The sequence below is a fragment of the Podarcis muralis genome, chromosome 2, assembly GCF_964188315.1.
Source record: "Podarcis muralis chromosome 2, rPodMur119.hap1.1, whole genome shotgun sequence".
In the NCBI taxonomy this organism is placed as follows: domain Eukaryota; kingdom Metazoa; phylum Chordata; class Lepidosauria; order Squamata; family Lacertidae; genus Podarcis; species Podarcis muralis.
Genome location: NC_135656.1, coordinates 33294414 through 33436157, shown reverse-complemented (window position 1 = coordinate 33436157; position 141744 = coordinate 33294414). Strand labels below are relative to the sequence as shown.

The 141744-nt window shown below is 45.9% G+C and overlaps 7 protein-coding genes and 1 non-coding gene across 10 annotated transcripts in view; 6 read left to right on the top strand and 2 right to left on the bottom strand.

The window, feature by feature from the left end:
• The window catches only part of RAB37 (RAB37, member RAS oncogene family), a 75413-nt gene extending 70794 nt beyond the window's left edge, over nt 1-4619 (bottom strand). The window contains exon 1 of the mRNA XM_077924167.1: nt 4315-4619. Coding sequence (XP_077780293.1) covers nt 4315-4434 — 120 coding nt within the window. The 5' untranslated portion in view covers nt 4435-4619. The remainder of the gene's footprint in view (nt 1-4314) is intronic.
• A 13563-nt stretch (nt 4620-18182) lies between these two features.
• TRNAI-GAU (transfer RNA isoleucine (anticodon GAU)) lies at nt 18183-18257 on the top strand. Its single transcript has one exon. It is a non-coding gene; the product is annotated as a tRNA-Ile (tRNA).
• Nucleotides 18258-27123: 8866 nt separating this feature from the next.
• On the top strand, nt 27124-32227 carry LOC114592838 (CMRF35-like molecule 6). The gene is made up of 4 exons (XM_028721108.2): nt 27124-27343; nt 28931-29260; nt 31359-31437; nt 32071-32227. Exons 1-4 carry the CDS (start codon nt 27304-27306, stop codon nt 32225-32227), a joined length of 606 nt encoding a protein of 201 aa, XP_028576941.2. The 5' UTR covers nt 27124-27303.
• A 5453-nt stretch (nt 32228-37680) lies between these two features.
• On the top strand, nt 37681-46572 carry LOC114592721 (CMRF35-like molecule 5). The gene is made up of 4 exons (XM_028721007.2): nt 37681-38165; nt 39934-40257; nt 42415-42466; nt 45409-46572. Exons 1-4 carry the CDS (start codon nt 38090-38092, stop codon nt 45509-45511), a joined length of 555 nt encoding a protein of 184 aa, XP_028576840.2. The 5' UTR covers nt 37681-38089; the 3' UTR covers nt 45512-46572.
• Nucleotides 46573-48318: 1746 nt separating this feature from the next.
• LOC114592837 (CMRF35-like molecule 3) lies at nt 48319-52498 on the top strand (the record flags this gene model as incomplete). The annotated part of the gene is made up of 3 exons (XM_077923463.1): nt 48319-48508; nt 49478-49810; nt 52336-52498. Coding segments are annotated over 3 exons (597 nt in total), but the record flags the coding sequence as incomplete, so codon positions are not given.
• A 4645-nt stretch (nt 52499-57143) lies between these two features.
• Nucleotides 57144-65632, top strand: LOC114590567 (uncharacterized). The gene is made up of 7 exons (XM_028716791.2): nt 57144-58809; nt 59946-60275; nt 60497-60581; nt 62249-62361; nt 63451-63494; nt 64677-64817; nt 64963-65632. Exons 1-7 carry the CDS (start codon nt 58626-58628, stop codon nt 65113-65115), a joined length of 1050 nt encoding a protein of 349 aa, XP_028572624.2. The 5' UTR covers nt 57144-58625; the 3' UTR covers nt 65116-65632.
• A 229-nt stretch (nt 65633-65861) lies between these two features.
• HEATR9 (HEAT repeat containing 9) lies at nt 65862-98279 on the bottom strand. Its single transcript, XM_077923462.1, has 15 exons — nt 98223-98279; nt 91097-91266; nt 89198-89294; nt 87778-87834; nt 85058-85114; nt 83910-83970; nt 82500-82630; nt 82191-82379; nt 81027-81119; nt 78513-78632; nt 77953-78026; nt 74647-74698; nt 67865-67951; nt 67663-67754; nt 65862-66497 (listed from the first exon to the last, which is right to left on the bottom strand). Exons 1-15 carry the CDS (start codon nt 98277-98279, stop codon nt 66413-66415), a joined length of 1422 nt encoding a protein of 473 aa, XP_077779588.1. The 3' UTR covers nt 65862-66412.
• Nucleotides 98280-104652: 6373 nt separating this feature from the next.
• Nucleotides 104653-140956, top strand: XYLT2 (xylosyltransferase 2). 3 transcript variants are annotated; one of them, XM_028716789.2, is made up of 11 exons: nt 104653-104959; nt 121289-121763; nt 122510-122685; nt 123673-123875; nt 126280-126360; nt 128372-128588; nt 128720-128896; nt 131053-131315; nt 132991-133186; nt 134426-134657; nt 138199-140956. In XM_028716789.2, exons 1-11 carry the CDS (start codon nt 104819-104821, stop codon nt 138519-138521), a joined length of 2484 nt encoding a protein of 827 aa, XP_028572622.2. In that variant the 5' UTR covers nt 104653-104818; the 3' UTR covers nt 138522-140956. The 3 variants fall into 3 exon arrangements, with proteins under 3 accessions (XP_028572622.2, XP_028572621.2, XP_028572620.2); XM_028716788.2 differs by having other exon boundaries at nt 104654-104959; nt 121292-121763; nt 134426-134759; XM_028716787.2 differs by having other exon boundaries at nt 104654-104959; nt 134426-134759.
• Nucleotides 140957-141744: the final 788 nt, after the last annotated feature.

Here is a 141744-nt window from a genome sequence, read left to right as displayed (position 1 = left end):
GTTAATTTTTCTAAAAGTCTCCTCCTCCTCCTCACCTAAAGTCACCTCTATGCTGGTCTATCCTGCTTTCTTCTGCTCTCTGACTCTGGCACTTGTAGAGTGGATGAACATAACCCAGGGTGGGGAACTTGTGGCCTTTCAGATATTGATGGACTACAGCTCCCATCATTCCTGACCAGCGGCTCTCCCGGCTGGGGCTGATGGGAGCTGGAGTCCGATAATATCTGGAAGGGCCATGGGTTCCTCATCCCTGCAAGAAGGTCCTGTGTTGCCTTATTTCCACCTTGCTTGTCTTCAAAAGACATTGGGTAGTTATTCACATACCAAAGCAGCTGTTGCCCTTCTCCCTATAGTGCCCCTTTATATTCCATTTATAGGAGTGACTTCTACTTTAACTCTTTCCATGGTGGTGGTAGCATTTTTCTTTCACAAGCAACTCTTTTACCATTTGCACAAATCATATGGGAACCTTCAGGAAACCCTACCGGTTTGGGTAGTGCCTTCTACTTGAGATCCAAATACAAAATCACTCGCCTACCAGTGGTTCCCAGTGTGACTAACATTTTGGGTCACCCAGAAGACAATTTGGAGACTTGGCAATTCTAAAGAAAACAATCAGCAGCATAGCTCTCACCTACAACTGGGCCGCACCACTACAGGCTTACAACATGACTGAAGACTCTTCCATACAAAACAACAGCAACATCCTCCTCCACACAGGAAATGATGTCAGGAAGAATTATATAGTCTAGCGCTCTCCCCAACATCATTGCCATACTTATCATGTTAATGTGTGGACGGCTTTCTTTATTCATTTTTGTATCTAGAATGGAACATTCAAATCATGTGGGCCTCCGCCTGCAATGTGAAGTGGTACAGTCCGGACAAATGCTTACCTTCTCTGTGAGGGTCTGATCCCATATGACACCTGTGACTGTATCTCTCGCATTTTTTAACTGATAAATTCAGCTGCAGGAGAACTAGATTTGTACTGGGGCTGTTGATTGTAGCACTGGGTGAACATTTTAAACCATTCTCCCCCCTCCCATGCCATTTCCCTGATATGAATTGCCTGCCCCCAGAGCTAATATTTGCTCCATGCGGGGGGGGGGGTACCTATAATTCTACCTCTCCTATCAGCAAATTGGGACAGGGGGGTTAATGAGTCAAGATGGGAAATCAGTGAAAAAGGGGGAAAGTAGCCCTAGTCTAAATACCACCCTCACTCAGGTGGCTTCATTTAGCATTAAATAAAAAATAAAAAAACCACAGAAGATATGATTATGGGTTTCCCAATGTCACTTCTAGTTGGCCCAGAGAACTAGGCCAACATTACAATGAGCTGACAGCTAGACTGCCGGTGCTCATCCGACTTCATCAGAAGGCAGGGGGAACGATAAACGAAGCCTTAAAAGTTTGGTACTCCTGTAATTGGTCTGACAAGCTTCTGACAAGGTGCAGGCTTTAATAACCCATTTATATCAAGACTTATAGGGCTGATGTAGCCACAAGAGGGAAGATGAGCCAGACAATGAAAGGAAGCAATTGAATTTCAAGACAACAACCAGTTTTCAGAGAAGTCCAGGTCATTAAACGTACACATGTGCACTGGGGTTTGACTTCAGGTGGTATACAAGAGCCCCATCATCTCCTTGATTATAATAACCTTGAAAAGCTCTCCAAAGGAATAATTAAAAAGGGTCTAAACCTTGCTTCTATTTCTTTCAAACAAAGGATTGAATGAACTGATGCCTCTGTCCTAGAGGCAGACCAACTCAAGGAAAGAACATGTCACACAGCAAACAAGTTATCACCTACTTTTTAAAGCGTGTAATTGTCACGGAAGCTGATGGGGGGAAGCAGACAACACCACAGGTACACACACACACACACACACATATTAATGGTGGGTTGCATCCCATTAAGTTTTTTCTTAGCATAGACCCACTGAAATTAACAGACCTAAGATAGAATAAACCCACTGAAATTAATGAACATGACTGAGTAGGACTGAGTAGTAGGACTAACACAAGATACAACCCAGTATTTTCACACATCACAGAACTTTCCCAACACTGGACTTCATGAGCCAATATTTTAAATAGCTAAAACTCAGTAAAATATTATAGAAATCGTGTGTGTGTGTGCACGCGCCGCGCACGAGCGCGCGCTCACACATCCTGTCATTCTGACTGCCTGGGGCTGGTGGGAGCTGGAAGGGTACAGGTGTTCCACCCTGTCATAAGCCATCACTCATTGCTAATGAAAATCCAAGGAAATAATAGAATCATAGAATCATAGAGTTGGAATAGACCACAAGGGCCATCGAGTCCAACCCCCTGCCAAGGAAAATCCAAGGAAGTCATCAGGGATATCGCCACGGAGCGTGATGCATCCAAAAACAGGTCCACCATGGGGCCTTCCAAATTGGCTATTGCTTATGTCCAGTCAGGCACTGTAGCAGTACCACTTAGAACCAGGAACCATGGGCATCAAGCATGCATGATGCTGACGTGACGACAAATTCCTACACCAGCAGCAATAGCCTCCTCAACATCCATGGCAATCTTATTAGAAGCCGCAAGTTTGCTTGCCTGTAATTTTGATTTACAGTGGTACCTCGGGTTACATATGCTTCAGGTTACATACCTTCAGGTTACAGACTCCGCTAACCCAGAAATAGTGCTTCAGGTTAAGAACTTTGCTTCAGGATGAGAACAGAAATCCTGCTCCAGCGGCGTGGCAGCAGCAGGAGGCCCCATTAGCTAAAGTGGTGCTTCAGGTTAAGAACAGTTTCAGGTTAAGTACGGACCTCCGGAACGAATTAAGTACTTAACCTGAGGTATCACTGTATTTATTTTTATCACCAACTTGGGGTAAGGGAAGCAAGGCAGCCTGACAATCCACTTGGCTCACAAACACCCAAACCGCAGAGAGCATTTAAAGATTCAACCCCAGCATCAATCCATCCCAAGAGCTAATCTTATGGAAGCAACAGCCACACACCTTAGATACATAGGACTGGATGATGGGAATAGGTACAAATGGATGCATTTGGGAGCAAGAACTTACTACTGACCAAGAACCCTGCATGGCTGAAATATGCAGCCATCAAACCCATTAAGTTGAGTTAATAGAGGTGAGGCCTTATTAAATTCAGGAACTATTAGAGTCGTAAGGAATAAGTGGCTTGAGGACTGCAGGCTATGAGAGAGAGAGAGAGAGAGAGAGAGAGAGAGAGAGAGAGAGAGAGAGAGAGACTACAGAAAGATACAGAACACAAGGATGACAGAGACACAGCAATCCTGTTATCCAGAATAGAAGCTGCCCAGGCGCTATAAGAGAGGGCTTCCACCCAAAAGACTCTGATTGCAGGGTGGAACCACATAGTTCACATGACAGGTTTCCAAAAACTCCCCTTGGGGTCTGTTTTAGACAACACACCCTATTTCTCTTTAAATTCAATGATTGTTTGCATCTCCTCTTCAAATTATCCTAATTAGTCCTTGGAAATAAACAAGGAGCCTAACTAACAGTTGTTGTTCAACAGCTGTGTTGTGTCAACAACACAGTAGACAAAAACAGATCCATTCCCTGTAATTTGCTGGCAAATTGGAAGTTTCTTGCAGTGCTGTTCTTCATGGGGTTCTATAAATAAGCCACAGCCTGGCATTAATGTCCCATCACGTTCAGGACTCATTCTCGCCATCTTTTGGGCTCTCCAAACATTGCAGATATTTACTTGGATAGTTCAAGAGGGAGCTCGGAGGAGCTGCTATATGAAAATATGCAAGCTTAGGATCAGAGTCCTTTTTAAAAAAAGACAGTGCACAAATTCCACAGCTGATTTCCATTTGATGGATCTGGTTTAAACTTCCCTCCCCTCCCCTATAAAAGTGTATGCAATTGCAATGAATTTACATGCAGCACAAATCTCTCTCCTATCTCTTTTACAGTACTTGCTCTCCTTAAGAACTCTACAGTTTTTGTTGGGGTTCTTTTAAACCATAAGAAGATCCCTGCTGGATCAGACCAAAGACCCATCTTGTCCAACATTCTGTTCCCACAGTGGCCAACCAGATGCCTCTGGGACGCTCACAAGCAGGATGTGAAAGACTTCCTGTCCCATACATTCAACTTCTACAGCACCAGGCATAAACGATAAAGATCACATTGAATAAGCCTCCGTCCCCCTCCTCATAGCGTTCTGTCTCCTTGATGTTGTTTCATGCAGTGCTTCTAATTTTAACTCTTTCTCTGCTCTGCCCTACGTCCTACAACTACCCCCCCCTCACACACAGAACACAACTGTACCTTGTGCAGAAGGTCCTCATTGTAGTAAGTGCTGCTTTGGATGCCAGTCCCATTGGCACCCATCCCCGAGTAGTCATAAGGGCTGCCAGCCCCGCTCTGATATCCCCAGTACGTCTCCATTTCTCTTCTCCAGGCTAATTTTATTGCGTCAGTGCTAAAAGCGCCGGCTCCGGGCCAGACCTCAATGCAGCAAGCGAGCGCAGCAGTTCTCCGGACTCAAGCCTGCTACATTTTCCTCCTCTCCCGGAGAAGGAAAAGGTGCGAAAGAAACGCATCTAAAGAGAGCTCGCCCTGAAGTGAAGCTAGGCTAGAGGTACGGGAGGCGGCGGCGTGCGGGAGGGAGGGGGGCGGTTGTTGACGATCTGGGTTTCCTGGGACTGCGAAGTGCTGAGCAAGCGAGAACCTTGCAGCTTTTACTGATCCATAAAGCTGCAGCGCCTGGACAGTGTTTCTGCACCAAGGCCAGCTCCGGCAGCACCAGAAGACCGGAAACTCCTCGGCCAAGAAGTACCACGGAGACCTCTCCACCGCACCCGCTCTAAGTGCTGCTTTCATGTCACGGATCAGCACTAAGGACAGCACCCGCAACACCTGAGAAACTAAGCCGTCAGCTGCATCCGCGGCGAGCCCCGCCCAACAGATATTAATGCATTGTAATAAAGGTTTTTGACGTCGTCCCTTTAAGTGTTCAAACTTGAATAAACATTCTGCTTTTCCTCTTACATCACACTGCCCCCTGGTTCCTTTTCGGGCACTACCAGCAACTTTCAAACTTATCACTGCGGATTTCAGAGGAAACCAAAGGAGTGAATGTGTTTGAGAACGTCCAGCTACAGTGTTCGCTCATATATGGTGTAAAATCTGGCAAGATCACCCCCTTTGCCCCCAACAGCTTTCAATATCCTTCTTGCCTCCAGGTGCGAGCAGCCTCTTTGCCGCTGTCAGATGCTCATGGGAGCTGATTTTATCATCGATGCAAGCAGAGCCACACAACTTCGGAAAGGAAGATGTAGCACAGATTCCTAAATAAAAGTGAGCTGCCGGAGGCAATCATTCACTGAGAAGGTGCTTGGATCTTTTGCTCCAATTTGCCTCTCGTTTGCATTTCGGGGGGGGGGGGGAGGTAGAGCCTTACTTGAGTGATTCCGTTTAGATACCAGAAACAGACTCCACTGGATATTAGGTAAAGGTAAATGGACCCCTGACCATTAGGTCCAGTCGTGGCCGACTCTGGGGTTGCGGCGCTCATCTCGCTTTATTGGCTGAGGGAGCCAGCATACAGCTTCCGGGTCATGTGGCCAGCATGACTAAGCCGCTTCTGGCTAACCAGAGCAGCGCACAGAAACACCATTTACCTTCCCACCGGAGCGGTAACTATTTATCTACTTGCACCTTGACATGCTTTTGAACTGCTAGGTTGGCAGGAGCAGGGACCGAGCAACGGGAGCTCACCCCGTTGCGGGGATTCAAACCGCTGACCTTCTGATTGGCAAGTCCTAGGCTCTGTGGTTTAACCCACAGTGCCACCCGCGTCCCTGGATACCCACTGGATATTAAGAGATGTTAAATCAAGCATTCAAATACACAACCAATAATATGGATGCTTTTTGTTTGCCAGGCAAATTCAAAATTGATCACCATAATTATTAAACACAATGCAAAAAGCAACAATTTCCCAAGCTTTGTTTCACTGGAAAATTCCAAGACAGCGATTGACAGTTGTTGCCCTCAGATCTCTGCCTGAGTAAGGACTGAAACTCCCCCCCCCCCAAAAGGACTGACTGCCTAGGTAATGCTGAGAGACAGTGTGGTGTAGTGGTCAAAGTGTTGGACAGGGACTGGGGAGACCAAGGTTCAAATGCCAGCCGGGCCAAAAACCTTGGGCCTTTTCCTGTCTCTCAGCCTTCCTCTCAGGGTGGTGGTTAGGATAATATTAAGAAAGGGGAGGACCATGCATGTGACCTTGAGCACCTTTGAGGAATGGCATGATTCTGTTTATTTATTGCATTTATATCTCACCTTTTCCCCAAGTAGCTCAAGGTGCTGCATGTGGTTCTCCCCCTCAATTTGCACCCCAAAACCCTTTAAGGTAAGTTAGGGCTGAGAGGAAGTGACTGGCCCACCCACTGAGCTTTATGGCCAAGTGGGGATTTGATCCCTAGTCTCCCAGGTCCTAGTTCAACACTCTAACCCCTATACCACACTAGCTAAATGTAATAAAACAACAAATAAGATGTAAGATGCATTGAACAGGATATAGGTCATACAAGCTGCTGCTCAAGTTTGGGAATACATAGTAGATTTAATTCCTCTTTTAGAAGGTAAGGGTAACTATGCAAGTGGAATTGATTTCTGCGGTTTGTATTTCTTTTCCAAAATCTGGGCATGACTTAAGGTGACAACTTTCTTTACATACAATTATTCTTCCTAGTATGAAAGAGACAGAATGACCACATGTTTGAGGTAACTGTGCTTATCCCTAAGAATATCTTGGAGCATCAAGCTATTTTTCTCTTTTTTAAAAGGAACATTGCTGGAAAGAAATGTTCAGTGCATTTATCCAGATCTTCGTTATTTTTCTAAATTATGTTGTTAAATCACTGGGATGCTCATGGCAGTTTACAGCCGAAGAGAAGAGTTTATTCATATATCTGGTCAGGAGGAAAATGTGAAAAGGGGAAGTTCCAGAGCTAGCCCTTTAAAAGGTCAATTTCCATTTAAATTAGATGGAATACTGAATATTTACAGAGCCCTTATGATACTTGATTGGTGTGTGTGTGTGTGTGTGTGTGTGTGTGTGTGTGTGTGTATACGCACGCACGCACGCAAACATACAAGCAGAGCATATTGGAAGCAAGCAGTTTCTTATAGCAGAGAGTACAACTACTAATCATGTACAATTCCACCTGGCTTGCTGATGCTCAGAACAAAGTTTCTCTCTGACAATCGCCTCCAGCTCTGCAGGATTTCATTATGCTACCCAAGAGAGTGAAACAAAATGGGACCATCATTTGTGCCATAGATTTGGCAGCACAGCCAGAATAAGCGTGGATTAGCCGTCTCAGGGAAAGGAGCCAACAATAGCGAGCCCCAAAGGACAGGTTAAAAAAACGGTAGCGTCCAGTCAAAGGTGACTATGGGGTTGCGGTGCTCATCTCGCTTTCAGGCTGAGGGAGCTGGCATTTGTCCACAGAGAGCTTTCTGGGTCATGTGGCCAGCATGACTAATCCACTTCTGGCGCAACAGAACAGGACGGAAACTAGAGCGGCTGTAAACTCCATTTACCTTCCCGCCACAGCGGTACCTATTTATCTACTTGCACTGGCGTGCTTTCAAACTGCTAGGTTGGCAGGAGCTGGGACAGAGCAATGGGAGCTCACCCCGTCACGGGTATTTGAACCACTGACCTTCCAATCAGCAAGACCAAGAGGCTCAGTGGTTTAGACCACAGCGCCACCCGCATCCCTCCCAAAGGACAACGGTGAGATAAAGCCCTGCAGAAAACTAACCCTGGCCTGAAATCTTGCCAAGCCTACACACTGGAAGTTCACACAGCCTTCATTTTGGTCAGGCTGCGCCCCTCTGGTTTTATATGGCCTGTGAAACGATGGAAGAAATGCTCCGGCTTTTTATTAGATCTACTGTAGAACATCTAGAACTGCATGTCCTACTCAAGGTATGGACACACACAGTTTTCTATTAGGGCACTCATAGAACTGATCTCTTTCCTAATTGTTGTTAGCAATGCTTGACCTTCAGACCAATGAAGTGCACTGAAAGGATATTTTTAGTCAACTGTGTGCCTCCAAGGCGTCTCCCTTATGGTAGCTAGTTACGTCAGCTTTCCAGCTATGATGCTGGAACATTTGACAGGTTGGTATAGACCAAGGAGTTAATCCCCCCCCCCCACCGTATCTTACTGTTTTGTTTCAAAAGGCAGCAGGGACAATTTTATCAGAATACTAAATGAGTAAACATTAAATGCGTGACTTTCTGGAATGTCTCTCCCTGTTCCCTGCCTTGCAGGCCTTTTCCCACCTGGACTGGGAGGGTGGGTCCAGACTGACTCCAGCTACAAAAGCTGAGACTGCTGAACAGACTCTTAGGCTGGGGTGCTATTTGGAGGGGGGTTGTTGCTGTTTTTTGGGGGGGGGCTATCTTTATTTTAGATCTTGTTATTTATGTGGAAATTGTTCAGTTTAGTTGTGTGTTTTTAATGCCTTATTGTTTGTGACTATTTTTGTTATGTTGTGGTTTTCATATTGTAAGCTGCCTTTAGCTTTGCTTGAACTGTGGAAAGGCAGCATACAAATAAAATTATGTATGCATGCATGCAAATATGTATGTATAAAAAACAAAAGAGGTAGGCGTGACCACTTCTGTGTACTCTCCAACTCTATAGCTGGTGCTGCTTCCATTCAACCTCCAATTTCTATCACCTGGACCAGTTTAGTAAGCGTATTATAATAGGAGATCACATTCTAGGACTGCCAACTTTAAACTGACCTTGCTCCTGTGTCTTCCCTAGTGAGCCAATGTGCTGAAATTATTCAGTGAAGCTGCCCCCATAACCTCATCTGCAAAAAGCATCACCTGCTAAATTTCTGCCCGTCAGATTTCTTTTAAAAACAGGCAATCCAATGAACTGGGTGTTGAACTAGTGTGTGTTGTCTCAACTTGATGCCCTACAGATATTTTGGACAACATCTCCCACTAGCCCAATACTTATGGTCAAAAATATCCATAGGGCACCAAGTTGGCGAAAGCTGATTTGATGCAATAGTCTTTGCTCAAAACGTCTCCCCTTGTGAACATGTCCTGTACTTCTGTTCTGCCTTCTGCTTCTGGGAAACAGATTAGGTGGCCAAAGACTTTACGGTCTTACTTGAGGATGTAGAATTATTTCAGTTGCTTATTGACACAGACCTACATATCCTGCTTAGCTAGTCAGGCATCTGTCCATGAGTGTAGTTTCCCACATCCTCTTTTAAAACCAGTTACTGGTATCTTGTGACAAAATACAAACTCTCTTCAGTTTCTAATTTGTTTTCATGAACAAGGACTTAAAAGTGGAATGGCAAATGAGCCAACCGAGGGGAACTGAGGCCACGTGAAATTAGCTCCTCAATCACACTTATTTTTCCATTACGTAAGACATGCCATTTTTCTGAAGGGACAGGACTTCTTGGCACTTTCTTGCTCGTGTAGCTGACTCAGGTTCTTTGCAATAGCTACTATTCGGAGGATTGCAGGCAACGTAAGAAAACAGACCATTTCTACTTGCCCCATCTAGAGCACAGCTATAGTTGTGCAGGTGAAGGTTGCCCTTCCTATAGGATTGAGGCTACTGAGAGTCAAAGAAGTTACACTATACCAAAAGACCATCTTGTCTATGATGGAAAGACACTTTCCCTTTCAGCACTTCTTTTGTATGGCAATTAACAGTCTCGGGGGGTGTACACACATCCTACTTACTCTGCACTGGGTGCTTTGACTGTTGCTGTGGGAAGTGGTGCACCGCTGGTGTTAGCCATAATTCACATCTGCCCTGCTGGTTGTTGTTTTTTAATGAAATATTGCATTTTGATGTGTTCCCCTCTCCCAACTTAGCTTTGCTCTGAATTGAAACAAAGAGTAACCTAGCTGTGTTTTAAGTCAGTAATGTGTCAGCCCAAAACGAAGAGCAGCAACTTCATTTTGCACCTATAAGTCAATGCCTGGAAGCCGATTTTTGCTTCAACACAGTTGATGGGACAGTGTCCCCAACCAGACCAGAGGGGGGCAGGCTAACTTTGATGGGCCCAGAGCAGACAGTGAGGGCAGGGCAGGGCTGCCCTGTCATCCAACAGAGCAAGGGAGTTCAAGGGGAATGGCAGGAAGGCTGCTGCTCCCACACACACATTCCAATATTTGCCACCTGAGGCCACCTCCTTACTCTGCCTAATGGTAGAGCCGGCATCGTCTAATAATTTCAGCATGGTCTAATAATGATTTATATACTGCCCTTTACCAAAAGATCCCAGGGTGGTGGACAACATTGGTGTACATCCACACGACAATGGCAGCTGAAATCATTAGATTGTGTGTTCTCATTGGCATGAGATGGGAAGCGGAACACAGACACTCACACACAACCTATACTGTGTAGTCTGCATGGAAGTGCCTTTGAAAGCCTCCTGGCAAAACAGGCTTCGCAATGCAGCCTTCATAACGCAGCCTGCATGCACAATTCCAAATCCGACAAGGGAATCTCCCTTACCGGATTAGGGCAAATTATGTTTAAGAGCGGTTTCTTTTTTAAAGTTATAGATCACCTGAGCATGAATTGATCTTTTTAAAAATTAAATCACACAGTACTGTAAGGCAAGGCTTAGGTTTATATTTTATTTATACACAGGGCTCTTTTCTAAGTCACCTCCCCCCATCCTCATGCATGCCAATTCCGAGAACCATTTCTACATCCGTGAACTTCTGGCTCAACGACTGTTCCTGGCCAAGTTAATTATGCCTGCCTTTTTTCTCCGCTCTCTCTCCAATGGCATAACTGCTTGGATCAGGCGAGTGGTCTCAGCAGCGAATGTAGCACAAAGTAAAAGGATGGTAGCAAGCAGGGAAGAATAAAGGTTCTATCATTTCCTAAGACTGAGCTGCTATTTTAGAGTCAGCTGTAAAACTCTCCTTCCATTAGGGGAAGATGTATGGAGATGACAAGCAGCAGAAACCTAACAACCAGCAACTGGAAATGGGAATTAAGTACTAGGGAGTCCCGTAAAATGCAAGGCTAGGAGGGCCTAACCATTTAATAACCAGCCTTGACATTTCCGTTTAAACATAGATTTGATTGACACCAAGAAAATAAACAGGCACACAGAATGGGAAGGTAGCATTCTGGGTTCGGCCACTTCAGGTGAAGGTTTTTTTTAAAAAAATTTGAGAATGCATCAAATGAAATTCTGTGCACAATGCAAGCCAGAACCTCAGGGAAGAAGATTTTGCACAGTCCTCTCCTTTATCTGCCAGTTTACTATGTGCTGTGAGCTCATGGATGCAGTCAAGGGGGGGGCAGGGGGCAGCTGGCCCACCCCCCAAATCAATACAAATCTGAGGTTCTGCACCCCACCCCCCAACAAAATCCTGGCTACGTCAATGTGTGAGCTTATGACACAGCTAATGTTCAAAACACCCTCTCACACACTTGCCTTATAGAGTGGTACAGTCAGAATCCCATCACCCATAGAACTATGATAAAATACAGACAATCCATTCATTCCACAGCAAAACTTCCAGAATTGGTAGAAACATGTCTGTTTTTCTTTTCTCCTTTCAAATGTCTAGAAGAGTGAGCCATTAACACCCCAGACCCTGAAACCTTGTCTTGGTTTATTTTCCACCTGCTGCCCAAGTTTGTGAGGTCTGTTCTAAGCAAATTTATTGGATCAGCCAGTCGTCTTACTGAGAGATCAGGCCCTCTCTGTGTCTGCATTCTGATGCATAAAATAAGTAAACCCAAGCAAGGAATGATTGGATGACAGGCCACTGGCTTATGACATCATGATTTGCAGGAGCGGGTACACCTATCCTGGTGACCTGGGTCCACCACACAGCAGCAAATGAAGTCATAGGGTGGTGAAGAAGTAGAATGGACTATGCCATTTGAGACTGCAGGTGAATGGTGACATTTTTAAATGTTCTACTACAGTGGTACCTCAGGTTAAGTACTTAATTCGTTCTGGAGGTCTGTACTTAACCTGAAACTGTTCTTAACCTGAAACACCACTTTAGCTAATGGGGCCTCCTGCTGCTGCCGCGCCGCCGGAGCATGGTTTCTGTTCTCATCCTGAAGCAAAGTTCTTAACCTGAGGTACTATTTCTGGGTTAGCGGAGTCTGTAACCTGAAGCTTATGTAACCTGAGGTACCACTGTACATTTAAATTGGGTCTCTTTCCCCTGCTAATTTTTAAAGTCTGAAAGGCAACTCATGCATCTCCCAGCTCCTTCCCCCAGACTCAGTGAGATGCATGTGGCATCCCTTCGTCTACTACTTCCAGAGTCACCTGAACAGTCTGTCCCTTCATAACATCTGAAACCAACTTGAACTTGCACCCTGATTTTCAAGGAAACTCAGCCACCAGCTCCCTCCCCAGGCTGTGACATTCATCTTGCATCATATTGGCCGATAGTTAACACCTTTAAATTCTTCACTCGGGGACCTCGACCTCGTGTTTGGCAGATCAAGAGAGTGACTGTTGTTATGTGGATGGCAATAGCTTTAAAGTGACCTCATTGTGAATTTTAAGAAACCATTTGAATTCCCTGGACTCTCACTTTTGTCATGAGCATTCATGTTTGGCTATTTATAGAAAACCCCTCAGAACGGCACTGAAATATTCATTTATTTCTACCCATGCAAACGCCAGCAGAGTAAAATGCGAAATCAGATGCATAGCAAAAGAATACAGCACACAACAATTCCTTATTTAAAACAGAAGATTATTATAGCCTGCATTAAGAGCTACAAAATCAATGCACACGCATCTGAGAGCACAGTCTGGACATCTTCAAGTTCAGCAATGGTTGACACTACATTATGTTTCCCCCTGTTAGTGAAGGCTTAAGGTCAGGATTGGCTAACCTGTGGTCCTTCAAGTGTAGTTGGACTACAGTCCCCCTCAGCTTTGACCATTGGCCATGCTGGCTGGGGCTAATGGGAGAAGCAGCCCAGTCTCTGGAGAGCCCCTGGCCACCACAAACTAAGACAGCACATCTAGACAAGAAATCCATTGTCTCTTTATTGTTTTCTTATTAAGGCACTGGGCTGGGGAAGACTTGGTACAGAAAGTTTCCCTTCATTCTAAGGTTCCTGAGTGCATTTTCCTCTGTGTTTTACACTAAAACAAATTCATCAGGAGTGTGCCTTCTGGCTCAAAGGAGAGGATGTCTAAAAGGGAAGAAGGGATGGATAGATGCCCACAACCCCAAGGATAAATTTGGCCCAGTAGCATTAACAACAGTTGAGAATAAAATGAAAGAATGCACATGTCATTATTATGAGGCTGTAATTCCGTTTGGGAAGCACAGAATAAGCAAACAGGGCTTGGCAATAAAACAAGTAATTAGTTTGTATCATGTCAGCGCAACTGCTTTGAAAGTAATGAAACGTTGTGTATCTGCACCATCTGAGGAGCTGGCTGAAATGCAACAATCTTGTTAAATTTAGGCAACCTTTGACTAATAGGAAAATGCAACAGATACAATCTCTGTTGGAGACCCATTGAACACAAGCTGTTCCTGGGTCTCTAGTCTCTCCATCACCTGAGAGTTCTCACTGGCGCCAAGGTTCTTATGAAGTAATCCAGTTAGCTAAATAAATGCTACACAGCTGAAATCAATGACAAGAAGCATCCCTTCCCAGCGCAACGCCTTTCCTTTGAGTATGGATGAACAAGCAATGCTTACTGTGCCTACCATTGTTTTCATTGGTCAACAAATATATACGCGAAAGCATTTAACTATTTATCAGCTTATATTGGACAACTCTGCATCTGAAAACAATAAAGGGCAATTAATAGACAATACCAATTCTGTTTTACAAGAGTTGTGGTGGCAGAACAAGGCGTGCTTTGAATTAGCTAGAACTGGGAAGCTCAGGATAGAGACAGGTTGCTATTGTCCACAAAACAGCAGGTCAAACTCAAAGCCCTCTGCTTATTAGGTCTGTAGCATCAGAGCGGGACATGGGTGGCACTGTGGGTTAAACCACAGGGCCTAGGCCTTGCCAATCAGAAGGTTGGCGGTTTGAATCCCCGTGATGGGGTGAGCTCCCGTTGCTCGGTCCCTGCTCCTGCCAACCTAGCAGTTCGAAAGCACGCCAGTGCAAGTAGATAAATAGGTACCGCTCCGGCGGGAAGGTAAACGGCGTTTCCGTGCGCTGCTCTGGTTTGCCAGAAGCGGCTTAGTCATGCTGGCCACATGACCCGGAAGCTGTACGCCGGCTCCCTCGGCCAATAAAGCGAGATGAGCGCCGCAACGCCAGAGTCGGCCACGACTGGACCTAATGGTCAGGGGTCCCTTTACCTTTACCTTTACCTTTACCATCAGAGCAGTCAGTAATAAGGGAAGCCAATTTCCCAAATGACCACTAGAGGTCAGCCATGCGGCAGAAGTTCGCTATGGCCATACATAGACTTTAAAAGCTAGCCTGGAATCTGAACTGTCAGCAGTGGCGTAGCGTGGGTTGTCAGCACCTGGGGCAAGGCAAGTAATTTGCACCCCCTAACCCGTGGATTTGTGCCCCCTAACCCGTGGATTTGCCCTAACCCCAGATGTTGCGCCCGGTGCGGCCAGCCCCCCCCTGCACCCCCCACGCTACGCCACTGACTGTCAGTACTTTGCACAAGGAATTTGAGAGCATAGAGGGAAATTTAGGTTTGCTCAATCAATTAAATTGGCTTTAAGTGCTCTGTTGCCCTGCTGCAGCAAACCTGCTTTAAAACCACCCCCACCCCACCCCCATGGCATTTCCTTTTTGTGGTTATAAAGCAACAAGGAGATGCAATGGAAACTGTGGGCTGAACGAATTATTAACAGGGAGATGTATAAACACTGTAGGCTCATTGTCATGTCAAGTCCCCGCAAACAAATCAGAACAAATACTCAATAAAGACTGGACAGGCACCAACCCAAATGTAAGCTTTGTGCGAGCAAATTAGGATGAATTGCCAATAAACAGGTTTTATGGAGGAGCCCTAGATGCAGTCAAGCTAAAAGGCAGCATGCGCTGATCCTCACTGGACAGGAAAGTGGGTCTAGCTGGAAGGAGGGTGGTGCCCTTATGCCTTCATCAGCTGTGCAGAAGAAGGAATTTCAGCTGTTTCTGATGGCTCCTGCTTGACATGGCTGATTAGTTTCTGTTTGGTTCCTTGGCATGAGAGAAGAACAGGACCTATGAACTCATTCACTAGCCTTCTGGTTCCAGATCCTGAGAATCCTCCTGTACATTAAGGTGTAATGTAACAACAGCAACCTGCTATGTTGCTGGCAAAATGGCTTTTCTAGGACTGCCTAACAAATGGGAATAGGTGGGAGCTATCCAGGGCCTTCAACAGCAAACCTGATCTGCAAAAACCAGCAAGTGAAGCTTTTCACACTGCCATAGGTGCCAACTCCCTGGGGCCCTGGATTCCTAAGCACCCACAAAATTCCCCATGAAGAGTCTGGGCACCCACAAATTTAAAGGCACGTCAATGGCAGAGGTTTCGATAGTTGGTGCTAGCCAAACAAAACCTTCTCTCTGATGGTTTAGGAGCAGGGATTCAATTCTGAAAGGGGGAGGGACTCACTACTTTTGTGTAAATATGCAGGCAGTGCTGCAAACCTTCGAGACAGAAGATGCAAAAGCCAAGCTGAGTTCCACCTGCAGCTAGAGCTTCTCAAAGTCTACATCGGGATGCCTCAAACAATGCACACCTACTGGATCTAGTAAGCTGCTTCTGAAGTGCCTCCCAGTTTGTTCTTTGGGAACATAGGAAGCTGCTTCCCTGATGACTCAGACTTGTGGTCTACCCAGCTCAGAGAATTGTGAGTCGAGGACCTGCCACCCGCATAGGAGTATAAGAAGCAGTGGCGTAGCGTGGGTTGTCAGCACCCGGGGCAAGGCAAGTAATTTGCACCCCCTAACCCGTGGATTTGCGCCCCCTAACCCGTGGATTTGCGCCCCCTAACCCTAACCCCCAGATGTTGCGCCTGGTGCAGCCGGCCCCCCCTGCACCCCCCACGCTACGCCACTGATAAGAAGACACAAAGACACATTATTTTAGGTTAATGGGCAAAATTAGACCACAACTTTTATTGGTTACAGCCTGTGAGTAGTATTGGCTTAGGCATTGGATGAAACAGCAATACCAGACTCCACCCCGCACAGCCGGGAGTCATCTCAGGGTTAACAACCAATGGGAGGAGCTTGTTGATGCAAATACAGTGGTACCTTGGGTTACATATGCTTCAGGTTACATATGCTTCAGGTTACAGACTCTGCCGACCCAGAAATAGTACCTCAGGTTAAGAACTTTGCTTAAGGATGAGAACAGAAATCGTGCTCCGGCGGCGCAGTGGCAGCGGGAGGCCCCATTAGCTAAAGTGGTGCTTCAGGTTATGAACAGTTTCAGGTTAAGAATGGACCTCCAGAATGAATTAAGTACTTAACCCGAGGTACCACTGTATAAGTGGAAGCTCCTCCATGAGAACAGACTGGGAGCAGAGCGCTGCCGCGGCTGTTTAAATGTGGCTAGCCCCGCCCACCAGCTGGCCCTATTGGACGGCTGGAAGGCTTGGCCATGGCAGCAGAAGCAATCAGGAGCAGGGAGCCGAGCACGCCTCCCTGCCCCAGCGGGAAGCTGTTCCCGCTCACTACTCCTCCCCTGTGGGAAGAGGAGAGGCCTTGTCTATATACCAAGACTGGCAGAAAGCTGCCTAGAGCTTCACACAATCTCTCCCAGCCCTACCTGGAGATGCTGAGAATTGAACCTGGGTCCTTCTGCATGCAAAGCAGCAGCTCTCCCTCTGAGCCATGGTCAGCAGGGCTGAGAAGAACCCTGTGGTCCTCCATATGATTCGGGACTCCAGCAACCATCATCTGCAGTCACTGCATCCAAGAGGAGCCACAGATCCCGCAGCCTTGACTTAGAGTACTGGTAGGCAGCACTGGTGGGACGCGGGTGGCACTGTGGGTAAAACCTCAGCACCTTGCCGATCGCATGGTCAGCGGTTCGAATCCCCGCGGCGGGGTGCGCTCCCATCGTTCGGTCCCAGCGCCTGCCAACCTAGCAGTTCGAAAGCACCCCCGGGTGCAAGTAGATAAATAGGGACCGCTTACCAGCGGGAAGGTAAACGGCGTTCCGTGTGCTGCGCTGGCTCGTCAGATACAGCTTTGTCACGCTGGCCACGTGACCCGGAAGTGTCTGCAGACAGCGCTGGCTCCCGGCCTATAGAGTGAGATGAGCGCACAACCCTAGAGTCTGTCAAGACTGACCCGTACGGGCAGGGGTACCTTTACCTTTTAGGCAGCACGGAGGATGTTTGCCAGACAGAAGGACCCCCGAGAGGAGGAAAGGGCAACAGCATGTCACTCACTCATTCTTGCTGCTATTGTGCAATCACTGAAATCAGGTCAGTTTTCTTGAGCAGCAGCAGAAAAAGTGCTGGGGGGGGGGGGTATAAGCAGCCCTTAGCTGGATGCTTCTTTGAAGTGCCAATGATCTCATTTGTCACCAACAGCAACTTGTTTCTAGCTACTAAAGAGGTTTGTCTTCCAGAAGTGTGAAAGCACAGTGGGTGAGCGACTGGGGGAATTGGATTTTCTCTGTCCTGAGTTTGGGCTGCATTCAGGAGGTTCACTTGGTACAAGGAGAATCGTAAAATTGTAGCGTTTGAAAGGGGTGATCATCTAGTCCAGGGGTCCCCAAACTAAGGCACATGGGCCGGATAAGGCCCGAGGGACTCGATTATCCAGCCCGCAGCGACCCCCCATTGCCCCCTGCTGCCGCTGCGTGGCTGCCCACTTCTGGGTCAGAGGAGCACCGGAAATAGCTTGTATGCATGCGCAAGCGTTATTTGCGCATGTGCGTTATTTCCGGTGCACATCTGGGTCGGAGGAGGCCCGTGCACATGCACACAAGCTATTTCCGGTGCTCATCCGACCCAGAAGTGCACCAGAAATAGCGTGTGCTCACGTGTATGGGCACACACTCCCCCACCCTCCGGCCCACCATGCAATCAGTGCTGGACACACCGGCCCGAGGCGCGGCAAGTTTGCTGACCCCTGATCTAGTCCAACGCCCTGAAGAAAAACCTGTATAACTCATTCATTCTTCTGTTCCATAGCTCAGTTGGTTAGAGCGTGGTGCTGATAAGGCCAAGGTTGCAGGTTCGATCCCTGTATGGGACAGCTGCATATTCCTGCATCGCATGGGGTTGGACTAGATGATCCTCAGGATCCTTTCCAGCTCCAGCATTCTATGATTTTGTGATTGATTTACAGTGGTACCTTGGGTTACATACGCTTCAGGTTACATATGCTTCAGGTTACAGACTCCGCTAACCCAGAAATATTACCTTGGCTTAAGAACTTTGCTTCAGGATGAGAACAGAAATCGGGCTCCGGCGGCGTGGCAGCAGCAGGAGGCCCTATTAGCTAAAGTGGTGCTTCAGGCTAAGAACAGTTTCAGGTTAAGAACGGACCTTCGGAACAAATTTAAGTACTTAACCCGAGGTACCACTGTATTGCATTTGCATACCACCTTTCTGCTAAGGAGCTCAACGTGGCTCACGTGGTTCTCTTCCTCCTCATTTTATCCCCACAACAACCCTGAGGTTTTCATATGGAAAATCTTTATTTTTAAAAAAGAAGTCTCTGACAAGTATCAGACATACAACCTGTGTTTAAAAATCTCCAAGAGAGTTACAAAACCGCTAACAGGCCTAAGAAAAAGGCCATTAACAAGAATAGCAGGGAATATTTAGACTTCTCACAGGAAAAAAAATACAAATGATTTTATACAATTCTTTATCTTGCGGGTCAGCTGCAGCCATTTCTGGATACGACTGATCTTGCCATCTTTATGCACGCTCTAGGCACTTCAAAATTAGATTAATTACAACATACTTTCCAGGAGATTGCCTTTGAGAAACGTTCATAAACACTGGGGCAAAACAACACTGCTAATGGAAGCCTGGTCTTTTGTCCATACAAGAGCAGGATTACATTAGCTGTGCTGGCTCCCCAGTTCTTTGGGGGCTCAGTTCAAAGTGCTGGTTAAATTCCTTTGAGGCCAGGGGAGTTAAAATACCAGCTCCTCACACATGAATCTTCGTGCATCCCTCCCTAAGCCAAGCAGAAGCTACCTGGGCTTTGGAAAGTAGGCCCCACACCTCTGACAAGATGCTGAAGCCCTTCTGCCTCCCTCCCAAAGCTGGGATATGCCATTTTGGACCAACCGGGGGTGCAGCATACAAGTCTATATTTCTGCGGTTTTAAACCAGCAAGTTCAACAGCCAGGCCTAGGATAGCCTGTTGTGGGTGGACTTAGCTGCAAGTGAGTTTATGACCATATTGTTCAACATGATCTGAAGGCCGTGAGGTGAACATGCTCCTTTATAACATAGTTTGGCAAAGTTTTGGTTTGTTAAAACTGACCCTCTGATTTAGATCACCTTTTCCATAAATACAGAGCTATGAGGCAGCTTGAACTGACCCAAGTTAATAAAATCTTGTGCCACACACCTCATCCCACCAGCATTTTCTTACAGCCATCAAACTTTAATCACATTTATAGCCCACATGTCTTCCAGGGAACTCAGGGTAGGTCATCCTATTTTATCATCCCTCAACCCTGAGAGGTAACTTAAGCCAATGGTGGCTTGGTCCAAGCAGAGAGCTGTAAGAATCTGTCCTGGGCCCATTGTTGTTCAATATCTTTATAAATGACTTTGATGAAGGTCTGACTTTGATGAAGGTTAAACCACAGAGCTTGCCAATCAGAAGGTCGGTGGTTCGAATCCCCGCGACAGGGTGAGCTCCCGTTGTTCGGTCCCTGCTCCTGCCCACCTAGCAGTTTGAAAGCACATCAAAGTGCAAGTAAATAGGTACCACTTCGGCGGGAAGGTAAACAGCGTTTCTGTGCGTTGCTCTAGTTTTCCAGAAGCAGCTTAGTCATGCTGGCCACATGACCCAGAAGCTGTACGCCGGCTCCCTTGGCCAATAAAGCGAGATGAGCGCCGCAACCCCAGAGTCGTCCGCGACTGGACCTAATGGTCAGGGGTCCTTTTACCTTTACCTATTTATTGCTTATGACTTTTGTTATGTTGGTAATTATGTAAATATTGTCATGTTTTAAGCCACCTTGAGCATTGTTTTAACTATGGAAAGGTGGCATACAAATAAAGATGATGATGATGATGAAGGAGGAATTGAGGGGATGCTCATCTAATCTGAAAATGGCAAACTGGGAGGAGCAGCTAATACCACAGAGGACAGAATCGGAATTCAAGAAGACCTTAACAAATTGGAGAACTGGGCCCAAACTAACAAAATGAACTTTAGTAGGGACAAAAGCAAGGTTCCTACACTTAGATAGGAATATCTAGCTGCACAAATATAAGATGTGGGGGGGACAACACTTGGCTAGCCCATAGTACAAGTAAAAAGGATCTAGGGATCTTAATAGACCACAAGCTTAATAGACCACAGACCATAAACATGAGTCAACAATGTGAAGCAGCAGCAAAAAAAAAAAAAAAGCTAATTGCCCTACCTGGTGGTGAGTCCTGCTGGTGCATACAGCATGTCTAGTCCAAAGTCCAGCAGACAGGAAACACAGACTAGAATCAAACCCAAAGCACAGTCCTGCAGAGACCCTGGAGCATCTAACCCAAAGTCCATCAAAATGGGCAATTGAGCAGGCGCAGCACCTCAGCTCTGCTTCCCTTTTATGCTTGGCATGTTGACTGCAGCATCTGGGCTTAATGAGGCATGTGACCCTCACCTGTCCTGAGCCCACTCCAGCTGAGGAATCTCACACCTTCTCCCCAAGCGAATGAGCCCCACCTGGGCTGTGAGCCCTTGCCTGCCTCAGCCTCCTAGAGTGTCCCTCCTGCTGCTCCCTTGTTCTGGCCTGAGACCAGTGGCTGGGAGTCTTTTAAACTGTTTGTAAACTGTTTCTGATTGTTTTAATTTAGTGTTTAATGAGGGTGAGGGTTGTTTTACTTGGGGTGGGGGCAGAGCTGCATTTATGTATAGGCTAAGTAAGCTGAAGCCTAGGGCCTCTAAATCTAGGGGGCCTCGCCAGCCCACACGCTCCCCAGCAGGCAGTCTCCCCTCTCCCAAACTAAAAATGCTTTTGCAGTTCATCAGAACTATCCAGCAATATCAAGTTACAGGAAAACTGCTGCTATTAACAGTAACCTTTTTGTTGGTTAATTGATTCGGCAACTTCCATGCACATGACGTGTGAGGCTAAGTTCCCCTCCCAAAGAGTTAAATGATACCGTATTTTTTGCTCTATAGGATGCACCCAACCATAGGACGCACCTGTTGAATGGTTTCTTTAAATGTAAAGGTTCATCATTGTTCCACTCGATGTGTATGTCTTTAAGGGGCCAGAGCAAGGGCCAGAGCAAGATAACGAGACCCAGCTTTACAGCTGTGAAACATAGCAGGTGCTGCTGAGTTGTATTTGATTAAGGTGTGTCAGCATCTGGGTGTAGTATATAAGGAGCAGCACCTAGCTCTCCCATTACCCTGGGGGATGGGTTGGTGGTTGGGTCTGGTTTGTTGTTGATGTATTTAGTGTATAAGGAGTTTTTGTTTTTGTTATTAAAACCTTGTTTAAGTTATTTTTGAGTCCCTTTTTAATGCATGGTCTCCCCAGCAAGCTCTCTGCAGCGCTACCATACTGCAAATAGCCAACAGCACCTAGTTTTAGAGGGGGAGAACAAGAAAAAAAATTATCCCCCTCTTTGCCCAGCACCACTTCAGCGAAGCGGCAGGAGGCGCTGCGCGGAGAGGGGAAGATTTTTTTTTCTTGTTCTCCCCCTCTAAAACAAAGTGCCGTTCAAGGTGCGTTCAGTTGCCTTCAGGCAGCTACCTTGGAAACCTGGAGAGCGAGAGGGGTCAGTGTGCACCAACCCCTCTCGCTCTCCAGGCTTCAGTGAAGGCAATCTGAAGCCTCCGGAGCGCTGCGGGAGTTCCCGCTGCGCTCTGGAGGCTTCGGGTTCCTTTTGACCTGCTCTTTGGGGCTGGCGGGGGGAAGCCCACCAGCAGCCCCAAAGAGCAGGTCGGGGAGCAGCGGAAAGGCGCGCAGCCTTCCCACTGCTCCATGAGCTTCTTGGGGCTGCCGGGGAAGCCCGCCCCCCCAGCCCCAAAGAGCAAAGAAGCCAAGACAGCGAGCAGGATGCATCCCGCTCGCTGTCTTGGCTTCTTTAGCCCCACGCAGCCTCTCCCGGCTGGAGAGGTTGCGCGTGGCTAAAGAGGCTTCTGCCATAGCTGTGCACAACCTCTCCAGCCAGGAGAGGCTGCGCGCAGCTATGGCTTCTTTAGCCCTGCACAACCTCTCCGGCAGGGAGAGGCTGCGCGCGGCTATGGCAATATCCCCACCTCCCGCGAAAGCCCACAGGAGCCGCGTACCCTTTAAGGAGCGCGCAGCTCCTGCGGGCTTTTCTACGAGGAGGGAGAAGGGACTGACTGGTCACGTCTGTCCCTTCTTCGTCCTGAGGAAAAGCCCGCAAGAGCCGTGCGGAGCTTGTGTGCAGCTTTTGGGGGCTTTCCCTGCCCTCCTCCCCCCTGCATTCACTCCATAAGACGCACACACATTTCCCCTTACTTTTTAGGAGGGGAAAAGTGCATCTTATGGAGCAAAAAATATGGAAACTCATCAGAGGCAGCTAGAGTTGCAAATGGCAACAAAATATCTGTGAAAGAAAGAGGAGCAGGTTTGCTCAAGTGTGTTGCAGGTAGAAATTCTGTTTTGTAATGAAGAGAGAGCAGTCGTTTACTTGCTCTGATTAACAAATAAGAAAGTTTTGAGAATTTACATGCTGGATTAAAATTGATTAATTCATTGAGAAGGGGATTGTAAGAAAAACACTGGGGCCTAATTTGAATAGTAGAGTGCCTGGTATCTGGTATCTGGAAATCATCCTTTATTTCCACACTGTGACTGCAGACCAAATGACTTATCAGGAGAGCTGTGAGATTCAGGTGAGGGTCAGATGCCTTGTCAATCCCAGCAGGTATATAACAGGAAGACCGTCCTGGCCAGGCCTGCATCCAAGTATAAGTACCAGGGGTTGGGAAGGCCAGGATCATGGAGATCTGGTGGTGTTTTCCCAGTAGCATTTTATACTTTGAGAACACCCTTTAAAGAGATAAATTATCCTGCATTTAGCATAATACATTGGGTGTAGATACAGGCACGTTAAGTACTTTTATAAATAGAAGAACAATGGGAAAGAAAGGGGACAAATTTGCCGCTTTGGTGTGCCAGGAGAATAATTAAGTGTCTTAATTGTGCGCAGTGACAAATGCATTCCAATAACTTTGTTATGAACTGTTATCATACAACATGCTGCTGAGAAGCTCTTAACCTGGTAAACGGTTCCTCAAGGTTTTCTGCCTGCAAAGGCATCTGCAAATAAAATTGCATTTTATTATGGGTGCTCATCTCCATCCTTTATTTGTCTTGCCTCTCTGTTTTTGCTTGAGTGCCAAACTGCTGATTGTAACCTCCTTGGGTCAGGGAACTATCATTTGTGCTTATGCATTTGTGCAGCCAGTGCTCTAGAAACAAATAGTAGGATTTTAAACCCCATTGATCTCAAGGGGAGGGATTGCAGCACACATCCAACTCTCCCATTTTAAATAAATGTGCTTAAATGCACTTGACTGTTGCCATATCCAATCTAATAATGGCAAATGGGCTAAGCAGAACCCCCTAATGGTATTTCCTGCATTATTTCTTTGCAAATTGCAATTTGGTTCAAAACCATAGTGCTTCTCAGCAGGCATGAGACGTATTTGCATGAGCCGAGTTTTCCTTTATTTTAAAAAATGTGGCTCCTTGTATTACACACTCTGCTCTGCTGTCCATCCCTTTATCTTCCCGCAATTCTTATTGCACTTGAGAGCTCCTATCCAGTAGTGTCAGAAAGGATGCATGTCCATGCGTGCGTGCGTTCGGAGATGTTTCCTTAACGTCCTTCCAAATTTCTGCATGAAGTCTAATTGCATCGCCTTCAAGCAACGTTCTGAGCACTGACCCAAATAGTTTTACGCATTTTATTTCCACCAGATGAACAGCCATTTCAGTGATTAGCATGATGCTTAAGCAGGAGCTGCACCCCCCCCCCATCTAAAGATTCCTTTTCTCCAAAAGAAAAAAAATAATTGAAAACCCCAGACTGCAATTCATGGCGGTTAAGACATGCATCCTTTGGTGACACTGAGCTGGGTTCAACAATGAAGAGAATGTCAGTTTACAGCTGTTTTGAGGGTATAATATGATTCCAAAAAGCAGAGGCAGAAGGGAATCAGCAGGTATCATATTCAGGCTATAAATTAAGGCAGGGGCGACTAATCTGAGTCACACATGATATTGCTGGACTTCAATGTCCATCATCCTACACTATGGGCCCCATTGACTGGGGCTGATAGGAGACATGGGCGTAGCTAGGATTTTTGTTGGGAGGGGGGCCACCCAAAGTTGTTTAGCTTTGCTCTTTTTTTTAAGGAAATCAGGATAAATTCAATTCAGTTCACATTTAAAGACGAATCTATCAAATTTGCACTTCCCCCAAACAATATGAGTTCCCATACGCAGGCATCCTTCAAAATTCACGCATCTGTGAATGTTGCAATGCAGTTCTCTGATCAAACAATGTTTACCGAAGCGCATATATTAAGGGAAAGTGTGCGGGGGAAATGAAAGTATTAATGAAAAGAGCACAGTAAATATATTCTATTAGGGTAAATTGTTTGAAAGCATCTGCACGTTAGTTAAAATTGCATACAAAAATGTTTATTAGAAGAAACTCGCACTGGAAGGATGAGTTTTCACGTAGTTTTCCTTAAAAAGAAATGGTAACTTGCTGCAGAAATGTGGAGAACTGAATTTAAGTGAAGAGGTTGTTATAGAGGTATATAACATGATGCATGGTGTGAAGAAAGCAGATAGAGAAGAGATTTTTCTCCCTCTCATATACTACTCGAACCCAGGGTCACTTGGTGAATCTGAATGTGGCAGACACAGGACAAATAAAAGAAAGCATTTTTTCCCCACCCTGCATAGTTAAAATATTCAATTTGCTCCAGGAAGAAGCAGCGATGGCCACCAATGGGTGTCTTTAAAAGAGGATTAAGCAAATGTATGAAAGATAAGACTGTCAGTGGCTGCTAGCCATGATGGTTATGTTCCACCTCCACTGTCACAGGCAGCATATCCCTGAAGACCAGTGGGCTGGGAATCATGAGAAGAGTGCTGTTGTGTTCAGTGTGGTGTTCAGAGCCAGTGTGGTGTAGTGGTTAAGAGCGGTAGTCTCATAATCTGGTGAACTGGGTTCGCTTCCCCGCTCCTCTACATGCAGCTGCTGGGTGACCTTGGGCCAGTCACACTTCTCTGAAGTCTCTCAGCCCCACTCACCTCACAGAGTGTTTGTTGTGGGGAAGGAAGGGAAAGGAGAATGTTAGCCGCTTTGAGACTCCTGAAGGGGAGTGATAAAGCGGGATATCAAATCCAAACTCTTCTTCTTCTTCTTCAAGTCTTGCTGGCATACCTTCTACAGGCATCTGGTAGAAACAAGAGAGAAAAGGGAGATTCTGGGTAAGAGTCTTAGACAAGTTGGGTGGTGGAAAGCTGAAATGCTTCTATGCAGGCTGCAGAATTACAGCCAGGAGACAGAAGGATGCTGGACTAGAAAGACTTTTGGTTGATCCAGCTCTTCCCATGTTAGGCTGTCAGGATAGGAACAGTGTGTACCTTCACCAGGGCATTAGACATCCCCCTGCAAGAATCCTCAGGCTGCTCCTGCTCACCTGAAGGATAGGGAAGTTCCCACACCAGGGCTTTTTTTCAGCTGGAACTCGCCTGACCTCAGTTCCAGCATCTGTCAGGTGGGTTCCATTGCCATTATAAGAGGTGTTCATGTGAGTTCTGGCATCTCTTTTTAGAGAAAAATAGCACTGCCCCACACAGTATCAGTGATCCAACTTGCTAGAGGGATACTTGGGTTGGAGGCATTCTGGGAGAACCATAGTTTGTCCCTGACTCTGCAGCAGCGAACTGGGCTGCCATCTGATGATGCTGGCCCGCCCAGCCTTTTTAGGCTTCTGTGGCATGGTCCAGTTGCTGGCTCCGTTTAGTCTGGAGATGTGCTGGTGGACCTCCAAGCTTCAACAAATGTGAAGTGCTGTGGTACATGCAAGTAGCATGAGCAAGATCAAGACATCCTGCAGATACAGCTTGTTGGCTGAGAGTTACTGTTGATAATGCAAGCATCCTGAAACATGGGAAGCTGCCTTAGATGGAGTCACAATAAGCTGTAAGACCCACATATATGAAAATATAAGGTAAAAGGTAAAGGGACCCCTCACCATTAGGTCCAGTTGTGGCCGACTCTGGGGTTGCGGCGCTCATCTCGCTTTACTGGCCATACAGCTTCCGGGTCATGTGGCCAGCATGACTAAGCCGCTTCTGGCAAACCAGAGCAGCGCACAGAAACGCCATTTACCTTCCCGCCGGAGTGGCACCTATTTATCTACTTGCACTTTGACGTGCTTTTGAACTGCTAGGTTGGCAGGAGCAGGGACCGAGCAATGGGAGCTCACCCCGTCGCGGGGATTCGAACCACCGACCTTCTGATCAGCAAGTCCTAGGCTCTGTGGTTTAACCATATGAAAATATAAAGTACTCCAAAGAACAAACATACTGAAAAGGACAATCAACAACAATACAAAAAGGACAATGAACTATAATAGATATGATTTGACCATTAAGACTTTTTCAAAGATGTCCACTTAGTCCTAAGTTCTTGAGAAAGGATATTAACCCAGAATGACGCTTTGTGCATCTGATAAAATGGATTGTGGTCCACAAAAGCTCACTGTGGTTTATTGGGTTTGTTGCAGCAGGCGGTTATGGCTACTACCCCTCTGAGAACTTTAAAAATCTGGGTACTTCTCCATTCTTACTGTGACATTGCAGGGCCTCACGTCTCTCCTTCATAGGAGATTAATCATCATGTATTTTCATAAATTGAGCAAGACCTGGTGAGTTCTCCTCCCCTTGGTGAAAAACCACCTTCTTTGACAAGGCAGGAGAGAAATGCCACAGACGACTAGACAGCAGGGTTGGCGTTGAGAGATGCAATTAAAACAAGCTCCCAGAAGCTGAAAAACTAATTTTTCCCCTGCGAAATAACTTACCTGAACAGAGGACAAGGACAATGGAACTGTTTCGTGGCCTGATTTGGACTCTTTTCCAAGGTGAGAACTAGAGGTGTGGAATAAGTCGGGCTTTCCACTGGGTGCATTCTGCTGGGGAAGGTGCAGGCTCAAGAATCCCAGTCTTTCTCCCCCCCCCCTTCATTCTTTTGGTCAATGATAAAAATCTTGAAATCAAGGCTTGCGCAGAAATCTGCAGAGCAGAGCAAGGATAAAATGCTTGCGCTTGAGCTTTCCACCCCAGAAGAAAGCAATCAGAGATACTTGCATAATGGAAAAAGTGATTAGTATGGGGATTTAAATGTTCGTTTGTTTATATCCCACCTTTTTCTCCAAGGAGCTCAATGTGGTGTAGATGGTTCTCTCCCCCCCTCCCCATTTAATCATCACAACAAGCTTATGAGGCAAAATGAGGTAGGCTAGGCTCAGAGGCAATGACTGGTCCAAAGTCATCCCGTGAGCTTCATGGCTGAATGGGAATTTGAGCATGAGAATGGGCCATTTCTGTGGTGGCTCCCCATTTGTGGAATGCTCTCCCCAGGGGCTTGTCTGGCACCCTCATTTCATATCTTTAAGCACCAGAAGAAAATCTCTCCTAGGCCTTTGGCTAATTAATCCATCTATGACCTTTTAAACTGTGTGGACGCATGGGTGGGTTGCTTTGTTTGTTAACTTGTTATGTATTTCTCTGTTTTTATGCTGTAAACCACCCTGTTGTCCTCAGATGAATATACCGGTAAATTCAATATACAGTGGTACCTCGGTTTTCAAACGTAATCTGTTCTGGAAGACCTTTCAAGTTCCGAAACGTTCAAAAACTGAAAACTCAGTACGGAAGTCTCAAAACAGAAAACTCAATATGGAAGCCACATTTCATGTTAGACTTCTGAGGCCCGTTCAAAAACTGAAGCACTTACTTCCAGGTTTACAGCCTTTGAAAACCGAAACGTTTGTCAACAGACACATTCGAAAACCGAGGTACCACTGTATAAAATCATAAAAGAACATAGTCCCCAGCTTATTGTGTTCAGTCACATTCACACCGTGTATTTACAGCACTCTTATACCACTTGATGAGTTATGGAGAATGCCATAAAATGTGGTTTGTTAAGGGTGCTGACTTCACATACCTACAATTCCAGGCACCCTTAGCAAACTATACCTCCCAGGGTTCTCCATGAGAAGAGGGTTATAAGAAGAAGAAGAAGAAGAAGAGTTTGGATTTGATATCCCGTCTTTCACTCCCTTTAAGGAGTCTCAAAGCGGCTAACATTCTCCTTTCCCTTCCTCCCCCACAACAAACACTCTGTGAGGTGAGTGGGGCTGAGAGACTTGAGAGAAGTGTGACTAGCCCAAGGTCTCCCAGCAGCTGCATGTGGAGGAGTGGAGAAGCGAACCCAGTTTGCCAGATTACGAGTCCACCGCTCTTAACCACTGTGACTGAAGCCTTAGCAATATTCTGAATGTTTCCCCCTAAAGCATAACCATTAAAGCAACAGATTTTGAGGCAAGCAATATGGCTCCATCCATTTTGGAATAGACGTTTTTGTGTGTAATAGCTCTGAATATGCTTAACGTCTGATTTGTTCTGAGTGAAAAGTGTTTCCTTTCTCTTTCTCTTTTTCACAGTTTGTTGGACACTGGAAGGCCCTGAAACAGTCACTGCACCTCTTGGTGGCTCACTGTCTGTCCAGTGTAAATATGGAAAGGAGGATGAAAAATCTGTCAAATACTGGTGCAAAGAAGAAGGTTTGACCCTCTGTTCTAGTAGCCACACTATCCGTACAACTAGGATGGAGGCAGAGGGGATGAATGACAGAATGTCCATTAAAGACAACCACACATTCCATAAATTCACTGTGACCATGGAAAACCTCACTAATGAAGATGCCGGGACCTATATCTGTGGGGTAGAGAGAGCATATAACATCTGGCATCCAGTGGAAGTTATCATTACAGGTACACTTCCCCACTGCTGCATTTACTCTTATAGGGAGAGGGCCATTGTGTCTACAAAAGAAGCTAATGCACTCCAGCAGAGCCATTCCTTCCATGTGGCAGGGGGAGGCATCTGCCTCAGGTTGCAGATTCTGAGGGGCGGGAAGTGGCTAGAAATGTGTGCCAGCTTGGTGCCCTAGGATGCAGTGGAAGACGCTGTTCCGTCACCAGGGCTACAAGTCTGGTCAGATTTTGTGCATAGAACGTGGAATGCTCCATCTTGTCCTTCACCTCGGGCGGCAAAATGGCTTGGGCCACTCCAGACTCTAGCTTCCTAAAGCTGGAATTGTGTGATGGTTTGACACGGGTTGCACTCAGAACCTTGAGAACGGCACCTTTCTTTTTAAAAGAGAGCATGCTTCTGGCCCTTGAGAGCTACAGGATTAGATTTGAAGGTGTGTGGGTAATGGTTGGTGGTGACATCTCAGAAGTGGGGAGAGTAGCAGGCCTTGGAAGAATCCATAGGCATCTAGGACTATCGGCTTGACTAGCAAAAGCAAAGTCAATCCCACCAAGTATGTGGGGGGTATATATTGGTTGAAGCTTGCAGTCTTTTTGGCGAACAATTTCACTTGCTTTGGCCCATCATTTTACGCAGGCAGGTTCAGCTGCTGTCAATGTTTTGATCACTTAAGTAAAGGTAAAGGGACCCCTGACTATTAGGTCCAGTCGTGGCCGACTCTGGGGTTGCGGCGCTCATCTCGCTTTATTGGCTGAGGAAGCCGGCGTACAGTTTCCGGGTCATGTGGCCAGCATGACTAAGCTGCTTCTGGCGAACCAGAGCAGCACACGGAAACACCGTTTACCTTCCCACCAGAGCGGTACCTATTTATCTACTTGCACTTTGACGTGCTTTTGAACTGCTAGGTTGGCAGGAGCAGGGACCGAGCAACGGGAGCTCACCCTGTTGCAGGGATTCGAACAGCTGACCTTCTGATGGGCAAGTCCTAGGCTCTGTGGTTTAACCCACAGCGCTACCCGCGTCCCTTTGATCACTTAGGCCAAGCCTTCTTTATTTTCGAAGACATTTGATAGGTGACTGGTGCTTATTGTTTTTATCGACTACTCTTTCGGGTTTTGTATAATCTGAGGGCTGGATTCAGCTAAATAACTGTTCTAGTGGGAGCCAGCACAACATGTCCCTCTACTACAACAGGGCTTTCCTCCCTCCCCTACCCATGCCACCCTCCTCCATGACCCCCTCCACATCATCTCTGGGGTCAGCAGAGGGTGGGTCACCCCATCAGTCAAGCAGACATGCTTGCATTGGTGTATCAATCTCCTTAAGCTCTGCTTTGAGCTTCACCCTAAGGCTTGCTTTTACTGCTGGTAAGCTTTTAAATGCAAAGGGTTTATTGATTTGTAAACTGCTTTCAATATTACTGGGATTTGTAAACTGCTTCGAACACTATTTTATAATAGGAAAGCAGTATGTTGTTGTTTAGTCGTTTAGTCATGTCCAACTCTTTGTGACCCCATGGACCAGAGCACGCCAGGCACTCCTGTCTTCCACTGCCTCCCACACTTTGGTCAAACTCATGCTGGTAGCTTTGAGAACACTGTCCAACCATCTCACCCTCTGTCATCCCCTTCTCCTTGTGCCCGCCATCCTTCCCAACATCAGGGTCTTTTCCAGGGAGTCTTCTCTTCTCGTGAGGTGGCCACAGTATTGGAGCCTCAGCTTCAGGATCTGTCCTCCCAGTGAGCACTCAGGACTGATTTTCTTAAGCATGGAAAGGTTTGATCTTCTTGCAGTCCATGGGACTCTCAAGAGCCTCCTCCATCCCCAGGAAAGCAGTATATGAATGTTTAAATGAAACACATGCAACTTTTGCAGGTTTGCCACAAGCTTTGATGGATCAGGGCACAGGTCTAGCATTCAGCTGCCTCTTCATTTAGTCTTTTCTTTTTATTTCGTATTGCATGGCTGGCTCTGAGTAGCATCAACTTGCAGACCATTTGAACCCACACCAAAATCTCCTGTTAAAAAAAGAAATCTGAAAAGATGAATAAATTTCCCAGGTTAGGATTTGACTGTGCATGTTTCCCCCCCTTGCAGATTCTGTTCCTTCGACCCATTTTGGAAGCATGGAACAAGCAACAGAAGAGCCAGCTGTATCTCCCGTAGATCCTGAAAGGTGCCATAACCCTTTACACCCCTTATGTTCCAGGGAGGAACCTATAATGTAGCCTATTATAATAGCTGGGTGCCAAGTCCAGCTGAATGCCAAGTCTAATTGTAGTGAAGAGCCAGGGGCCATCTTTCCCACCCATGGCAAAAATGTTGCTGTATATTCATTCATTCTGCTTCTAATCTACCTTTCTTTTTCTTTTCTTTTTTATCTGCCAGCATCTATCTCTCTTTTTTTAATATTAAATTTTTATTTCAAAACCAAAAAAAATTACAAACACCAAATTCAAAATCCATATTCATTTTCTAACATAAGCCTATTACATAGATTACCTAAATGAAAATATATCCAATTGCTCTAGGCTTCCCTTTGCTATATGTAAATACAACGCAATTAACAAATTATATTATAAATGATATTATAGATTCCCATATACCCCTCACTCCCCTTCACCCATGTGTGATCTCAATATTTTACTCCTTCCATCTTGTTGTGTTGTTTCTAATCTACCTTTCTATGACAACAAAAAAGCTTCAAGGCAGGATAGAAATAAAATAAATGCACATTTACTTCATGCTCATACTGCTTGCATGTGTCATTATGGCAATGAATTAGAAAGTGGAACATATCTCTCTTTAGAACCCAGCCTAGCAACACCGATTTCCTGCTCCTGGTCATGTGGAAAATCCCAGTCTTCCTAGCTATGTTGGCCGCTGTGGTTTGGGTGCATGTATGGTACAGAAAGACCAGAGGAAGCTCCAACCCCAAGGCTCCAGAGACTGAAGAAGAGCTTTAAGGTATCCCATTGAAGGGTAACCAACTCTTTCACTGATGACTCAGCCGTGTCATTAATTTCCAGATTTCCAAGGATGTTGTGAGAAAGTGAGAAAATGGGAGGTCTACCTGGTAGTTGCACACTTTGGCCCAGCCAACACTGATACCCAAGAGATAATTTACATGCCAAGTATAGACAATCCAGGATCCTGTTAAGAAACTAGTAAGGCCTTTGCTGCTGCAGTTAACAAAATTTATTTTTTCTTATTCCTCTTCTCAGTACTTGGCCAATGTGGGGTTTTTTTTTATCCTAAATCAAGTCAGGTTACTCACACTCCAAAGGCCTCTTTCACAAATTATTGCACAGCCCAAATCCATGTTTTCCAGATGTTGCAGAGAAATGTTGCTGATTGCAGATCCCTGGCAAATTACTAGCACAACACACCCAAGGTGACCACATGTGTTAGACAAGCATGTGCAGGTGTGATGGGTTTACAAAAAAGCACATGTAAAATGTTTTGCATTTTGCCTGAAAAATGTATGGAACAGCCTGGAGCGTTGGGTGGTTTTATACCACCATGCTCTGCTTGATTCTGATATTATTACCTACCTAATTATCCAAAGTCAAAACCAGATAGTAGTCCCACAAATAACTTGTACGTTGTTCCTCCTTCAAACTAACTTTAACCCCTGATTTTTTCTGTACGAACAAGAGGTTTTTCTTGGGATAAGCAATGACACAAAGTCCAAGATAAGAAAGAGGAACACAACAAAATACCTCAGCTCAGGTGCTGCTACTTTAATGTGGAATCTTTTCTTGTTGCTTTTCTGTAGCTGATGAACCATCTCTTTCTTAGCCTAGGAGTCGATCAAGGCATGAGCACCATCCTCCCAGTTCCATGCACAGAAATTCAGTGACCATCTGCAGGAGGAAGCTTTCTTCTCATTTCTCAAAGCAGAAGGCTTTGACCTAAAATGCACTATGGAACTGTGACCTCTTGGTTGTTTCAGAGCCCTCAGAAACTTGTGCGGTGGTGGAGCAGGAGAGAACACTCTCTACAGCAGTCCCATCATTGTTGAACTCCTTTCCCCACAGCTGTGTCTTGAGCCTTCACTGTACAGTTTCCACTGAAGGCTGAGGTTGCACCTCTTTCTACTTTTGTACTTTTTATACTTTATACCTTTGATACTTGACGTGTCTATTTTTTTAGGACCCACCCAATTCTTGCAATTTGTTTTTAACTGTTTTCAATGTTGTGTTTTAAACTGAGACCCTCTCTAGGACCTTAGCACGAGGGGCAAGGAATAAAACAAAGCAATCAGAATAATACCAGAGGAAAGCAAAGCCTCAGTTCATCGTAATTCTCCTTCATCAAACATGGGTGAAAGCATACTAAAATATTGAATAGCTTGGTTGACCTGCTGATTGACCACAGGGCCAGCTCAGCTCTAAGCTGTCCCTGTTTTAGGCAAGCCTGCCTTTTGCTCAAGGAAGCTGTGCCAGCCACACAGATGCCCTCCAGCTGGCACTCCTTACTTGGTTCTGAGAGTCAAGCCAGATCATCTGGCTGCCCTAACACTCTTCCCCGGTGTCTCACAATGTAACTCCTCTATCTTCTTTCAGAAGGATTTATTCCTGCACTCCTGGTCGACTTACCAAGTTGTGACAATGACAAATTAGCCAAACAGAGAGAGACACGTTAAAATTCCTTCCTGGCCCGAACAAATACCTGAGAAGTCAGGGAAGGAATACTGTACATATAAAAAAGTGTGTGTGGCTTGGCCTAGCTGAGAACCCCAAGTGCTGATCTGTAGGGGCAGAGCTGTGTTTAACCAGCCCAGCTTCCAACACTTTCTGCCCAGTCAGAAGAGGATGGATTTGTGCCGTTGATACACCCAGACCCAGTGTCTGCTCCTCCAGGCCCTGCAAATCGCCCTCACCTGGTGACATGGGCGTATCCAGGATTTGGGGGGGGGGAGGCAGACAGAACCTCAGTTTGCTATGTATTTTTTATTGATGGGAGGCAGCTTGGTGAGTTGCTGCTCAGGCAGAGGCCCCTCCTGCAAATTTACAACAGCCTTTAAAGAAATATTGTCAATGCATTTTAGCATAACCAAGCCAGGAAGGCCCTTTGCTGCTGCATTAACAGTATTTATTTGCCTATTCTTCTTTGTCCAAACTAAATCTTTCCTAGCCTAACAAAGCATCAACTGATTTGCAAGAGGTATTCTTCAATATCAAGGTTGATCCTGGAGCTCTTTTGCCTTCGGGTGTTCCTTCCAAAAATGTGTTATGGGTTTCTTTAATAAATATGTATGGATTTAAAACACACACACCGCCAAAAGTCCTCAGACAGCTTTCCTTTCTTCAGCTATTGGCCCAGAGGTCTGTGGACTATCGTCTATACAGAACAGGATCCATGCCTGTATGCGTATGGGGCACCATGCAAAGAGATGTCTGGTCCTTGTTTGCTTCTGGGATGATTGGGAGGAGGGTGGGAGAGTAGTAAATGAAGTTGTGAAAGAGGTGCAAATTAGTAAAACTTGGCATTTGCCCAGTGACTAAAGCCTTACTCATTAAAAAAAAAAAATCTCTATGGAATGGTGTTTTTTGCAGTGAAAATGCATAAAAGGGAACTTGCCATGAGGTGTGTGGGAGGCTAAAATAAAGAAGTGCAATTCCTGCAATGTCATGCGGTATCAGTGGTTCAGAGCTATAGACGGGCAAGACCACTTTAGACTGGGGAAATCTTCTCGCTGAAGGAGCTTGAACTTTGCAACTCACATCAGCCAGAAACATCTGGACATTTGTTGACAGTGGCAAGAGTTATCATAGCTAGGAGGTGGAAGGGGCAAGCTGAATATGGAATGGAGGAATGGTACAGGCAAGTGTGGCAATTAATGATAAAGTGATGTGTGTTATTAAAGTAAGAAGGGGAATATGGAAGAGAAATGATGTTGAGGAAATATGGAAAATATTTGTGGAATTCGTATTGTTAAAACAGAAAGGGGTCAAACCATCTCAAGAAGTGTTGAATTTTTGGAAAGTTGGATAATTATGATAAATAATGGTCTTGGAGTGGGGAGCACATTTTTATTTGCATTATTAATACTTTAAGAAATAATAATAATAATTTGGGGGGGGGGACACATTTGGACATTCAGACACAACAGAACCAATACATATGAAAAGCTGAAGATTGCTTAAATTTTTTTTTAGCTATGTGTGCTTAACCTCTAAGCCAAGAGTAGCCAACCTAGTTACCTCCAGAAGTTGTTGGACTCCAACTCCCATCAGCACCAGCCAGCATGGCCACTGGTCAGGGATGATGGGAGTTGTAGTCCATCAACATCTGGAGGCCTACTTTAAGATCTTCCCGTAGCACATGAAAGGACAGGTGAGCTCAGAGACGTTTCTGAAAGAGAAGATTCTTATAGCCACAAAGGTTGAAAATCCAGATTTCCCTTTCTTGTTCAGCAGAAATCACACTCTCGGCACTAAACTGGTGTAGTTAGAAGCGTACAGAGCCGTCTAGTGGTGGTATAATAGATTTGCAATCAAAGTTAACATGGACTGAAGGGTAAACTCTAGACACTGAAAAGTGTGGGATGAACAAATGATTAAAGGGAAGGGTGTGTGTAAACTCAGGATGAACACTCATTGTTGTGTAATAACCACCCTGTAAATAAATCAGAAAGAATAGTCAGTTAAGACTGAACATCATCTAACTACAGTGATACCTTGGGTTAAGAACTTAATTCGTTCCGGAGGTCCGTTCTTAACCTGAAACTGTTCTTAACCAGAGGTACCACTTTAGCTAATGGGGCCTCCCACTGCCGCTGCGCCGCCGCCATGCGATATCTGTTCTCATCCTGAAGCAAAGTTCTTAACCCGAGGTACTATTTCTGGGTTAGCAGAGTCTGTAACCTGAAGCGCCTGTAACCTGAGGTACCACTGTACCAGCTAAGCTTTGTGCATGCACATCTGGGTGACTGATGGATGAACAGCATGTCTGTAGATGCCCTGCAAAGAATAGAAGAGAGATAGGAAGTTTGGTAAGAAAGTTAGTACAGATACCAAGGGGGAAAGGAGAGAAAGAATAACAAAGAGTCTTGTAGCACCTTAAAAACTAACAGTGAATTGTGTGATTTTCATATACGTACTTTCTGTAACTTATTTACTTCTGACCTCACTGTTTACAGTTCCCATATGCATATATACTTCCAGCTGAGTCTATGTTATTGCAGCTTCATGCATCTGGTGAGGTGAACTGCAGGCCACGGAAGCTTGCACTGTGGTAAATTGGTTAGGGTCATATTAAGCTAAATCGTTGCACTAGCAGAAACCAGTGCAATGATTCCTCTTAGCAGTGGCGTAGCATGGGAGGGCCAAAGGGGCGGCTGCCCCAGGTGCAAAATTGTATGGGGTGCAAACTTTCAACGCCTGGTGCTGCCTCAATACAGCTGTGCGCTTCCAGTGCTGGGCTCCGTTGAAAACTACTTCTCTATGTGAACTATGTAACTCTTCTTATCTCTGGGTGACATGGACGCCTTTAGGCCGTTGAATGCACATGCGTACTCCGTTTCCCTCCCTCCCACCCCACCACGAGAGCCCGGGCGCTGGTATAGCATGCTATGCCACTGCCCCTTAGCGCAACAGGGCTTCCCCCCACTCTCCTCCCTCACAGCCTCCCCCAAACTGCTCCAGAGGGTCAGGAGAACCCGCCCAGAACAGCATAAAGTGGGAGGAGAGGGGAGGTGGTTTCATCAGGCAAGCAGAAACAATTGCACTAATTGAATGGTCTCCCTAGCACTACTTTGAATACAACCCTTCGTCTTTTGAAGTTGTCACAAGACAACTTCATTGGTTTTGCTGCAAATAACTAAAATGGCTACCCCACTGGGGAAAGACAGAAGAGGATGTCAAGTTTGTTTGTTGTTCTTGTTGTTTGCATTTTATTTATTTATTAACATTCTTATATTACATCGGTAAACATTGTCATATTACATTACAGGACTTACTATAATTTAATTTCCAACATGTATACAAAAATTATATACAAATTTTATATACCTAAAAAGAAAATGAAACAAAAAAGAAAGAAAGAAACAACCAACAAAGAAGAGAATGTTAAGTTCTAAATGTTAGCAATGATGCTTCCAAGTCAGAGCTTAAAACAAAAAGAAAATTCTCAGATTTCCCCAAGAATGTAAAAAGCCAGGGAATTAATATGGTTGACATTTATATACCAACAATGTTGTGTGAATGTTTTATGCCTGCATGAGGAGCACAGATCCCACATTGAACGGATACCTGGAAGCACCCAGAAAGGTATTTATACTGACAGCAGAAGAGAAATAAATATAAATGCAGATGATGCAAGAGTGTTGTCGTAATTCTTAAAACGGCGCTCACAGGAAGTTAAACAGATTTTAAAAAAGACAGAAAGAAAATGTGCATGTCCAAGAGAGAAAGATGACAAAGGAGAACAATATTGTGCTGAAGTGGAGCATATTCAAAGAATACAGTAAAGGGTTTAGTTATATTGGGGGCTGTTTCTATAAAATAGGCTAAGGAAATTGCTGAGTCTAGCCCTAGAAAAGGCAATTGCAGTTAGGCAGAGGCAATGCTTTTTTTCTTCCCCCTCACTCTCATTGCTAGGATGTTCTATCGTAAATTGTTTTGAGGCACAGAACTATCTCCGCCCGGCTGGTTGTCATTACAATAGGCTGGTTGTACAAAACAACAATGTGGGAAAAGACATGGGAGGAAGCCAAAGGAAGTGATGAAGCAATGTGAAGAAAGAAGAAGCAAGAATTGTTTGCCTCCGTGACAGGCAATATTTGCAGATAATTGTTTTTAAGTGTCCCAAAGAGAAGTGAGATGTGGGAAGGGAGCAGCTGTCTAGACCAGACGATGCAGCCACTGTCCTTGTTCGGCCTGATATTCCTCCTGCCAGGTAAGATGGTTGTTTTTATTTTACCGCTTCCAAATTTAATCAAAGGTTAGCTTGCCTGTGAATGAGAGTTGCTAGCTACAACTAATTACAGTGGTACCTCGGGTGACAAACGCTTCAGGTTACAGATGCTTCAGGTTACAGACTCCGCTAACCCAGACATAGTACCTTGGGTTAAGAACTTTGCTTCAGGATGAGAACAGAAATCGTGCAGCGGCAGCGGGAGGCCCCATTAGCTAAAGTGGTGCTTCAGGTTAAGAACAGTTTCAGGTTAAGAACGAACCTCCAGAACGAATTAAGTTCTTAACCCGAGGTACCACTGTACAGCTTTCATAATGAACGCTGTCTGTTATTGCAGGGCAACACTGTAGACCATGGGTCAGCAAACTAAGGCCCTGGGCCGGATCCGGCCCAGTTGCTTTCTGGACCCGGCCCGCAGATGGTCTGGGAATTGCCGTGTGGTTCAGCGTGGATCTGATAGTTCGGGCTGCACCATTTCCCCCTCCTCTCCCTCACACCGCGGTGGCGCCTCCTCCCTCCCTCCTCCTGGCTTCTCCCCGCCCTGCCTAGAGCAGAGAGAAAGGGGGCGGGGCTTTGTTGGTGCCAGCAGCAGCAGCATGAGTGAGCACTTGAGCAGCCACCATTGTAAGCTGGCTGAATTCGGGGTTTGTTGCTGCCAGTGGCGGAGCTTCATGCTCCGGCACCGGGGGGCGGAGAGCAGCCGCGATAGCACCACACTGGGATCGCACTGCCAGGTGTGAAGCGCTCCCCCTGCACTACTCTTCCTCCGCCTGTGCTTGCTGCCAGCCCCTCTCCGGAGCCCTTTCGTGCACCACTCATCATTCCGCTTCCGCCAGCCCCTGCCGCTCGCAAGACACAGGTAAGTAGCCACCAGGGCTTGTCCATTCATTCATTTCCCCCCAAAAAAATTAGTCCGGCCCCGCACAAGGTTTGAGGGACAGTGGACTGGCCCCCTGCTGAAAAAGTTTGCTTACCCCTGCTGTAGACTCTGGTGCCAACTGATAGGCTTTCATATTAGAAGTGGAATGGGGTGGATGCAGAGAGGATGGGAGAAGCTGGAACAGTCACAATTAAGCCATACCTAACTAATCTTACTGGGACGCGGGTGGCGCTGTGAGTTAAACCACAGAGCCTAGGACTTGCTGATCAGAAGGTTGGTGGTTCGAATCCCCGTGACGGGGTGAGTTCCCGTTGCTCGGTCCCTGCTCCTGCCAACCTAGCAGTTCGAAAGTACGTCAAAGTACAAGTAGATAAATAGGTACCGCTCCGGCGGGAAGGTAAACGGCATTTCCGTGTGCTGCTCTGGTTCGCCAGAAGCGGCTTAGTCATGCTGGCCACATGACCTGGAAGCTGTACGCCGGCTCCCTCGGCCAATAAAGCGAGATGAGCACCGGAACCCCAGAGTCGGCCACGACTGGACCTAATGGTGAGGGGTCCCTTTACCTTTAACTAATCTTAATGAATAGAGGCAGCTTTATGGTCTGTGGGGCCCTATGCACAGACCTTTGGCGGGAGGCTATTGTTCAGCCAAATAAATGTGACTATGTCAAAATTAGAGGTGTATGAGAAGATAACAATGGAATTTAGGAAAAAGGAGGGGGTGATGATAAAGCCTCTGCACCGGGCCTCCCCACCCTGACCAGCTTTGGAATTCAGACACACACACACACACACACACACACACACACACACACAGAGTTGCTGGGGAGAAGAAAGATTGTAACCTAGCCTGCTTCTTTTTGTTCTTCAGGATGTTTCTCTGACTTGACCGTCCTCAAGATGCATGCAATCCTGGGAGGATTGGCGTCTGTGGAATGCAGATACGATGAACGGTATAAGGGAAACCCAAAATACTGGTGCAAAGAAATGAGCAAAACATCATGTGACAAAATTGTCGAGACTTCAGGTTCAGAAGAGCCAGTGAGGAAAGGCAGAGTCTCCATCAGAGACAACCATTCATTAAACCAATTCACAGTGACGATTGATGAGCTGACCAACAGTGATTCCGGCATGTACAAATGTGGCATGATTGTGCAGGGAGGTTCGGATCTGATGGTTCCAGTCAATGTGACAGGTAGGTTAATGAGTCCCCCTGCTTTGATTTTAGCCCAGGAAGCTAAATCACAGCTGAAGTGATGGCGAGAATAGAGAGAAGGAGAGGACTGTTTTCCCCCATTGGACTAAAGGAGTGTCTCCACCCCCATCATTCTGCCTGGACACTGAGGTCCAGCACCGAGGGCCTTCTGGTGGTTCCCTCGCTGCGAGAAGCCAAGTTACAGGGAACCAGGCAGAGGGCCTTCTCAGTAGTGGCACCCGCCCTGTGGAACGCCCTCCCACCAGATGTCAAAGAGATAAACAACTACCAGACTTTTAGAAGACATCTGAAGGCAGCCCTTTTTAGGGAAGCTTTTAATGTTTGACGGACTATTGTATTTTAATATTTTGTTGGAAGCCGCCCAGAGTGGCTGGGGAAACCCAGCCAGATGGGTTGGGTATAAATAATTAATTATTTATTTATTATTATTATTATTATTATTATTATTATTATTATTATTATTAATCACTAATTGCTGTAGGACAGCCTTCTCCAGCCCTAACATCCAAATGGTTTGATTGTTCTCCAGCAGCCTTCCTTGGTTCTCAGTCCCCAGAGATGGGTGGACTACAGTGCTCCAATCCTTGACCTGGCTGGAGATGATGAGGGTCATTGTCCAACAACATCAGGGGACCCATGCATGATGGGAGCATTAGGGCTGTCCAAGGGACCCAACCCTTTAATGCAACTTCAGAACATATGGAAATATTAGGCTTCGGCTAAAGTTGCATTAAGCCAAATGTCACCATCAAAGCAGGTCACAAGATTCTGTGTTTCTCCTTACTTCATCCTTTTTAAAAAAATGAAAGTCTAAAGGATTGTTTCTAAGTTGGAAATGAAAGTGTTACTAAGAGTCTCTTCCCATACCTCCATCCAATTTCCTTTGTAGCTTCTGTTTTTTTATGTTTGCTTTCATGCTCGAAATTTCTGGAGAATATGAGCATAGCTGTCAACCTCCCTTATTTGGCGGGAAAGTCCCTTATCCCAGCGCTGTGTCCCGCTGCTGTCCCTTAATGATGATGTCCCTTAAATTTCCTGGGTTTCAAAGGAAGCAGCTCCTTTCCCTCCCTCCCTGCCAGCCAGGGAGGAGGGAGGCTCCAACTGTGTTGCTTGACTGCGTTGCTCACACAATAAGTAGTCTAAGAACGACTGGGGGGGTGGAGCTTGCATGCCTTGTGCCGATCAAATCGGCCGCGTTGCCTGGGGACTCGTCTTTGCTCAGTGCTTCCCAGCGGAGAGGTGACGGTGGTTTTCCTTGCTGCATCCCCTTTGCTGGGTTGCTGCGCTGTGGGAACCACCGCTTGAGGCTTCATTTGGCTGCTGGCTGGGCTTTCTGCCTTTGGCTCGGAGGGGCTCAGAAGTTGAACATACCTGTGCTCTGAAAATCCCTTATTTTGGCGGCTGATCCCTTATTTTCGAGGCTGCTGGTCCCTTATTTTCAAATCTGTAAGTTGACAGCTATGAATATGAGTGACCCAGGCAGTATTGTATCTTCATCCCATTAAAGCTCTCTTTTTTCCAGTTAATACCTTCCTTATATTGTTTTTCACCTGATCGAACACATGTTCGTTGTCTACAGCTTCCTTAAGTAGGAGTCATGTTGGCTTCAGTCAAATCCTATATGCGTTGGCCACTCCTGTATAAACTATAGGCCAGGGGTCGGCAACCTAAGGTCCATGGGTCACAAGCAGCCCATGGGATCGTTTAACTGGCCCATGAGCCGCCCCTGAACCGAGTCACCCCTTCAGCAAGTCCCTGTGCGCTGCACTAAACTACCACAGTGTGGCGTGGGGACTCGCTTCCACGGCGCCATAAATCATGTCTGCGCAGATGCAGACACCAGAAATCGCGGGTGCATGTACGATCCAGCCCATAGAGGGATCTCCACTGGAGTGAACTGGCCCAGGTGAGGTAAACCTTGCTGACCCCTGCTGTAGGCCATGCAAGATAGAGATTGGAGAATGGATTGTTCTGGAAAGACTGAATGTAGAGGGAAACTTAATCCATTGATTACCATTTGAGTGACAGCAAGATTCATCTATTCAGGCTGAGGTCAGGTTTATGTCACTCACAGACTTACTGTGGAGCAGCCCAATTTCACACCTTTGTCTTCCATTCTTCTTCTTTCTATATTAGAAATAACCAGAGGACCAGAAGACGCCTTTCACAAGGATATCAGTTCTATCAGGTGCGTGAACTTCCTTCACAGCATGTCCTGGTTTGAGCCACTCTCTCCCTTCTGACTTGTCTATATGTTCTGCTTCCCAGAGGAACAGAATCATTTCTTTATTCGTGAATGAGATTCTATTTATGAACCTCTTCCCCAAAAATATCTGAACGCAATTTCACAGTAAAAACATCAGCAATAAAAACAATAAAGAACAATTCTATATGTAAAAAGCAAACCCAATACAGATGTGGACAGGAATAAAGATCTCAGTTTAAAGACTGCAATTGAATGTCTGCAATCTCCTGCTATTACACACACACACACACACACACACACACACACACACACCCTTTGTGCTTACACATGCAGGTTGTGGAGCCCCTGCTAACAAATTGGTACAAGGTGGTAAATCTTAAAATAGTTAATTTAGTGTAACACACACAAAATAAGCTGACATATCCAAAGAAAAACAAAACATTTTCCTATCTGAAATCTTTCCCACCTTCATGCAGTTTTTACTGAGTCTCTTCAGGTAAATGGGAGACACCTAAGAGAAACCTAAGATTAGGGCGAACTGTTCTTGTGCACTGAACAACTTAAAGATAAAGGGTCCCCTGACCATTAGGTCCAGTCATAACCGACTTTGGGGTTGCGGCGCTCATCTCGCTTTATTCGCCGAGGGAGCCGGCGTACAGCTTCTGGGTCATGTGGCCAGCATGACTAAGCCGCTTCTGGCGAACCAGAGCAGCGCACGGAAACGCCGTTTACCTTCCTGCCGGAGCGGTACCTATTTATTTGCTTGCACTTTGACGTGCTTTCGAACTGCTAGGTTGGCAGGAGCAGGGACCAAGCAATGGGAGCTCACCTCATGGTGGGGATTCAAACCGCCAACCTTTTGATCGGCAAGTCCTAGGCTCTGTGGTTTAACCCACAGCGCCACCCGCGTACCGCTTCAGGTAAATGGGAGACACCTAAGAGAAACCTAAGATTAGGGTGAATTGTTCTTGTGCAGTGAACAATTTATAATTAACTAAATGGACTTATTTATTCAACCTACTCATTTAAATCATGTATACCTCACATGTTGCTAATAGACCAGGTTAATTAGGTCAAGTTATTCCTTCCTGCATTTCCTGAGAAATTCAGAGTTCAGTCCTTTTCAGCAAAACAGCACCTAGCTAAAAAATAAACCTGTGTGGCTGGAGATGCCCCACTGCCTGGGACTCCATACTATGACATGATAATTAATTCATGCAGCTTAAGATACCCCAGGAACGTAGAGCACATGTTTTGAATATTTTGGATAATTGTTATATACATAATAGGCAGACAGAAAATCAGAAGACCCTCTTTTTCTTTTCTGTTATTTCTTTTCTTATCTTGCTTTTCTAATGACCTTTAATCCTTGTTTTCTCTCTGTTAATTCAATCTATATTTATGCTTTGCTCTTTTGAAGTCTCCTATCTTGGATTTAGGAAGATACACACAGGAAGGTGGTGGATGGGAGATGAAGGGCAGAGCGGAGAGGATCTCCGAGGGTTTAAGGCTGGGGGGGAAGTGGGAAACTCCCAGGTGAATGCTGGGAGGGTTCACTCTTCTGTGTATAGAATAAGGATTAAGATATAATTGTAATAGAGGGCCTTGTGTTTATTTTCTCTGCTTTCTCTCTTCCTTGTCTCCTCCTCTTTTTTTCTTCCTTTGCTTTTTTAAAAAAAATATTTTTCATTCTTGCAAGTTACCAACGTTTTAGGATGCTAAACAAAATTCTTACAATTTCAATTTACATTTCCCTCGCCTCCCCTCCCCTCCTTTCTGCGGTTACTTAATTTGTATCTTTTTGTTACTGCATATCCAATTTGAATCTGTTTACTAATTTTCTCTTATCTTCCTATTTGATTATTTCTTACTGCACAGGTTTATATCATCCGGCTAATGTTTTAATTCCTTTGGCATAGTCTTGCTTCTTTCCTGTTTATCTTCTTTAGATTAGTTTGTTTTTTGTTTGTTGTATTTTATGTTGAAAACCCTCAATAAAAACAAAAACTTCCATAGCACTCTACTTCATGATGTTCTACCCACAGTGATGCTCTACTTAGGCTTTATTTATTATTCCTTCCTTTCTTCCCCTTCTCCTCATTTCCTTCCCTACAGGCCATGCTCGTTTTTGTTTTCCAGAGTAGTCAGGACCCTGAAATAGCTCCAGAGCATCTTCTCCAAGAGAAGGGTCACTCTATTTTGGACTAGCTGAAATGGGTTTCTCAGGAAACCATGATAAAAATTGTAAAATGAGATGAGGGACAGGAAGGAGGAATTTCGTAGCCTCCAGGACACTTCTTTAGATTATTTGGGTTCTGTCGGTCAAGGGAGACTAGCGGTGGCCAGTCATCAGTCAGTCCCCCGATTGTCATTCTGCACAAATACCTTTTTATTGCTAATGATGTGTGGATCTTGAAGGCATAAAGCAGAGGTCAGCAACCTTTTTCAGCTGTGGGCCGGTCCACCGTCCCTCAGACCATGTGGTGGGCTGGACTATATTTTGGAAAATAAATGAATGAATTCCTATGCCCCACAAATAACCCGGAGATGCATTTTAAATAAAAGCACACATTCTACTCATGTAAAAACACCAGGCAGACCCCACAAATAACCCAGAGAAGCATTTTAAATAAAAGGACACATTCTACTCATGTAAAAACATGCTGATTCCTGGACCGTCCGTGGGCCGGATTTAGAAGGTGATTGAGCCGCATCCGGCCCCCGGGTCTTAGGTTGCGTACCCCTGGCATAAAGTAAGGGACAGAGTTCGTACAATAAGCCCCCAACTCCGTAAGCCATGCTTTGTAGCTTCTGGGATCTTGGTGTATGCTTTTCAGAGCCACAAAGCTTCTTGTTAGAGAATGGTGGGAGTATTGCATTGCGATCTACTCCAGTGAGGATAATATTCTGTTTCTCCAATGCAGATACCTGGTCTACATGTCCTTCCTGGTTTCAGTTGCCTTGAAAGCCCCCATCTTCCTGGGTATGATCCTTGCAATTATCTGGATGCGCAGTAAGAAGACATAGCCCTCTGAGGAGGTGACGTCAGAAGGACCACTGTGAGAACTATCACTACTTCCTATCTGGACAATGACTCAACCCAACAAGAAAAGAGGAAGCGAACTATGCAAGAAGGCATTTTTCTCAGCTTGTTCCGTTGTCGTTCTGCTGTGTCCTCAACTTCTGCATCTGCAAGTACCAGGAGCCAAAGAAGCCATCCAGCCTCAAAGTCACTGTGCATTTGTCTACTCTGAAACAGAGATCAGTCACAGTCTTGATTCCCCAGCCCCCTTTTGCTGACAATCATTTGCATTTTATCAGTTTCACGTGGAAATTTTATTACATGTGTTTGTTTGTGCGTGCTGGTGGCATTTATATTATAGTAGTCTCTCTATATAATAAAAATGTAAGAATGCTATCATGCAGCCCCGTTGGAGGATTTGTAATACTATATCACAATCCTGGATTTTCACGAAATCAGGGTGGAGGAAGAGAGCAAAATGAAGGCAGGTTACACAACAACAGTGGCCGTGGAATGGGAATGAGAAGGGAGAGACACAGAGAGGAAAAATTATGCTTTAAATCAATGGCAGAAGTTTGAGCAAAGCAGGGATGGAGGCATACTGAGAGGGAGAGAGTGGCAATCATAAGCAATGGCAGAGGTTTGGGTAGGGTGAACAGAGGAAGACACTGAGGGGAAGTGGCAGTTTAAAACAAGGTTTGAGTACAGTGGTACCTCTGGTTACGTACTTGATTCGTTCTGGAGGTCCGTTCTTAACCTGAAACTGTTCTTAACCTGAAGCACCACTTTAGCTAATGGGGTCTCCCACTGCTGCTGCGCTGCCGGAGCACGATTTCTGTTCTCATCCTGAAACAAAGTTCTTAACCCAAGGTACTATTTCTGGGTTAGCAGAGTCTGTAACCTGAAGCGTCTGTAACCCGAGGTACCACTGTACAGAGAGAAGGGAGTTTAGAAAGGCTGTTTTTAACTGGGTTTTCTTGATAACTTTAATGTTTTATTTTATATTTTCAAAAACCACTTAGGTTTTCTCACAATAAAACATGTGTGTGTGTGTGTGTGTGTGTGTGTGTGTGTGTGTGTGTGTGTGTGTAAAATAAATAAATAAACATTCAGCCTGCAGGTTCTTATGATTTGCTTATGTGGTGTTTATAATCATCCAGTTCAAGGCCAGAGTGTGATGTTCTGCTGCTAGAGGCAAAAAACCCAGTGCCATCCCCTGCGACCCCCAACTTCTCGCTGCCACTGGGCACCCACCACCCAGCACTCGCCACTGTTAGATGCATGCCTCCTCCTCCTAGTATTCCACTGCTGTGGCCACATCTCCCTAATGCATATATCAAAAACTGCTATTGCTACATATAAAATGTTGTGATGATTACAGTCCTTCTATGCACATTTGCACTTATTCCCAGTGGGGCGGTGTGCCTTGATCAGATTGGGCAGTGAGCCCACTGCAGGGATTGTCTTCAGCTGTGCTGGCAAAAAGGAGGAGGTACATTTCCTCAGCTGTCATCACAACCTTGGAGGAGATAAACAAGAGGGGAGTTCAGAGAACCCCCTCATAGTTGGAAAGAATATGTGAGGGTGTCATGAGGACACATGAACAAAAGTAAAGCCCTACTGGGATCAGACCAATGGCACACGCAATCCACCCCTGGAGTACTGTGTCCAGTTCTGGATGCCACAATTTAAGAAGGATATTGATAAGCTGGAATGGGTGCAGAGGAGGGCTTGGTCTGGAAACCAAGCCTTCCAATGAGCATTTAAAGGAGCTGGTTATGTTTAGCCTAGAAAAGAGGAGACTGAGAGGAGATATGACAGCCATCTTCAAATATCTAAAGGGCTGTCACATGGAAGATGGAGCAAGCTTGTTTTCTCCTTCTCTGTAGGATAGGACACGAACCAATGGCTTCATCCTACAGAAAAGGAGATTCTAACTAAACACCAGGAAGAACTTTCAGACTGTAAGAGCTGTATAACAGTGGAAAGAGCTAACAGAGCTTTCCTTTACAGTGGTACCTCGGGTTAAGAACTTAATTCGTTCTGGAGGTCCGTTCTTAACCTGAAACTGTTCTTAACCTGAGGCACCACTTTAGTTAATGGGGCCTCCCACTGCCACCGCACCGCCGCCACGCGATTTCTGTTCTCATCCTGAAGCAAAGTTCTTAACCCGAGATACTATTTCTGGGTTAGCGGAGTCTGTAACCTGAAGCGTCTGTAACCCGAGGTACCACTGTAGTTGGAAACAAGGACTTTTCAGTCCTCCACTGGGACTTATGACATGTTGTAATATTCTGTAGAAACTGTCATGATCCTACTTCCCCCTATGATTCAAAGGGCAACTCAAGGTGATCAGGCTAGAACTTTTTTTAAAAAAAGGATAAGATATGTTAATGTAGAATAAGCCTCCTCAATACCTATTAGCTATTGTAGTAAAAATGGAACCTCCCTATACAGGGGCAGTATATCCCTGAGTACCTGATGCTGAACAATGAATATTACTTCCATTCTTCTTTATGAACTTTAGAGAGGCATCTGGCTGCCTGCTCCTGATCCACTACCATCTAACCAGGCGGAGCATCTGTTATTATTAGAAACATGCTAACTTTTGAACTTTCCAGGGGCACCTGATTGGCCGCTCTTGGAAAGAGAGCTTGACGGACACTTGACCCAATCCATCGAAGCTGCTCTTCCCTTTCCCATTCCGCCTGCGCATGCCATAAAAGCAGAACTACACTAACCACAGTCTTGCGCATCAAACATACAACATAGAAGCCTTCCTATTTCCACTTTTCGAAGCTCTGCTTCATGATCCGCTTCATTTAGCCAGAGATTATTCCAGCAGTTGGATTCCAACACATTGTGGTGCCCCTCTTCCTCCACCGCGAGCTTCCTGGGAGACTTTGGCTACTCTCCAGCTCCCTCTAGCTTCAACAGAGAAAACAGCAGGACCATGAGGCTCTGGAGGACTTTGACAATCCTGATCTGGGGGCTGCTTCCAGGTAAGGAACAGAGAAAGGTGGTCGTTGTGAAGCAAGACTCCATAAAGGGATGTGAGCTGTGTATGGCAATAAAAGGTGGGATCAGAGGCAGGGGAAGGCATGGCTTCCCTGCAGCTCCAGTCTATGCACACTGCCATAGTTGAAGGACGCTATTGCCAGATTCCTTAACCTGAAACTGTTCTTAACCTGAGGTACCACTTTAGCTAATGGGGCCTCCCACTGCCGCTGCACGATTTCTGTTCTCATCATGAAGCAAAGTTCTTAACTCAAGGTACTATTTCTAGGTTAGCGGAGTCTGTAACCTGAAGCATCTGTAACCTGAAGCGTCTGTAACCCAAGGTACCACTGTATCTGCCTACTCTGCCTTAGCTGTTGCCTCCACATTATGCTTTCTAATTTTCTTTATGGCTGTCTGGTATACAGGCAACAACCAATTTACACGCAACAATTGGACCCAAATCGCAGCTACACAGAAGTGGCTGGAAATGGGACGGTATGGCTGGTGGAACAGGGTATAATGGGAAGGAACAAGCTGATGAATGCCCTACCATCATGCATGATGACCCAGAACGCAAAAATCGGTGGTTGCCTGTACTTTAATAAAAATTAAAAAGCTTTTTCAATGAAAGTCCTGGGTGCCTGCTGATGGCAGTCCTGGCTTCCAGTGACAGGAATGGATTCAAGGGAGTACTCCCAAAATTATCCTTCAGAGGGTGTGCAACCCCATGCAGAACTGATTGAACACTACCTGTCCCATCTGAGCAACAACATTATTAACATTATCTCTTTTCTTCTCTGGGTACTGGTCACACAAACAGCCATTAAGAAATCTCTACCTATGCATCCTTAGTGCCAAGGCCACAGTTCTCATTCGGATACAGGGATGTGTAATTTTATATTTTTCTGCTATACGAGAGGGATATTAGTTGGAGAGGTGGTGCCTCATTCCAGGTTCATTCTGTTTTCCAGGTTGCATGTCTGTTCTGATTGGTCCTGAAGCACTGGGTGGATTTCTAGGCAAGTCTCTTTCTGTGATGTGCAGATATGAATATTGGTATCAGACATATAAAAAATATTGGTGCAAAGGAAGCTCATGGAACAAATGTAGTGTAGTTGTTCAGACTACAGGATCTGAGGAAGAAGTGAAAGCTGGCAGAATGTCTATCAAGGACAATCATACTGATTTGGAATTCACAGTCAGAATGGAGAGCCTCACACAGCAAGATGCTGGGATTTACTGGTGTGGCATAAAGAAAAGAGGCTATGATCCTGGATTCCGTATACATATTACTGTTCTCCCAGGTGAGTCCTGTTTCCAAGCCCTACAGGGAAATCAAAAGCCAAATACAGCTAAAAGGGGAAGAAAACATCAGAGAGGGAATAAGCGTGACCGGGTGACGCTGTGGGTTAAACCACAGAGCCTAGGACTTGCTGATCAGAAGGTTGGCGGTTCGAATCCCCTCGATGGGGTGAGCTCCCGTTGCTCGGTCCCTGCTCCTGCCAACCTAGCAGTTCGAAAGCACGTCAAAGTGCAAGTAGATCAATAGGTCTTCTCTGGCGGGAAGGTAAACGGTGTTTCTGTGCGCTGCTCTGGTTCGCCAGAAGCGGCTTAGTCATGCTCGCCACATGACCCGGAAGCTGTACGCCGGCTCCCTCAGCCAATAAAGCGAGATGAGCGCCGCAACCCAGAGTCGGCCACGACTGGACCTAATGGTCAGGAGTCCCTTTACCTTTTCCTTATGCACATTAACCCAAAAGTGGCTTACTCCCAGGTAAGTGTGCAAAGACTTGCAAAGATAAGGAGAGGTGCTACTTCTATACTTTAAAAAACAGATAGGAAGTGAATAATTTGATAATTTTTCTCTTTCCAAAAGGATATTATATTGCCCGTTAAGCAGGTAAATAATAGTAAATGAAACAAGGCTTGCTTTTTGTGGCTACATGATGCAGATGTAAAATTGACATTAGGGAAACCTATGTTTGCAGAATTGTCTCCTTGCACAGATTCCCCTGCAAGCACGGTTGCCTGAATGGACTGGGATAGAGTTCAAAATCCCAAAGGACATGCCTGCAATGCAGCAGATCCTCAGGTTGACTTTGCAGTAGCCCCATATTAGCACATGAGGAAACCCATGACAGGTTTTGGATTTCTCCCATCCCAAGTAAAAGTGTCAACTTGGGAGGAAATGTTGTGCTTGGAGGCAGGGAAACAGATCTCCCACTTGAATTACCTGCCCAAGAAGTTGTTTCATGTCACCGGCTTGTTCTAAGGGTGCCTCTGAACCGAACTATGGGGTACAGGGCCAGCCTGCCTATGTGGGCAAGGTGAGGCCATCACCTCAGCTGCCAGATCCAGGCCTGAGGAACTCACTGCCTCCACTACTATTGCACCCTCCCTGCCCATGCTATGCTCGCATTGCTGCCACAGCATCCTCACCACACCCGGGATAGGGGTGCAGCTGAGGCATCATGGCAGGGGCCCGGATCTGGAAAGAGTGGTGGTTGGAGGGGGGGAGGCAATGAGGCTTTTTGCCTCAAGTGGCAAGACACCCTGGACTGGCCCTGCTTGCCATGGATTGAGGCAACTGAAAGTCCAAACCAAATATATTTAAAAGTCAAAACCGAACTAAACTGTGTGATCCCAACAAACCTCATAAAATCTCTGTCGCACTGCAGCAGACATTTTGTTTCTCCTGAGGTGTGCTTCATCACTAGCCTCTCACAAATATGTTCTCACCTTCTTGTTTTTGTTCAGCAACATCGGTTCAGCTGTGTACTTTCTTTACAACAAGTGTGGGTTGAACATACCCAGAACACCCCGTGCCTTGCAGCACACCCGCATTGCACACCCCACAAGCACCCCAAATTCTTCTTCTTTGGCGATCACTTACTTGTAGCCAAGTAAGATTGTCTTCCATAAACACGGTTTTAACAGTGAGTCCATAAGTGACTGTGGAGGCCAATTCTGGATCCACACGTCCTTCCACAGTGGGGACAAAAGTTTCTGGGCAGGAGTTGATCACGGTGAGGGTTTCCTCTTAGCACATTTCTCCCTTTCGTCCTGAATTTGAGCATCTTCAAAGCCTATGACACCTTTGGTAAAGGCTGTTCTCCAACTGGAGCGTTCGCAGGCCAGTGTTTCCCAGTTGTCAGTGTTTATACTACATTTTTAAAGATTTGCCTTGAGAGAGTCTTTAAACCTCTTTTGTTGACCACCAGCATTAAGCTTTCAATTTTTTAAGTTTGGAATAGAGAAGTTGCTTTGGAAGACGATCATCAGGCATCTGCACAACATGACCAGTCCAACAAAGCTGATGTTGAAGAATCATTGCTTCGACACTGGTGATCTTTGCTTCTTCCAGTACAAGATACATATCACCAGAAGCAGAGCTGAGGCCATGAGCAGCCAAAAAACACAAACATACCGTTCCAAACACCACAGAACAAGCCCACAGGGATGCTGGTCGCAGGAATGACTCCAGAGACAGACTTCAGATACTGCTTCCACCACCTCTCCCATGTTCCTAGGTGTTTGTGGGGCTGTTTGGAGGGCTGCAGGAGAGCTGAGTGTGCTCAGGACCAGCAGGTGTGGGTGGATCCAGATGGGCCTAGCCAATGCCCTGCCGTGGGCTGCATAAACTTCTGTGGCAAATTTCTTAAAAGCAGATCACAGCTTGTTTACTGAAGCTGCCCTCATGCATTTGGGAGCATGAACTTATTTGCCAGTTCTCTGTTCACATTTTCTGTAGTTCTCGGTCTCTTCAGTGTCTCTTCCACAACTGCTGCTGATACTGTCCATTTCTCACCCTCTCTACTCCCCTCCTCAGATCCAGAAGAAACAACAGCAATTAGCAGCCAGACAGACCTTGATCCCTCCCTAAACACTACTGACAACACGTAAGTCTTGAGATTCCCTCTGTGTAAACACGTGAGATCATTGATCTGTGGGCTCAGCAACCTCTAAAAGCTTTTAAGGTCTCTCTTTCTCCCCTTCGCCCTGCAAGTACAACCCACCTCCAGGCGAGCGATATCTCTAAAACTAACCTCCCGTGGTTGAGATGTCAAATGCAATGGGAACAAGGGTTTAATCTACATACATATTAAAAAAACGCTGTGAAAATGCTTTTTAAAAACAACAACAACATTTTGAAAAATAAATTGAATTTTGCATAGCTTACTCTCGCCATCTAGTGTCACATTTGTATATGGCAAATTACAACACATTAAAACGTTTTATTTGCAGCTGTATTACTGAGTCCAGGATCTCTGTAAAAATTCATTGCCAAATGGAAAAATGAGCTGTGAGATGGAGTGCTAAGTGCATTGGCTGGCAGACTCTGTATGGTGCCATTACCAAAGGTAAGGCCAGCAAGGCCTGCTGTCTGCTATTGGCATGCTATGTCTGCCAGCAGTAACACTTGGCAACCCATCTCAGTGGCTGGCACAGGCATCATGGCTCGGACATTCAAGTGATGAGTACCAGAACTTTCCCCATCAGATGGGCAGAGTATAATAATAATAATAAATAATAATAATAATAATAATAATAATAATAATAATAATAATTCTGTTTCATTGATGCAGATACCTGATTTATGTGCTTTTTACCTTGAAAACCCTTACCCTCCTGGGTCTGGGCATTGCAATTATCTGGATGCATAGAAGACAATCAGAAGAGATCCTCAGCTGCCATGCGGCAAGAAAATGCTGGACAGCACTCCCATAGCGACCAATGTAACTGTTATTAAGTTTCTTTACATAATATATTGTGTTTTAGCTAACACTGTTTTGTGACTCTAGTTGATATTAAACTATTTGTGTACCAACTGGCTTCATCTTCTCCCAAAAAGTGCAATAAAAGGTATTCCACAGATTGTTTAGATGCTTTCCTTTTAACAATGTTTTAAAAGATGTGGCCAATCTACTGGATTTGCAATCTCAGTACAGTCATACCTCAGGATATATACTGCCTATTTTATTCCAACCAACCAATTTCTCCTCCTTTTCATATTATATATAGGTATAGGTACCCCTGCCCGTACGGGCCAGTCTTGACAGACTCTAGGGTTGTGCGCCCATCTCACTCAAGAGGCCGGGGGGCCAGCGCTGTCTGGAGACACTTCCGGGTCACGTGGCCAGCGTGACATCGCTGCTCTGGCGAGCCAGAGCCACACACGGAACGCCGTTTACCTTCCCGCTAGTAAGCGGTCCCTATTTATCTACTTGCACCTGGGGGTGCTTTCGAACTGCTAGGTTGGCAGGCGCTGGGACCGAACAACGGGAGCGCACCCCACCACGGGGATTCGAACCGCCGACCTTTCGATCGGCAAGCCCTAGGCGCTGAGGCTTTTACCCACAGCGCCACCCGCATCCCTAGTCCTTTTCATATTACCTCAATCAAAATCAGACTGTTGAATTAATCCTGCTTAGTGTTTTCACTTTCTTACAATTATATGCAAATACTCCACAAAAACTTTCCATTCCTGTTTATAAACTTGATCATCTTGTTCTCTGACACTGCTAGTTATGCCTTCTAACTCTGTACATTCCATCATTTTTAGTTGCCATTCCTCCTAGTTTTCCTATATTCCTGAAGTCATGTCCCTGGGAGGAGGAAGCACTGCCACTACAAGCAAGGAGGGAGGCGGGTGCAGCACCCAGATGCCACCCTTGAGTGCCATTAGAGTCGATTCCCTCAGAAAGGCTCATGGGAGCACCGGCTGTGGTGTGTTAATCCACAAAGCTTCTATATTAGAGAATGGTGGGAAATAGTCCTGTTTTCTTCCTCATATCAGCAATTATATGACATCTGCTCAGAGTGGCTGGGGCAACCCAGTCAAATGGGTGGTGTATTACTATGGTTATGATTCTGTTTCATTTACACAGATACCTGATTTATGGGCTTTTCGCCTTGAAAACCCTTATCTTCCTGGGTCTGGTCATTGCAATTATCTGGATGCATAGAAGATACAATCAGAAGAGACCTTCAGCTGCCACACGGCAAGAAAATGCTGCACAGTAATCCCACAGTGACCAATGTAACTGTTACAGATAGGTAGCCGTGTTGGTCTGCCATAGTCAAAACAAAAAAAAATTCCTTCCAGTAGCACCTTAAAGACCAACTAAGTTAGTTCTTGGTATGAGCTTTCGTGTGCATGCACACTTGGTATCTGAAGAAGTGTGCATGCACACGAAAGCTCATACCAAGAACTAACTTAGTTGGTCTTTAAGGTGCCACTGGAAGGAATTTTTTTTGTTTTGACAATGTAACTGTTGTTAAGCTTCTTTACATAATATATTGTTTTAGCTAATGCTGTTATAACTCCAGTATTCAAACTGTTTGTGTCTTAATAGGCTTGATCTTCCCTAAAAAAGAGCAATAAAAAGGTATGCCACAGGTCATTTAGATGCTTTCCTTTTAAGTGTGTTTTAAAAGATGTGGCCAATCTACTAGATTTGCAATCTCAATCATTTATCTGTAACTTGGACAACCCATCTGCAGCAAATTACAATGAGAGCTAATTTTCATGGGCAAGTGCCACTTTTTGTAATGTTTATTGGAAACTAGGGAAGGGGGGAATGTTTTCTGGCAAATTACCTGTGACCATTACAACAAATGACAATTCATTGACCTCTACAAACTGATGCAAAGCAAGACCCTCTGCACCTAACCCTTTAAAACGCATTCACAAGTTTCAGATCAGCACCAAGTCCCTGAAGGATGTTGCAATCTCTATGGGAATTTGGTCTTGATTTGCTTATTTTGAACCCAACATTTATCATCATTTGCAGGGAAGGCAAATGTCAACAAAGTTCCTTTTAAAAAAACAACAACAAAAGAGTGTTGGATTTCATACTCATGAACGTCATATTGCCATCTCTTGGCCAACCGATTTTCTTTCCAGTGTCTCTTTCCTTCAAATGGAACAATAACAAAGCTGCAAACTGACACCAGTACTTCTGTACACTACATTTTCCTCCTTCTGTGCTTTATTTCCGAATACTCACAGTTCTCAGTCGGAAGGAATAATGTCCCTATGAGGTTAAAAAAAATATCATGTACACGTTGCGCTCAAGATGGCTCTGAACCTTTTACATTTACAGGGTTGTACTATTCCCTGAAACAATGCAAAAGACCTTTAGGTCCTGCAGTGATTTTTTGTATTGTTGTATAGCAACAATAAATATATCTAAACATAACACTGCTAATAGAGCAGGGTCAAAAACCAGTGCGGGCTCCTATAAATCCAAACCACATGGCTCCATAACCTGAACAATGGATTGGTACATGTTTCCTTGTCTCTTGGCCTCAGAGAAGTAAACCCCCTACTCTTAGCCCTTCCTCACCAGCACATTAACGGCACTGAGGGACTTCTGGCCTCCTCCTCCAGACTTAAGGTTTTTTATTTTATTTTATGCAAAACATTTTATTTAAGTCAAGAAAGGACAAGTGTAGTAAGTGGGACTATACACACACACACACCCCGACCATTCCTCCTAGACATCGGCAGGACTTGGCCAGGAAGGGGGAGAGATCAGTAGTTATTACAAATCTCAAGCCAACGGTAAAGCTGCCACCACCTCTTTTCCTGGGAACTCCCCTTCAATATTTACCGGGTTTGCCCAGCCCTGAGTGACTTTACCGTGACGCAGACAGAAATTCAACAGGTAGGTGTCCAAATGGTAAGCACCAGTTTAGCTTCCCCGAGCAAAGGCACAGAGTACAAAAGACAAAAAATCCAGCGTTTGACATACCAAGATTTCCCAACTTCACTACAACAAGAGGATCTAATGAAGTTTTCTTTAAGAGCGGACACACCACTGCTTCCTTCAGCTCCCCTGGGAATGTCCCCGTGCCAAGGGACAAATTGATAATTTCAACCAGGGGGATCCATGCAATGTCTGGGTACGCTCTAATCAGCCAAGACGGGCATGGATCAAGGGGGCAAGTGGTGGGCCTGGCAGCTCAGAGGAATCTATCCACATCAGCAGGGAGTATCCGATCGAAATGGTCCAACACTGGAGCCGAAGACAGTGTTCAAACAGAACGTTTACCTCTATCTTTGTAGCTCTGTAAAGAAGAGGACTTGGGCAGGCCAGCTTTCAAGCAGGGCTCCTGTCACTGCCCCACAGCCTCAAGGCATGGATGGGCAGGCCTGAGGATACTTCTTGCAAGTAGATCACAGTTTTATGCCCTGAAAATGCCCCCAAGGCACTGCATTCGGGGGTATGAACTATGGAACACTTACCCTCCATTTCCAGTTTCTCAATGACTTGACCTCCTCATGGCCATGAGTTTCCACAGGATGACAGAGCACTATGCGAGGAGAAATTTCATCTTATTGCTCAAGAGCTCATCACCATCAATTACCTCAGTTCCTGTGCGAAATACGTCTGCCATTTTGGAAAGTGCAAACAGCTCGCCCGCAACAGCTGACACTAGTCATCAATTATTTTTAGCCCCCTTCTTAGATATAGAAGAAGAATTAGCAATAACTGAACAACCAGACCTTGCTCCCTCTATAAATATGACTGGCAAAGCACAATTGAGCATTCTGACTCCCTGTTGGAACTACACGAGCACTTTGCTGTGTGCTGACAGAGTAATTTCCAATTATACCATTTTCACAATGTAACGAGGGAATGTAGAAAATTTATGTCTCTGATAGTGCTTGAAAACTCATCATTTCTATTTTGGATAAGTTAAGCTCCTAGTCCTCATGGCTGAGGCAAAACTGCAAGTGGGGAAACCCAGCCAGATGGTCGGGTATTATTATTATTATTATTATTATTATTATTATTATTATTATTATTATTATTATTTCTTCCAGTTGCTGAGAAAAAAGGATGCTTAGTGGGGCTTTTGTTGGCCAATATCCTGCACACTGGGCCTTTTCCACACATGCTTTGTCAACTAAGCTGCAGTTTCCAATATCTTTTTCATGATCTGTCATTCTTCATTAATGGGATAATAAATTTTGTGCTACTCAATATCGTCAAGTCTGGCCTCCCTTCAGTTATATATTAAGTTCATTGGTGGTCCCAGAAGTGATTTCTCTCTCATACATCTGAAACACATCCTACATATTTTTGACCTGGGTGCTTTATCGTTGCTTTAAAACTGCAGCCCAGCTGCCACATAATCTTTGCATATGCAACACTTTTTCATTAGCGAATGGTGGGAAATAGCTTTGTTTTCTTCTATTTTCTCTTCTGTTGCTGTGCTGCAGATATCTTATTTATAGGTAGTTCCTGGTTCCGACCAGCTTGAAAACGCCCTTCTTCCTGTTTCTGGTTTTTGAAATTATCTGGATGCATAGGAGTCACAACCGGAAGAGAGCTTCAGCTCCCACACTTCCTGCCGCACAACTCACTTGTAACCACACCATCTCTTTGTGTGTCACAGGGAAGTAAACCGTGTGATGGTGGGGGACGGGGAGCAGAAAGCTCTCTAATGAGGTGACACCACCACGAGAGAACTTTGGCTACTGCATCCAACTGTCCACTGTGTGGACAGGATGTTGGACCTGAATAGCTCAGTTGGTTAGAGTGCAGCGCTGATAACGCCACAGTTGCAGGTTCAATCCCCGTATGGGACAGCTGCATATTCCTGCATTGCAGGGAGTTGGACTAGATGATCCTCAGGGTCCCTTCCAACTCTACAATTCTAAGACCAGATGGGCCACTGGCCTTCTGATTCAGCAGGGCTGTTTTCATGTTCTTATGGGAAAATACTGTGCATCTTGTCTTGCTTATCACAGCCCAGTTGTAACTACACTAGGTCATAGTATTGGTTAAAGTAATTCCGGTCCACTGAAATTCATTTACATTATTCTCCTCAGCTAGCATGTGTGTTTCTTAATATAAGGGGTGGGGGGAGAATACACTAACCACTACTGCTTGCATACTAAGGATTGCAGAAGAGAATCTGTCCTTTCCCCCTATTTCTAAAGAAGGCTGAGCACTTCCACTTTCAGGGGCGGGGGTTAAGTTATCGCCAGTGAGCTTTGAAGATTCTCTTCCCTGCCAGAAACTTGTGAGAGTATCTTGAGGCCTCTGGGAGAGACTGGCTACCCTTTACCTCCCTCCAACTTCAGCAGAGAAGAGAAGCAGAATCATGAGACCGTTGAGGATGTTGTCTCTCCTGGGCTGGGTGCTAATTTCATGTAAAGAAGAGAAAAATGCTACGTCAAGGCGACAGATCTTGAAACATAAGGAGGAAGTCTGCCAAAATGCATGGGAAGGCACTACTGAAAGTCCAGAGATAGAAGACTTGAGAGACAAATGGTGGAAAGCGAAAGGTAAACATGCTATTTCTGTTGCATATTTCTGTTGACCATATGACATGATGCTCTGATTTGTGGTTGGCTGCTGGCACAAGTTGCTGAATTGGTTGGCATGCCCATTTTCAAAAATTCCTTGTTTTTCCCAGTGAATTCGAAAAACTCTTTGGTGCCATGCTTAGGGGCAAAGAAGCTCACCTCAGAATACAGTTGCGCATTACAAGACAAATGTTTCCAAACTTCAAAACCAACATTACACTATGACAATTCTGAAATTTCCACAAGGTGGGAAAATATACTGGTAAATATCCGTGGTTGCAACACACACACAGTAAAGAGACTATCCAATAATACAATAATGCCCGAAACTAGAACTTCTGTCCTAAATGATGCAGCCTGAACAACCTTTGCATTTTAATGCAGATACTTTGGTACCCTCCTACTAATATCCACAAGCTGGTTTGCCCAAAGGCGCTTGGTGCAAAGGCCACTCACAGGAAAAGCAGGACCAGAGCCTCTCACAGGGGCTATGAGGAGAACAATTTTGTGAATGCTTGTTGCAGAGATGTGGAAAGACTTGTCTTGTAATTAATGGCCTGGCTTTACTGCAGTGCTGAACACCTGTCAAGGACTGGACTGAGGAGGAATGGTGGAGACTGCCCCCCCTCCTCCTGCACTTCCCAGAGAAGAGGGAGACAGTATAGATTTAGAACAGTGGTTTGCAGAAGGTTACAGTTCAGAGGCCGCAGAGGGGAGAAGCTGGGAAATATTGGGAGAGGAGCAGGAGGGGGAGGAAGCACCACCAGGGGAGAGACAGCTGACAGACTCAGTGTCTTTGGAAAGCATGCCAGACCCCCCCTCTCCCAGGTCCAGGTGGGCACTGAGAGTAGGAGAACAGAAAGCTCAGAGGCAGAAAGCACAGATCAGAGGGAGTGGGACTTTACTCAGAGCAGCGCCATTATCCAAGAGGCAGCATTATGCATATCTCTCTCTGTGAATATTGAATAAATTACCTTGGTAAGAACTTCTTATTTTCCCCATTTCTGGCTGTCAGCCGTGAGGGAGGGGGATTGGATTCCCTGTAGCCTGACAACAGCAGCAACATGGTGTCAACCTGATTGACTCCAATGAATGATTCTCTTTCTTTCCCCCAGAGACATGGGTACTGACCGGTCCAGTTGAAGTGCATGGATTTGAAGGGAAATCTCTCTCTTTGTGCTGCCATTATCAACAAACCTTTGAAGATAACACTAAGAGTTGGTGCAAAATAAAAGAAGGCATATTTTTGTCTTCATGCGAAAGTTTAATATCATCAGATGGAAAAGTTAACATGGGCAGATTCTCCCTCAGAGAGAATAAGAAAGAGCACTACTTTCAAGTGACCATGGACAATTTGAATCTGGATGATTCCGGTGTTTATTACTGTGTTATAGAGCGTTTCTTGCCCAATATCAGACACAGTGTGAACGTGACAGTTACTCCAGGTAAATGCTTCTCCTCCTCTCCTTGTTTGTAATGATAGAAATGCAGGAATGAGGAAATGGAGAAAGAAAAGATCTCCAGAACATCAATGAATAGATGAAATCCTTCTCTTCATGCAGTAAAATACAGAATGCTCTTGATATAGCAGAGGAACTATGACCACAATTTTTGTTGATTCTTTTTTGTTTTTTTGTCCCTTCCCCCCACTCCTCACCCCCCTCAGATCCAGAAGAAAAGTTATCAACTACAGAAACACCGGAATTTATCACCTCCGTAGTAAAGTCTACCCACAGCCCAGATCCTACAGAGTGAGTATTTGGGTTCCTTTTCTATAACCATGTGAAGGGCTTTCTATGTAGGACCTACTCCCCCTTTTGTCGCTGACCACTGAAATATAAGAACCCTGCAGCTAATCTCTCCCAGATTAACTGGGGAATAGATGCCTGTGAATATCTGTCCAAAATATGGTATTTATACTGATGTAATGGACAGCAGATGTTTCCCACAGAGGGAGCTGTGGTACTGGGCACTTTTGAGAATACTAGGTCTGAAGAAACTGCTACAACTTTTTGATTTTCATGTTGCTGCCCGGTGCTGCTGTTTGAACAGAAATTGGCTTTGGTTTTTACTATTCCATGCTTGCAGGGTTGGGAACACTTCTACTTCTATGACTTGCAGACTGATGGAGTAGAGCATTTTTGCAGCCCACTGAAGGAACTTAGAAAGTGGGACTGGCAATGTTTAATCTGCATGATCTGGTGTCTCTTGACAGTCCCTTCAGTATCTGCTCTTGCGGGGGTTATGTTTGCAAGAATTATGACTGAGCAACAACAACAACAAAAGGCACAACTATGTGTATATCTAAAAGGGATGCGGGTGGCGCTGTGGGTTAAACCACAGAGCCTAGGACTTGCTGATCAGAAGGTCGGCGGTTCGAATCCCTGCGACGGGGTGAGCTCCCGTTGCTCGGTCCCTGCTCCTGCCCACCTAGCAGTTCAAAAGCACGTCAAAGTGCAAGTAGATAAATAGGTACTGCTCCGGCGGGAAGGTAAACAGTGTTTCCGTGTGCTGCTCTGGTTCGCCAGAAGCGGCTTAGTCATGCTGGCCACGTGACCCAGAAGCTGTACGCCGGCTCCCTCGGCCAATAAAGCGAGATGAGCGCCACAACCCCAGAATCGGTCACGACTGGATCTAATGGTCAGGGGTACCTTTACCTTTACGTGTATGTCTATAACCCAAGAGCCCACGTAAAAAACGTAAATCATTAAAATGCAAAAGGTTTGGTTAGCTAGAAATTTGTTTCCAAAACTTTCCGACTTATCATCAATTGCTGTGACGTCGAACGGGTGGGAGCCACCCACCACAAACCTCTTTCCAAGGCCATTAATTACAACAGAAGCAATTCATAAATTAATTACATTGCTGTTAATGATCATAACAAATTACATCATAAGGTACATGACTAAAACAAACCTTATCTGTTGGGGAATCATGTATATAATGTTACACTCTCCAATCTGATTGACTTTTGGGGGGTTTGCTCCCATTTTTACATCTCTGAAAAAGAGCAGTGCAGACCTCTGTGCACATTATCCATATCATCTTCTGTTTTCATCCTGGGTCAACATGACAATCTGGGCCAGTCCGGATGACGATGGTAATTTTGAAGGCGTTTCAATCACATCGAAATATTTGCTTGGATTCTTGCGAAAGAAAATCCCTTCCCTATGTATCATTTTTGGGGAGGGAGGAGGAATCAGAGATTGACAGCACAACCCTGTGCATGTCTAAGGTTGGATTGAGTTCAGCGAGACTGACTCCCAAGTAGATATGCTGAAGAATCAAGAAAATAAACAAGTGGAACAAAGTTGCATATTATGTAAGAAGGATGTATTTTTTAAATGAAATGGCCATTGTTGAAATGGCTAATGGAAATATGTGACATTTGATATTCTATTCTTTTTTCTTTTGCCAGGACCCCCCCAGAATCAAAGCTCTACATTTTGATATACAGTATCATTCCACTATTTATTCTTGTCTTACTTGCGACTGTGGTGCTGCTTGTGATGTCAAGGAAGAAGAAAACAGGTCAGAGCGATGCTGTATTCTCTGTGTATTCCTGAGCACGCTTCCTTCCTACTTGAATTTTATTCCACATAAACCTAACACGAGAGCTCTGTTAAACAATTCACCTCTGAATGTCACCTGTTTGTAAAACTAAGAGGCAACAATCCTCTGCACAAATACCGTATTTTTCTGTGTATAACACTAGGTTTCCCCCCTTGAAAATAATGTCCAAAATTTGGGGGTGTCTTATACACCGATAGATCTCCCCCCATTTTCTTAAATCTGAGTCCCCAAAAATAGGGGGTGTCTTATACATGGGGGCGTCTTATAGATAGAAAAATATGGTACTTAGGAGTAAGCTTCACTGGACACAGGAGAACTTGCTTCCAAGTAAACATGCATCAGTCTACAGAGCCTCCTATTGGGGGTGGGGAAAACCACATGACAGTGGGAGGTATTCAACTAAATTTTCATGCTGGTGACATGGGGCTCCTCTTCCACCACTGGTCCCCCTTGCTGCCCCAAAATCTGTTCTGGAAGAGTGGGGGGAAGCCCCAGAACAGATTTAGGGCTTGTGCAGGGGGAGAATGTTCTGTTGCACAAAGATAAATACTTGTACTGTTGAAGTCCTTAGAACTAGCTTAGATACAACCCATTGAGAGGGTGCAATATGAAGAAAGGAGAGACTCAAACAAATATTAAGGCCCAAGCTTCTTGGAATCTTAAGAGGGGCCTGAGTGACAGGGAGCAAACTGAGAAGCCACATGGCTGGCAGTAGTGATTAGCAATATTTCAGGTTCTGTGGTCGTAGGGCTGCAAACATATGCACACTTACCTTGGAATAAGCCCACTGAACTCAACGGGACTTGCTTCTGAGTACATAGGCCTAGGATTATTTGTCTGTTTGTTTATTATTTATATACCACCCTTCATCCAAAGATCTCAGGGAGGTTAATAAAATAAAAGCACAGGATAAATATTCAGTATAATCTCCAGTAGGTGTAATTCCAGTGCAGAATTTCAGTCAAGCAGATTTTTCTTACCACCTAACCTGTTGCTGCAGTTGCTTAGTTTGACCTACCTGATTTCCAATTGATGCATCCATTTCAGAATCACATTTTCAGAGAAAAGAGGAGCTAAATCTACCAGAAAGGGTAAGGCAAAAATCTCACATCACTCCATGATAACATTTTTTATTAATTTTATTTATAAAATAAATATTTATATACCACTGTGTCATGAAAAATACATGAAAGTGGTTTGCCGCAATATACAAGGCACATTAATGCAATCACAATAAGTAGCACCAGAACAGTCTAAAATTCTTATTTCTGAGAAGTGGAATAGTAGTACTGAGGAGCAATGGGGAAGATCTTCAGATGTGGTGAAAGTCAGTCTTAAAATACCACAATGTGGTCTCACAGCTGTGGGTTAACCAGCCTCATATACCAAACATGCTTAAGTCTACTTAATATGTGAAGGGGTTAATAGCATAGAGCAGAGTTTTCCAACCTGTGTCGCGTCGGCTACAGTGTATCACGTGAATACTCCCTGTGCTCCTCCCAGGGCTGGAAAGGGGTGAGTCTAACCTCCGGTTTGCTAGGGAAACTCAATTACTGTATTGCAAAATGATACATGTCTAAAAAGTGTGTCACCAACATGAAAAGTTTTGAAAGCTCCGTCATAGAGTAAGTAAGCTGCCCTACCAGCCTTAGCCAAGTCTACTTCCCCCTTGGGAGGAACTGGAAGTCTTTGTTCCCTCCCCGGTCTACCTGAGAAGCTCAACATGTGAAGGGGTTCTAAGCTGGTTGCTCCAGCTACACCTGCATGGCTCTCATCAGCCATTCCTGATAACTTTCACCACTTTGGAACTAAACTAAATTTAGCCTGCACAACTTTTTCTGAACGCTGTATGGGGAGGCACATGAATCAGACCTTTGAACAGTTTGTAAGTAAGCAAATGTTTAACTTACCAAACATGTGGTCTTTTCCTATGCTGGGGGAAGAGGGAACTCACAAGGGCATATTTTAAAGGTCTAACCATTTATATTTCCATTCTGCATATTTTGTGTTTTTAACTCTCTGCTGGCACTCAAGAATTCTCCTTTATATACCTCTTTTTCCTTGACCACCAGCAACAGTGCATCTGCTAATACAGCCAAGATTTCAGCATACATTAGGCCTCATTCTTGAAAAGTTTGTTCTTGGTGGCATGTTTGCATTCTGGCTCCCTGGCAGAAATCTTATCGAGTACCAAGTTAGGGCCATTTCAGATGAGTACAAAGCTCCCTTTCTGTGGCTTGTTTTCAAAACTGCGTTTACTTCCCCTCTCACAGATGCCTACCCACAATACTGAAGATACTCAGAATGAGAACACCATTTCTGACCAGCCCCCAGACCATAATGGGGCGGGACTCTACAGGATTGTTAAGGTCCTTCCTGACAATGACTATGAAGAGATTCATTCCCAGGAAAAGGTAGGAAGAAAATGAGTGCTGTAACCAGCATCCTTATCTGTTTGCGCCAGTATGGGCCTTCGGTCTCATTCAGCAGGGCCCTTATGCCATCTTACCTACAGGCTGCCTGAGGCTTGTTAGCATTTCTAATCTAATTCTTTTTCAGACTTCAGAGGAGCAAGATGAGGTGTCTTATGCCAGACTGGATATTTCAGATCATCATGGTCACATCTACGACAACATAAATCTCTCCAGGCCAGCCCACCCAGAGACACCTGCTCAGGAGGTCTTTTATACAGAGGTGAAGCCTGACCATTAAATATATATATATATATATCCAAAAGTGTTTCTCTCAGTGCACTGTCATGTGGGTTTTGTTATCCAGGCTCCAGACCACTTCTCTAGCTCAGAGACCCTTCCCCTTTAAAAGAGTAACTTGCAATAAAATGAGGTTGAATCACTGCTCTGCTTCAACAAAAACCAACTGCTGGGGAACTGGAAAGTGACAGCAGATCCTACTCTTACAGTAAAAGGAAAATGATGGATCTGCATTAGCTGCAACCACATTCTGTGAGAAAGCATATTCCAGAGAGGTAAATATAATTTGAGCAGGGAGGGAGGCTTTAATGTACCTTAATGCATGACTATATTCTGTTTATTTGCAGAATACCTTCCCCAGAAAGATTTGCCTGCTGCAGCAATTTGGGCACCAGGTGCTTTTTATCCCAGGCCTTTTAATTTCAATTATATGCTTCAGTAGTGTATTAGGTCTGGCCCCAAACTGATTACTCTTTGCTGGGTGTGGTGGTGTTTTCCAGCTAGTGCTTATACAGTGGTACCTCACCTTCATTCTAGAGGTCCATTCTTAACCTGAAACTGTTCTTAACCTGAAGCACCACTTTAGCTAATGGGGCCTCCCGCTGCTGCCGCGCCGCGGCCTGCACGATTTCTGTTCTCATCCTGAAGCAAAGTTCTTAACCCGAGGTACTATTTCTGGGTTAGCGGAGTCTGTAACCTGAAGCGTCTGTAACCTGAAGTGTATGTAACGCGAGGTACCACTGTATTTATTATATACTGCTTTTGATATTTTTATGTTGGTTTCTGAGTTATTTCTATTGAGGTTATTTAACTGACCCAAATGCGTTTTTGTATTTGATTGCCTTCTGTATGCCACCCAGAGGACATTGTTCGATCAGCTGTTCAGAAAACTGAGAATAAAACAATAACAATAATCTGTATCCTAGAACTTGAATCTGCACCATTAATTATAGGTTCTCCCGTTTAAAAAGAAACGCATTTCTGCTTCTTGTGGCTACACAGCAAAGTTTGACACGGAGAAGCTTGGAAATCAACAAAGGACCTTGGGCAGGAGTTCTGGTAGTCAAAAGGAAAATATTATAGAAAGTCCAGTTGGGTGATAGGTAACCAGATGGTCTGAAAATCTGCCATCAGCTTAACTCATGAGATGCCCGCAAGTGCTGAAGAAATGCGCTCTGTGAATAGGCCTGCTCAGATATATTCTCACACACTTTGCCACTGGAAAACCAGAGGCGATGTTTTATTCCATCTGCCTTGCCTTGATTCTGCTCTCGCAATCCAAAAAGAAAGAAGTCGTCTCAGTAGATTTTGAAGGATTGGAGCATATACTCTTTCTGGGCATCAGAGACCTTATCAAGTGACTCCAAGGCTTTGGAACATTCTCTGCGAAGGAAGAGGGAGAGCCAAGGAGAATGCAAAAGAAAAGGAAGGTGAGCAAAGGCTCCCTTTGGGGGACGCCATATTTTTGAATCCGTTAATAGGATTATCCTGCAGTTAGTAAATTACCTACCCCCAGAGAAAACTCTCCCCACACAAACACTTTCACACCCCCCCCCCCCTTTTGCAATGTTCACTTGCCGCTGTAGCATTTTGCATGGGAAACCTGATGCTGAACTAAGAATCCCCATGTCAGGAATTCAAGTGCCCAGTTCCAGGAACCCAAGAGACACATTTTTAGCACACTCCATTTGCACCTGGTTATCCCCACCACATCCACACATATAAATTCTCTATAAGCTAGGTCGCTTTCAAACCAGCTATGACTCCAGCTTGCAATGGGCATTGAACTGGCAGCCTGAGGGACATCAGGCAGGGACTCGGCCTGCGTCTACCACCAGCCAGCTCAACCCAAAGGAGGAAACTGCAGGAAGGACCAGACAAGGAAACCTCTGTTCAACAAGATGTGCAGGCAGCTGAGGATGCTTCCTGGCTTATAAGAGGCTCCCTGATCAAGCTTGCCGAAGGTTCTGAGCAACTAACAAACCTACTCTAGCTGGTTACAGACTGCCTCTGCTTCAACTTTGACTTTACAGGGGCTGCTTCTGGGATTTTTACCCCTCACCACTTATTCCCTTGTCCCTGCCTCTTAGGAGATTGCTGCTCTGATATGGCCTTCAAACAGACCTTCTGCTCCCAGGGAGTTGCATCAGGCATGGCTTTTACTTTATTGTGCACCCCTTAACGTGCATCATAGGGATGTGGGCGGTGCTGTGGTCTAAACCACAGAGCCCTAAGGCTTGCCAATCGGAAGGTTGGCGGTTTGAATCCCCGCAATGGGGTGAGCTCCCGTTGTTCGATCCCAGCTTCTGCCAACCTAGCAGTTCGAAAGCACATCAAAGTGCAAGTAGATAAATAGGCGGGAAGGTAAACGGCGTTTCCGTGCGCTGCTCTGGTTTGCCAGAAGTGGCTTAGTCATGCTGGCCACATGACCCGGAAGCTGTACGCCAGCTCCCTCGGCCAATAAAGCGAGATGAGCGCCGCAACCCCAGAGTCGTCCGCGACTAGACCTAATGGTCAGGGGTACCTTTACCTTTAATGTGCATCATACCTGGCGAGAATCCCTTGTGTCTGTGCTTTCTTCACAAGGCTCTTCCTCACATGCATGTTGTCCATCCCCAGAGTGGAAAATGCCCTCACAACCTGCGAGGAGTATGTAGGGAGACACCCAATTTACTCATCATCAAAAGAGACACAGGCAAGCAGCACAGAAGGTTCCATCCTACAGGCCTCTGAGCTGCCCTGGTACCAACCTGTATGCGGACATCCTCACAGGTGTCTAGCTCCAGCATTTCCAACATGGCAAAGAACAAACTCTTATTGCGAATGCCAAGGACACCCTAGTGAGAGGCAGAGGAGCGAAGTGTCACTTATATAAAGCAAAACAAGATGCAGAAAAGGTTCCAATTTTCAAATTCGCATTTTATTCTTTTTTTAAAAAGAATACATTTAACTGATTTTACAATCATTTTGCCATTTAAAATATTGACTGCCTTCCCCCTCTTTCTGCGGTTCCTTTATTTTTAATATCTTCTGCATCTCCAAATTAACTTCCTCATTTATTTATCTTCTTTAAATATATATTTTATTCTTAATGGTGTGCCACAATATTTAATCTAGCCATCATTTCATGATCAGAGAGCACTTTTCTTCTCACAATAATAGATGGACACATGTATTATTATTATTTATTGAATTTTTTTGAATTTATATACTGCCCCATACCCGGAGGTCTCAGTACCACATGTATCTGTGGAGCTTTGTTTCCCTAAGCAAATCTACACACAAATGTATAAGCTACAAACAGGAAGAGTTAAGGGTAAACAAACAAAAATTAAATATGTGCAAGACAGAACTGCTATTGGCCAGGAAGACTACCATTCCATTGGATAGGATGTCAACCTAAAAACCTGGGAGTACTCCTGGACCACACCTTGTTATAAGATACTTTGGCCCAATAGTGTTTTGTCCAGCTTCAGCTGGCACTCCAGTGGGGCTCATTCCTGGTACAGTCAGACTGGCTGATTCTAACTGTGCAGTCTGAATTCATTGCTATGTGCTTGAATACCAAAAATTGTGGCAGTCTGGAAGTGCCTATATGTCTTGTAAGTATTTCTGAAGGTTCTCAAGAGCTTTAGGCCCAATAATTTCTTGGGAAAGGCAGGCCCAGCCACATTCACACATGCCTTGGCCATACAACTCACTTCCAAATTAGATGACTTCCAAATGCTCTGAGTTCCTGCCCATGAAAAGTGTTCAGAAACCTCAAGTGGTGCAAAACGTAGCTGTCAAGAAGGTTGGCTGGCATCAGTTTTGTGGAGTACATTACACTCTGGTGTTATGTGAGTTGCTCCAAGATTTGATGTTTTTGTTGGTGGGTGTTGGTTGGTGATTCTAGGCACAATTCAATGGTTATTAACAACAAAGCCCGAAATGGCTTGAGACCAGGAATTTCTGAGTTTGCATATGTTCATCACTGGAGACCATGTTCTGCGCCCCTTTGCCTTCAGAGCAGCCTTCCCCAGCCTGACGCCTTCCAGGTTTCTGGGCTACATACAACTCCCGTCAGGTCCAGCCAATAGTCAGGAGTGGTGAGAATTGCAGTGTAAACCAGCTGGAAGGCACTGGGTTGGGGAAAGGTGATTCAGAGACTTGGCTGCCTGGGGCATGTGGGGCTTAGGTCATGGAACTTTGAAGTGTCAGGCATAGCCCTATTGGCTTTAGCCCAAACGTAGCAGAGTTTTCCTGCACAGCGAAGAAGCTAGTTGCGGCAGTAATGACAAGTCAGCTAGACTCAGAAGAACTATTTACAGGATTTATTAAAAAGAAAAAATAAAACCAGCAGAGTTTCTGCATACAAAACAAAGCAAAATAAACCCTCTCTCTTTCTCTCTCTCAAAACCATACACAGCACTTCTACTCCTAACAACACCTCACCTCAAACTGAGCTAGCAATCCCTTGATAACAGAGCAGAGTGCTGGTCGTTAACCAATCAGAGTGAGTAGTTTCTAGGTCAAGCAGACCTGGGCTTTCTGCCAAGAGTAAATTGACACCACCTTGAGTTAATTGTGAGAAGCCAGAATCTGCAAGTTTCCCAGAGAACCAATTAACAGAAACTGAAACTGAAACTGAACACCCCCTCACAGATTCTGCTGAACAATTAACATCAAATACACCTATGTAGGAGATCATTTTTCCAGCAAACCTAAACCTTTGCACATTCGCTTGTTCTTTACCTTTGCCAATGGTTTAGTTAATACATCTGCTACATTTTCTTCACTTGGTACATAAGTACAGGTGATTACATTGTCTTGTACACAGCAACGCACATTTTGGTATTTTACAGAGATATGTTTGGAACGCGATTTGAAACCCTCTGTTTTACTTAAGGTTATACAAGCTTGATTATCAATGTAAACTTGTACTGGTTCTCCACAATTTACATTTAAATCTGCTAACAAATGCTTGAAATAAATCACCTCGTTGCACAATTCACTCAATGCGGCGTACTCTGATTCCGTTGATGACACACTTACAACGTCTTGCTTGCGTGACCGCCAGCTGATTAAAGCTCCACCGACCATTATGACTAGTCCTGTGACAGATTTTCTATCCGGCAAATTTCCCCAGTCACTATCACAGTAGCAACTCAACATTTCATCCTCTGAAGAATTTAATTGTAACATATAGCCAATTGTCTGTTTGAGATACCTCAGAACTTGTTTTACCCCTTTCCAGGCATTTAGTGTGGGTTTTGAGACCAATCTACTTAATATGCCTACTGCGTAGCTAATATCAGGTCTGGACCACTGTGCTAGATACAATAAACTTCCAATTACAGAGTGATATACATCAGGATGTTCAAATTCAGGACTCTCATCTATATGAAGTGTTTTTATGAAACCTGGATCCATAGGCATCACTGCCCCTTTGCAATCCTGCATCCTGTATGTAGTCAGTAGTTGTTTAACTTTGTTCTGCTGACTAATTAGGCAGCTGCCATCTTGGGCCCAGCACACTTCCAACCCTAGATATGTCCTAACCGGGCCTAGGTCTCGTCATAATCTTTTCCAGGCCTCTGAGAGTATCCTTGAGCGACTAAACGAGCTTTGTATTTGTACTCTCCTGTCACCAGAGGTTTAAGTTTGTACACCCACCTGCAGCCTACAATCTTTGCCCCCTCAGGCGCTGCTACTGGTGTAAAAACCTTGTGCTCATTCAGAGAGGACATCTCTTCCTCCATTGCCTGTTTCCAGAGCTCTGCCTCCTCTTTTGGTAACTTTAACACCTCCTGAAAACTCTTGGGTTCTGCAATTACACTAAACACATTTGCAGTATCTGGAGAAAAACGCACCGGAGGCACTCCTTTGTTTTGTCTTTTAGATCTTCTGGGAGAAAATTTTTCTTCTGACCCACTTTCCTCTTCAGAACTGCGACCTCTCTTTTGTTGCTTAGCCACTGGTCTCTGGCTAACTTCACTTTCTTGAGAGCTCTTATCTGAACTTTCCTCCCCCTCAGACTCTGATTCTCTGTGTTTACCTTCAGAGTCATGAAGCTCCTGGGAAGGTTCAAACCAAACCTCAGTATTGGCATGTAGTCTCTCCCAGCCACTATGTTCACAAAAACTGGCATTCCTGGAGATCACAATGCCATTTGTCCCTTCAGCAAAGCGGAAACCTTTTCCCAGTTCCTGGTAACCCACAAACACTAACTGTTTGGTCTTAGGATCTCCCTTCTTCCTCATTTGTTTCGGAATTAATACCCAGGCTTTTGATCCAAACACATGCAAATGGTCAATTTTGGGTTTTTTCTGAAACAATTTAAAGTACGGGGTTGTACCTATTGTTTGATGAAAGAGCCTGTTTTGGAGATAACACGCGGTGAGCATGCTCTCCCCCCAATAAGACATGGGCAAATCAGCATCGTCAAGCATGGCAAACATCATATCTTGTAAAGATCTGTTTTTTCGCTCTGCAACGCCATTCTCCTCTGGGGGAAAAACGTTCGTTTTTCTATGCCCAATGCCACGCTTTTGTAACCAATCTTTAAAGGCATTTGACATAAATTCACCACCTCTGTCCGTCTGAATCCTTTTAAGTTTAATGGACAGAAATCTTTCCACAGATGCCACCCAGCCTTTAAACTTAGTGAACACGTCACCCTTATTCTTCATGGGAAAAACCCAGGAGTAACGCGTGGCGTCATCCACAATTGTTAGTGAAAAGCGCGATCCACCCCTGCTTACAGCAAATGGACCAATTACGTCCATGTGAACCAGCTGTAGCGGTGACTCACTAACTCTGTCACTTCTGGGGTAAGAGACTCTGTGGGTTTTAACCTTTTTACAAACATTACAATCAAGGTACTTGTTACAACTCTTTAAATTACCCCCATCAGCCAATTCAGACATTTTTAGTACACTTTTCCAGCAAGCATGCCCCATTTTCCTATGCAATAAGTGCACACAGTTGTCATGTATAGCTTTGTTATTCACTGCAGGCTGAGATTTACTGACTACTGCTGCAACTTGAGATCCTGCTTTAAGCCAAAACAAGCCTCCCTCTGACTTAGCAGTGCCTAAAATCTCACCAGCCTTCTTAATAATGCAACTGTCTCCTTCAAAATGCACTTTAAACCCAGCTTTTAGCAAACAATCTACAGACATCAGATTGCTCCTTAATGACGGCACACAAAGTACATTTTGCAAGCATTCACGAAGACAAGGAACAAAAACTGCACCCCCCGAAATCACTTCGGAAGTACTTCCATCTGCTAGAGCCACCTGGCTGCGCTGTGCTGAGTTCTTGGAAACAAACAATTCATCTGAATTCACGATGTGGCGAGATGCTCCCAAATCGATCACCCAGACCGCTTGTTTCTCATCAGCAATCTTGACCTCGCCGGTCACCAGCTGAGCCGACTGCTTTCGTTTGAAGAATTTCTTTTTACGCTGCTGCTGCTGCTGATCTCGTCTCTGCTCCTGCACCGGCAACTGAGACTTGACCAACTCCGGACATTGTCGTTTTAGATGCGCTGAAGACCCACATCGGAAACAACGCCTAACAGCAAATGCTGACTCCTCACCGGCACGCTGCTCTTGCTTCACCTCTGGCACGGCATGAGAATTCCTTCCAAACCGCCCGCCTGTAGAAGCCTCTGCAGCCAACGACCTTTCTTGCCTCTTCTGCCATTCTTCAATCAAACGCCCAGTAACGTAACTGACTGATAAATCATGCTCCTGCATACCTTCTAGAGACAAAACTAAATTATCCCAGCTTTCCGGGAGAGAACTCAAAATAATAGCCACCTTCTCCTGCTGGTCTAACGCACAGTCTCTTTCCTGTAGCGCAGTAAACTTTAACTGTAAACTGTGTAGGTGTTCCTGCATTGTAACCCCAGGCTGTAACATTGCCTTGTACAATGCCTTGCGAATGAACAGCTTGGAAACCGCTGTCTCACGCACATGGAGTTCTTTAAGTGCTTGCCACACACCTCTAGCTGTCTTGATTCCCCTCACATACGGCAACTGGGAATCTTCCAGCCCCAAGACAATTGTGGCCCTTGCTCTTTGGTCTTTATCGAGGTCTTCATCGTCAGGCTTCGCAGGAAACTTACTCACCACTTGCCAGAGACGATCCCTCTGCAGCACTGCCTGCATGCGTTCCGACCACAGCAAGTAATTGGAGTCATTCAGACGCTCAAAAGCCATCTGAACTGGTTGTGAGGCCATCTTGAGAGCGATGTCCCTGGAACCCAGAACCAGCTACTCACGACCACCGAGAGAGAGAACAGGAACCACAGCACCCAGCACTCACACGCTGCAGCTGTTGTCCTTGTGTCCGCTGCGTCACCAGCTCACCACGGTCAGGAACCAGCCAGAGAACAACAACTTCTGGAACTACTGGAACCAACGCCGTTGATGCTGACACCACCGCAACTCAGGCTGGCAGCACAATGCCCATAACCTCATGGAACTTTGAAGTGTCAGGCATAGCCCTATTGGCTTTAGCCCAAACGTAGCAGAGTTTTCCTGCACAGCGAAGAAGCTAGTTGCGGCAGTAATGACAAGTCAGCTAGACTCAGAAGAACTATTTACAGGATTTATTAAAAAGAAAAAATAAAACCAGCAGAGTTTCTGCATACAAAACAAAGCAAAATAAACCCTCTCTCTTTCTCTCTCTCAAAACCATACACAGCACTTCTACTCCTAACAACACCTCACCTCAAACTGAGCTAGCAATCCCTTGATAACAGAGCAGAGTGCTGGTCGTTAACCAATCAGAGTGAGTAGTTTCTAGGTCAAGCAGACCTGGGCTTTCTGCCAAGAGTAAATTGACACCACCTTGAGTTAATTGTGAGAAGCCAGAATCTGCAAGTTTCCCAGAGAACCAATTAACAGAAACTGAAACTGAAACTGAACATTAGGAATGTGATGGTTATGGACTTTCCTCCCTTGGGAAGTCCAGCCAGTCTTTCACCTTGGCCTTCAGGTGAGTAGTGAAGACATTCTGGGGCTCTGGAATTGTCGTAACAGTTTAATCCCAAAGGCAAGCATGCAACCTACTATGGGCAATATCTGATTTGTGTCTCTTCGCTGTTGGAAGTCAGTAGTGTGGGGAGGGGGAGGTGATTTTTGGCAACCCCCCTGGAAGGTTCCAAATCCTCTCCTGCGGATGGGGGATGCAATGGGGGAGAGGAGGAATTGCTGGAAACAGCCTTCCTTCTTATTCAGCTGGTGGATATCTTCCATCAGCAGAGTTTATCCAGTTGAGCACCAATCTATGTATCCTTGCAGACAGTGCTTTTGCCCCCTAGAAAAATAGGTGCCAGCGTTCACCATGAAGTTGTTACAGTAAGTGCCACACTTTTTAACAACAACAAAAAGAGGCGCCCGTATTGCGTACCCTTGAGTACCCCCTGAAAAAAGCACTGCTTGCATCATCATCATCATCATCATCATCATCATAATGCACATTTTGTGATTGCAAGCTGACAGCTCCAAGGCTATGTGACTAAACATGAAGTGTGACTTACTAATGCAATCACAGCCTTCTTTCGCATCTCATCTTTGTCATCCCTTAGCTGCCTATGGACAAAAAAGGAGGCATTTGCTGACATTTCAGAGGAGAAGAAGAAAAATGTTCATATCCATGCGATTCCCCCCCCCCCAAAAAAAAGAGATATTGGTTCCACTGTGATATTATTTCTCAACAATTTGAAAGAACCCTTTTCAAATATGCCCTTCTCAGTTCAACCAAAGCTATATCCTCCTGATGCAAACTTCCCCATACCTGGATGAGAGATGCCAGAGAACAAGACTGCAGTTCAAAGTGCACTTATTTGGGAATGAATTAGTGAGGTTTCGTTCTCAGTAAACATGCATAGGATCAGGTTACAAAGCTGTGTACAGATGGATGTTTGGGGGGGGCGGTTTGGGCGAGGGACAACAGCAACAAGTGTCCTATTTCATGGCTTCCTTTGCACTAGCCTTGACTCAACTTAATCTCAGGGTCTTGGGTTCGAGCCCCCACGTTGGGCAAAAAGATTCCCGCATTGCAGGGGGTTGGACTAGATGACCCTCATGGTCCCTTCAAGCTCTATGATTCTGATCCTGTGAACAGCAGTAGTTTACAGTGCAAACCTCGCCATGGGCTTGTTCACACTTCTGCTTGTGCCATGCCTAGGAAGCATGGGTTCCGAGCAGTTTTCCCCTTGCCATTCTCCTTTCCCAGGGAAAACTCACTCTTTAACAATAGGTGGGAACAAATGACAATCTGGGGGAAACCCAAATTGCTGCCTGCTCCAGTTGAGCGCTAAAAAGCAGGGGAGGGAAGCAGCTGAGACACAAGAGGAAGTGTGGATAAGCCACATGCCTGCTCAGATGTAAATCCTATTGAATTCAATGGGGCTTAATCCTAAATATGTGGGGTTAAGACAGCAACCCCAGTAACTCTGCAAATATAATGGGTGAGGGCAGAGCCTTGTTGCTGCCTTAAAGAGTCCTGTTTGATCTGTTTGGTTTTTTCCCCTAATTCCGCATTGCAGCAGCCTCTTCCCATGGAGCAAAGATGACGAGATTGCAAGTAGCCTCTGGCCTAGTATATTTCAATCCCTAACAGAAAAATCAGTACTTCCCCTCCTCTATTTTTAATTTGCCTCAGGAGCACATATGTGGCAAACCACCCATCCTTTCACAGAGCTTCACTATATGGCAAAATCACACATTGCAATACAGTGGTACTTCGGGTTACAGACGCTTCAGGTTACAGACTCCGCTAACCCAGAAATAGTACCTCGGGTTAAGAACTTTGCTTCAGGATGAGAACAGATATCGTGCAGTTGCGGTGCGGCGGCAGCAGGAGGCCCCATTAGCTAAAGTGGTACCTCAGAACAGTTTCAGATTAAGAACGGACCTCCAGAACGAATTAAGTTCTTAACCTGAGGTACTACTGTAAACCTATTTTCTTAAAAGCATGTTTGAGCTGAAAAAGCAGCCACGGGACTCCAATCCGGAATATGTTATGTAACTAGAGTGCGGGTTCACACCAATGTCTTGCCAAATTTCATGTGTCATGGGTTGAAAGGAAGTTGAATGTAGTCATCACTCTTCCTGCAGTTCGGCAGATGTGGTGGGATTTCTGTAGGCGGGTTGTGAGGTTCCCCTCCACCACTTCAGTTCTGTGCAAGTAAGCCTCGGGACCAGTCTGTTTAATAAATGTGCTCTAGGAGTCTGCTGTGACGCATGGTTAACACAAGAGGTTATAAGATGCAAAAGGGAGCTTGGGACAGTATACCTGAAGGAGCATCTCCACCCCCCTCGTTCAGCCCAGACACTGAGGTCCAGCTCCGAGGGCTTTATGGCGGTTCCCTTACTACAAGAAGTGAAGTTATATGGAACCAGGCAGAAGGCCTTATCAGTAGTGACGCCCGCACTGTGATACGCTCTCCCATCAGATGTCAAGAGAATAAACAACTATCTGACATTTAGAAGGCATCTGAAGGCAGCCCTGTTTAGGGAAGTTTTTAATGTTTGAAGTTTTATTCTGTTTTTAATATTCTGTTGGGAGCTGCCCAGAGTGGCTGGGGAAACCCAGCTGGATGATCATGGTATAAATATCATCATCACCATCACCATCATCATCATCGGCTGCAATATTCAGATCATGCTTCAGTAGGGTAGTTTTGGCTTTTTTTCTAGATTAAAACACTACAAAAAGCTGCTAAACTAGTTTGAGCAGAGACCACAGCTGGGTCAAGATTTATTTATTTTTTTTTTTAAAAAGAGTGTATGCTGAAGAAACGATAGCTCTACAATATTGTTTAAACCACTTTGCGGCCTACTCCAGCAGCTCAGCCAAGGATTTTTGTTTCCCCCAATAAGCCAGTGGTCTGCACAATCCATGCCTCTCCTCCTTCAGGGAGATTCCTCCTCTGACTCTGAATGGGACTCGCTCTGTCTCTTAGCGTCTACCTCTCCTTCCCAGGGGCGGGGGAAGGGGGGCGGGGGGGGGCGGGCTGCCCTGGGTGTTACCACTGAGGGGGGTGACAAAATGCCGGGCGACACTCACTCCGGGGCCTGCAGCACGCCAGAGCCACGTGTCTCTCCTGGGAGTAACGCGGTGGCTTGGGTGCCCACCGGCTCCGTTCTGCCCCAAACAGCCACTCACTGCCTCCCCTCAGTGGTAGGGCGGCTGAGTGGGAGGAACCAGACAGACTGCTCAGAGGCCCCGCAGACTGTCCTGCCCCAGATCGGCTGGCCCCGCCCCTGGGCACAGGGCATGTGCGCCGTCCCAGGCGCCCTCTCAGCTTGCTCCGCTGCTGCTCCTTCCCACTAGGAATTGCCTTTAAAGGTGTATAAGTCCTGCAGTAACTTGGTTATAATATTTTTTAAAAAACTCTCTAATAATCCTCTGTATGCAGCTTAAGACAATACAAGATTTCATGAGCCTTAAGAATGTGGATTTTAGTCCATGAAATTATGGTTCAAATGCTGGGTTCTGTAAAGTGTGTGGGCAGGTGCAGCCCTATAGCTCCTTTTGCACCCAGGTTGCATACACACAATACAATTAAAGCACCCCCTTCCAGAATCCTGGGAACTGTAGTTTAGTACACGGAGAGCTACAATTTCCAGAACCCTTAACAAAAAGCCAGTTCCCGGGGTTTTTGGGAGGGGGGAAATGTACTTTTACGGGGTGAACACAGCCTCACACCAGGTGGCACTTTCTGCAGTTTGACCCCTGCAGTTGAGAAGTGTGAAAGTTGCAGCCACCTTTAGGGTCTCTCTCACTGAAGGAAAAAAATGGAATATACATTGAATCGTTGCCTTATCTTGCAGCTTACTTCTCCACTATGTCCCAGACTCGCTTCTTTATGTTCAGTTCTTCAACAGTTGAGGCAACAGCCTGCCTCACAACCTGGGTGAAGGATGAGACACAAACCTGATATTGGCATCTAGGAATTCTGCTTTTATACCCATTGTTTCCTTGAACCAACACCATTAACCATAGTTTCTCAGTTTGAATTCTGTGGATAACTCAGGCTGTGTACACATTGCTGTTTACTTCAACCCCAGTGTGCTTCCACCACTAGTATTTGAAGCAGAGTACACATTGTTAGCCACAATCCATATGTATCTTGTAGTTTCTTGAGAAATACTTGTGTGTGATGCACTTGCCCTCAAACTAGCTTCCATATGATTAAAAAACATAAGCTGTGGTTAAGCTGAGGTGAGTACATTTTTGACATCCGTTGCTTAGGCACTGATGGCATCTGAATTGAATAGGACATGATGGAGAACCAGAGAATTTGGGTATTTTAAAAGGCAAGGCAGAACTGTACTATAAAGCCTAGTTCACAAAACTGAAAAACCAAAGGGACAGCTTTGAAAAGTTCAACATCACCAGAAAAGGTTCCTCAGACAACTTCTCCAGAAGCACATTGAACACTTCCTCCTCCAAGCCTTCCTCTTGGATGATTTCGAGCCCTATGGTGGCCAGCAGTCTTGCAGCGTCAACGCGATGCTGAGGGTAAAGAGGCAAAAAAGAGAACATAAACTATCCATTTAACAAACATCATGTGCTTGTGATATTTCAACAGACTGTCCCTTCAACCTGCTCTTCATTCTGCCCCAGTAGGACTGCCACTCTTTCTTCCACTATTCACCAGTCCCCACCACTTCTTTTCTAGTTATGGTTTACTGGTTTTCAAAGCTTACAAAACACAAAGAAGAAGAAGAAGAAACTTAAAGAGGTAAACAAAATAAACGTCATAGGATATAGGTAAAGCTAAAAGCTTTGGTTCAGGATGCCGGTCCAAAGGCATGCATCGTCAAAGGAAGGAAGATCCATGTTAGGTAAAGGTAAAGGGACCCCTGACCATTAGGTCCAGTCGTGACCGACTCTGGGGTTGCGGCGCTCATCTCGCTTTATTGGCCAAGAGAGCCGGCGTACAGCTTCCGGGTTGTGTGGCCAGCATGACTAAGTCGCTTCTGGCGAACCAGAGCAGCGCACGGAAACGCCGTTTACCTTCCCGCCAGAGCGGTACTTATTTATCTACTTGCACTTTGATGTGCTTTCAAACTGCTAGGTTGGCAGGAGCAGGGACTGAGCAACAGGAGCTCACCCCGTCACAGGGATTCGAACTGCCGACCTTCTGATCGGCAAGTCCTAGGCTCTGTGGTTTAACCCACAGTGCCACCCGCGTCCCTAAGATCCATGTTACTTTGTGCTTATATAAGAAATAAAAATCTGCTTTCTTATTTATGTTTTCCTTCTAGCCCGTTAACTCTAAAGACAGTTTCCCCACACCACCTCTTCTTCTCAAGCTGCATCCGCAACACAGACAAAACTTTTAAACTACTGAGAACATGAACGAATGGAACAATGGAAAAAGGGAAATCCAGTGGCAGGAAGTCCTTGAAAAAAATAATACAATACTTGTAACCCAATCACATGCATATTGTTCTAAGAAACAAACCTGATTGTTCTCAGAGACAAATCTCTAATTGAGGGTGCATAAAGATGGTGGCCTTAGCTGATTTCTGCACTTTGCATAGATCACAATTCTTGCGGCATCAAATGCAAACCCTTGATTCAATCATGTATCTTGGGCTGTTCCCATAACATTCTAGGAAGGTGATTTCAAGTTCAGCGGGGATTCTCTTAGGCTAAATATGCCCCTTTGTTGTTGTTGTTGTTGTTGTTTAAAAAGGAAATCATGTTCAAGGAGTTCTGGGAGAAGCACTAGCCTAAAGAACTGGAGAATGCAAACATGCTTGGTGCCTTGGACAAATCCTCATGTACTAACAGCAAGTGAAGTTGCACAGATCCCATTATAACAGCAGCAGCAAGGCTTCTAGATGTAGAACTGAGCAGTTTCTGGAAAAATAGAGGCATGGTGTCTCAGGGTTGAGAAGTCTGTGGCGTCCCTCCAGATGTTTTTAGACTACAGCTGCCGTAATCCTTGACCATTGGTCGTGCTGTTGAGGCTGATGGGAGCTGAACATCTGGAGGGCCAACCGTTTCCCATCCCTGGCTTAAATCTGCCTCAAAATGACATTCCAGCAGCCCCCACAAGGGTAGTGATGTTAGTATGTTGTAGCAAAAACCATAAGGTCTTGTAACTTAACTTAAAAACTAACACATGTGTTATGGATGAAGTAAGACTCTAGCCCAGAAAAGCTTGTGCTTTATATATATTGTGATATATTTGTTGCTTTTGTGATAGCAGCAGCATTGCCCCTGTCCCCTGACATTTCAGTAGAGATAACACACACATTTCTGAGGCCATTCCATTGAGATTATTATTTCAAATGATCCAGAACTGTGCAGGAAAAACAAGTTCCAGACATAATCCCTGAAGCATAGACCCTTGGGAAGGGTTCCCATTGAACCCACAGCAGGGGTAGGCAACCTAAGGCCCATGGGCTGGATGCGGCCCAATCACCTTCTCAATCCGGCCCACAGACAGTCTGGGAATCAGCGTGTTTTTACATGAGTAAAATGTGTCCTTTTATTTAAAATGCATCTCTGGGTTATTTCTGGGGCATAGGAATTCGTTCATATTTTTTTCCCAAAATATAGTCCGGCCCACCACATGGTCTGAGGGAAGGTAGACCGGCCCATGGCTGAAAAAAGGTTGCTGACCCCTGAACCACAGGAACTTATTTCTGAGTAAATATAGATAAATAGAATCATTTTGTAGGATAGCTAAACAGAGAGAAGCTCAGACAAATCTATATACCAGCAAAGGACCTATTCAGCCAAATTCATGCATGAAAAAGCATGTAGAGAGAAAATAGTAAGCAAATTTTTGGATCCATGGACGAACGAAAGAGTGGGAGCGAAATTCAGCCAAAATTGAGATACTGGCTCAATACGCCACAGAAAGGGTTCTACAGAACAAAATTTGCTCACCTTGTACAAAGGAGAACGCTGAAGCTGGTCAATAACAGTTTTGATAACTACAGGGTCCACTATGGCCATTTGCTTTACCAGCATGACCAAAGCCTAGTAGAGGAAGACATGGAAGGAGAGAGATCATGTGTTCAAAGTGGGGTAAGGTGTGTGGAGAGGAAGACAATTTGGGCTTCATGCCAAGAAGTCTCGTTTAACTAAATAATATTAAAGGTAGCATTAAAATAATACGACAGTCCCTGAACCTGAACTCCTGACAAACTGTAGGAAAGGAGATCCCAAAACAACTTAATGCAATTGCCCAACTTTTCTCCCAACGGTGTATTAGGAATATGATCTTCTACAGTTTAAATCCTTTCAACTGAATCCTAAAGTTGTGTCTTTTTCTTCTTGCCTTTTCTTTAGAAAAACAAACAAACCAGGTTTTAAAAAGTAAGCTTCTAGCTTCCATGGAGAATGTGCAAATGTACAAACAAATGATATACGGTCAATGAGGTATTAGAAAAAGCTTCACCATAGCTCTACAGCAGTGTTTCCCAAACTTGGGTCTCCAGCTTTTTTTTCAGTCTACAATTCCCATCATCCCTGACCACTGATCTTGCTTGCTAGGGATGATGGGAGTTGTAGTCCACAAACAGCTGGAGACCCAGGGCTGGGAAACACTGCTCTACAGCCTAAATCTGATTCTCTCCTCTCACACCAACTTCTGTGCCATAGCTGCTTTTATCTCTGTTGCTGTAGTTTAAGGGAGATTGAGCCCTGTGTCTCCCAATGCCTTGACTAGTTCAGTTTGCGCAAAGGTCTTCATCCACTATTGGGTGCAGCCACAGTACAGATCTGAGCTAAATGTTCTTGATTATGGCTATTCCTATGCATAGCAGATTTCTCCCATCTCAGGGCCATGACTAGCTAAGGAAAAGGGAAGGAAACTGGGGAAGGTGGCTGATAAATGTGCATTTTTATATTCTCTTAAACAGGGGGAATGAGCAATAACTGCAGCTTCGCCCCCTGCCCTGTGAGAAGGCAGAATGCACAACAAGTTTTCTTTCTCCTTTCCCCTGTGATTGTCCTGGGGCAAATATTTCTCAGGGACTCACTTCACAGAGGCATTCAGACCACAAAGCACAACTCAGATCTCCCTGTCCATTTATGTAACAGCCCCACCTGAATTTTCCTCTGATAGTCGTCCTGGGACAAGCACATGAACATGGTCTCTTGTGCGATTGGATTATACTTGTCCAGGTACCCTAAGCAAAGGGCTGCGTCGAATGACACGCTGTCCATGGGATCTTGCAGGTTCACCAACCGTCGCAGATTTCGGATTAAACTGGACCGGGCACCTATCCAATACCACTAGGGGAAGAGAGCAGCTGCATTAGGTGCAACAGTGATCTGAAAGCTGTTTAAATAGGCCCAGAAAGAGAAGAAACGGGCAGAGCACATGTCTATCTGTAATACAGCCCCACATATTACCTCAAGTTCAGGTGTCATTGACCATGCCTGCAGGGATACCTTCAGCGCACTCAGTGTATCTTCTCTCCGATTCAGACTCGCATCCTTTAGGTGTCTAATTAGCATTTTCACTACAGAGGTATCTAGGCAACCTGCTCCAGAGAATCAAGAGGCAGTGATCAAAGGGGAAAGCAAAACTCCCAGGAAGTTTTATTTAATTACCCCTTAACTGAAGTTCTCTGCGGGCATACATAAACATATTCAAAATAAAAACGCAAAGCAATAAAAATACAATTAGAGCAAAGATAAACAAATAAATTCAAGCGCAAGAGTTCAGTGACAATGGAGGGGAAGCACATTCAGTGGCGTAGCGTGGGGGTGCAGGGGGGGCCGGCCGCACCGGGCGCAACATCTGGGGGTTAGGGGGCGCAAATCCACGGGTTGGGGGCGGAAATCTACGGGTTAGGGGGCGCAAATTACTTGCCTTGCCCCGGGTGCTGACAACCCACGCTACGCCACTGAGCACATTACAAGGCAAAACAATTCTGAGGATATATATTCTAGACAGAATATTTCTTTCCCCCTTTAAAAACAGAAATACCAAACCCACACCTGCCTGCCAGCTTGAGAGGACGGATGCTGATACTCTTTAGCAAACAAAAAGTGAAAGTAGGCTGCTTATTATTATGATTGGTTATTAATACTTCAGATATTCCAGGCTGAGCTGCGGTATCCAAAAGAAGTTTGTAAGGCTGAGCCTTGGCTCAAATCTTGCTTACAGATGTGATTTCAGTCTTCAAAGGCATTCTGAAAAAGATCACTGGGCAATTTGCAGCCTGTGTGTTTATCTGAAAACAAATTCTACTGATTTCGGTTGGACTTGCTCCCAGTCCAAGGATTCCTTCCTTAATCTCACTCTGAAGTCCATCAGGAAATAGAAGTCTCCAATTCAATCAAAGTCCACGTGTGTCTAAAAAAATTGGCCGGGGGTTCTGAGCAATCAAAACATTCAACTCCAACAGAAAGTCATCTGAAATATCAGGCCACACAGGAATCTCAAATGGTTATATCCCTGTAACAGAGGGGACCGGAAGTCACCTTTTACAATTCTGCCACAAGCGTGGAATGTGCAAAAGAAAGCTGAGAGGGAGGAAAAAACCCTCCTCTGCTTGCATGTGACAAGGCCTATAATACACGAGGATTGCTATAAATGCACCAGGGAGCATTCCTCTGTGAGTAATAATAGAAAATTAGCCACCCCAGAAGGAAGAAGGAAGAAAAGAGCTCAAGTCCATCTAACTCTGGTTTGTTTTTCTGTCCAAACCGGGGCATGGTCAGCGCTAACTATGGCTGTCCAAACAAGTTGGCTTCAAACTGTGCTGAACGATCTTGTGTTGTGTGGATAATGATCAGAGGCGAAATGTCACTCACCTAGCAAAGCCAGCGACCGGGCTGCTTCATACTGCAAAGGCAAGCTGTTGCATTCCTGGAACTGAGAGAATAAGTACTCATGGCAGGCCAGCTGGAAACCACTTACTTATACATGCATGAATATCTAAGCATATCACAGGGGCACAGAATGGAAGTGGAAGGGTTCGAAAGACCAAAGCCAAGCACCCTGCCTGCCCACTCACCAGGCCACAGCTCAATCCAAGATTGTATATATAGCATAAGCACAGAGGAGGCACGTGAAAAGCAAATACCTATAAATTAATTAAGTCATGCTGCATGATAAGGCAAATTCCCTCCAGCCCCAACAAGTTCTTAATATGACAGGGAAACTTTCCCCAGTAATAACTACAGCGAGTCTTGCTCCAGACCACAGTTACAAGGGGCTCTATATTTAACCTCAGAAGAGTCACACACATACCCATTTCCCTTGTGGGCTATGCCATTGCCAAACAGTGAGATATGATGACTTAGAAGGGTGGGACGTGGGTGGCGCTGTGGGTTAAACCACTGAGCCTAGGGCTTGCTGATCAGAAGGTCGGCGGTTTGAATCCCCGTGACGGGGTGAGCTCCTGTTGCTCGGTCCCTGCTCCTGTCAACCTAGCAGTTCGAAAGCACATCAAAGTGCAAGTGGATAAATAGGTACCGCTCCGGCGGGAAGGTAAACGGCGTTTCCGTGCACTGCTCTGGTTCGCCAGAAGCGACTTAGTCATGCTGTCCACAGCCAGTAAAGTGAGATGAGCGCCGCAACCTCAGAGTCGTCCGCGACTGGACCTAACGGTCAGGAGTCCCTTTACCTTTACCTAACTAGATGTTACAGGAGATGCAGGGCTGCCACTGACCCACATCTCCCCATGTGTATCCCCAGAAACAGCTGTTAAAGGAAATGCCTAATGAGATGCTACCACATTCAAGAATTCGCTGCTCCTGCATGTGACAGTTAGTGAACTGGCAAGGGGGAGGTGTCACACAATGATATCCCGTTCCCATCACACTCCTCCCTCCCAGATGCTACTGAGTATGAGGGAGATTCATACCAGCACTAGCCAAATGCCCCATTTAGTATCTAGTTAGAAAAGTCTGGAAATGCCCATCACAAGATGGCAACAGTCCATGGGGATTCTACTTACAGTATTAAAAAGTGCAGATGTGACAGATTCCTCAGCAACCCCGAGTTGTCCAAGGGCCTAGGAAGACAGGCAGAGAAATCAGAATAATCACAAGGGTGGCTTCTCCCAATTCCTGCGGGAAACTGCAGAGAGATTTGTTTCTGCCTTGAAAAATATAAATGCACTACAAACTACAAGACTGCTTTCTGGAGAGGCTTTGAAAAGGCACACAGCTGACCCACACTCGATTGCTTTCTCTGGTCCACCACATCTTCGAACAAAAGGCATTCATCACCCACTACAGTGGTACCTCAGGTTACAGACGCTTCAGGTTACAGACTCCACTAACCCAGAAATATTACCTCGGGTTAAGAACTTTGCTTCAGGATGAGAACAGAAATCGTGCTCTGGCAGCGCGGCAGCAGCAAGAGGCCCCATTAGCTAAAGTGATGCTTCAGGTTAAGAACAGTTTCAGGTTAAGAACGGACCTCCGGAACGAATTAAGCCTGTTTCCTCTCAGAGCTGGAGAAAGAAGACGCCATGAATCCTTTGCCTGTACATAGTGTGTGAATAAATACATAGATGAGCTCTACGATGTCTCATGCTTCTTGCTGTGTTATGCTAGATTAGTGTGCATATATCATTTGATATATGTCACTGAAGCACACTGGAGAAGAAGGGTAATGCCTTTTCCAGAGCTGTGCATACCAGAGGATGCTTGGAGTTTGGGGCTGCAGAGACACCCCCAGGGCGTTTTCCAACACTATTGCCCCTACCATAAACAAGTTGAGCTGTTCCCATCCACCTGGAACAGGTGCAAGGTAAGGCAAGTCGCCACTTCGAAGTTTCCTGCTTTAGCTGAAAGGACTTCTGGGGAAGCACAACATGGGCAGAGAGTCTAGAGGCCAGCCAAACCTTTGCTCTATTTCTGCTGTGTCACTTCTATAGCTTGTTGTTGTTGTTGTTTAGTCGTTTAGTCGTGTCTGACTCTTTGTGACCCCATGGACCAGAGCACGCCAGGCACTTCTGTCTTCCACTGCCTCCCGCAGTTTGGTCAAACTCATGCTGGTAGCTTCGCGAACACTATCCGACCATCTCATCCTCTGTCGTCCCCTTCTCCTTGTGCCCTCCATCTTTCCCAACATCAGGGTCTTTTCCAGGGAGTCTTCTCTTCTCATGAGGTGGCCAAAGTATTGGAGCCTCAGCTTCACGATCTGTCCTTCCAGTGAGCACTCAGGGCTGATTTCCTTAAGAATGGATAGGTTTGATCTTCTTGCAGTCCATGGGACTCTCAAGAGTCTCCTCCAGCACCATAATTCAAAAGCATCAATTCTTCGGCGATCAGCCTTCTTTATAGTCCAGCTTTCACTTCCATACATCACTACTGTGAAAACCATAGCTTTTACTATACGGATCTTTGTCGGCAAGGCATATATATATAGAAGTATATATATACTTCTATAGCTTAACAGAATTTAAAGAAGCAAACACACAATTAGCAGTGGCTTTACCAGATGTTACCACGCCTACGCTGACAATTTAGTGTAACACACAAACATGGCCAATAGATGAAGGTCCTTGCTTCCCCAATAATGGTCTTTGCCACCTCTGTATTCCTCCAAACCGGTTTTCCGAACTTGACCCAGAACAAATACCGTAAATAAGCATCCCTAAGGTACGCATACGCAGAACTCTGTATAGCAGGAAAAAGGTTACTAGGAATCTGCTTTATAATGAGTTGGACCACTGGTCCATGTAGCTCAGTATTTTCTATACTGATTGGCAGAGGTTTTCTGGGGTTTCAAAGAGGAGACATTCCGAGTCTTTCCTGGAGATGAGAGGGACTGAACTTGGGAGCTTCTGAAGATTTGTTATCAATGAGCAATGGCCCTTTCCTAGAAGGTCTACACATTTGATAGGCACATGGATCTGAATTTTTACATGGGACCGCAGTGTCTTTCCATGGGAAATACAGTGGTACCTCCGTTTTCGAGTGTCTTGGAAGCCGAACATTTCAATTTTCGAACGCCGAAAACCCGGAAGTAATTGCTTCCATTTTTGAGCGAGCCTCGGAAGTCAAACGGCTTCCACTGCATGTTTTCCAATTTTTCCAACTGAACTTGCAGCCAGCCCTTTGTGCCTCAGTTTTCGAACATTTCGGAAGTCAAACGGTCTTCTGGAACAGATTACGTTCGAGAATCGAGGTACCACTGTAATTCCTTACCGCTAATGTAAAAAGGAAGGGCTTGCTGGATCAGGCCAATGACCCATCTTGTCCAGCAACCTGTTCTCGAAGAGATGCTCATGGGAAACCTGCAAGCCAGACCTGAGAACATGACCAATCTCCCTGCCCGCACTTTCCAGCAACTGATACACAGAAGCATACTGCGTCTGACTGTGGAGACAGCCATGATGGCTAGCAGCCCTTGGTTGCCTTATCCTGCACGAATTTATCTAATTCTCTTTTAAAGTCATCCAAGCTGGTGGCCCTCATCAGTCAGTTCCAAAGTTTAACCAGTAAAAGGACTTAATCTACAGTATGATTTCTGACCTGGAATCTTGGAACGGTTTTAAAATTCTGATAATCTTAGCTTTGTTGCTTTTTGATGTGTTTCTTTTAAAAGCAGATAGTGCTCATATATTAAAGGAAATCTGGAAGGGGAGAACAACAACAACAACAAGCCTTTCGAAAGGCTTTGCCGAGCTCGAAAAAAAAACCAGATAAGAAGTCTTAACTTTACCTGAGCTGCATAGAGTTGCTCAAGTTCCACGGGAGAATCTAAATAGTTTATGAGAGCCTGCAAGCACACAAAATAAAAATTACACACACACACACACACACAGAGAGAGAGAGAGAGAGAGAGAGAGAGAGAGAGAGAGAGAGCTGTATTAAAAGTGTTAAAATTCCTATGATGTATTACAGCTCTCTTGTAAACGGTGCTAAAAAGCTTTTGCCAGCTTGCTTTGCCTGGCTAGCCACACCGTTAAGTCCCACTAAGGCCAGTGAGTTTTAACTGATTATCTTCTAGTGCCAGTTAGGGAGATAGAGAGTGAGTGAGTACACCTCTGTCATGGATTCATTGTGTGACATTAATCTTTGCCTCAGTCCCGCACCTGTAAAATGGAAGTAATAGCGATACTTCATAATCCATAGGATTGTTGCGATGGTAGAAAATAAATAAAAAGGCTGTCTTAGTGATAGGTAGTCAAGTCCCACTGACAGTAGTTGTTATGTATTAAAATTAGTTGCTGTTCTCACTCAGGGCCACCAGTATGTAAGTGAAGGATTGAAAACTGTCGCTCCTGATTGGTTAGCTACTTGTGAGTTGTTACTGTTTCAAGTTACTTAGTACAGTGGTGCCTCGCAAGACGAAAAGAATCCGTTCCGCGATTCTTTTCGTCTAGCGGTTTTTTCGTCTTGCGAAGCAACCCCATTGGCGGCTAAGAGGATTAGCACTATTAGCGATTTAGCGCTATTAGCGGCTTAGCGGGCTTAGTGGCTAAGCTGTTAAAAGCCTATTAACGGCTTAGCGGCTTTGAAAAAGGGAGGGAAAAGCGGGGGGGGGGGAATGGCGAGACTCGCAAGACGTTTTCGTCTTGCGAAGCAAGCCCATAGGGAACTTCGTCTTGCGAAGCGCCTCCGCGACGGAAAACCCTTTCGTCTTGCGGGTTTTTCGTCTTGCGAGGCATTCGTCTTGCGGGGCACCACTGTATTATATAAAGCAGCCAGCTAGGCTGCAGTCAGTCTGATTCCAGGAGCAGTTCTAACTGCTATAATAAAGAGCTGTGAATCCAACAGAGCTGTGTCCTTCATCTATCTTTTCCACTGTTCAACAGTAGTGAGCCATGTAAATAAATTCAGCCTTCACAAAAAGAGCCTTCTTTACAGATAAGAGTATGAAGAAAACAAGAAGAGCTCCCCATACCCATAAAACAATATAAATTGCACCATGTGTCCATCTGAATGGGATACAGAATGGGCCTCCTCCATGCTTGCCAATTTACATATTTCAAACTGGCCGTGAGGCACACACAACAAAACTTTTCTCATCCCTGCCCTGATCCATGAGTAAAAAGCATGCAACAATTAATCTACAATTAATTCTTAAATCCATTCTTGGCAGATGTCCCTGTTGCAAATCACAACCTTTGGCTTCTGACCTTGAGCCTTTCTGGATTCAAATTTTCCTTCTCCGTGAAGTTCTCTTTCTCTTTAATCCTCGCTAACTTGACATACTTGGAGAGGGAAAAGTCAGACCTGAGCAGAAGAAAAGACACCGTGATGGGCTGTTTAAAATTTGGTTAATGCACTTGCTGAGAGTGTTAGCACTGCAGGAATAAAAACAAGCAAAGGAATCTAGTGCAATAGAAATCCACACTGTACAAGAAAGTCCTTCAATTACCCAGGGGAGATGCAGTTTTTTCATTACTTTGATTGTACTACGAAGGCAGAAGATTCTCAAAACGTGGGGTAACTCTGATGTTCATGTCATGCAAACTGCACATGGGACAGACAGAAATATATCCCTGGAAGAGGAAGGAGGATGTATTAATCATTAACCAGCCAGAGGGCCTTCTTGGCAGTGGCACCCTCCCTGTGGAACACCCTCCCATCAGATGTCAAGGAGATAAAGATCTGCACAACTTTTAGAAGACACCTGAAGGCAGCCCTGTATTGGGATGTTTTCATTTTATTATGTTTTTACGGTGCTTTTTTTCTGGGGGGTACGCAGGGCATACCCCTAAACATTTTGTGAATCTAAGTTTGGCCTCACTGAGGGGCAGTATTTCAATATGAGTAGGAAAATGAGAGTACCCCTAAACATTTCTTTAAGAAAAAAAGCACTGTGTTTTTATATGTGCTGGAAGCCACCCAGAGTGGCTAGGGAAACCCAACCAGATGGGCAGGGTAGAAATAATAAAAATTATTATTATTATTTCAAAATGTAGTAAATAACAACCATTGCATGCCAGCACATGCAAACCACCGCGTCGATTAGCCCTAAAGGCAAGTAGGCACTGCAATAACTGTAGACCCTCCAAGTGTCCCTATTTTCCATTTCACCAATGAAAAGAGGGACATCCTAAGAAAAAGTGGGACATTCCAGGATGAAATCAGAAAGGGGGATGGCTTCTCTAAATCAGGGACGTCCCTGGAAAATAGGGACACTTGGAGGGTCTGGTATGTAACTGTTCATTTCCCAAGCTGATGAGACATGAGAGTTTGTATAAAAAACCAACACAAGTGGCGTGCAAACACCTGGGCAATACTGAACATATGAAATTTAACTCTGAAAAACACATACAATATACTTGTATGTGAATCACACACACACACCGGTGTATTTGGTGCATTAAATAATAAAATTTTGGTGCATTAAATAATAAAATTTTGTTCCATTGCTATTCATGTCTGAGAGGCCAGCTGAATCCAAAAGGCGGATGAAATCAGTGAAGTGAGTCCCACACAGACAGTTCAATTTGCTCTGCTAAAGGGCAATATTAGCACCTAAAAAGTCTCAGATTGACTCGGTAGACAAAGATGAACAATCTGTGATATGCTATTACCACCTACTGGATACTGGAGGAAGCAGACAAACACGGCTGTATGTGAAACTCCCTGTCCAAAGAAGTTAAGATTATTTTCTTTTGTGGGCTTGTTCCTTTCATTATTCTGTTAACTTACATTTATAAGACAATCAAGTTGGTCTAAGAGAGAACTTCCATTTTGTTTTGCCAATATCTTGCAAATATGTTTACCGGATATCTTTCCTCAAGTATATTTCTTGAGTAAGGGCCAGAAAATGTGATGGTGTTGCTTTAAATTGTGTATTTTGCATTGTTTCTGCATTTGCACTCTTGCTTGAATTTGCAGTATTGTTTGATCTGCTTTGATTTTGTTTGGACCAGGCAACCCTATACAGTCAGTTTAACACCAGTGTTAGCACCAGCATAGAATAGCCTGAATCCTTTACGCTTGGAGATTTCGCTTAAAGGAGTATTCATTTATTACTTCAAGTCAGGCTTGTAGACTTAGAAACTCAGTGTCCTATATCTTACCTTTTCTTCAGGGCCTTTTTCTTCTGCTTTTCCAGCTTCTTCCGATATGGGCATTGCTTCTTCAAGCTAGCTGCATCAGGCTGCTCAACTATTCTGGGCTGGACAAAGGTGACCACGGGCTGGAACGTTCTCCACTCTGAAGGAGAACATGGGTAAGTTACACGAGGAATCTGAGGACGAAAAATATTAAAACACTAAGACTACTACAGGAAAGAAGCAAAGCAATCTTATTGTCAGAAATAGATTTCCCTTAATTAGACACATGTCTGGGAAACACACTTATGGGAAGAATTCAGTGTAGCCCTAAGTGGTGCATGCATGCACACATTGAGACTTCCCTCTCCATTCTGCTTTGCCCCACTTAAACCTGTTCTGGAGGTTCCCCCATCCTTTCAGAGAAGATCGAAGGGATGTGGATGACTGCAGTCCCATCACACAAGCAGATCACATTCCCCACACACAACCACATTGGAAGTACCTTCTTTCCCTCAAAGAATTCTGGGATTTCTGGTCTCTTAAGGGTTGCTGAGTTTAACTCTTTGAAGGGCAAACTACAGTGTCCAGAATTCTTTGATGGAAAGAAGGTGCTTTTTAATGTGCTTTAAAGTTATAGTGTGTACACAACCTTAGCCTTTGCTATGGCCACATGCCTCAGAATGGTCAGGTAAAACAATGCTGTCCAGGGTTGTAAAGACTGCGGAGAGAATAATTGGGTGTACTCTTCCCACCTTGGATCAAATCTATGCTTCCAGGTGCCATAAGAAAGCTGCAGAGATAGTGCAGGATAGTGCGCACCCTGGAAATGATCTCTTTCACCTTCTGCCTTCTGGAAGAAGGTACAGGGTTATAAAGACTAGGACTAGCAGCCTGAGAAACAGTTTCTATTCAAATGTGATTTTGGCTTTAAACGCAGTGTAAGGTAGTCTCTATGGGAATATATTGTATTTAATTATGGGGTATCAGAGTTTTTAGGGGGCTAACCAGGCTGGGATAGCTGGGATAGCAGGCTTGTTGGTTTTTGAATGTCTGGTGTAGATTTTTTCAATTTCGTTGTTCTGTATGGGACAATGACAATAAAGATTATTGTATCGTATTGTATAATTCTTATACCAAAGTACAAGACCACTCGTAGGCATTTCCCCCCTTCTAACAAATATACAAGGGCGGACTTTGGTAATATGGCGCCCTGGGAAAGGACAAAATTTGGTGCCCCCCTAACTTTGAGTAGGTACCCGTATAAATATAGGCTTTTATTACTATTATTTTTTGTGGTCCCTTGGTCTGGCACTCTGTGCAGGGGAACGGCCTGCATGGCCCAGCGCTGTAAATATTTCAGAATGCCGCTGCCTATTCCTGGATGGTAAGCTTTTCCTTACTCGCTCTGCTTGAACCTGTGGTTCCGTAAGCTCCAAATTGGACATTCTTCAGCAACAACACAAATTCTTCACTGAGACCTGAGTCATTCAGTAGAGCCAGCCATACTTAAAAATGAAAACATGCCTCTGCTATCCTTGTGCGATGTTTCACCGCATGTTGCAGAACTCACTTCTGTTTATTTTTTTTAGAAAGCGACATTCATCATTTGGATGGGGAGGGTATGTGTGGAGGAAAACTGTAAATGTTGCCAGTGAGTATGTCTTCCTGTGTGGCACATGATTTCTGAAGAGCAGCAGCTCCCAGAATTCCTTCCAGGTTCTGGGATGGGACAAGGTGCAGCAGCAGAAAAGAGGGACGATGTGTAAAGAGCATTTGTCGTTTGTGTATAATTAATATGCATTCATGCGGTAACTACCATGCCTGGATATAAATACAAATCAAGCTGGTAGAAGCCAAAGAAGCTTAAAACAAAGCAGGCTGGGAAAGTTACAGAATACCAACCAGTCCTCTGGTTTCTCAAAACAGGCAAGGCTTGATGCAAGCAGGGAGGCAGTAGATGGGTTAACAAGTGTGTGCCTATCACAGGAAAATAATTCTTGGGCATGATTGCAGGCACAGCTAGGTAAAAAGAATTATGCATTCCATACATGCAGGTAGGAAGGCAGGCCATTCAGAGCTAGGATTGGAAGGTGGATTTTGCACCCTCTGCCAGATTGTTTCCAAGTGCAATGTTTTATTTTTCCCCCATAGGAGAAATTGATAGCCATCTGCTTTCATGGAGGGAAGTAAAAAGCTACTGTGACTGTTCCAAAGCAGTCAAAATCCCTGGTGTCTAGGCTGAGGGTAAAATTTTGCCTCCTCAAGGCTGTTGCAGATTTGCAGCCTATCTACAGTGGTAGCTCGGGTTAAGAACTTAATTCGTTCTGGAGGTCTGTTCTTAACCTAAAACTGTTCTTAACCTGAGGTACCACTTTAGCTAATGTGGCCTCCCACTGCCACCGCACGATTTCTGTTCTCATCCTGAAGCAAAAGTTCTTAACCCAAGGTACTATTTCTGGGTTAGCGGAGTCTGTAACCTGAAGCGTCTGTAACCTGAAGCACCTGTAACTCGAGGTACCACTGTACTTTGTTCAGCGCAGAACACAAGAGCCACGGGGGGGGGGGCATATTTACATAGCCCCACCCCTTCATCAGCATAGCTCCACCCTTGGAACCACTTCATGCCAAGAGTTGGAAAAGGATATTTCAAAACGGCTTTTATGGATAAGGATCATTGGGCTCCAGCTATGACCTGGTGGACGGAGCTTCTTGGCATCGTGGACCGGACAGGCTTCCCAATTCCTAAAAAGAGGAAAGCAGAGGAAAGCCCATCACTAGGCAGAGGAGTATGTTACTTTGTTGGTAAGTCAACTTTTTATCTGTTTAACAGCAATGTTATTGTGCTGCAGCACAACAAAACCGGGACAAAACAAGAACAAAACAAACTTTGAATGGTGTTAAAAGTTACAGGACATGCACTGTTGTATGGACTCTGCAAAAACAATGTATACTAGAGAAGCAGATATCCTACAATAAACCCCCTTCTGGCAGCACCCTAAGGCAGAAATCTTATGTCCACTTAGGGCCAAACTTGAACCATGTGCTTATTAAACATGTTTTTGTCTACTATAAGGGCAAGAGTGGGAGATAAACTTGCACAGAGGGTGAGAGAAAAATCCATGGAGCTGGACCCGGAGGGGGGGGGGCGGAATAACAAAACTTTCAAGCCCATGTCAATTCCATTCAGGAACTTTACAAATCTGAAAAGTTTGTGGACGACTCTGTTGCTTGGTATGACTTGTGGGCAAAAATAGCCTTACTGAACTACAGTGGTACCTCGAGCTACAAACGCCTCAGGTTACAAACGCTTCGGGTTACAAACTCCGCTAACCTGGAAGAGTTACCTCGAGTTGAGAACTTTGCCCCAGGATGAGAACGGAAATCGTGTGCCGGCGGTGCAGAGGCAGCAGGAGGCCCCATTAGCGAAAGCACGCCTCTAGTTCACAGTTTCAGGTTAAGAACGAATTCAGTTTGTAACTATAGGTACCACTGTATTGGACCACACTAAACTGTTCCCTGGTATTAAAATGACCACTCTTGCAGCATTTCCCCTTCCAGTTACCGTATGTTAGCACATTGTGCAAGGTGAAAACATAGGTCCAGCTTAGAATCATAGAATTGTAGAGTTGGAAGGGACCACAAGGGTCATCTAGTCCAACCGTCTTCAATATAAGAAAACATTCGCCCACTGTTGTGCACTGTGGGAACAAGATGCTGGACTAGTCAGGATTCAGCATTGTCAGACACTTTCCAAACCCTACAAGGTAAACGTAAAGGACCCCTGGAGAATTAAGTCCAGTCAAAGGCTGGGTTTGTGGCGCTCATCTCGCTTTCAGGCCAAGGGAGCCGGCGTTTGTCCACAGACAGCTTTCCAGGTCATGTGGCCAGCATGACTAAACTGCTTCTGGTGATGGAAACCAGAGCACACAGAAACACCATTTATCTTCCGGCCGCAGCGGTACCTATTTATCTACTTGCACTGGTGTGCTTTCAAACTGCTAGGCAGGCAGGAGCTGGGACAGAGCAATAGGAGCTCACCCCGTCGCGGGGATTCAAACCACCAATCTTCTGATCGGCAAGCCCAAGAGGCTCTGCAGTTTAGACCACAGTGCAACCCTCGTCTCAACCATGCAAGGGGCCTGCTCCAAGGCCTGCTCCTCCTCCAGGCCTAAAGTCACTGTCTATTTGCCTCCACTCTCCAAGCACACAGGCAATTACCAGAATGAGATGGAACATCCTTTTGCCTTGTATGGACTCAGAAGGAGACAGACAGCAAATGAATGTGCAGTGGGAGTGCTCTGCTGGCAAGTAGGAAAGGGACCCACATTTGAAGGGAAGAATCTGGCCTGAAGCCTGGATCTAGCAGCTACCAGTTCACACAATAATAAAGGATACCATCAACATCACATTATTTCCAGAAGTTCTAACTCACCGTTGTCCTGTATTATCTCAATCATAGAGCTCCATGATAACTTTTGAGGCACTTTGACACCGCAGGTGTTCTCTGGGAGCATTTTTGTCCCACCCATTTTTGTCCCTTTTTACTGCAAGCCTGGCTTTGATCACTTCAGAAGTTGATGGAAGACAGATATTTCAGCCGACACCTGGTGGTTCATGAGGACTCATTGTTCCTGAGCTCGGAGTGAGTGATGTCATAAACCACTACTATGATTAGGCCTTTGTTTTACATACCCCCAAGCATACCTCAGAAGTGAGAGTGATTCAATTCCAGGTATTTCTTCAGCCTGATACTAATCATCTCAATCTGTTTCAATATGGTTTCTGACTGCTTTGGGGATCCAAGACTGTCCTGATGGATGATCTACCCCAGACCCTCCAAGTGCCCCTATTTTCCAGTGACAGTCCTGGGTTTAAAGAAGCCGTATCGGTTTCAGATTTGATCCTGGAATCTCCCGCTTTTCCTCAGGACTTCCCTGTTTTCATAGGAGAAATGTTGGCAGGTATGGAGCTATGTGATGCCTGAGCCAAAGAGATAAGTAACTATACAACCTTTAGAAGACATTAAACATTGATATTTAATGTTTTGTTGTGTTTTTTATATATGTTGGAAGCCACCCAGAGTAGCTGGGGCAACCCAGTCAGATGGGTGGTATATAAATAATAAAATTGTTGTTGTTGTTGAACAGGATGTCCCTATTTCCATCAGAAAAATGTTGGCGTTTATGCTATCCCAGAAGCTGGACAGGAGTAGGAACATCCCTATTGGTTCTGCTGACTCTCTTACCAGCTTTCAATACGATTGGCCACTGCATGCTATGTGCCAGCAGAGATAGGAATTGAAGGCACTGTTTTATAGTGGTTCTAATCCACCTTGGAGAGTAGGTTTCAGGTGGTGATAGTGGCTTACTGTTTGACACCATGGCATTTGGCTTAGTGAGTTCCACAGAGTTTCATCTTGTCCCTCATCTTGTTTAACATCTTCATGAAACCATCAGGATGGTGTCATTGGAAGGGAAAGCCCTGCCAGCCTTCTCATGTCTTCAGGAGCTCAAGTCCTTTCCTGAGACAACTTCCTGCTTCAGAAGCTGGTGAAACTAAAGAGGGTATATACATATTTCTAATAAGTGAATTAAAAATTAACGTACTAGCCATCCCAGTGAAATCCCAGCAAGAACCATGATACTAGTGTAAGCGATTTAAGGAACTGGGACACAGAATCTTTCAGAGCCATTTTGTATGTACTACAGTGGTTTGGTTGGAGGTTGTTATTTGGAGTTCTCAAAACAGCAATGTCATATTAGATTTATTTATGCCGGAACAGAATCCCCAAGTTGCTTTTGAAACATAAAGTGTGTGGCAGAAAGTACAGGGAAGGGTCTTGGAGTGAGTTATTAAAAAATAAATAGCAGTACAGTGGTACCTCGAGGTCCCCTAGATTTAGAGGCCCGAGTTGTCCTGCCCTCAAATGAAGTTTTGGGATTGCAATTTTGGGAGAGGGGAGACTGCCTGCTGGGGAGCGTGTGGGCTGGCGAGGCCCCCTAGATTTAGAGGCCCTAGGCTTCAGCCTACTTAGCCAATACATAAATCCGGCCCTGCCTAGCCTCATGGGATGCCACAAAAGTGTTAAGCAGCAGCCATTTTTTTGTCCGCAACAAACAGAAAAGCCATTGCGATCTTGCAATGCACTAAAGCAATGGGTACCTTGTTAGACATTTCCCCCTGAGCACCTGGCCCTAGTTTTATTTGATTCACTGCATGGGGCTCTTGAATGGTCAGGTGAACCCAAGGAGGAATTTGTTCCTATTAATTCCGACAAGGGAGTTCTGAAAACAAAACTGTATCTTGAATCTATATATATATATACTCCTGTTTTGCTGTTTACAGGCCATTAAACTGCAAAGGGAACAGTGCCAGAGGCCTTGTTGCTTTATGTAATCTTGATTATAACAGAATGGAAACCCGGTGTAAACAAACCTGAAAACCTATATAATTTTTTTTTTGTACATTGAACCTCTGGAGGATATTCTGCTTAATGTGAGAAGCTGCCTTAGACCAAGTCAGACCAGTGATCTAGCCAGCTCAGTATCTTCTTCACTGACTGGCAATGGCTCTCCAGAGTTTCAGAGACGGGACCGTCCTATCCCTACATGGAGAAGCTGGAGATTGAACCCAGGTCATTTTTCATGCAATTCAGGGGCTCTAACACTGAGCCACAGCCCCTCCTTTCGTGACTAGTTTGCGCAAATTGTGGAACTTGAGTTAAAATGCTTTTTAAGCCCAGAACTGAAAGAGTAGCTTTAAACTAACCTACAGTATACATAGTCATATTAATGGTGAGTGAGTGTGGTAGAGCCCTGTGTAATTTTGTCACTGTCCAGAAGGAGAAAAAGTGGCATATTCTGCTTTGACACTGTGAGATATCACACTGTCCAGAGCCAGCTGGCATCTCTGCAGCATTATCAGCCACAAGAAAAGCTGGAAATGGTGTATAGGTGTCTACATGGTGGGGCTGGGCAGAGCAATCCTAAGAACAACTTCTAATCTAGGGTTAAAGTCAGAGAGGCAGTGGAAAGGAGGGTGGATACTGTGACCCTAGACCAGGATAGGAATTCAGAGAGGGTCACCATACCTGACCTGCCAGCAGGTATATGAAAGTTCCATCTCCTATTGTCTTCCAGACCTGCCTTACCTGCTGGCCTGCAGCCAAGGTTGGTGGGCTGATGTTAATTCCATCCTCACGAACCATCTCTAAGTGTTACTTGCCTATGGAGACATACTGCCTGCCAGAATCTGATAGCATGGGGCACTGAGGGGGCTGAGCATTCGAGCCATGCTGTGCTGCCAGTGTTGCACGGAGTTTGGTACTTCTTGTTAGTCCTGACAGCCTCATGAATGGAGATATGATAGCACTCTTCAAATACCGGAAGCAACGTTACATGTTAGAGAACAAAGAGCTGCCCCAACGGGAAAAATTAGGGGTCCCTCCAGACTGGTGTTTTACTGTGGGTAGACTCTGCAACTTTCTCTTGACGCAAGTGTGTCAGAAGCATAGCTGTCAACTTACAGATTTGAAAATAAGGGACAAGCAGCCTTGAAAATAAGGGACCAGCAGCCAAAATAAGGGACCTGCGGCATCACCTGTTCCAAGCACTCTAGTCTTCCTGTCCTCCTGCAGTCTGGTCAAACTCATGCTGGTAGCTTCGAGAACACTGTCCAACCAACTTTGTAACCAGAGGTTCAACTGAATAGAATCTGAATCACATGCACCACAAGGCCTATGCAGCCTCAACTTAAGATGGCTCCCCGGCCTGGCTTTGCACTGCAAAGTTTGCTGCAGCACGTGCAACAAAATGGCGTCCAGCATTCAAAAAACCCCTCAGCTTGAATTAACTAGCCACACACAAGGCATGCAAGCTCTACCCCCCAGTCGTTCTTAGACTTCTTATTGGGTGAGCAACACAGCCAAGCATCACAGTTGGAGCCTCCCGCCTCCCTCCTCCCTGGCCGGCAGGGAGGGAGGGAGAGGAGCTGCTTCCTTTGAAATTTAAGGGAAATTTAAGGGACATCCATCAATAAGGGACAGCAGCGGGATATGGCGCTGGAATAAGGGACTGTCCCTTCAAATAAGGGACACTTGACAGCTATGGTCAGAAGTGGATTGTTTGCTGCTCTTGTTTGTCAATGCTTCCCCTTGCTCTTATTTAACAAAAACAAAACCAGAACATTTGTTGTATAAAAAAAAAGTTGTGGGTTTTCAGCAGGAAGTTATATGCATCGATTGGAAACGAATCAGTATGACAGGCTCAAAGCTTCTGAAGGTCAAATAGTACTGGAAGTAGAATCGCCTTGATAGCACAGATAAGCGCAAATCATAAAGAATGCGCAATACATAGGTTGTCTGGAGGGGCCCTAGGTCTTATGGATTTAAGTTGGAGGGGGGTAGATTTTGGTTGAGCATTAAGAGAAACCTCATAAGGCAAAGGGCAATTTGACAATGGAACCAATTACCAAGATAGGTGATTGTGTGCTCTTCCTTGCGGGAGGCCTTTTGCCTATCTCATGGGGGTGCTCCAGACCAGCAGGGGGCTTGGAAGAGATGACCTACAAGACCTCTTCCAACTCAAGGAGAAGAGATTAAAAATGAAAACAGCGCTGTGCAAAACCAGTGTTGCTGAAAGGCTGTTTAACACAAAGCTTCAGGCAAACAATGTACTCACACAAGTACTTGCAACCAGTGATTCATCATTATATAAAGCACTTAGTCTGAAGACAGACAGAAGATTTTAAGAGAATGGTATGAAAGAAGAATTGCTTCCTAAGGAGTATACATAAATATTTCTTACACCTCCAGCTGCAATTCCTCTTTCATGACCCCTTCAACTCTCTGGCAATATCCCCCCCCCCAACTATCTGTCCATCTCCTCCAGTCTGACTGCTGACCCTCTTAGTACATTACATCTAATAATAGCCTTGCCACCCATTGCTCATGTGCATCGGACGCTGGGGCAGGGTGCTAGGTCAGCACCTGACAAAGGAATAATGGTCAAAAGTCTGTCTCTGCAAGGAATGTGGAAAAGATAAAGATAAAGCATCCTTCTAAAGATAACAAAGGATGCTTTGCTCAAAGAGTTCAGCCTGTCTTTTCCTTGCAGGCTTAAATAACATAAATGATAACGATAATGGCATTTTGCATTTGTATCGTGCTTTGGAGAGTGCTCAAACACTTCTCATATATTATCTTGCAACCTTGTAAAGTAGATTCTGTGTTTTTATTCCCATATTGCAGATGGGAGACTGAGGCACCGTGCATTAAAACAGTTTATGCTGCAATCATAATATACCTGAGAGTAATCCCTGCTGAATGGGACGTGGGTGGCACTGTGGGTTAAACCACAGAGCCTAGCACTTGCCGATAAGAAGGTTGGCAATTCGAATCCCTGCGACGGGGCGAGCTCCCGTTGCTCGGTCCCTGCTCCTGCCAACCTAGCAGTTCGAAAGCACGTCAAAGTGCAAGTAGATAAATAGGTACTGCTCTGGTGGGAAGGTAAACGGCGTTTCCGTGCGCTGCTCTGGTTCGCCAGAAGTGGCTTAGTCATGCTGGCCACATGACCTGGAAGCTGTACGCCGTCTCCCTCGGCCAATAAAGCAAGATGAGCACCGCAACCCCAGAGTCGGTCACGACTGGACCTAATGGTCAGGGGTCCCTTTACCTTTAATCCCTGCTGAACTCAGTGCAACTTACATCTGAGTAGAAATGCATAGGATTGCACTGGGTTCCATGTAGAGTAGATCTCTGATATCTAAGTCATCCAGTGTCTTAGGCTACAATCCTCACTGCATCTACTCAGAAGTAAGTCCTGGTTAATGGTGTTTAGTCCCAGGTATGGGTATAGGGCTATAGCCTTAGCCTCAATGCTACACCAGCTTTCTGAATGATGGTACCTTGGTTTAAGAACAGTCCTGTTTATGAACAATTCGGTTTACAAACTCCACAAAACCGGAAGTAGTGTCCCGGTTTGCGAAGTTTACCTCAGTCCAAGAACGGAATCCGAACAGTGGAAAGGCACGGGCAGCAGGATGCCTCATTAGGGAAAGCGTGCCTCGGTTTAAGAAATGTTTCGGTTGAAGAACAGACTTCTGGAATCGATTAAGTTCATAAACCGAGGTACCACTGTACTCTGGTTTAGTTCATTTGGAGCTCATTGCCGTAGATGCCTCACTGTCTTACCATACCTGGGTATCTTCTGTACACTAGCCTAGATTTTGGTTAAACTGTAGAGCTTTGGCAAACAGAACCAACACAATAGCAAGCCCAGGCTCATGGCCTGAATTGCCATAAGAACACTGAAGCCAACACAGCATTTCTAATCTGTCGGTCAGATCTGAGCATTCATTTCCTTTGAGAGCTCTTTGGAAGGCTCCAAATGATGGCCTCTGAAAACTTCAGTGAACTGTGACTGACATTGAATAATTTACTTAATTCATAATTCACAGTTCATTAATTCATAATGTGTAATCAATTAATTTTTGACTTCTCAATTCATAATGTGTCATTTGTAGGGAGCTCTCCCAGTATCCACTGTTTGATCGAACGGGTACAGATCAAGATGTGGTTCTTGGTCTTCAGTCTACAAAAAAAATCAACACCCACTCCTCAGAGCTGGCCTCCCACTTTATGATCCAGGCTGTGCCATACCTGCAGTATGATCGAAATATGTTTGAGATTATTGGCTTCATTTTTCAGTGAGGTTGTAACCCTGTGTCTGTACAGACTGCAAAGCAAGGCTTCACGTCACAGAATGTTCCTCCAGACAAAATAACCCACAACTCTTCTCATAGAAAACTATGTTGGGGGAAATGTTTCTAGCTTTATCTTCTCCCTGGCTTTCTTTATGCAGAACACACACACACACACACACACACATCTATATATGGCTGGTACAATAAAAATAGAAGGCTGAGTATACTTTTAAACATAGAATAAAATAAAACCCATTACTGTCATATGTGGGATGAATCTTAAAGGGGAATAATATACATTATTGAATCAACCAAATCCACTGATAAGCAGAGAGAGGTGGCAGGGTATCTTTATTATCATTATATTGTATGGTGAGTCTTAAATCATGTGAGCCCTTGGCTGAAGCCTAACGGTCCAGATATAATTTTACAGCCTCACTGAGAATTCACTCAACTTCAGTTGCCCAACATATATCAGGATTCCTTATTGCAGCTCAAACATAAGGAAACTTATGAGGCCTGTTCAGCAACTATTGTGCTATCACAACAGCTTAGAGACCAGTTTAGCCTGCTTCAGGTACAGGTATACTTTTGGATTTATCCTCAGGAAAAATGGGTGAAGGATAAAAAGGTTCAGAGAGGCTTCCAGATATAACTCTCCTTGATCAAGGATGGGGCAATTCTGCCTCAGCAAGGATTATTTAAATAAGCTCAAGGATAAACACAGTAAAATTGTTCACAAGAAAAGAGGAGGTGTCAGGGACATAAAACTAGAGCGCTTTAGGGATCCTGTAGCCCAGGGATAGTCAACATGGTGCCCTTCAGGTGTTGTGGAGTAATATCTCAGATCAGCTCCAGCCAGTACAGTCCATGGTCAGTCTTAAGACCTGGGAATCTAGAAATCCCTTCTTTCCTATCATGCCTTTACTTGGTAGCTTTATCACAGGGGCAGCCAATGTGGTGTCCTCTATAAATCATTGGACAACCATTTCCATCACTCCTGACCATTTGGACATGCTGGAGGGGGCTGAAGGGAAGTCAACAACATCACGTATTAGTGGTCTCTGCTTTATCAGAACCTGGTTTTCAGTCACAACTGAAGTACTGGTGTTTTAGGTCCCAAGGCCTAATAGTCTTTATATAACAAAAAGAAAATCTTGAACTTGACCTAGTAACAAATCAGAACTTGCCATCCCCCGCCCCAAGGCAGCAAAGAATCAAGATGACAGTAGAATGGTAATTGTTTACATGAAGGCCGCAATCTGAAGCAGACATAGAAACACTTCTATGAAGTGATTTTAATGGGTCTATTCTGACTTCACCAACCCATAGATCTTAATGAAGTGAAGTGCACCTAACTGTTGGATCGTGGCCCCAGTTTTAACATGAATAAAATGCATAGGGAGGAAATGAGCAGAAAGGAAGTATGTGGAGGTAACCTTCCAACAAACACCATTTGAGACTGGAAATTATGAAATTGTGTGTGTCTCAATCTAACCAACAGGGAATAAAACTGCTGGAAGAGGGTTGACAAACACACTTTGCAGCTTTGCAACATGGAAGTGGGCAATTGGAGAGGCATCCCAGCCCACTCCCGCCTGCAGTATCTCTCTGGGCTGGAGAAACATAGCAACTTTCCACTGGTCCTTTCCATAAGCAACACACCACTTTCATACCACATTGAAATGGCTGCACCAGACTGTCACCCCCTGTACATATATCAGGAAGCCTATTCAGTAGTAGGCCCAACCAACCCCAGCCTTTGGATGAAACTGAAAACCCGTTGAGTGACCAAAACACTGAATCAGTGTCTTATTTCCTGATACAGTGGTACCTCGGGTTATATACACTTCAGGTTACATACGCTTCAGGTTACAGGTTCCGCTAACCCAGAAATAGTGCTTCAGGATAAGAACAGAAATCGGGCTCCAGCGGCACAGCAGCAGCAGGAGGCCCCATTAGCTAAAGTGGTGCTTCAGGTTAAGAGCAGTTTCAGGTTAAGAACGAACCTCCAGAACGAATTAAGTACTTAACTTGAGGTACCACTGTATTCTCCTGGAATACAGGCCACCTGTTTCCACTGCTTTCCAACAACCTTCTATCCCAGGTATGGAGAATTGTGACCTGCCTTTGTTGTTCTCCCCATGGGCCATGCTTCCTGAGCTGATGGGAGTTGTGAGTCCCAACAACCTCTAGGAAGCTGAGGTAATTTAAATCTGCAATTCTATCTTTTGTATGTGACCTGCCCCCCCCCCCATTCGTCTTTCGGAAACCCCTTTGATGTGTTTTGCTTTGCTTTGCTTTGCTTTTTTCAAACAAGCAGTGTATAAATAAAAATAAATAAAGGGCCACACATTTCTCATCCGGGTCGTCGGTGTCGCTGAATGTTGTTTGAACTGCAGCCCCCCCCCGCCCCAATCCTCTTAGCACAGCCAGAATGTGAGCATTCTTCAATGTTGTGTGTGTTTGTGTTTTAAGCGAAAGTGCAAAGGGCTAGTTTGCTAAACGCTGTGCGCGGAGGCGAAGAGGAGCGTTGAAAACAGGCTCTCACTTCAAAGGCAAAAGAAAGAAAGATTCTACAACCTGAAAAAAGAGACAAGGCATGTCCTTTTTTGCAAACCAAGGAAATCTTTAATAAAAAAAATATTTAAACACACAAACGTAGGAACTGTGGGAGAGAGAGAGAAGGAATCCTTTCTTAAGCTGCTGCACTTGCAGCGTCCTCTGCAAGACAGGCGAGCGCCCCCAGGCGCCCCGCAGCAGCCACCCCTCTTTCCCGCCCCCGAGTTCTGCAGCGACGCCTTAAAAAGCTCCAGGGCGCTTGTGCAGCTTCTCGCTTCTCTCCCCGCCGGTGCGGGTGCTCGGCGCCTACCGCGCCGTGCGTGCTCGCTCCCGCGGTCTGCAGGGCTCTCTCGACTCCGCCGCCCTCTTTCTTTCTTTCCCTCCCTCCTCCCTCCTTCCTTCCTCCCTTCTCTCTGCCTCTCTCTGTCTCTTTCCTCCCCCCCCCCTCCTCCCTCCCTCTCCCTCTCCCTCGGCCGCCTTGGAATGAAGATGGTGGCCAGCGTCCGGGTGCAGAAGCTGGTCCGCCGCTACAAGCTGGCGATCGCCACGGCGCTGGCCATCCTGCTTATCCAGGGCCTGGTGGTGTGGAGCTTCAGCAACCTGGAGGAAGAGGACCAGGGAGAGGTAAAGGCACGGCAGGGCAGGGCAAGGGGCCGGCGCCTGCCTCCCGCGACGGCGGCGGAGGGCGAGCCAAAGGGGTCTGGGCAGAGCCCCCGGGGCCACGGAGAAGCCGGCGTCGGGCGGCCAGGGAGCGCCGAGGGCGGAGCGGTGCCCAGAGCCGGCCAGGGTGGCTTCTGCTCCGGGGATGGCGGGTCGGGTCAATCCGCCGCCCGAGGGCGCGCGAGGGATTTAAGGGTGGCGGTGATGGTGCTCTTTGGAACATCAGGGTGACACGGAAGGCATGCACAGAGAGAGAGATTTATGCCGAGATATATATATATGTAAAAAATTTTTTACATACATATATATATAAAATGTTGGTTTCGGGAGCAAGGCGAGTAGCCCCGGGCCCGTGGTTGGTACCTCGCCACGGACGGGTTGTGCTATGGGGGGCTACGTGAAACTACTACAAAGTGGCGGCAAGGTCGGGACAGCTGCGCGCGTTTGTGGCGCTGGGTAACTCGGGTGGGGTGCGACGGCAAGGCCTGCGTACAGGTAATGTTTCGATTTGAAACCTCTCTTAGGCAGAGAGGGTGCCTCGGGAGGTAGTGGGGTGATGCATCAGGGTTTTTTGGGTCAGCCCAGTTTGTGTGAACGTCTGCTCCGAAGTTTAGGGGCTGGGGGCAGCGGAGCTCACTTCCCCAAGTTAGTTGCTGCTTATCTCTGGAAGGCATGTTGCGAAGTTGCTGGAAGCTGATAGTGGGCATGAGGGGTGGCTGGGGACCTGCAGGTGTAAGGGGCGTTTGCTATGGAGACATACCGTATACTGTATGCCTTTAGTGTGCTCATTACTTGGTATTACTTGGTACAGTGGTACCTCGGGGTACATACGCTTCAGGTTACAGACTCCGCTAACCCAGAAATAATACCTCGGCTTAAGAACTTTGCTTCAGGATGAGAACAGAAATAGTTCTCCGGCGGCGCGGCAGCAGCGGGAGGCCCCATTAGCTAAAGTGGTGCTTCAGGATAAGAACAGTTTCTGGTTAATAACGGACCTCCGGAACGAATTAAGTACTTAACCCGAGGTACCACTGTATTGCAATTTAGACTTGACGGAGTATGGCATCTACTGGCCAGTTGACACATTTTGCTGGGGGAGGGGGGAGAACGTAGGAAGGACCCTCCTGGAATAGACCAAGTGTCCGTCAAGCCCAGCGCTTCCTATCAGAGACCATGCATCCGCTTTAAGCGGAGACTTTATGCCACCATTTGCCAATAAGCAGTGCCCACTCCACTGTATTTGGGAGGTGTAACACAGCAGAATACGGAGATGGTGGAATGAAAAATACCTGGGGAAGTTTGCAGGCTGCCGTATCTTACAGTATTGGCTTACATCGCTTTGAATCGCTCATTGAAGCAGATGCTACCACTCAGTGAGCGGTTTGTGTGTACTAGAGAATCACCATGTGAATTTGATTGTTTTCACCATGGGATGATAAAAGCAGTTTCAACTTCCAGTCTTCACTGTTTGAATGGGCTGAGCTGCTTCATGCAAAGCGACTCAGCACATGGTAACAGGCACTACATGGAGCTACTTAAGATCAACCCCTGCATAGCAGCTGTAGGATACTGACCTTTAGAAGTGGGGGTGGACAACTTAGTTCGCGCCAATAATTACTTTGGAAATGGGAGAGGCAGAAATTAGTTTTCTCTTGTCTGTACAAACCTAGAGGAATGGGGAGATGCCAGGCTTTGGCCGATAGCAAAACAAAAAGAGTGTGACACACCTATTTGTGCACGTGACCATGCTTTCAAAGCTTGAGTCAGTTTGGGTTTTTCCCTTCTCTGTCAAATCAGGTTTGAAATGTACCCAGCCTCTTACTTCTCTGCTTGGTTTTAATTTTTTTACCCTCTGATCTGGACACACATTGAACTGTTTCCAGAGTAGGTCTGCATTTCCTCCTCAAGTTTACTGAAGAAGTAAATTTGAATGTTACAGAAGTGACCACTTGGTTACGTATGAGGGAACTGAAACACCACAAAGCTCAACCATTCTGCGGTTCCTGTGGTGTCTGACTTAGCATAAAATCAGGGTGGAGGAGCATGATGCATTTTCATGTGGTCTTGTATTTGTTGTAGGATTCCAGTTTTCATCAGCCCCAACCAGCATGACCAGTGGTCAGGGATGATGGGAATGAGAATGGTCACAGTTTCCTCACCCCTGGTCTAATGCTTGAAAATACTTTTGAACACCTAAAGAAGTTGGATTGCTTCGGGCTAAGATAGTGAACCTTTTAGTTACTCATACAAATTTGCATTGTTTGAAGTGCTTTTTCTGACGTTCTTGATCATCTTTAGGGAGGCTTTTCAAAGTCCCACTGGAATTTTCAGCTCCCTAAGTCTGCTGGCGCAGAACATCTGCTTTGTATCTTGAGCTAGATTTGCTGCTTTTATGTAAGAAACAGCTTACTGTGGCAGACGTGGTCTGTCTGGATTAGATAGACTAGATCCCTCCTGTCTCTACCACACACATCTGGCATAGTGCATGCAATGGGAGATCTATTTTCACTCCCTGGTTTGGGAAATCGGATGTTATGGGCATCTTAATAATATGTTCTCTAAAAACAGAAAGGGAACGATCTTTTGAAACTCTCCACCCTTGTCCATTTATAGTCTGTAGTTGGCTGCCTGGTCTCCTGCTGTTTGCCTCCAATTCTGCGAAAAAGGGGGGGAAATATAATTGGCATTTTTGTACAGAGGATAGAGCATCCACCCAATGCATTGTGTGAGAACACGAGCCCATTAACAAGTTTAGCAAAGCTGAGTGCAGCATCCTTTCACATATGCGCATGCTGCTTCCTGGCTGATCGCAACTGGACAAGCCATAGTGCCGAGACATAAAGAAATGTCGGAATCCTTTCCACAAGAATCTCTGCCGTTACGATGTCTGCCTGATTCTGCAAGTACAGTAGAGCCTTGGTCTTCTACAGTGAGAGATCAGGTGTTGAATAAGGTAGACTCACACTATATGGCCACTGAAGTGTTACATTGAGGAGATGGGGATGGGTGGCCTTTGCTTGATCCTCTAGGCAGCAGTGTGAATTTGGGACCAGTTTACGTGTTCAAGAAGAATCACATAGTAGAGCTGTCTTGGGGCTGCCGCTTCAGAAGGGTAGCCAAGATGTTTTCTCCATGCCACGTTTTTCGTGGCTGGGGAGTTCTTGACATAGAGCTTTCGGTCACATCATGATCCCCACCTCCACCCCCCGGTCGCCAGCTGCATTCTGAAGTGGTACAAACCCAGTGATAAATTTGCAAGAAGATTTTATCAAATGACAACTTGTCAGCATTCATTTACTGCTGATTGTGTAAAATAGCCATAAAATGAATTCTACCCTGACATGTAACTTTAATCAATTACAAGCAAAATATTTGAATAGCCTATTGACAGCTTCTGCAAAATTAACTGTCCAATTGCCCCATAATAGGCAGTGCAGTCTTTTATGCAAGCCTGCACAGAAGCACGTCCTATCCACCCTGGTAAATGAGTATAGGATCACAGCCTGAATTAACTCTAAAACAACAACAACAATCTTTTAAAGCCCAGTTATGACACCTGGTTTAAGTTTATAATTCACTGGCCTTTTTCCTCCAAAGTGCCACTGACTTTATTATGAAGTTGTAGCAATGATGTGCTCTGATTTTAAATGCTGCAAAATCAGTCCCTCTCCTGAGACCTTTGATCTGGGGTTTCTTTTCATGATGTGTGAAGCACTGTTGCAGCCTGCAGCTCTATTTTGTCTTCCCAGGAGAGATGGTTAAATTTACCCACTGGACTGTCTAGCTTCTGCTTAAAGCAGCTTTCTTCTGGCTCTGCTTCTGTTTTTGGAAAGCTCCCCTTTGATCGCTCCTTCCTTTTTGCCTGCCTTCCTAACTTTTTGAGGTTCAGGTTATTTCGGAGCAAGCATTATCACAAGATGATAGGTTGCTGCTAAGTATATAGGGGGAGCGGCGAGACCCAAAAAATCCCTACTAAAGAATCAATTCAAAATCTGAGTAGGGTCAACTGGTCTTGACTGTGGGCCATGTTTTTCACGGAAAGAGATCTAGATGTTGAGCAATGGACATTGGGACAAGAAGCGGAGACTGTTCTTTTCAAAGAACAATTCTTTAAAGGATGTTTCTCTCTATATTATATAAAAACCCAGGCTTCAGCACGATGGGCTGAATTGAAAAGGAAGCATCTTTTGTCAGTGTTAAAAGGGTGACATTTTCTTACTTTCATCTTAGCAGTTCATAACAATAAAAATGTCTCTCTCCAAAGCATAGGTGAAGTACAGGTAGATGCAGCTATTTATTGTCAGGACTGAATATGTTGTTCTTCTTGTTGCCTGGGCATGGTTTTTTGTGCATGCTTTCGGGGATAAATAGAAACCTGTCTATTGTTTGGATGAAAGCTAAACAAAAATGTCCAAATGACCCAAGACTGCAGTCCCTGTGCACACAGAAGTCCCATTGTTGAAATAAGCGGAATGTATTTCAGGGGGGGACCCCATATATTGGATCAGGCTCCATTCCTCCTAAGCATAAAACAAGGCTTGAAAGTAAGCCCTCTCTGTGCAACACTCTTCAGTAAACATGGTTGTGATGTGGCTTGGGAGCATCAGGTACTTGAAGCATGTCCATATCATGTTGTTAGCCTCATCTAAAACATCTGCCTGGTGTTCAGGTTTAGAGAAATAAGAAGCATCTCCATGAATACTTTATGCTGATGTTATTTATATCAGAGGGCATTCTCAAAGGAAAGGGGCAGAATTCCGTATCAATATTGCATCCTGGCGCATACTTGGGCGAGGAAAAGAAAACATTCTGAAACAAAAAGAATGAATTGAAATGCTTTTTCTATCAGTCAAGATTCTTGGACTCTTATTTTGAAAGTATCTCAAAGCATCTATATTGGCTATAGGCATTTAGCTTAATGCTGAGCCTATCATGTACGCATCGTTGTACTCTGAATCGATTGATCTGGTGGCTGAACTAGCTGTTGACCCCTTTGAGTTTTAGCCCCTTCGCTACACATACATAAGACCCAGAGAACGAGCCCAGTATTTGTTGGCTACAGAAGAAGAAATGCAACTCCAAGTGCACCAATGCTGTAAAGGCAGATGGTTTGAACATCAATTCTCCTACAGTTGTGGGAGGTATATTTGTCTGTAAGCCTGGGGAGGCCACAGCTTCAGCACAAGAAAAAGGAAGGAGGAAAATAATGTGTATCTTCTTTAATTCTTTATTCTGGTAGCTAGATTGGGCAAGCCTTCATTCTTACGTAATGTGTGCCCCCGGCACAATAATTGAGGCATCTCATCTGGAGAAAGGAGGGGCTGCAGTTCTGTGGTGGAGAGTACATGCTTTGGACGCTTTGAAAGTCACAGGTTCCGTATTTCCAACTAAGAAGAATAGATAGCAGGTGATGGGGAATACCTTTCTCTGCCTGAGTCCCCTAGGGAGCTGCTGCTGGCAGAGTAGGCAATGCTGGGCTTAATGGACAAATCGTCTGGGCTGGTATATGTCAGCTTCGTATACAGTGGTACCTCAGGTTACAAACACCTCTGGTTACAAACACTTTGGGTTACAGACTTCTCTAACCCGGAAGTCGTACCTCAGGTTAAGAACTTTACCTCAGGATGACAACAGAAATCGCGCGCCGGCAGCAGTGGGAGGCCCCATTAGCTAAAGTGGTACCTCGGGTTAAGAACGGACCTCCAGAACGAATTAAGTTTGTAACCAGAGGTACCACTGTATTCACAGATCAGCAGGTGACAGACAAAAGAAAGTACTTTTAAACACAGAAGAACACGGTTAGCCTCTGGAACTCAGGGGCCACTTCACACATTTCACAATTTCTATGTGTGCAAAGCCACATTCATATGTGATTACAGCATATATGCATTGAGAAGCTGTAGCCTGTTACATGCATGTGTGATTATCATAAGTCGTGGGCTATACATTTTGTACATGGCGTGACGTGGCTCATACGATGCCAAAAAATAGGAGTGCTGGTAAAAATGGATGTAATTAGACCTAGAATAATCACTGTGCTGATGTCTGTTAGTCACAAAATAAGGAAGTCCAAAAACCACAGTCATGCTGAAAGTATGGAATCAAACACTTTGGTTGCATGCAGCAGCGCTAGGAGGCAAAATTCTGATCCCAAGCTTCAATTTGTAAGAGCTATGTGGCAGGGTTTTAGATGCCAGTAGCAAAGTGGTACAACATTTCCAGTTCCTAGTAGCCAGCATCAATTTTGAGCAGCTAGCTACCTATGATTTTCCCCAGCCCTGCAATAGGAAGGAAAACCCTCTGTTTACCATGACTTTCCTCCTTCTTGTGTACTCCCATTGCTAGGTCAGAGTGCTTATTCCTATTTCCTGAGCGCTAAAACCCTCCTAGGAGCTGTTGCACACAAGGGGCAAGAGAGGCCCCTTTATAAGAGGAAGAAGTGCTGCCAATTTTGCCATGGGGCTTGCAGGCCGCTTCAAGCAGCTTGATGAGCCTGGTCTGTAAGGTAAAAAGGTAAAGGACCCCTCAACAGTTAAGTCCAGTCAAAGGCAGCTCTGGGGTTGGGGTGCTCATCTCGCTTCAGGCTGAGGGAGCCGGCGTTTGTCCACAGACAGCTTTCTGGGTCATGTGGCCAACATGACTAAACCGCTTCTGAACAAAGTGATAGAAGCGAGAGTGAACCGAAACGCCGTTTACCTTCCTGCTGCAGCGGTACCTATTTATCAACTTGCACCGGTGTGCTTTCAAACTGCTAGGTCAGCAGGAGCTGGGACAGAGCAATGGGAGCTCATCCCATCATGTGGATTCGAATCGTTGGCCTTCCAATCGGAAAGCCCAAGAGCCTCAGTGGTTTAGACCACAGCACCACCCTTGTCCCTTGCCTGGTCTGTGCCGTAGGTTCACCATCCCAGCCCCTGCTCCAGAACCAACCTGGCTTATTTCCACCCCCCTTTACCTATCCCCAGTCTCTACTAATGTATTTCTGTTCTGGGTACCACTTGCATCTCTTATTTTCTTTCACAGGCTGCATTATTTTTTTAAAAATCCCAGTTTTGTGTTTTGTTTTGAAAAAATCATAGTGGATCTTAATCTCCTGCTGTTTTGGTTGTATTTGGGTATGTTCCACTTTTGCCCCCAAACCCATGAAGAGTATCTCTGGCTTTCTCCACTGTGTCTGGATGGGAGCTGTGGTCAAACAAACATCCAAAGAGTGCCATATTGGTTACAGCTTTGTTAGAAGGTAGCTGACGGATTAAGCCCTACGTGCATGTTTGGTACTCTGTAACAAACCTATTTTGATTTTGAGTGGTCAAATCCACAATAAAGTAATCCCAAAGACCTGTGAAAATTTGGGCTGTGACTTGCAGCGACGCAGGCAGTGTGGCAGAGTACCACCTGGATGCAGAAGATAGCCTGTTTTGTTTATCTCCTGGAAGTACGGGATGTCTTGAAAGCTCCCGTGATAATCTGTTGGTTTTACCAGCAAGCGCAAATGGTGGAGATGAAGCAACATGGCGACGAGAGTCTGGAAATATAAGAGCGCCTGTCCCGACGAACAGCGGGGAATCCATGCAAGCAGAGACTTTGCCAAAAAGTTCTGCCGAAGTGTTGAACAGAAGTTGGGAGTAATTTATTTTCTTTCCTCTGTGGGTCGAACAGAAGGGATTGCTCTGGCACCATGCAGCAATTAGGAGCCACTGAGTTCATTAACTGGCAGCTGAAGGAAGGAGAGGGACAGGAGGGATGCCTTCTCACCTGTCACAGGCTAGATTAAGAGCTCCTTCTGGGAGAGATGGATCTGCCAGCAACAGCCACCAGTTAGGAGGCCCGTTCTTAATGCTCAGCCGTGCACATTGCGGAAGGGGGGAGCAGCAGACAGGTGTTCTGGCAGCCTGTCTCGCCTTCCTTGTCTCGTCACTCTCTCTTTCTCTTCCAGGATGTGCGAGGTGGGGAAAACGTATTTGTCTCTAGGGGTGTCTTCATTTGGAAGTACGATGCAGTGGGCTTGACGGTGAGAGGGCAACGTACTGGAGAGGAGCAGAGACACTTGCCTCGGTGCTGCTGGGAGTTCAGCTCTCCGAGTAAACAAAACCCCTTTGCTCCAGAGAGGGCGGGCAGGCAGGGAGAAAATATCCTGGGCTACAGGCTCCTGAAGCATGTGTTCCTCCTTGCTTCCTCAGCCGAAGATGGAAGGCCAGCACCATCCTTTCCAAAAGGATGCAAGCATTTCCTTCCTCATGGAGGTGCCTGGATGCCCCTGGCAGGATGTTTGTATCTGAGTAGAGAGCAAAACTTCAGTTGTTTGCCAGCCTCCCTCCTCAGCTCTCACCTTCATAGTGGAGAAAACAGATTTATAAGTCCCTGAACAGATGGCTTTGCCTGGTGACTAATGAGCTGTTATCTCTGCCCGTTCTGGCCTCTCTCTCTCTCTCTAGGATGCATGCTTGAAGAGGAAACCAGGGGAAGTTGTGGTTTTTTTCCTTTTTCTAAAAGGACTTTGCTTGTGTTTAGTCTGTTCCAAACAAAAAACCAGAACTGCTGGTAAAAAAAGCATGGCAGAAGTTGACTGATTGGGTTGATTGCTAACCAGCAAGGCATATGTGGAAATCAGAAAAGCTAGTTAGTGTGAAAGCCCAGGTCCAGGTTGGTCAGCATCCTATTATTATAATTTCTTAATAGACCAACATTACTGCTTCTGCAGTACATTCATCTAGGGGTGATTCCAGAATTACAGTTGCTTTGGAGGTCCCCGGAAAGGTCAGACTTTCTGTAATAAGTAAAGGATGGAAATCTACTGGAAAGTGTGGAGTATTGCTTGGTTTGACACAATGTCAAAATGAAAATGAATTTCAATAGGGACAGATGTAATGTTCTGCACTTAGGAAGGAAGAATCAGCTGCACAAATATAGGATGGGGGATACCTGGCTTACTAGCAGCACGTGCGAAAAGGATCTAGGGGTCTTGGTGGACCACAAGCATAGCATGAGTCAACAGTGTGATGCAGCAGCAAAAAAGCAAAGCTAGTTCTATTCTAGGCTACACCAACAGAAGTATGGTGTCCAGATCAAGGGATGTAATAGTACCACTCAGTTTTGCCTTGGTCAGACCACACTTGAAATACTGTGTCCAGTTCTGGGCGCCACAATTTAAGAAGGATGTTGACAAGTTGGAACGTGTGCAGAGGAGGGCAACCAAGATGGTCAAGGGTCTGGAAACTAAGCCTTACGAGGAGTGCTTGAAGGAGCTGGATATGTTTAGCCTGGGAAAGAGGAGACTGAGAGGAGATAGGATAGCCTTCTTTCAATATCTTAAGGCCTGTCGCATGGAAGAGGGATGCCTTGTCACATGCTTGTTTTTTCCTGCTCTTGAGGGTAAGACTTGAGGCAATGGCTTCAAGGTAGAAGAAAGGAGATTCTGACTAATCATTCAAAAAAACTTTCTGACAGTAAGAGCTGTTCAGCAGTGGAAAGACTCTCACAAGAGGTGGTGGACGCTCCTTCCTGGGAGGTTTTTAAGCAGAGGTTGGATGGCCATCAGTCATTGATGCTTTAGCTGAGATTCCTGCATTGCAGAGGGTTGTACTAGATGCCCATTGGGTACCTTCTAACTCTCTCTCTCTATCTCTCTCTCTCTATATATAGAAGGAAATCAGGCTGAATTATCAATAAACATGTCACCCTAAATTGGTTTATTTTCTCCCAGCCTTTCATTCCCTGGTCTCCATTGGGGGGTGCATTTCAGGATCTGTGAGTTTTAAGACCACCCCAACCATCTGGTTATTGAGAGGGGTATTCCTTTAGGGGTCCCATTTCCTTGCCCTCCAATACAGATTGGCCACCTGCGGAACTAAGTACCTCAGCTAGGCCTTAGCAGTAGGACTCCCTCCCTTATAAAGCTCTCCCTGTTAGCAGTTATTGAGAAACTGAGGGTTGTGTAGCAACCTAAGAGTCCTGACCCTTGGTCCACTGTGCCTCCCTTGGCTACAGGATTACAGTGTGTGCTACACAAACAGGGAAGCGTAACCAGCTCAATATCTTACCACCTTGACTTCAAGTAGTCATTTAGAGGTAAGCGGGATGAATTCAGCCATCCCACACATGTCCAAAGTGCAGTCTTTAAGAGCACTGTCTGCCATCCTAACCAGTTATTCAGTGTAACATTAACTAAGGTTATGGGAAATAATTGTATTCGTTCCCTGGTCCTGCTGATGATTCACATCTAAAATGACACTGCTTCTGAAGCTGTGTTCATGTGAACCGACTTGCCTGAGGGTTTATTCCAGTTTAGCATCCTTGCTTTTGCAAGTGTTTGCATCGCTTCAGTGTGGGGAGGGTGTATTTCATGCGAGAGCAGTTGCTGGAGAAGTCATGTTTGGTTTTAAAGAGACTTGACACGTTCAAGTAATGCGCTCTGATTTTTACACATGAATGTTGTGTACGTAGCGCTTGGAAGTACTTCAGAGTTGACCCTTTGATTACAGTCCTAGAGATTGCCTCCCCCAGATTTCACTTTAAGCATTTTGTCTTTGTATGGTCGTGGAACACCTCCAAGCAGAGCACAACGTGTGGGTCACTCTGCAGTAAGAAACCATGGGGAAATAACACATGGGGCACTTGAGTTAAACTGGAGCACTGGGGTGGCAGATGGGCAGAAGAAATTCGGAGAAGGAAATCAACATGTACAAAATGAGCAACCTCTTTAGATATGCATTTGGGAGAGTTAAAAAAAAGTATGAAATGAGTCACAAATCCATTGTCAATTGAAATCAAAGCAGACATAGACAATGCATGGAGGGGGTGATCCATACATGTCAATTAGTTGATAATTGTAAAGAGATGCAGCACCACACTAGACCTAGTGGTTTGGGAAAGGAAGAGGTATTTGATCACTCCTTGCTTGTTCTAATCGGTGGTTTTCTCAGTACTGAAACAGCCAGCCCTGGGCAATGCAGAGAGACAGGAAGTTGGCCCAAATGGCAGAGAAGTTTTTACTTTCTAATGCAGGGATGGGGACCTTTGGCCCTCCAGATGTTTCTGGGCTGCAGCTCCCATCATTTCTGATGACTGGCCACCTGGCTGGGAGTCAGGAGTCCATCCACCAACATCTGACAAGCAACAGGTTTACCCATCTTTAGTCAAGGATCATGTGCAGCCATGCTGCTATGACATATACATGAAAATTGACAAATAGAGGGGGACCAATAATGGAGAGCATCTGACTTGTTTTGCTGGCTACCGTGGTAATTTCCCTGGGACTCTCCTTAGCTCCCACAGCCAGGCTTCACCTGCATCAAAAAACAGCCTCTTTCCCTCTCTCATACTTCGTTTCTGCAAGGATGATTACTTAATAGAAGCTATTTAGTTTCAATCAGGTTCAACTGACTTATTGTGATGAGGAAATCTCTCCCCCCCCCCTTTTTTGGGGGGATAATTCTGCAACCCAAGTTATAAATTCAGAACTGATCGCAAGGTCACTTCAAAGGCATGCTAAATTAATCATCTCTTAGGAGATAGCAAATTGTGTGTGTGAGATAGAGTCACACTCATTGTCCCTGCAGTCACAATGCACTTCTTTCCAGATGGGTAAGTGTGTGGAAAAGTGACTGTTTTAAGAAACATTCACCATCTTCATGGCTGGTAGGTCCCCTTTCATACTTCTCTGTGTCATTAGCAGTTAAATGCCACCTGGAAAGCAGAGCTTCAAAACTCCCACCCCCCTTCTCTACTCTCTTGTTGTCCCCTGACCACCTGCTTTGTATAACATCTTGCCTGATGGAAGACTTTGCCACTACTTTGTGACGGTCCTCACAAAGGCACTGCCCCAAAACGAACGTTGGGAGTTCTTTCGTAGGAGCTAGCATGACCACCCCTGCTTTGTCTAGAAAGTGAGGAACTTATCCTGGAGAAGGTGGGCATCAGAAAGGATGGCCCATCTGGGGTAAATGCTGTCTGCTATGACTCTGGTCTGGTTGTTAATTATTTACGGCAGGAGTGGGGAAACTGGTCCTCTAGATCAGTGTTTCCCAACCGGTGTTCCGCGGCACACTACTGTGCCGTGAGACATCGGGTGGTGTGCCGTGGGAGGGAGGCGGGCGAGAGGCGGCGGCGGCGAGGATCCGGCGGGGGTGGGGGGAGCGGGGGCCGTCGTGCGCAACCGAACTCACTTGGCGCGCTGCCGGCTTGTCCTCCTTCAACCCGGGTCGGGCCAGGCCTGCTCACGTCCCCGGATCCCCTAGCAGCAGCCGCACGCTCTCCAAAAGCGCAACGCTGCGCGCAACCGCTCGGCCAGCTGGTGCTCTGCGACTCCGCCCTTTCCCCTCCCAGCGCCGGAGGGTTCGCGCGACCGCAGCTGTTCCCTTTCGCAGCGCGCGGGAAACAATTCCAGGCCGATTGCCTTGTGCCGAAAAGCACCGCCTCTCCTTCCAGCTCAGGCCCGGGCCGCCGGCTCCCCGAATGACGTCACGGGGGCGGGGCTTTAATGGTGGTGTGCCGCGAGATTTTTTTCCGGTAAACAGGTGTGCCGTTGCCCAAAAACGTTTGGGAAACACTGCTCTAGATCAGGGGTGAGGAACCTGTGGCTCTCCGGAAGCTGCTGAATTACAACTCCCATCATCCCAGGTCATTGACTGTGCTTGCTGGGGCTGATGAGAGTCATAGTTCTGCAACATCCGATGTGCCAAAGGTCCTCACTCCTCTTGATAGTGTTGGACATAGTAGCTATTGTGGTGGTAATAATAATAATAATAATAGTAATTTATTTATACCCCACCCATCTGGCTGGGTTTTCCCAGCTACTCTGGGCGGCTTCCAACAAAATATTACAATACAATAATTCATCAAACATTAGAAGCTTCCCTAAACAGGGCTGCCTTCAGATGTCTTCTAAAAGTCTGGTAGTTGTTTTTCTCTTTGACATCTGGTGGGAGGGCGTTCCACAGGTCGGGTGCCACTCCCGAGAAGGCCCTCTGCCTGGTTCCCTGTAACTTGGCTTGTCGCAGCGAGGGAACCACCAGAAGGCCCTCGGCGCTGGACCTCAGTGTCCGGGCAGAACGATGGAGGTGAAGACGCTCCTTCAGGTATACTGGACCTAGGCCGTTTAGGGCTTTAAAGGTCAGCACCAACACTTTGAATTGTGCCTGGAAACATACTGGGAGCCAATGTAGGTCTTTCAAGACCGGTGTTATGTGCTCTCAGAGACCAGGGATGGCGGCAGTGCCTGCCCAGGGGACTGCTAAGGAGAGGAGGTTAACACTCCACAAGGGAAGGTGTTTGAAAAGGAGTGAGATGCTGCCAGCTCTGCAAGCAAGGGGTGATGTAACTGGGTTCCTGAGCCCCACAGGGGTGCCGCAGAAAGAACGTAGTTGGTCAAGGGAGCGGTGGACTCAAAAAGGTTGAAAACTTCTGGACTAGATGATCCTTTCAACTTGGCAGTTCTGTTATTCTATCTAGCTGCTCAGCTTGAAAAGAAGAGGGTTCTGGTTGAACGTAGAGCGTGGTCATAATAGACCTTTCACTCAGGGTCCTTTCATATTATTATTATTATTATTATTATTATTATTATTATTATTATTATTGTTGTTGTTGTTGTTGTTGTTGTTGTTGTTGTTGTTGTTGTTGTTATTATTATTAATAATAATACCCCACCCATCTGGCTGGGCTTCCCCAGCCACTCTGGGCAGCTTCCAACAAAACGTTAAAATACAGTAATGCATCAAACATTAAAAGCTTCCCTAAACATCCTAGTGATTTTTCCGATGGAAATTCTCTCATCCTTTTGGGAGAAACACCTAACAAATGCCTGCGGGAGGAAATTTCAGTCAAAGCTCCCTGTGTGAAGGAGGATGCTCATACTCCTTCAGGTGAGGAGGGGTTTTGTTTTGTTTTTGTCAGAGATAGCTCAGCTTGGCATGTTAGAATCTACCAAGGTATTGCTAAACCAGTCAGACAGCTCTGCTGTCTCTTAAATTACTTTTACAAGCCTGCGCCTGCGAACCAACATGGGCAGCTGGGTGGGGATTGGGGGGAGAACAGCACAGCTTCTCAGTACTTCACCGTGTCTGGAAGCTGGATGTGGTTGAGCCAATTAAACCGTTGAGTTCAGACATGAGGAAGACGGCATACTGAGCATTCTTTCTTTAAAGCAGAAGAAGAGGCCGTGACTAGCCCCATCCAGCTTGGGTGCTTTGCAAGCTGTGCAAACATCACGCAGAAGGGGGGGGGAGGAGGAGGAACTTTGTGGGGAGGGCAAGTCACCTTTGTCCCTCTGTCTTGAATTCATTTGCTGCCCCATGTCTCATACGCTGAATGGAGCAGGTGCCTTTCTGCAGATCCACGCACAAGTTTTGCTGGGTACAGTCCATTTCACTTCTGAGAAGTTTGCCTTGTTGTGGAAGAGAACACAGTTTGTTCTTGTTTAGGAAAAAAGAAAAGAAACACAATTAAGAAAGAAGAAGTTTGCTCTCATAATGGAAAGGGAGAAATGCATACTGGCCAGAGGAAAAAATGGATTGAGGAACAATAGAAAGGTTCTTGAAATGGATGGTTGTTACTGTGGGGGAGCAAGCAGTTATATTTATATGGATATATTCTTTTTTAAAGGACTAATGTGGTTTTGTGGATAAGCACCCGTATTTTAACCCACAATGAAAGCAGATTAAAACAACAACAACCATAGGGAAGGAGGACTGGAAGGGGGGGGGATTGTTTTTTCCTGCTAATAGTTATCTAAAATCAGCTAAGCTTAATCATTCTGTCTGAACTCAGCTGCTGAGTGCCAATAGGACCGTAGCCAGAATTATGGAGCCAAGAAGAAACAAGAGGGGAGGAATAGCACGCTCTGGGGCACTCCCAAGGTTTGCAGAAGTAGGAAAATGTTTAGGAAGAGAGAGAGAGAGAGAGAGAGAGAGAGAGAGAGAGAGAGAGCTCATGGGGTCAAAAAATGACGGCAGTGTGGACTGAGCATGCTCAGTGTCCACAGAATGCTGAGTGCTTGTTGGGGAGGGCAGGAAAACTGGGGGAGGCAGAATGGAATGGAGTGAAGAATCCCAATCAATGAAAAGCTGTAGAACAGAGATGGCGGATTTGTGCTCTCCCAAGTCGGACTCCCAAGTCCTGTCAACTCAATCAGCACGATCAGCGATCAGTAGCAATGGGAGTAGTAGTTCCAACAACATCTGGTCACAGGTTCCTATGCAGTCCTATGTCCATTTACATGGGTTTAAGTCCTGTTAAATTTGGTGGGTCTTCCTTTGGAGTAAAACGTGTAGGATGGCTGAGGAGGTAAATTTTTCTTTGGAATTGTAAATGTATGCCTCTTGCAAGATTCTGTGAATCTACTATTTCTCTTGACACATGAACATGTCATAAATAGAGAAATACGTGGTTTTAAATTTATTTTTGCTCTTACACCTCGCCTTTCTTTCAAGGACACCAAGGTGGTGTATATGGTTCTCCCACCCCCCCATCCCTGGTCTTTTTATCCTTGCAGCAACCCTGTGAGGTAGGTTCAGCTGGGGGAAAGAGTAATGGGTAAATCCATCTAGCTTCATAGCTGAGTGGTGATCTGAATCCAGATTTCCCTAGCTCTGCTCTGACATTCCACTGCACCGGCCATCTTTGTTACTATCTGTGCAACTATCGCCCGCATCTGCACTGTACATTTTAAGCAGTATTATACCGCTTTGAAACAGTCATGGCTTCTCCCAAAGAATCCCAGGAACTGGGAATTCGCCATAAAAAAGGTAAAGGGACCCCTGACCATTAGGTCCAGTCGTGGCCGACTCTGGCGTTGCGGCGCTCATCTCGCTTTATTGGCCAAGGGAGCCAGCGTACAGCTTTGGGGTCTGGCGAACCAGAGCAGCGCACGGAAACGCCGTTTACCTTCCCGCCGGAGTGGTACCTATTTATCTACTTGCACTTTGACGTGCTTTTGAACTGCTAGGTTGCAGGAGCAGGGACCGAGAAACGGGAGCTTACCCCGTTGCTCGGATTCGAACTGCCAACCTTCTGATCAGCAAGTCCTAGGCTCTGTGGTTTAACCCACAGCGCCACCCGCGTCCCACTGGGGAATTCGCCTTACACAGTTACAATTTCCAGAGTTCCCTGGGAAGATGAATTGATGCATGTTGTACTCTTGTACATTACTTAAAAAGCTCATCTCCTTTAGAAAAATGGAAAGAGTGCTGATAGCTTTCATTTTGAACGCTGCAAAGTAGCTTGGAGATGAACCCTGAAGTTAATTCTTCTTTTCCTCTTTTATTTTTATTCTGCGTGTGTGTGTGATTGAAACTGGAGAAGGGACGGCAGAAGAAGGCCCAGCTGCTTCAGAACGGGGAAGGGTCCAAGGATTTGGACAGCTCGGCAGGCCGCAGGGGTAGCTTGAGCCGGAAGCATGGGCGATGGAAGAGCCGTCCGGACAACCCCGGAGTCCTAGTGGCCAAAGTGGTGAGAGCAGTTACGGGGAAGCACAAACCCGGGCGCCGGTTCCCCGTCTACTTGGACTCCTCGAGCCAAAGGAACCTGACGGAGCTCAGAGGGGATGCTCAGCTAGCCGTCTTCCAGCACGGGGACACGGGCAGCGTGGAAGGGGCACCCCAGCCCACAGAGAACAACTTCACTCCCAAGTGTGAGATCGCCGGCAAGGACGCCTTGTCTGCGTTAGCCAGAGCCAGCAGCAAACAGTGCCAGCAGGAGATAGCCAACGTGGTGTGCCTGCACCAAGCCGGGAACCTTATGCCGCGCTCCGTACCCCGGCAGTGCCAGCTTTCAGGTGAGACCTGAATTCACCTTTGCAGCACAGTTTCCGCTTTGCAGAGAGGATGCTTCTTCGGTGCTATGTGGTTCTCTTGTCTCAGGATAGAGACATTTACCCTCTGCAGGCACAAACAGTCACTGAGCAGGCCATTGCCCCATGGATACGATGGAAGCAGCCTCCCACTGAGTGAGAGCATGGGTCTGTACACTCTGACTAGCAGCGGAAGAAACCACAGGTCTTTCCCAACCTAGGTGCTTGGGATTCTTTTTAGCTGGAGACAGCTTGAGGCCTCCTGTGTGCAAATCAGCTGTCTTGCCACTGCACTATGGCGAAAGAGAGAAGTTGACAACCCCCTTAATTAAATGGGTCATGGGCCATCTAATTTGGGAAGGGCTGTACCAACTCAGGAGTGGAGCATCTGCTTTGCATGCAGAAGGTCCCAGGTTCGATCCCTGCCTGGTTTTTACCCAGACTTAGGTCTGATTTGCACACAGAAAAAGATGGTTGTGCCCTTTTCCCCCCCCTCTGCTTGGTTGCATATTTATTTCTGATATGTTGCAGCTGCTAGTTGGATGACAGTATAAATGTGTTGCTTTAGGTTATTCTTCCACCCTGTATTTCTGAGATCAGGGTAGGAATGCAGCTTTTCTTCTGACCTCAAGGTCATTTGGCCTCAGGAGCTTGTGCACTAGCTCCTCTTCTCTCCCCCTTCCTGCTCAGATAACCTTGAGTCCATCTGCAACCCCTTCTGATCTCTGCAGGGAAAGTCAGCCCCATTATCCAGTGGGATGAAAGCCGAATGCTCCACGCCTCTGTGAGCAAGCCAGTTCGGATTGCCTACATGCTGGTCGTTCACGGGCGAGCCATCCGTCAGCTGAAGCGCTTCATCAAGGCTGTGTATCACCAGCAACATTTCTTCTACATCCATGTGGATAAGGTAAAGCAGGTGGCCTCCTGGCCTGTGCTAATACAGCTTGGCACTAAGAGGAGAGAGGGAGGCGGGAGGAATGGGACCAACCAAGAGTCCACAGGTCTCCCTGCTAGGTCGCCTGGAGCAATTGTGTCTTGCCCTCTGCACAACACTCCCTGTTGTACAGCCCAGAGACTGCCACCCTTTCCCCTGAGTTCTCTCTGGGCACTGTGAATCTTCTCTCCCTTGTCTTATCTCTGGCTTTACTGATAGGAAGATGTGTCACTCCTGCCTTCATTGAAGCCTGTTGCAAAAAAAAGAAGGGGGTGGAGAGGTTATTTATGTATGCCATTACTACGGCTCATGTTTTGTTAGCCCCAAAATGGAAAAGGAGTGAGGTCCAAACTAAAGAATAATGGCAACTTAAGCTGACGGACTATGCGCAGCTTGCAGACTTAACATATAGAATAAGAGAACAAGAAGAACATACATTTAGAGAAGATTGGAAAATATTCATTGAATGTATGGGGGGAGATTGTGTACACTTGAAAACGTTGGCAGCCTTAAGATAAATTCAGCAGTGTAAATAAGTTTATATGGGTGTAATAATGGAATACTGAATGTTTTGGTTTATGTAAAATATGCAGGATTTATGATATGCAAAATGAACCATGGAAAGAGAAGAAGGGAAGTCATTGATATTTTAAGGATGTTTAAATGAGTATTCTAAATTGTAGAACAGAAATATATATATATAGTCCGTTGCAAGATCCCTTCCCTTGGGTCCCCTGGCACAAACAAAGGAAAATGTTAGAGGTGTGTGTAATCCCGAAGGGGCAAAAATCCTGCAAATGAAAGCAGACACCGTCACGTTTCTTCCAAAGTCCTCCCAGAATAGCAAGGTTTTGCACTACTCTGCATTTTTCAAAGAGCTCCTTCTAGGAAGGAAGGAACGGACCAAATGAAGCAACGCTCCTCCCCCTGGGACTCAAACTTGGTTCTGTCTCCTTTCAGCGCTCCACCTACCTGCACCGCGAAGTGGTGGAGTTGGCCCAGCACTATCCCAACATCCGGGTCACCCCTTGGCGCATGGTCACTATCTGGGGTGGCGCCAGCTTGCTGAAGATGTACCTGCGCAGCATGAAGGACTTGCTGGAGATGGCAGACTGGGCTTGGGACTACTTCATCAACTTGAGTGCCACAGACTACCCTACCAGGTTCGTTTCATTGTGGGGAGAGCGAAGGGGAAACAGAGCAGGGAATTACCTGCAAGGTTAGCTGAGGCTTTGACTACTTTTTTATTTTTTTAATGATATTTATTAAAGGTTTAACAGTTACAGAAAAAAAGAAAAAGGACAATAAAAAGTTACAATACTTCAAGAATAAAAAACACAATAAAAAAGTACAACAAAACAATAAGAAAACCAAAAACATTTAAAAACAAAAACATTTAAAAACACATCCAGTATTTCCATATCTTTATCTTTCATTTACTTGTTTCATCGACCTCCTCACACCTCCCTTTTTTGTATTCTAATTCAAATAGCTATTTCAGCAAATCCTTTCCATCTTTCTCAGTTTTTGTTCTATAATTTATCTTAACACAATTTGACCTTAAATTTTACACTTTGACCCATTAACAATCCATTTTTACTTAGTTCTTTATAACCTTTCTGCTAAAACCATGTAACTTCATTCCAGCATCCTTCTAACATTCATTAATTTTACAATGTTTCTGTAAATATACTTTAAATTTTTTCCAATCTTCGTCCACCAACTCTTCTCCCTGGTCTCGGATTCTGCCAGTCATTTCCGCCAATTCCATGTAGTCCATCAAGCTGAGGCTTTGACTACTGACACACCATGGCTTAGAGTTGGAGGCTCCTCACATAGGAGGAGCCTTCTATAGCTTCACCTGAGCAGTAGGGAGCTGGAGGTCCTCTTTTCTGCACCACTGCATCTGGTGGGAGAGAGTTTGCAGGTTGGAAAATGGGAGAGAAGGCAAGCAGGATGCCACATCTTGCGGGAGGCAGGACAAGGCAAACACCCTTTTAATAAATCAGGGAGACCCAGTAACGGGAACAGAGTAGGGTTTGGCTAGGATGCAGGGCAATTAACCCAGATTTTCAGATCTTGGCTGCTTCTGGAGGTTTCTGAAACGGAATCGCTTCTCTGAGTGCTGGAGGCGTGAATTGTTGTGTTTGTGCAGAACAACTGTTGACTTTAAATGAGACATTGAGAACAGTGGAACTGCCACACTATACAGGGCCAGGAATATAGGGAGCTGCCTTGTACAGTGGTACCTCTGGTTGCATGCAGGATCCCTTCCGGAGCTCTGGTCGGATCTTGAGGTGTGCGTATCTGGAGGTGCCACTTCTGTGCATTTGCACGGTGCGTAAAGCGCTTCTGTGCATGTGTGCGTGGTGAAACCCAGAAAAATACTTCCAGGTTTGCGACATATGTATCCCAAAGGATACGTAACCGGAGGTGAACGTAAGTAGAGGTACCACTGTACTGACTATTGGTCCATTTAGTTCAGTATTACCTACATCTACTGGCAACGGCTCCCCAGGATTTTAGATGGGATCTCTACCTGCCTTGCCTGGAGATTCTAAGGATTGAACCTGAGGCCTTCTGGTCCAGGGTCCCTCAGCTGCAGCGCCTAGCCTGTCTGGAAACAGTTTGTACCAGATTAAGAGGGAATATACGTGGAGCGAAAAAATAAAAATTGGTGTAGCACCCCCTGCTGTCATTTTTATACCAAGCGTTTGTTACTTGGCACATCTGGGTCTCTTGGGTTCGAGGCAGCAGCCCTTGCAAACTTGTTATGATTAACTTCTGCAACAAACTTGCGGGAAAGTGCTCCCCTTTGCAACTCTTTTTATGATGGAGGAGAGAGAGTCCGTTAGTTCTTTTAACAATTCCGAATGTTATTTCCCCTATACTTGGTTTAGATAGTGGCTGACCACAAATAATAACTCGGTTTTTTGCTTTTGCATTAGGCCACATTGGAGTTTCTGCTCTTCAAAGAATACCTTGAGAGCTTAAAAGCTGCCACTTTTTTATCCATTAACAAAGAGCCTGACAAGTCTCAAACTCCCTTCATCCTTTACTCTTAATCATTGCACCACTGAAGTGTGTGGGCTTCACCAGTTAGTTCTTTCCTCTTTTGCCCAGGCAGATTCATATTACTAGACAAAGGCTTTCCAAAATACACTGGATGGCTTCATCACTAAAACATAAGCGTTGCATTCTCTGTTCCTGCAGAAGCTGCGTCGTATTTCCTGTCCTGCTGTTCTCTTTTTGAAAATTCATGTACATCGTAGAATTATAGAGTTGAAAGGGACCCCAAGGGGGGGTGGGATGAGTGCAGGACTTTCTCCATGAGCTGAACTTGGAAAAACAGGGATTTTGATAATGTGGAAAGAAGCCAGACATATATTGTTGTGTGCAGTCTCTCTTCAGACAGATTCAGATAGGTTGGGGCAGCACTTGCCTCCATGATTTCCCCTCCCCACTTCATCGTACTATAATTGACGTATCTGAAAAGCCCTCTAGCCTTGCCACTGAATCACTGCTTTGGTTGTTTTAATTCTTCCTTTGAATTGCTGCCACCTGCAGGACCAACGAGGAGCTGGTGACATTCCTGTCGAAACACCGAGACAAGAATTTCCTGAAGTCTCATGGCCGAGATAATGCCAGGTAATTCCCTCGATTGAGAGACAGCATGGGGAGGAGGTTAAAAATGAACCATGAACGGGGTAGAGGTGGTGGTGAGAATGGGGGTTTGCCCAAAGGTTTGGAAAAGTTAAAGGAATCTTTATTGGGCCTTCTGCTGGAACAAAACTGTGCGTTCACCATGTTCCTGATCGCTGTCCTCCCACTGCTCCTATCACAACTCTAGCTGCAACCCAAAACAACGGAAATCCATTACAGTGCAAAGGTTGTAGATAAGATGTTTCTGCTGTAAGTGAATAATCTGAAAACTTCTCATAGTCTTCTCCTCAGTTTATCTTTGTGTGGTTTTTTTGGCAACTCTGCTGCCAGTTTCATTTGCTGCTGCCTAAGAGGCTTCTCCTATACCTTGAAGGGAAAGTGTTGGCAGAATCATGGTAGCTGTGGAAGCCTCTTTCCTGAAGTGACTGTTCTGCAACTTTCCGGCTGTTGAACTCCAGCTCCCATCAGCCCCAGCCATCATTATTATTATTATTGTTGTTGTTGTTACTCGTTTAATTTCTATACCGCTGTATATTTTTAAAGAAAAAGCCTCAAAGCGGCTTGCAACACATTAAAACAGCAAATAAAACAATCCAGAAGAAAACATTGCTGAAGAAAGTCAAATACAGTCATTCCTCGGAAGTTGAACAGAATCCATCCCGGAAGTCTGTTTGACTTCCAAAACGTTCGGAAACCAAAGCACGTTTTCGGATTGGCTGCATGAAGCTCCTGCAGCCAATTAGAAGCCCCGTTGGACGTTCAGCTTCCAAAAATAGTTCGCAAACCGGAACACGCACTTCCGGGTTTGCGGCATTCAGGAGCCAAAACCCCCAAGAACTGAGCTGTTCGAAAACCAAGGTACGGCTGTATAAAGTATACATTCCAAGCAATGTATTTTAACAGGAAACTATATTACTGTAGTAAAAGATTTCAGAATAAAACATGGCAAAGAAAGTCAACTACAGAATGCGCATTTAATGCAGCAAAGTAAGCAACAACAAAATCTTAAAACATTTCCAAAGAAAGCTTTACTAAAAGAAATCAAATATGCGCATTAAAAACAGCATAACTGAGAATGGAATAAAATATAAGCATAGGGCATATCTGCTGCCGTTGCTGCTAGTCCTGCCAATGGTGGTTCATGGTGGGTGGAAGCTCAGGCTCAGGCTTGTGTTTGCATTAAGAGGTAGGCCAGAGCTTGAGCAAGGGTCAAGGGAGGCTGGAGTTGTAGTCCCAGGAACCAAGTTCCCCACCAAAGATCTAGTACAGTGGTTGTCAACCAATGTTCCAAGGCACCCTGGGGTGCCTTGAATGGTGGTCAGAGGTGCCGCAAGCAACACCGGCCTCTGTCCCTCTCTCCTTCCCTCCCTCCTCTGATGCCCTCTCACATCTCTGCCTCCCAAAGGCTTGCATAGCTGTTTGTTGCAGAAGCCCTGGCTACAAGCTCTCCAAGCGAATAGTGCCTCTGGGGCTGGCCATGGGGTGCTTCCCAGACCGCTGTGGGGCAGTGTGAGGAGGCACCTCTCTTTGGGGCAGGGAGGCAGCTCAGAGACCAGGGGCAGCTGCCCAGAGGACTCCCAAGGAGAGGGAAGAAGAGAAGAACACTCCACAAGGGAGGGTGTTCGAAAAAGGGTAAAGGGCTGCTGGTTCTGCAGGCAAGGGGTTATGTAACTGGGCTCCACAGGGATGCCGCAGAAAGTACGTAGTTGGTCAAGGGAGCCATGGATCCCAAAAGGTTGAAAACCTCTGATATAGTAGATGACCAGAGCCAGGCTGATGTCTCTGCAGAAAACCAAAGAGGCTGTTACTTCATGAAAAGTGCTTTTAGTGATGAATTAAGCAAAGCAAATGTAATTATGCAGAATGTTTGGAGTTTCCTGGCTGTGGAACCCAGAGTTAAGAGTATAGCTTTCTACAGAACCCTTCTTGCTCTGATCTTAATGCAGAAAACTCCACGTTGCTTTCTAGTGAATCTGAGGCATTCATCCCTGCACAGGTTCATCAAGAAGCAGGGCCTAGACAGACTTTTCCACGAATGCGACTCTCACATGTGGCGGCTGGGCGAACGGCAGATCCCAGAGGGCATCGTGGTGGACGGCGGCTCGGATTGGTTCGCCCTCACTCGAAGCTTTGTGGAATACGTGGTCTATACCAGTGACCGGCTGGTCTCCCAGCTACGGCAGTTCTACACCTACACACTTCTCCCAGCAGAGGTGGGTTGGCTGGCGTCTCCGATTTCGTTGCTCCCCAGTTAGTTTGGCGTTGAGCGGGTTGCCACATTGCTCACTGCGGTTCTTCTTCCTCCTTCCTTCCCTCTTCTCTCTCTCTCTCTCTCTGTTTACAGTCCTTCTTCCATACTGTCCTGGAGAACAGCCACGCCTGTGAGACCCTTGTAGACAACAACCTCCGGGTGACAAACTGGAACCGCAAGCTGGGCTGCAAATGCCAGTATAAACACATAGTGGACTGGTGCGGCTGCTCCCCGAATGACTTCAAGCCACAGGACTTCCTGCGTCTACAGGTGCCCCAAGCTTTCCCCCGTTTCTCCCTCCCTCTCTCTCTCTCTCTCTTTCACTCTTCCGCAATTAGGTTTCACTCCTGCTCTCAAGAGTTGATTTGTCTCCCCTATTCCTCTTCTGCAGTAATCAAAGTAACTCAGCTTCTCTCCCATCCATGGGCTTCATTGTACTGGTTGCTCTGAATTAGTACTTCTAAAGTGGTGCTGCTTACTGCCACTGTTGTATCTAGAGTGCTTGTAGCAGCAGTGGGGAGAGACATCCAGCCTGAGGTCCTAATTTGGCCGACCACACCCTTCCAGTTGGCCTGCGAATGGTGTTAGAAACTCAGATAGAAGAGGAAGAGTTTGGATTTGATATCCCGCTTTATCACTACCCTAAGGAGTCTCAAAGCGGCTAACATTCTCCTTTCCCTTCCTCCCTCACAACACTCTGTGAGGTGAGTGAGGCTGAGAGACTTCAGAGAAGTGGGACTAGCCCAAGGTCACCCAGCAGCTGCATGTGGAGGAGCGGAGACGCGAACCCGGTTCACCAGATTACGAGTCTATCACTTTTAACCACTACACCACACTGGCTCTCATATAAGCTAGGTGCCAAATGGCTCCTTTAACCAAGGTTACAGTTGCCAAAACAGAATGCCGAGTTGCCATGGGGGGGGGGGGGGCAGGCAGCTGGAAAGTCATATTTTTCAATATGACTTTTTGGTTCCTAAAATTCATTCTGACTGTGCAGATAAAATATAATGGATAAAATTCTGCAGGATCTGTTTCTAGTGTGTGAAAACAATCCAAGATCCAAGGAACCTAAGGTATTCACCTCCAGGTGATGGACACCCCAGGTGCTATCCTGGCACCCGGGCATCATCTTCACTTGGTCAGAAGTGACCAATAGCCAGGTGCAAAATGCGCTTGGCTAATTTCAAATGCTGCATGCGAGCCCCTTTCTGGCACCCCTTTTTGCCTCTGGCCCTGCCTACCATTGGAATGCAATCTCTGGAGCCAAGACTGACAGCGAGTGGTGAAGAGAGCATCTAATTGCAATGGGAAGGTGAAACTTTGGGTGGCTTGGTTTTTTAAAAGTGAAAAAGGAAAGGGGCTGAATTGTGGAGGGATGCTGAAGCACATGGCAGATGGGCATTTAGAGAGAGAGGTGGGGGTGGGGAAGGAAACATTGGGAGTGACAGAAAGTGAGCTTGAGGGGAATGAAGGGCATGTGCGGGCAGGTGGAGAGTTTTCATGCTGAGGACTTGAACCTTGTAATTGGCATGAAGTATGAGAGGAAGATAGTGCAGGGGCACAAGGAGAAGGGGGTGGCACAGAATTTAAATGTGAGAGTAGATTACACAAGTTCAGAGGCCTTGACCAGCATCCAACATCAGAGCCAGAATTAATCTCTGGTGAGCTTACCGTAACACAATGCTCCTGTTGAGTGTCTCAAAAACAGACCCTGCAAGTTTGGCTCCCTTCTGATGGGCCTGTTCAGAGCCTACGAGCCGAACTGGTGCAGCAGCAGCGACCTGAATAAGCAAAGTGAAAGGTGAGGTCGTAGGGTTAACAGTGGCTTCAGAGTTGTGCCTCCTGGCTGAAAATGTTATTTGAAGTCAGTTTCTATAGCTGTTTTACAAGGACTGCTTTCCAGTAGGACCCTGGCACTTGCGGTCTTTGCGGTTAACGGGTTCAAGCGGGAGTTAGGACCTCGTGGGTGTACCTACTGACCTAAATCTCTGAAGGCTCAGATCCAGATGCAGTCTTGGGTTGTGCAGCAACAGTAACACGTTGAGGACTGACTCCCCACCACCTCTTTAAAAGAGCTGCTTCTGCTCTTAGATATTTTGCCCAATCACCACCACTTCAAAAAAAAAAAAAAAAGACAGGATTCTGCAACCAGGCAGGGTTCCTAGAAACCCAAATTGTATCAGCGATAGGGTACAGATGTATGCATTTTGTATTCACTGCCACCTTTCACATGGAATCTTTGTGTGTGGGTCAAGTAAAGGAGATTTATTTGGTTAGATTTCCTCTGCTTCTCCCCCCAGCCCCCCATGTCCTCTCCTCGTAGTCTTATTTCTAGCATGTTTCTTTTCTGCACATTGCAGATTTGAGCCTGAATCATGTTGTAAAACACACACCCTCCTCCTCCCAACGTCTGTGTGTCTTTTCAGCAAATCTCCAGACCCACCTTCTTTGCCAGGAAGTTCGAATCCACGATCAACCAGGAGGTGCTGGAGATCTTGGACTCGCATCTCTACGGTAACTACCCACCTAACACACCAGCCCTCAAGGCCTATTGGGAGAGTGTCTATGACCGCGTGGATGGGCTGAGTGGGCTCAGCGACGTCACCCTGACTGTGTACACATCCTTCTCCAGGCTGGGGCTGCGGAAAGTGACATCTGCGCAGGCACAGAAAGAGGAGAAGCTTTGCAGGTAATTCGGGCCGATTGACTGATGATGATAATAATAATAATAGTAGTAGTAGCAGGGAGTTACATTCTGTGGCCAGTTAGGAGAGCTTTTGTCTGCAGACTCCTGGGCCGCCTTCTTCTTGGCTTGACTCTCTGCTCCCACAGCACCGTGTGGCACTCTGCGCCTTTGGAGATGGGCCGAACGTCAACGGCAATATGCCTCTGAAGGCCAGTTGTTTGGAATTGCAAGTGGGGAGTGTGCCTGCTTGGGATAGAGTCACTATAAGAACAGGTTGCTGGACTAGGTAGCAGGAGCAAGCAGGAAACCTGAAGGTTCAAGCCCTGGTATCTCCTTTCAAAAGGTCCTCAGGGTAGTATTGTCAGTTTGCATTTACAGAAAGTATTGATCCAATGTGCAGAGATATTTCCTATTCTACTTAATTCAAGAGGGTTCTGGAAGCTTCTCTGTGTGAAAGAAGCAAGCAGAAGGTTCCTGGTGTTTGGGTTATATCTTCAGATAAGCTGAGTACAGCTGGCTTAAACTGGTTCTGTTATCTCTTCTGTCATGGTCATGCTGACTATAATAGGAGGCCAGAAGGAGCCTGAGTTCCACTCTTCTTCTCTTTCTATCTCTTTTCCTTCTGGTGTGGTGTTCTGTATGCTTAGTGTTAAGGTTTAGATTTACTGTAAGTTTAATTTAAGTCTGCTGCAAATGGATTTCTTATGGACAGTGCCAATCCTGAATGTATTGTATTTATGACCATTATGCTCATTTGCCTTCAGTAGCAGTAAAGCTCTGCTGCATGAAGTATAATTGCCTCTGGTCTATTTTGGGGGGAATCCTGCAACGTGTTTTAAGTTTTACTCTGCTAACTATACATTAGGGACGCGGGTGGCGCTGTGGGTAAAAGCCTCAGCGCCTAGGGCTTGCCGATCGAAAGGTCAGCGGTTCGAATCCCCGCGGCGGGGTGCGCTCCCGCTGCTCGGTCCCAGCGCCTGCCAACCTAGCAGTTCGAAAGCACCTCCGGGTGCAAGTAGATAAATAGGAACCGCTTACTAGCGGGAAGGTAAACGGCGTTTCTGTGTGTGGCTCTGGCTCGCCAGAGCAGCGATGTCACGCTGGCCAAGTGACCCGGAAGTGTCTCCGGACAGCGCTGGCCCCCGGCCTCTTGAGTGAGATGGGCGCACAACCCTAGAGTCTGTCAAGACTGGCCCGTACGGGCAGGGGTACCTTTACCTTTACCTTTTAACTATACATTGGAATCTACTCTGGATCAATATTGAGTAGAATTCCATGACAAGTATGTCAAGTATGGAGAAGGGCAGTGAAAATATACAGTACTGAGTTAGACAGATCATATGTTTTATATGGCAGTGGGCGTCCAGGGAAATGAGAGGCACAAGGGGACAGGTAAGGTCTCATCAGCTGATGGCCTGCAGGAAAATGGGATCAGTCTGATAGTTCTCCTGGATTAAAAGGTGTAGGACTAGTGTCTGTGTCTTCCGACTCTGAGAAGTTACTATGGCTGTTTTGAGAGCCAGGGGAGCAGACGGGTTAAGAAACAGAACTACAAATCGGGAAGTGTGTACCAAATGGGGAAGCAGTGTTGTCCAAATTAGGCCTGCAGACTTGGAGGTTTGCCGCTTTACCTCGAAATGCAAATGTTAACTTGCTCTTCTTTGCTTCCTCTCTCTAGGTTTGAGCCACAGGGCTTCCCGTCCAGTGTGCACCTGTACTTCTACGATGACCATTTCCAGGGCTACTTGGTGACTCAGGAAGTACAAAACCCTGCGACGCAGCAGGTGGAGTCTCTGGAAATGTGGGTGATGCCCCGAGGGACTCTCAAGCTAGCAGGCCGCAGCAGGCAGGCCAACCGTCTGCAGAACCTTGAGGTAGGGTTCATGCTTCCTGTTGGTGGTCCTTCCTGGCTCAAAACTGTCAACTTGAAGATGGGGAGATACAAAAAAGAAGTTAGTTTCTGTCTCGGGAACATTCCAGTCTTAAAAAAGAAGGGTAGGCCGAGACCATGGGTGGGTTGATTCTGCTGAGTAAGCGCCAGAGTGCACTGTAGCCTCAGGGCTTGCAGCAGCTTCAGGTCGTTCATTATAGGGGAAGTCCTTTCTTCAAAAGGTAGCAGCCTCGTCCAGTAATTTCCCAACAGACAACTTCCATTGGATGCCCTTGAGTTCTAGTATTATAAGAGAGAAAGGAAAAACTCTGTCTGCTTTCTCTACACCCTGTATAATTTTATACACCTTTAATATATACAGAGGTTCAACTGCAACAGTCGGACTTCTAAAAAGTCATAGATAGGAAAGGCAGCTTAATCAAATCAGCGCAAGAGGTGATAATAAGATTGGCTGCCCCTCTCGTCCTCCGGGTCCCTCCCTCATCTTCCTTCCTCACAGGAAGCAACAGTCAGTCACGCTAATTTCTTCTGTGAGTGTCTTTCTGCTGCAGTTGTGCAGATGGATAAAAGCGGCACACAGAAAATGCTTTGAAAAAATTAATGTTACACACACACACACACACACACACACACACACACACACACACCCTCTTCTCAGAACAACAGCAACAACAAAAGACACAAATATTGTAAGCTTTCCTCATAGGGAAGCTCTTGCACCCCTTTGATTGTTTTGGTTGCCCATTTCTGGAAAATATTCCAGTGTCTTTTGGTCTGTTGTAAACTTCTTAGTACAGTCATACCTTGGGTTACAGGTGCTTCAGGTTGCGTTTTTTCAGGTTACGGACCCTCCGAAACCTAGAAGTACTGGAATGGGTTACTTCCGGGTTTCGGCGAACGCACATGTGCTGAGGCACTAAATCGCACTTTGTGCATGCACAGAAGCACCGAATCGCAACCCGTGCGTGGGCAGTTGCGCCGCTGCGGGTTGCGAATGCTGCGGGTTGCAAAAGTGCATTCTGCACGGATTACGTTCGCAACCTGAACGCCTACTGTACAACCATTGTTGGCCGAAGCTCTCGCTTTGGGGCAGGTTCTAAGTGTTATATCTGGCTGTTGGAGAGTCTACCATAGCATGATGAAAAACGAGTTTATTAATTATCCCATAGTGTGTGTGTGTGGTGTTTCCCATTCTGAGTGTTCCTCTCCTTCCCTCCCGCAGGTAGGTACCGAGTGGGACCCAAAAGAGAGGATCTTCCGCAATTTTGGTGGCTTGATTGGACCTTTTGATGAGCCGGTGGCCATGCAGAAATGGGCCCGGGGCCCCAACCTCACAGCCACCGTCGTTTGGATTGACCCCACCTATGTCATTGCCACCTCCTACGACATTGCAGTGGACGCAGAGGCAGAATTCACGCAGTACAAGCCTCCCCTCAACCGGCCTCTTCGCCCAGGTGTGTGGACCATCCGACTCCTCCAGTTCTGGGAGCCCCTGGGTGAGAGCCAGTTCCTGGTTGTCCCACAGACCTTCAACCGCAAGCAGCCTCTCAGGAAAGGTGAGGGGGGGAGCTAAGGGGGGGGGGAGGGAACTGTTGCTTTGCAGTTCCCAAACAAAAGCATACACTCCAGCCCATGCTAGCTTTGTGCTGAGTGTCCCTGTGTGATACTCCTGTTTCTAAATCCACGCTTGTCTCATTCACACATTGCATTTGTGGCAGTGCACAAAAAACATAATATTCGAGTAGGTTGTCAGAAGTCGGTTTTGACTTCACGGTTCTTTTCTTCGGGCCCGTCTGCAGTTGCGCTCTCCGTGTCCTCTTGAGGTGGTTCTCAAGCAGCCTTCTCACATTTATACTTGTGATTTTAAATCTCTGCAGCACGGGGTAATATGCACTGCACAAACCTGAACCTGGTCAAAGGGTTCTGCAGTGCAGTCCTAAAGCACATTTATTTGAAAGCCTTTTGAGGAAACTTACTCCCAAGTAAGCATTAATAGGATTGCAGCCCTAGAATTTCAGTGAAGGGGTGACACGTGACAGTGGCAAGAGCAGCCAGGGGTACCTCCCACCACCCAAAAGTCATTGCGCGTGGTACCTCTAAACATGCACAGTTTGGTTTTAGGGGAATGTTAGTAGAGTCTGTGATGGCTGCCTCCATTTCCTGTAGGATGGACAGCTTGGCCCCCAAAAGCCAATGAACTGAGGTGGTGGTCCAGACATGAGGTATACAGCGTATCTTAACAGCTTATGCACACTCTGGCACCTCTCTCATCCCTTTATTTTTGCTGCATGTGCCTCTGTGGAATTAAATGCACAGCCTGAGCCTACCCATGCTGCATGCTGCTTTTTGAGTGAGCTTGCACAGGGTTTTATTGAAAAGTGTGTATGTGGAACAAAGGGAGAAGGAAGTCAGGGCCTTCTTTTGTATTTTAAGCAAGCAACTCGGCACCCCCGGGATTTCAGGAAATCAGCTCTCTGTTGTCCACCACAATTGCTGGCTGGGGAGTCGGGGAGGGGGTAAACAATTTGGGGGAAAGGAATGGCTTGCCAGGGAACGTTCTCTCTCAGCGCAACACGCTGAGGCGAGTAGCGAAAACGTGGGAGGCTGGTGGAAGGGTAGAGCAGCAGGCACTGGAGGAAGGGAATTGTTGAGGCAAAAGGAGGGGGGGAGAACCCATGGATCCCATTGTGCTCCTTGTCAAGAGGGGGGGAAGGAAGCCACTTGAGTCGGGAGAGTGAGCAGTGTGCAAGTGGCAGTGGCTCTAGCAACACAGGAGCTTTCTTAAGCAAGGAAACATGCACACAAAACTTGGCTCAGATGGAGGTGAGCTGAGCCCTTCCTTCCCTCTCCACCAGCAGAGGGGGGCAAGGCAGGCAAGCCAGTTCGCCCACCACCTGACTGCTGGTCTGAGGGACCAGGCAAAGTGTAGGGCAGCTGCCACTGCTACTGTCCCACCCAAGACACAGTGCAACCCCTGCCCGCAGCGGCGGCAGGCAGACCAGCCTTCTGTTTGTTGCAACTGCAACAGGTAAGGCAGGCCAGCTTCCTGTAAGAAGTGATGGCGTTGCACTGCTTCTCAGCTTTGGTTGCTTCTGCCTTGCCATCGGCTTTGCTGCTTCGCCGTTCTTCCTGACTCCTTCCTGTCCAGTTAGAAGACAGAAAGAAAGTGAAGCAGTTCAGTGGAGGCAAATGAGGGAGGGAGGGGCAATGCAACTTACTGCTGATTTTCTTTCCTTGCTTTTGCTGGCCTTGGTGGCCTGCCCCACCTAGAGACAGGCTATACAGTGGTACCTCGGGTTAAGTACTTAATTCGTTCCAGAGGTCCATTCTGAACCTGAAACTGTTCTGAACCTGAAGCACCACTTTAGCTAATGGGGCCTCCTGCTGCTGCTGCGCCGCCGGAGCACGATTTCTGTTCTCAACCTGAAGCAAAGTTCTTAACCCGAGGTACTATCTCTGGGTTAGCAGAGTCTGTAACCTGAAGCGTATGTAACCTGAAGCATATGTAACCCGAGGTACCACTGTATCTTGCCCAGGGGTCAGAAGACTAGCCCCTCAGTGCCATAATCCAGTTCGGTTAGGGAGAAAGCGGTCAGCAGTCTGCCAGCTAAGGCAAGCAGCATAGTTTGCTTTTCCTCAATAAGGAGCCGGCAAGAGCAGTAACCGAACATCAGTGATGGCTGGTGCTGTGGTTCACTGGGTGGCTGCCAAGTTGTGGGGAAAGGCGTCCCCGACTTTACCTTTCTTTTCCAGGAGGTAGCCAGGGGCGGCAGGCTCCCCACAGAGAGCACCATGCAGGTACCTAGTTGCTAAATGGGTGGCCCTCCTAGTTGCCAATGGCATGAGGGACAAGCATCCGTTCTGCACCTGTGAGCAGTGACCACCTCTCTCTGGCTGCTCCCACCTAAAGTCATGCTGTGAGCACCTGCAGCACTGCCTAGCTCAGGCATAGGCAAACTTGGCCCTCCAGATGTTTTGGGACTACAAATCCCATCATTCCTAGCTAACAGGACCAGTGGTCAGGGATGATGGGAGTTGTAGCCCCAAGACATTGCCTGTGCCTGGCCTAGCTACCTGCCTCACTGCCCACCAGTGTTGAAGATGCGGAATGGATCTGAAATATGGCAGGCCCCCTTTTTTTATTGACTTTCTGCTGGCTTCTGAAGAGGCTCCAGTTTAGCATTCCCTTGATCTCTTGACCCAAGACTCCTGTTTTTAAGCACTGTGCTGTTTCAATGGGATCGTTTAATTTGGGGCGTTTGTACTTTAATAACCGTGCAATTGTTTTTAAACTAGGAAACTGCTCAGAAACATGTTTTGGCGTTAACGCTGTATGTAAATCAATGCAGTAATAGTAATTAATCAGGCCAGGTGGTCTCCAGGGCTAGTCCTAGTTGGTGGTGGAGGTGGGGAAATCCACTGAAGTTAATGGATGTGACTAACTTGGTTCATTAGTTTCAGTGTGCATCTACTCCTGAGTAGGACCAGCACTGGATTCCCTAAAATAAAAAAAACAATTACAGTGGTACCTCTGGTTACGTACTTAATTCGTTCTGGAGGTCCGTTCTTAACCTGAAACTGTTCTTAACCTGAGTTCCACTAATGGGGCCTCCTGCTAATGGGGCCTCCTGCTGCCGCTGCGCGATTTCTGTTCTCATCCTGAAGCAAAGTTCTTAACCCGAGGTACTATTTCTGGGTTAGTGGAGTCTGTAACCTGAAGTGTCTGTAACCTGAAGCGTATGAAACCCGAGGTACCACTGTAATGTATTATTATGAGCCTAGAGCAGGTATGGGGAACCTTTTGCCCTCCAGATGTTGCTTGACCAAAAGTCCCATCATCGTTGGCCGTTGGTCATGCTGGAGCAACACCTGGTTCCCCACACCTGGCCTAGAGAAAAGGTTAGCCAAAGCCTGCTCCGTTGGAGGGATTTGTGGCGCACTTGGGCCTGCGTGTGCCCCCGGCTAACTGCCTTTCCCTCTTGTGTCCCGTCCCAGATGATGGCAAGTGGCTTCACGCTGGTCCTCCTCGAAATGAGTACATGGAGCAGAACTTCCAGGGCCTGGCTGGGATCTTGAGCCTCCCCCGCTTGGATGAAACAGGACGAGCCTCCCACCGGCACACGCAGCTCATTGGCAAGGCTCTGGAGAACTGGACGGACAGCAGCATCGGCAGCTTCTGGTCGGTGGCTGCCCTTTGCGTGGCGAGCCCCTCCAGCTGCTCCACCCTAGAGCTCTGTAGCAAAACCTCCTGGAGCTCGCTCTCCCCGGACCCCAAGTCAGAACTGGGGGCCATCAAGCCCGACGGGCGGCTGAGGTAGCAGGGGCCGCCAGCAGCACATTGTTGGGATCAAGGAAGCATCTCCTCGTGGCAGGGTGTGGGGTTGGGCGCACAGGCCCCCTCCTCTCCGCAGGGCAAACGCTCGAGACTTTGTCATCCTGTGAAAATGTACCATCCTCACGTGAACGGGATCTTCTCCAGCAGAGCAGGAAACTCTTATTGGCTGTCGGCAGCGCAAAGGTGGTGTGGAGGCAGAGGCCCCGCCCACCCGTTCTCAGGATTGGCTGGAGAGACGGTGAAGCGGATAGGGGAGGGGCTACATGTGTTTACATGAGTCCCAAGCATTGGAAGCTCTCTCTAGTCTGGCAGGTGAGCTCTCAGCTTCCTGGCTGCAGCGCACCTGAGCCGGCTTGCCCACCCTCACCTATGGGTGATGCTCTGCAAGATCCAGGACTCTTTGTTCCCAAATGGTTGCTGGCAGAGGATTCTGGGAAATGGCCAGATGGGGGTAGATGGGGGAATGCAGGCAACCAGGCCGTCACTTTAACTGGGTCTGTGTCCTCTGAGCAGCTGTGCCTGGCTTGGCAGACCTGTTTCTCATCTCCCAAACCCATCCTTTTAGTTCTTATTTTTTTACAAATGTGTTATGTATATATGAGACGAAAGTGCAATAGCGACGGCGGTCATCCTGCCCCTCTGCCTCTAGAGGTGGGGTGGGGAGCATTTCAGTGTTCCCATTGTCTTCTTACACTGTAACATGATTTTGTCCTCCTTGCTGATTCCGGTAGGGGTGGGGAGAGGGTGGAACATTTGTGTTTCCCTCCTAGCAGTGCTAGGAGCTTAGATCTTGCTGCTGACATTGGAGAGCTTCTCTCTTTTTATTTTTATTTTTTTATATTTTGCAGCTCAGAGCTGCCTACCCTCCTGGTTGGAAGCAAGGAAGGGATTTGTCCCCTCTGGCAGCTGTGCCAAGGCTCCCCCTGAATGGAGCTGCCCACTGTGCCAAACCTCCACCACCTGCCAGTACCCCCTTGTACAGTGCCTCATTCTCAAGCCTCGCCATCTACCTTGCCTATTCCCCTTCTCCCTTTGGCTTGAAATCTGGCTGTGTTTTGCGTCTTGGTGGCACATTGCAGAGCTAGCTAAATGGCCCGGCCTGTCCCATCCAAAGGGCCTTATTAAGCCAGGTTTATTAAGGTTTATTATAAAGTCAAGGTTGTCTTGACGTCTGATGCAAGGCAGGAAATCCCTTTCATTTGTTTTCCGAATGAATTTTCTTGTCTCTGGATATTTGTTACCCCTGGTACCACTGCCAGAATGGATAGTCAACTCTGACCTACATCCTCCCCCCCCCCCCCAGTGTGTCAACTGTTTAATGTGGATTTCCCCCCCTTTCCTTTTTTTTTTTAACATTGTCAAATCAGGCAGCATCGTTTGTGACCTCACACACACACACACACACACAACCCACACCTACTTTGAATGGCTAATTTAGCCCTCTGAAGCTGTATACTTCCCAGCCAAAAACAGTGTTCCCATGCACAGGGAGTGACCTTAATTCTGTACTGAATGTTGTCTGATGTCCAGTCTTATCTCTTATCCTGATCTGATCTTTCAACCATATCCCAGTTCCTGCGTAAACCACCCCCAGTTGAACTGGGGACACCAATGTCTGGGACCCCTTAACGGTTGCTGTTGAAATAGAAGTGTTAAGACAAAATAGTCTGATTTGGAGAGTATCTCTCTCTATCTCTCTTGCTCACACACACACACACACACACCGTCTCTCTCTCTTTTGTTTTAAGTGTGCCATATCAGAAAGAACACACAGACGACTTGACATGATGAGGAGCTGTTGATGCTGCCTCTGGAAAACCGCTTTAGAAGGTGGTCGAAACGGACTTGAGGTTCAGAGTTTTGATACAGTCTCAGTAAGATGTTTGGAAAGTTCTGATCTCAGGGGTTATTTGGTCTGAGCCTTTCAAGGCAGTTAACTTCCCTGCATTTCTTCAAAACGTTCTGCTTCTTTTCTTTATTTTGTTCTTGGATTGGAAGTGCAGATCACAAATGACCTCTGTTTGTTCGTTTGTTTTTTTTTTAAAAAGTTCTTTGATTTCAAGAGCTGTGCTGGTGCTAAAAAGAATCTTTGAAAATGGAAGATTTTTTTGCGAGTGGGGTTTGCCAGACCCATAGCACACCGATTCTTCTTTGGCCTGAGCTCCTAGTAGGGCTCATTGCCCACCCCTACCCCCAGGGCACAACCTTCTCCGTTTCCAGCGATACAGTGGATGTCGGGGTACCTTTGTCTGGAAAAGGGACTCATAAAAGCGTGTTGTGCGTTCTGAGCCAAGGGGGTGGACCAGGCAGGGCTTGAATTGAAACCTGTTCCAAAGAACGAGTGCTGAAAGCTTTGTGTTGGAAGCATTATGTTAAAAGTTGTCTTAAATATGCAACACAAATATATCTATATCTCTACGGTGTGAAGAGTGTGAGTTCTTGCAGCTGGCTGCCTTTTGTTTCGTCTCAGATTGGACAGATATGATTAATAGAATTTACACCTCATCACAAGTGATCTTGGAACCAGTCACTTCTCTGGGTGCATTCGAGAAACGTAACATTGGTTCCTTGGGTGGCCTGCTGTGTACCAAAAGAGTGCCGGCACCAGACTGAGATGTTTGGAGAAAAAAGGCCAGTGGCCAAAGTCAGCTGCCATGGCGCTCCAGCATCTTGCATCAGCTGGTGGCACAGGAAACCCAGTCGCTGCCTCCAACTTGATCCCTTTGAACTCCAGGTAGACACTGTGGCTGAGAATTGAGTTGGGGGGATGCAGTCTGTGCAAGATTTCCTCCCCTTTCTCCTGCTGCCTATGACCTCTCCCTAGCTGGAGTATTTGACTGTTCTTGTTGCCAATTCTTCACGCACACTATTTACTCACGTTCCACACCTGGAAGTGTGTAACTCCTTTAGCAAATACCATGCCAACCAAGATGATTCAATTCCAATTTGCATACTATATTCTGCATGCACAAATTGGATTCCTGAGCATTTGCAATTTTGAAAGGTAGGGTGTGTGTGTGTGTGTGTGTGTGTGTGTGTGTGTGTGTGTGTAGAATCCCCTAGACCAGGGTTTGCCAGCTGTTTGTTTGTTTGTTTTTTTGGACTACAACTCCCATCATCCCTAGCTAGCAGAACCAGTGGTCGGGCATGATGGGAATTGTAGTCCAAAAACAGCTGGAGACCCAAGTTTGCGAAACAGCCATAAG

Coding starts and splice junctions, on each gene's coding strand:
- XYLT2 (XM_028716787.2), top strand. CDS start 104,819: ATGAAGATGGTGGCCAGCGTCCGGGTGCAGAAGCTGGTCCGCCGCTAC. Junction 122,686..123,672: donor TCTACATCCATGTGGATAAG/GTAAAGCAGGTG, acceptor GTCTCCTTTCAG/CGCTCCACCTACCTGCACCG. Junction 134,760..138,198: donor CAAGCAGCCTCTCAGGAAAG/GTGAGGGGGGGA, acceptor GTCCCGTCCCAG/ATGATGGCAAGTGGCTTCAC.
- LOC114592838 (XM_028721108.2), top strand. CDS start 27,304: ATGGAACTGTTTCGTGGCCTGATTTGGACTCTTTTCCAAG. Junction 27,344..28,930: donor GATTTGGACTCTTTTCCAAG/GTGAGAACTAGA, acceptor TCTTTTTCACAG/TTTGTTGGACACTGGAAGGC. Junction 29,261..31,358: donor AGTGGAAGTTATCATTACAG/GTACACTTCCCC, acceptor CCCCCCTTGCAG/ATTCTGTTCCTTCGACCCAT.
- LOC114590567 (XM_028716791.2), top strand. CDS start 58,626: ATGAGACCGTTGAGGATGTTGTCTCTCCTGGGCTGGGTGCTAATTTCA. Junction 63,495..64,676: donor AGCTAAATCTACCAGAAAGG/GTAAGGCAAAAA, acceptor CCCCTCTCACAG/ATGCCTACCCACAATACTGA. Junction 64,818..64,962: donor AGATTCATTCCCAGGAAAAG/GTAGGAAGAAAA, acceptor ATTCTTTTTCAG/ACTTCAGAGGAGCAAGATGA.
- LOC114592721 (XM_028721007.2), top strand. CDS start 38,090: ATGTGGGAAGGGAGCAGCTGTCTAGACCAGACGATGCAGCCACTGTCC. Junction 40,258..42,414: donor GGTTCCAGTCAATGTGACAG/GTAGGTTAATGA, acceptor TTTCTATATTAG/AAATAACCAGAGGACCAGAA. Junction 42,467..45,408: donor AAGGATATCAGTTCTATCAG/GTGCGTGAACTT, acceptor TCTCCAATGCAG/ATACCTGGTCTACATGTCCT.
- HEATR9 (XM_077923462.1), bottom strand. CDS start 98,279: ATGGTTCGTGAGGATGGAATTAACATCAGCCCACCAACCTTGGCTGCA. Junction 82,380..82,499: donor CAATGACACCTGAACTTGAG/GTAATATGTGGG, acceptor CTCTTCCCCTAG/TGGTATTGGATAGGTGCCCG. Junction 81,120..82,190: donor ACTATCAGAGGAAAATTCAG/GTGGGGCTGTTA, acceptor TTCCTCTACTAG/GCTTTGGTCATGCTGGTAAA.